The sequence below is a fragment of the Dermacentor albipictus genome, chromosome 5 (genome assembly GCF_038994185.2).
Source record: "Dermacentor albipictus isolate Rhodes 1998 colony chromosome 5, USDA_Dalb.pri_finalv2, whole genome shotgun sequence".
NCBI classification, from domain to species: domain Eukaryota; kingdom Metazoa; phylum Arthropoda; class Arachnida; order Ixodida; family Ixodidae; genus Dermacentor; species Dermacentor albipictus.
The window spans coordinates 20761412-20883307 of record NC_091825.1 but is presented as its reverse complement, the minus strand read 5'-3'; the positions used below and the strand labels follow the sequence as shown (position 1 = coordinate 20883307).

Below are 121896 nucleotides of genomic sequence, written 5' to 3'. Positions count from 1 at the left end.
CACATTCAACCTGAGTTAGAGAGATAGATGGTCGACTCCCGCACTCCTGTGCATGCATGTGGATATGTTAAGCCTCAGCTACTCTTTCTATATCATAACTGTCCCCATGTTTGTGAAATCTGGTGTACAACTGCAAGAACAATGATGGCTTGACAGGTGGTTAACCTTTCAGTGAGTTCTATAAGGAGGATGCATCAACTCTTCCAGCCAATGTACACATTACCACATGAAAGCAGCAGCTTATAAACAGCACAACACCATACAGCACAAATTATATATTCGCCACGTATTAAACTTACATCATTAAAGTACATTAGAATTGGTGCGCTAAGGCTGGTGCACAATATATGCATATACTTTAAACAATCATAAATAATGCAGGAGCTTGGAATATGATTGGCTATTCTCGGAACTGCTTTGATAATACAAAAGTCAAGGCTTTGTTTTTGGCATCACCCACTCCAATTCGTTTTCTTTCTTTTTCCAATTGAAGCATTGGCAAGGTTTGTGCCATGCGCTTCGACCGTGATTTTTTCTTGTTCGCGCACGGCCATGACCATAATACAAGAAAATCGGCCCAGTAACGCAGTGGTCCCTGCCTACTTTTTCATATACTTTACCGCAATACATTACGTATGCTTCACCGCATAACATGACTGTATTGCGGCAAAGCTGATTTTATGGAACTGACATTATGTAACGGACTTTTTGTTCTGCTGCTCGCATAAGCATAAGCTCGAAAAACCACAAAATAAAGACTTGGCTTGCTGCTGGTTGATTTCTAGCTAACATTTCGAGACGTCCACGTTGTTAACAAAAGCATCGGTGAAGTTTCTCGCGCTCGGACGCGCTTCAAAAGGCAGCGTGTGACCACCTATAATTAAGGCAGTCATAAGCGGCAACGAAATCCACACAAGGTACATCAACTTCCGCAAAGCTACTGGGCAACGCCATCAATAACTGGCACACGGGCCACCCAGGAGCTGGCAAACGCTGCGATGACATCCACACAAACCACGTCGGTTTTTCACAAAGCTATTGGGCAACACGATCAGTCACAGGCACAGGTGAAGTCCGCAAAACACTACATGAGCAGTACTACGGCCATACTCAATCACTTCGCCACAAGCTCTCACATATAACGACATCAAACAGCTACAATCACTTCTCCACAGCCACTGACCCAGGCGAAGACCGCACGGACAGAACGGAAGCACCGATTCTGGGCTCGATCGTCGCGTTCCACAAAGCTAGTAAAGCACACGAGCAGCCAGGAGCACGGCCGAAGTCCGCACGGGCAGAATGGAGCTCACGTCGCGTCCATCACTTTAGCGACACCCATTTAAAAATAATATACGGAGCCAAGCCAAATTATTATTTAGCGGCTATTTGGGTGAACCTAACGCTTTCGGGCCCCTAACCGTTCGTACGACCAGGGCACTATAACGGTTACCCCCCCTTTCCACTCCTACGACCGGGTCGCAGGAGTGGCGGCCGATATCGAAAGTGATGCTTTTGCGAGTGTGAGGTTCCGAAACCGAAAGTATTTTGTGCTTCTACTGTGTGACAGCCGCTGACCGTACGTAGTCGGAGAGAGCCAAAAGCAGAGCACCCACTGCTCACTAGCCGAAGCTGACTCGGGTGCGCGGCATTATTTGTTGCCGAGTTGCCCGGTATAATTTTTTAATTTGCGTGTTCCTCTGCATGTGCTGTCGTTAAACAGTATTCTCACGCACGGAGGTATAGGAACTTGAAAAACTGGTAAGTGTCAAACCTTTTGTGCTAAGCAGCGCTACATAGCCGCTTTTCTTACCATTTGTTTCATTCATGGGAAAATCGCCTGTTTCAGGAAGTCGTGTAGAAAACTGGCTCACTTAGAGGGGATTTTCCATTTCGCCACAGGGAGGGCGATCAACTAAATATTCTTGTGTGATAGCGGCTACGCAGTGCAACTACAAAACTTGCGACCCGTACAGAATCGGGGGCATAACTTGGAACTCGCACGTGATTACTGTGAATGCGTACACAAACGGTGCCCTCTTTATAGGTCAAGCGTGATTTTTGCTGGTCTGAATATATTCCGAAATCTGTTAACAAACGTAAACTTGCTTACATTACGCTACTCTAATCCGCCCGAAGCTCGAATACGCACCGGCTGGAATCCGGGTTGGCATACATCGTCAACTCTGTTGAAAGCTGTGTGGCCCTCTTCATCTTTTCCGACTATTCATCTCACACTAGCGTTTCGTCATTGAAAGCACATTCCGATTTACAAGTACTGTCGCTTCGCCCGCAAATCAACGTGTTTTTGACTGCTTCACAAACTTTATCATCAGATTTCTTCGTTGTTTCTTCACCGTCTGTTGTCTTTCCACGCTGGGATCACCATTTCAAAATCAAGAGCATACCATGCAACACATTACAATATGCACGCTCTTTTATACCTCGCACCCTCATTGAATGGAACAGCTTGCCTTCTGTTAAATCTGACTGCAAAATTTCACATGTTACACAAATCAGTTACCTTTTTACTAGTTCGTTTGTTTCATGTGAGTTGCTATTAAGTACTTGTATTAATACCGCAATATGTGAGCGCGCACGTTTTTTTTTTCTTACTCTTATTGTTAACTAGCTAATCTCTGTTACCAAATTGTTGTTCGGTGCTTTTTCGTATTTTTTCTTGCTACTAGGACCACTCTGTAATCACATTTCTGTTTGTACTGTCCCCACCCTTATGTAATTGCCTAAACTGAGAGCCTTTAAGGGTACTGTCAATAAATAAATATATGGAAAACCTAGTCCTGAGGTAGCAAGAGTAAAGGAGGCACATGGATCTTCATGTCACACTCTTGTTACAAATGTGCATCATTCGTTCTTAGACCTGTGAAAAATGCATCAGAAATGCTCCAGTGCAGCTGCATTGTAATTAGAATGATAAAAAATAAGATGTTGTATATCCATTCTGCTTGCTTTGCAACGTAGTTGGAGAGGTCCTGCACCTTATCATACAACTCACTAGTGCAGTATTCAGGTGTCTGCAGATGGCTATTCAATTCACATGGTGCATGGTTCAAGCAGAAGAATACTTCAGGAAATCATTGCAGATTGTGTTTATATTAAAATCACCGAAATTAGTTTATTTTCACAACAACGCTGCAGCTTTGCAGTGAACTGACTGCACTGTCAGCGGTGGCGGGCATGCAGAAAGCTCCCACACAAGGTCCGCAAGTGGCGGCTCAAGCTGTGAATGGTCTGCATTACGCTGACAAAGTGACGTTTTGCATGGGTTGCACACTGGCAGTTTTCCTTTTTCTGCATGGAAATATTGCACACTTTTTTTTTTCTCTCAGAAATGCCAGACTGGTGCTGAGCGGCCATGTTTTGTTTGCTTCAGTGAAGTCTACTACTTTTATCTTGAATGCTGCTTGAACTATCTGTGTGCTGCTTCTCATCGCTCACTAGACAAAAAAATAAAAGAAGTCGATTGTAAGAGTGTACACAAGAAGTCAGTCACAAGAAAAAAAAATTCACCGGAGATTGATACTCCCTAGTGCGAAATTTGAGTGTAGCTCTATACGTGTTTTCATTTCGCGATATATTAAGGCAAAGAATTTGAGAGAGACATCAAGCAGAGTCGACAATCATCGAAAATTTGATCTGCAGGTCAAGCGCCTCGACTTTTATACATGACTCGTCGAAAGTTCCAATGTAATCGCTGGTGCCGCATGGCTTCCAAAAATACTACACAACTCGCATCATTCATACAATCAGATTACAAAACAGTCGCAAACCATGACAATCGAAACAAGCGAGCAGACGATAGTACGAAACGAGCAGTCCGGCTGAGACCAGATACGAGCACGCATCGAGTGGTTGGGCGGGTCCTAATGACGCCAGTTTTTCGTGTTCGCACATCACTGAAGGGGCCACTCTCATTGGTCTTCGTCATTTGTGGCTCGCTCATCTCCCGCTCCGCGTTCGCTCTTTCATCTTTTGCTGTGCTCGTTCGCTCGGTTATGCTCCCGACGCTCACCACAGGAACGGGCACTTAAAGGGACACTAAAGGCAAATACTAACTCGATGTGGACTGTTTAAATACCATTCCAGAAACCTCGCAAAGCTTGTTTTATGCCAAGAAAAGACTTAGTTAAGGAAATTGCTTAACTAACTAAAATTGCTTAATTTCTCATAGTTTATTATTCCCTTAAGGGCCCCATGTGGGGTATTACATAAGGAGGAGGCAAAACAATAATACTGACACGTGTACTTATCTTCATCGGGCGACCACGTTTCGCCGCTTGACAACTGTAATCGCAGAGCGAGGGACGCGCCTGAATGTATCCGATGTTTCTGGAAAGTTATCGATGCTTCTACCCGGCTGTCTGTTGTCGCCGAACCTTGTGTTATCTGATTTCATCGCGTAACGCGAATGGTGTAGAACTTTGTGGAAGGCACACGGGTCCGAATGATTAATCTGGAACATTCGACGACTGCTCTATAAAAGCCGACGCGCTTGACCCGCTGATCAGATTTTCGACGATCGCCTACTGTGTTCGCCGCTATCGTTGTGCTTTAAGTGTAGCCTGTTTTGTGGGCACAGGTTCGCCCAATAAAAGCTAGTTTTGACTTTCACAGTACTGCTACTGTGTTCTCTCTTCACCGTCACTACCACGTGACATCTGGTGGAGGTGCGGGGTAGTGACGGTGAAGAGAGAACACAGTAGCAGTACAATACAAACATCGAAGGAATAGTCATGTACATAGCAAAAAAAAAAGGCAACAACTGAAAAGACACTAAAAAGAAGAGGTTTTTGCATTATTTGGTGCAAATACGGGTGGTTAGTAACTCTTGGAATTTCGAAGGGTTTCGCTCTACAACAATGGATTCCAGGAGCGAGTTTCATTGTTCTATTGCAAAGGGAAGGAAGGAGTTGTTGAAAGCGTTTGTAGAACCATGAGGGCAGGGCGTTGGATACATAAAGAATTGAATAGACGATGTGATCAGCGAATGGGTGGAAATAAAAGTGAGGAACGGAGGTCAGGAAAGTTATAGTACAATTTATGGAATAGGCAGAGTATAACTTCAATTTAGTAATGCTGATAGTGTTGTCATAATTCGATAAGATAAAGTGGGAGGCACGATTTTGAGTAGCTTCTAAAGTGTCAATCAAGTACTTTTGATGCGGATTCCAAATTGTAGACGCATATTGTAATTTGGTACGGATGAAAATTTCATATGCCAGTTTACGAATCGACGGAGGAGACAAGGATAGGGATCTTTTAATATAGTCAAGGGACCTTGAGGCATCGGCTGTTATTTGTTGAATGTGGTTCGACCAATTAAGTTTGTTAGTGATGATAACGCCGACGTAGCGGTAACTGTCGACCTCAGATAAATTCACAGAGCGCAAAGAGTATAGAAATTTGGATGTAGAGCGTTTACATGATACATGCATTAACTTGCATTTGGAGACATTTAGTTCCATCATCCAGCGTCGTAATTCGCAATTCTATCGCAATTCAAATCTCCCGCCACCCAATTGGGGAGTGGTGACGTTGAATATCTCATTACCGCCCTTTGTGGCCGTTGGTGAGTAAAACGGTGCTCTACAGATGGCGGTAAGGGGCTTTGCACAAAACACAAAGAGCCAGTCATGGAACAACTGAGCCAAGACAGAACGTTCGATTCACCACTGCAGCTGCTCTTGGTCAAGTGGTGTGGACCGTTTGGGCATCCCACGACATCACATGGAATTGGAATTCGCTGCTACTTGAAGTTAGTGAGAGTTTCACGAGGGAGCAAAACAAGTGCAGCGCTACACAGTAATGAAGTTTATGAAATGTGAAAGTGCGGGCGATGCAGACTCTAGCGAAAACGAAACCTTTCAGCCACCCGCATCATTGTCAAAGGTAATATCAAGTAGTTCTTTTTTTCTAAAAATGATAAAGAACTGGACAAGTAGCATTTTCTTTGATGCTGTAATTCAATACAGTTACGTTTTTATAGCGAGTAGTTGAGTACTAGCGACAGAATTTAAATGAAGACGGGCTTCTTCATTGGGCAAGTACTTGAATGTCCTGGGGGTGTCTCCACTTTTGTCCTGCATTTACCTCAATTTCTCGATTACTAAGACTGTTTGCAATAATATTGATGCCTTACGAGCTTCTCGAGAACAAATCTAGCTTAACTTAATATTTTCCTGTAGTGTCCCTTTTAGAGCTGCACTGTGGTGTACTGGAATAGAGAAGTGTGTCGTTCGTATAGCAAACAATGGGAGAACTGGGGATGCTTCGCCAATGATGCCTCCAGATGGGTGCTGCGGTTGACCTGCGTTTCTAGCATGCGAAATTTAAATATGTTCTGCAGAACTTTCCCCATTTATAAACTAAAATGCTCTGAAAACCCAATTGAAGTTAATATAATTTGCAAAATGTAATTCATACGAACTGTTAGGATACATCAATAACGCCGTCTAAGCTTGCAGGTTTCTAACCACCGATCATGCAGTGTTCCTGATTATCTGCTTGTTCCATTCGGTAAGCATGAATTTTTTTTCCAATCAAATTATTTTGAGACACACATGGATGAGAAGGGCCAGATCGAGCACCTGTACTGTGCCTTGTGGGTTGCACGGTATTCACTTCATGTTACATCAGCCCAAGAAGTGGCTGCCTGGTTTCACTGAAGAAAAAAATAATAATATTGCTCTGTGATGAATACAGCCACCATCTTTTGACCATTTTGCTCTGCCTAAGGGTGCCGTAGGGCAACAATGGAGCCAATGTTCTCAATGTGCCTGATCTGAAGCAGCCCAGAGTTTTAATCATTGTGCAAGAAATTTGATGCACAAAAAAAAAAGAAATAGGACTTTTATAAACCCAGTGCTTGCCGTGTGCCTAAACAGTGTGCGAAGAATGTGGATGGAAAAACCGCAGCAAGCAATCGGCGAGCTCCACACGGACATGCATGACCTCTGCGACAACCACAACTTCTGATCCCGGAGGCCTTGTGTTGCACCATTCTTTTTCTGCTTGCCAGTAATGACTTCAGGCTACAGCAACAGATGGCGCTGCAGTAGACAAGAGTGCTCTAGCACCCTAGGTAGTCATTGCAGGTAGTCAAGTTTTCGGCCCCGGATGACACAGTGCCCTATCCCAGTGTACCATAGCTGCGCTCTAAAAAAATGCCAGCTGTCACATTTGGATAGGGATATGGCTTTGACTATGCATTTGCCAACAGTGGTCAACATGCACATTGTGCTAAAAACCGCTACATACATAAGTTGTACTCGCATCGCACTGCTGACCTCTGGAATACGTAGAGGAAAGAAAGAAAATAGGAGAGGCCCTATCGTCACGTTTTTGAAGACGGAAAAGCAGCCATGTTGGTGTGTGCTCCAATCAGCTCACTGGAGCAGATAGGTGCGAGCATTGAAATTGCATTGCTACGAACTGCCGAAAGTGTGCTGCCAATGCATGTCAGGACAAAGCCTATGAAACTTCTGTACCAGTTTCAGTGGAGCAGACGCATTCCTGTGCTTTTCCGTGGCACGTTGAAGAAGACGACGAAGACCCATGCCATGACTAATTGAGTGTCTATGTTGCTGGCTGACACCCACACTCATAGACCCTAAACACAACTTTCAAGCTTATACACCACGCTTCAAAGTCAGCTTGCCTCGCAAACCGAATGTGCTGTGAGAAAAACACGGGCTGAAAAACGTTATCTTGTTTTTCAGAGGCTGAGAGCAGCAGTGAGAGTTTCAGGAGCATTGTTGCTATGGCAATGTTGATGTCTGGAGAAACCATTCCCGGTGCTCCTTTGGGAAAAACAAGACGGGACTTCCACCACACTTGCTCCAACACGTCCGTGCTGGCCAGAGCCTTTCCTACGCTTTCCTTCCTCCATGTCTGGGATACGACACCGCCATTACCGAGCACATTACAGTAGACAACACTGTTGGCGTTCTCATAAGATTGAAATCTGCTACTGTTGTATTCCCTGTCGATGTCATGACGGTGGAGATTTGTGCAATAATTGGCTGCCAAACAAAGTGTCAAAGGCATGTCAAATAAAAAGGGACCAAGTGCTGGAATGTATGGTTTGCTTAAGGTCATAACAAACCAGAGGACTGACCGACGGTGGTGTCCTAAAAGTGGAGAGGTTCACAGGGATCAACAGAAAGGACATGAAAACACTGAACAATGTTCATGCATGTAGCCATCATTTTATAACAGGCATGTTATGTTTGCAATGACCCATCTCTGCACTCACTGTGCCACTGCAGAGTTGATAAGCACACGCTATGTTGCTAGAGTATTTATGTGCAAAGCTGAAGTGCCAGTTTGATTGTAACAAAAGCACCCTTCCTTTTCAAGGAAACCCACCAAGCTCTTCGATGAAGCAAACCCCAGCTGGGCGCCAAACAAGTTCAGCCATGAGCACAGGGAACAATCTGTGGTGGCAGAATCTGTGTGCATGGTTTTGGTGCCGTAAATTGGGTGCAGGGAATGATATGATTGTTGGGTGCACCTGACTGATGCCAAAGGCATTCACCCCACCAGTGATAAGGTGTGGGCCATAACAGAGGCATGTGCTCCAACCAGCAAGCAGGAGCTGCAGTCCTTTCTTGGGCTCCTAATGGTCTATGACCGGTTCCTGGAACACCGAGCAATGGTGGCCAACGACCTTTACAACCTGCTGAAAAACATTCCCTGGAATTGGTTGCCACGCCATGAGAAAGCATTTAAAGCCTTGAAGGAGCTGCTCCATGACAGTGCAGTGCTCAGGCACAACTATGAGACATTGCCCTTACTCTTGGCATGTGATGCGTCGCCCTTCAGCGTGGGTGCAGTTCTCTCACAAAGAGACGACCAAGGCAGAGAAGCAGTGAACGCCTTCACTTCCCGCATGCCATCACCTTCGGAGTGCAATATTCTAAGCTCGATCGGGAAGTACTGGCCATCGTCTATGGTGCCACCCATTTTCATCAGTGTATCGCAGGCAGACACGTGACCATTCTAATTGATCACAGGCCGCTTTTGGGCATCCTGGGGGCCGCCGAAGCAGATTCTGCAGACGCTGTTGCCCCGTATGGCCCCATGGTACATTAACATGTCGGCCTGTGACTATGACATTGTGTACCGCCCCGAAAGCAAGCACCAAAATGCCAACACGCTGAGCCGCCTACCCCTCAGCGAAACCATTGAGGACCTGCCTCTGCTAACAGCCGGCGCAGTCGCAACAGCCGCACAAGATGACCCGACATTGTGCAGGCTGTACAAAGCTCTACAGGAAGTCAGCGTTCAAAAACTAAAAAAAGACAACTTCAGCACTTTTCGCCAAAAATCTACGAAGTTGAGCTGCCGTCGTGGCTGCATCACGCTAGGATCACGAGTTGTCATTCCAGGCCCACTTCGCCCACAAGCCACGGCTCTCATCCATGTTCGACACAGAGGTGTGGTCCAATGAAGTGCACCCGCAGCTGCATGTGGTAGCCAGGAATAGACGAGGATATTGAGAGACTTGTGGCAGAGTGCACAGCTTGCCAGACCAATCAACGTGCTCTGCCATGAGCTCCAGTTCCTGATTCGAACAGACCGAACACACCTTGGCACACCCTGCACCTCGTTTTCACAGGCCCAATTGACAGGTCCACATTTCTGGTGGTTGTGGACGCCTACAGTAAATGGGTTAAGTCCACCACATGAACAGTACGACAGCTGTCGTCGAAGCCCTGCGTTCATTGTATCAGACAACAGAACCACATTCGTGTCGGCAGAAATCGAGAAATTCTACCGTGACAACAGCATCACAATGGTAACATCTGCTCTGTACCACCCAGCCACAAATGGACAGGCTGAACGCTGCATTGGAGAGCTAAAACGCACTCTCGCAGGACACCCTACAGGGCCAGTACAGCGGCGCATTGCATGCTTTTTGTCCAAGCAGCATGCAACCGTGCAGAATACGAAAGGCCAGACCCCCGCACAGCTCATGTTCTCCCCCGAGCTTTGAACACACATCTCAACTGTTCTGCCGGAACCGCCTTCAAAAGCCGCACGAGGAATCCAAGATGCTCCGCGCTGCAGGAAACTCGAGAAAGGACAGCAAGTGCTTGCCCGCCAGTTTCAACGAAAGCCCGCGCGGGCCCCGCCATCGTGATGAAACACATGGGCCAGAGGTCATAGCTGGTCAACTTAAACGGCACGGTTAGCCGCCGACACCTCAATTAGCTACATCGCTTACTTATTTTATTTCAGAATACTGCAGGCCATTGTTTGGCCCAAGCAGGAAGAGCACATTCCCCGCCGTCTGACGCTGCCAAAGACAGCTGCCCTCAGGCTTCTTTCAACATGACGTGGCTATTATCGAAGGAACATGGAGCTTCTGAACCAACACTTCTGACATAGCCAGTGGGTCTGGCGGAGAAAAGCAGCCATAAATGCAAGCAGATAACACGGCGCCTGCCTCGCCAGAGTCGACACGACAACAACACCCTCCAGACCGCTACTCCCGGAGAGACACAAAAAGCAGAAGCAGACAGAGAGCAACCGGAGATTACTTCAGACCACGCTGCACTCAAGTCCCTCTGAAATAACTTCATTCCATGTTCTGAACGCCTTTTATTACGGCTACCACGGACATAACATTAAGTTAGGCTAAAGTGATAGATTAGCCTCTTAGAACACCTAAGGCGTCAATATTATCACAAACAGAGCTTTAGTAATTGAGAAATTGAGGTAAAGTCAGGGCATGATTAGAGACTCTCCCGAGACATTCAAGTACTAGCCCGGGGCCGTATTCTGTAGCGAATCGCTTTGGAACCGGTTCGGTCTGGCTGTTGCCATTGGTCAGCGCTTCATTGTCGTCATCCCTGGTGGGCGGGACGACAAATTTTGTTGACGTCACACAGGGTGTCAATCATCTGGAAAGGAACCGGTTCCCTGCTACGAGAGGAACCATGGAGAAGTGGTTCGCTCGAGGGTCGCGCGCGGTGGCGAGCATGATGTCGAGGGCTGCTAGGGCAACAGTGGCTGCCGGCTAGTCTCGCGCCAGCTGACAAGCTAGCACCTAGACGAGACAGAGACGGCAATGGCGGCTCCTTTGGTTGTGCTGCTGGCGAGCGCCGAAAGACAACGATGCGACGCGTTCGGCATGGCCGAGGAAGAGTTTCGAAGGCACTTTAGGCTCTCCAAAGACTTAGTGCGACGTCTTTGCGATGAGCTGGAAGAACATCTCAGACCTCAAAGATTTCGTGGTGTCCACACTACGATGAAAGTGCTGTGCGCGCTGCAGTTTTTTGCCACCGGGAGCTTTCAACAGTGCGTCGGGAATGAAGAAGCGATTGCACTGTCGCAGCCTTCGGTCAGCCGGATCATTACAGCCGTCGCCAAGGCCATTACAGTTGTGGGCAAAGAAAAAGAATGGGTTAGATTCCCATCCACGGCGCAACAGAAAGCTGCCGTCAGCTGCTGGCCCAACACACACGACGCCTTCGCTAGGTAGGGGTGCTCCTCGACAAATGAAACAAGTGTTTCGCGCTGCCTCGCTGAAACATGAGGACCCAGCCGCCTGTCCTTGTGCGATGACATCGTTTCGGTTTCAGCGCACGAACAAGTCCAAAACATAAAGAAAGTGAGGCAAGTTGTTTGCATAACGTATGGTACACCACCTAGCGACTAAATAAGAAAACAACACAAATAAAATTACAACTCCCAGTAGCCGTCTGCAGCGCAAGCTCACATTTATTACTGAAAATTATATTTGCAAGTGTTCTATACAAGCCAATGTTTTTTTATCAAACCAGCAACGTCCTTCAATTGCTATACCGTCCCCCAAGTACAAACAAAAATGATGATGTGATCTTCGGGCAGACCGCCGCTGGTTGATTGATTCCCCTCACGCCGCCCCGTTCCACTCTTTCTCCGAGTGACGTAATCCAGATGTAACAGCCAGACCGAACCGGTTCTAAAGCGAACCGCTACAGAATACGGCTCCCGATGACAAAGGCATTTCTCATTATAATTACCTCGCTATTACTCAGCCACTCGTAATAAAAAGATGATTGTATTGCATTATAAGGCAAAAGCAAATGCTCCTTGAGAAGTTCTATTTAATTCTTAGAAAAAAAGAAATTATTACCGTTACCCTTGACAATGACGCAGGCAGTCAAAAGGTATTGTTTTCTTTACCATGCGCCACCCGCGCTTTTGCATTTCAGTAGTTTTGTTATCACGTAGTGCTGCACTAGGTTTGCCGACTCCTGAAACTCAAACTGCAGGTAGCACAGAATGCCACATCCATGTGACGTCGCAGGATTGCCGAACGGCCCGCACCCCTTAACCAAGAGCAGGAATGGTGAATCCAACTCTCTGTATTAGCTTGGTTTTCTCGCGACTGTGCATTTGCGTTTTGTGCAGAAAACCGTAGTGCCGTCTGTGAAATGCAGTTTTACTCACTACTCACTGACGGCAGTAAAGGGCAGTGGCGGCGTTTGCAACGCCACTGGCCATTCCCTGGTTGGCTGCCGGGGGAGTTGAATTGTGGTAAAGATATGTGGACCCTTCAGATGCAATTTTCTCTTAAACTAAGTATTTTCTTGGCATGAAACCAGCTCTGCGAGGCTTCTGAAATGGTATTTTAATAGTCCACTCCCACTTAGTATCTGCCTTTAGTAGCCCTTTAAAGATGGATTGCATTTTCAGAAATGAGTTTCGTTCAAGTTGTGTTTCAAGCATTGCTATTTTATCACAGATACAAAATGCGTAAGTAGGCATTCAACTCGCATGGCCTAGCACGACATGCTTTGTGGCAACTTCACTGCAGTCGGGTTACTTGTGCGAGTCAAATTTCTATGCCTTCATAAGACAAAATAGTTTTTAAAGATCTTGGCATGCATGACAGCGGCCGTATGGTCACATTATTTGCAGCAACTGGAAATTGATATAAATTGATGCCAGCACACGGGACAATTTTCTTTTTGAATGCTGGTCCCCAAAGTAAATGAAATAAAGGAAAGCACAAACTTCACATGGGACAGGCGCCAACTCGCAAGTGAATTTTATTAAGAACAGCCTACCTACATAGTATGTAGAACCAAGGCAGGTGCACAGACCACACTGCACGTAAATGCCACAGTCTCACCATCTCAGCCAGCGTGCAGTGATTGTAACACTTTCTAAAAATATCTTTGCTGCGCAGCAAGACAGAAGTGTCACTTATACAGGTCTTTAATTCTTTATCTAGTACGCTTTCATTATCATTTTTGCTAGCACATTCCTGCTCTTGCTCAGAATTCAAATGCTTGATAGTAAAGCTCAGAGGCACAGGACTGACAATGCTCCAATAAACGCAATAAAGCATTATGGTTAACATATTGCTCATGTTCCTGTGATCCGATCGGTTATTGATACACTGACCTGTTTGTCCGGTGTGGAACATGTGCACGGAATTTCGCACACGACGCCAACAGCGCATGTGACATACGCCCTGGCATGTTTCTTTGCACAAGTGGGTTTCTTTGGTGGCCCAGGAATATGTAGGCATAGCCCAGCCAGTTTACGTGGCACAGAAAGAACAGCAGGTACCTTTATGCCAAATTTTTCAGATTGTTGTGCACCTAGAGCACCACTTCAGGCTTTTTTGTTTTGAGAGGAAGTTCAGGTTTCTTTCCCTTCAGGTTCCCCAAATGTGCTGTACAAATCCCTAAACCATGCTCCTTCACCACGACATTGATGCGGAACCACTAGGCAAAGTAAACAGAATGAGCAATCTGCCACGCTCTTGTGAACGAAGCCCCGAGACAGGGATCCCCCTCGCGGCTTAAGGGCTCTGTAGTGGCAGATGCATCACCAGAAGACAAGAATTGACATTATGCGCAGCCTATGTACAGACCTTTTTCATGGCGATCTTGTGGGCGGTGCCATGTTTGATCACGTGGTGATGTGTTAACTGCTTGCCTCAGCTGCCTCCATTGCCTCTGTGTTTATAATGGACGCATGTTATGCCGGTCCAGCCCAGCAAACCTTTGTTTCGGCAGATATCATAGAAGACACTTGCAGTTGTGCCTAGTTGCAATAGATTTGTTCTAGCTGCACACAGGGCTTGGAAGGTAAATGTTCTGAAGTTTGTAATAAGTTGCAGCACACGTATTATTGCTAGTCACTCGCTTACTCTGTTGACCGTCACGAAACATACAGCTTCAAACATTCGTGTGATGTTAATGTAGTCACCGTCGCCCATACATTGGCACATTGATTCAAGTCTGTGCCCATTCTCTTATTATTGATACGTTGGCAATAGCGTGGGCATAAGCTTGCACACGAGTTGAGGTGGATGTGTGTAGATAATGATGTGATAAACTTACTATGCCAGGAAGCGGCGTTACTCCCTTTGTCAATTTGTAACTTGCTCTTGCTGACCTGGGGTTGAAGTGCTTTCCTTGGAGCTTAGCGATACCAGAGTCCTTCCATGTTTTTCTGGTCACGAAACTCCGCCGTCACGCTATGGGAGAGGTTCATATGCTGCCCAAAGGTGCCGCGACGCGGCGCCACTGTGCCACAGAGGGCATCGTTCGCGTACCGAAACGCGTGCGCAGTGCGAGGCGAGCTGACTGATCGGGTGCGTTCTGTGCATGTGCTGTGCTATTTTTCGAGTGTTGGGCTGCATGGTTGAAGTGGTGGGGTGGGACAACGATGCCGAACACGTGTTGCGTGCCTGGGTGCCGTTCCGGCTACAAGGGCACGACCGAAAAGGTGTCGTTGTTCTGTTTACCTAATAACAAGGAGCAGCGCGAGAAATGGAAGCGGGCCATACCGCGGCAGGAAAGTGGCGGTTTTAATGTCGAATCGAAGTATACATGTGTGTGGCTATGTCGCAAAAAAAGTTTTCTTCATTGAGCTGCTCGAGGTGTGTAAGAACAATGAGAAGTTTTGAACGAGCGGCAACTGGCCTGATTCTTGCCAAATCCAAAGGTGGTCTACAAGTGCCTTCCAGCCAGCAAGTCGCTCTCCTCCAAATTGTGGAAGATCATCTGGAAGTGTGCACAGTTGACAAAATTGGCTGTTCTGATGTGTACGTTAATATTGTGGAGAATGTTTTGACGGACAGTCGTACTGCTACAGCCGCTGTCGGCTGCAAATCACACTTTGTAAGCACCCCTGCAGAAGTAGTTCAGTTTTTTCTTAAGACCCGCTTGAATTTTTTCACGAGAGAAAAAAACAAGCAAATGCAAGCAAAGGGGCGAGCTTCATGTCCAGCAGGGGGTGGTAGGAAACCAACCAGTTGAAGGGGTACCAGTTAAAGGGACGCAGTAGGTATCACGATTATCGTGTAAAGGTGACCACTTACAAAAAATTGCAATGCTGATGATGAAGGAGAATAAGGGTGTTGTGAGATCTGATCAGGGCATTGATGACAAAACACATTTGCTTTATGCTTTGTTGCAACCTCAATTTGTGTTATACCAGGATAGAGTAGTTCACAGCAATAGCGCCCTTACCCCGACCATCTATAAAGGTATAGCATTAGAATTCCTTTAAATGCAAGTGTTAAAACAGAATAATATGCATTGCTTTATTTTCCATTGTCCTTTAGTCTTGACTATTAATGGGCTACAATTCCTCAATTGCACGTACTTTTAAGTCTATAAGCTGCTATGAGTAAGAAGGTTATTAGCACACTGTTAGCTACATTTGTATTGTGATTTGCTGAGCAAGTTTTGTGTGCATGTTTAAGTAACAGCTGAAGAAGTAGAAAGGTGGTATCTCTAACAAGCCATTTAAAAAAAAATTGCTGTATTTGTGATGTGGCTACTTGTGTTCGTTTGTGAGTTATTTAGCCATGTGTTATGAAATGCTTATGCTTTACACTTTCTTGCTTATAGAAACAATCGACTATGCATTCTGTACTTATTGCCATTCGTTTGCTGGTGTTTGTTTCCTGCCTCCCAATGCATACCTCTCACGTTTGATCTTATTTCTTTATGCGTATTATATCAGTGTCGTGCTTTTAACAAACTTCTTGCATTGTGAATGGTGGACCATTTATGACCGGACGCCTCTGTGCTATCTGTATTTCGCTCCGCTTATTTTACATGATAAATAAATGATCGTGCTTGTATTTTGTTCTTGCACCAACACGTTTTATTTCTTTTCTTAATCGAATTATAAAGTCTTTTTTCTTCATTTTTCGACCATGATAAGAATATCAGGACCGGTGATTGCAACATTTTAACATATTGTAAATAGTTGCGAATTAAGAACCAAAATACCTAGCCTCGTCGTTTCTGCGTCGAAACCACGAGCAGCGTGAATAAGTGCTGGGCTTACTGACGCTTCTAAATGACTGCTTGCTAAGGCAATTGCCTAATTACAGCTAGTTTCAACTGTGCAGGTCCTAACACTTCAGGTTCGCCTTAATCCGTTGTTAAAAGCCGGACCGAAGACATTCAGTAGCGAAGTTCGTCTTGCATTAATTCTACCTAAATCTTATTCAGAAATGGCATCGCTTTGCAAGAAATCTTAAGCTCATATGGAGCAGCTCATTCTTTGTCATTAAGTATTCTACGGTAGCAGCCCTTTGCAAGAGCAATTTCATTCTTTTGATCTCGTTAAACTGAACAGCTGTGCTCGGCGAACAATCTGGCGCTATGCACAACGGAGAATTGACGCTTACTCATCTGGTGATAAGTGGGACCACTGGCGTTTTGTTGCGAATGCGCGGTGTTTAATTTAAGGCAAATATTGAAAAGCGGAGCCCACCGAAGCGTTGAGGCGAACGGCGATGACGAAGAAATCCGGACCGAGACCGCCCGGCCGTGTACAGCGGACGCACTTCGACGGGGGCGAAATGCAAAACACCCGTTTATTTAAATTTAGGTGCATTTTAAAGGATCCCAGGTGGTCAAAACTAATCCCGAGTCCCCCACTACGGCGTGCCTCATAATCGTATCGCGGTTCTGGCTCTTAAAATTCCAGATTTTTTTTTTTTGTTTCGGTCTGAGACCGCCGCAAGCTCCATGTTATGAGCGGCTTTTTTTTTTTCGTCCCGTGCGCTCATATCATCGCAGAAGACACGCTCAGGCAGTAATTTAATTATATTCAATGTTAAAAATAGTTACGTGAGAGTAAAGCGATCGTTGAGGAAGTTGAGAAAGCTAGAATACCGAGGCTGCCCCACACACAACCACAGCGGTAGCGGCGTTCGCATGCCCTCTCATGCACGGTTGCGCCTCTAGCGGCGGGCGCTGGCGCTATATGAAACTGAGGCGGCAGTTTCGTGACCAGAAAAAACATGGAAGGACTCTGGCGATACAATGCTGGCTGATGAGGGATTTTCTTTTGTGCTCGAGACTGAAGCCATGCATTGCGAAGAGCCAGCAACACTGGCGCCCTTATGTAGCAGTGGTTCATGAACTTGGACACACAGATTCCGTCTATTCCTTAATATGCCAGTCACGATCTTTTAAGCCGTCTGCAGCACACGTCTTCGCTCCACATTTTGCAGCATGAATAGAGCGCAGTGCGTTGGCGAAAGCCCAGTTGCATTTCCAACTGCTGATCAGGTTAGTGAGGGCTAGGATTCACCTCAATTTGAACAGAGAAAGAGTAAAATTGGTCAAGAAAAAAAACATGTCAACATAGAGGTAGTAAGGGTAAACGCAGACAAATTCAGGGTGGTACTTGCAAACAAATATGCAGCCTCAGAGCAGAGAGATGGGGCTGGCTGCAGAGGCAGCAATTGAAGTGGGAGGCAAGGCACCAAGCCAACTAGTACCTGCTATGGTTGCTTAGTGACTATGGTGTTGGGCTGCTAAGCACGAGGTTGCGGAATCAAATCCCGGCCACGGTGGCCGCATTTCGATGGGGGCGAAATGCGAAAACACTTGTGTACTTAGATTTAGGTGCACGTTAAAGAACCCCAGGTGGTCGAAATTTCCGGAGTCCCCCACTACGGCATGCCTCATAATCAGAAAGTGGTTTTGGCACGTAAAACCCCATAATTCAATTCATTCAAGCCAACCGCTAGGCAAGCTCTCCCAAGTAACAAAGGACCTAATAACGAAATGACAAAGAATTAAAGTGTGCAACTCAAGAGATAGGATAGAATTCGCGGAACTGTCGAAACTGATCAACAAGGCAAAGATAAGTGATATTTGAAATTATAATGTGAGAAAGACTGAAAAAGCTGTAAAAAATGGATGCAGCCTGAAATCAGTGAGAAGGAAACTTGGCATATGACAAACCAAGATGTATGCACTGAAATGTAAGCAGAGTAATATCAGCAATCTCGAAGGTGTAATAAAAGCAGCGGAAGAATTCTATACTGACCTGTACAGTACCCAGAGGACTCGGGAGTACCCTATTCCAAACAATAATGAACAGGATACAGAAACTCCTCCTATAACTAGAGATTAGGTTGGAAGCGCCTTGAAAGACATGAAACGGGGAAAAGCGGCCAGAGAAGATGGAATAACAGTCGATTTAATCAAAGATGGAGGAGACACAATGCTAGAAAAACTGGCGGCTCTCTATACGAAGTGTCTATCGACTGCAAGGGTCCCTGACAACTGGAAGAATGCAAACTTTATACGAATCCACAAAAAGGCAGACTTTAAAGAACTGAAAAATTATAGGCCCATTAGCTTACTCCCAGTATTATATAAAATACGTACCAAAATTATCTCCAAGAGAGTAAGGGCAACATTGGACTTTAGTCAACCAAGGGAGCAGGCTGGCATCAGGAAAGGTTACTCTACAATGGATCACATCCATGTCATTAACCAGGGTATCGAGAAATCCACAGAATACAATAAGCCTCTCTATGCGGCTTTTATAGATTACGAAAAAGCATTTGATGCAGTAGAGATACGAGCACTCGTAAAGGCATTGCGTAATCAAGGAGTGCAGACAGCTTACGTAAATGCCCTGGAAAATATTTACAGAGGTTCTACAGCCACCTTAATTCTACACAAAAAAATTAAGGCAATACCTATAAAGAAAGGGGTCAGAAAAAGAGACACAATCTCTCTAGTGCTATTCACTGCATGCTTAGAAGAAGTATTCAAGCTATTAACCTGGGAAGGTTTAGGAGTAAGGATCGATGGTGAATACCTCAGCAAGCTTTGGTTTGTCGATGACATTGTTTTATTCAGCAACACTGCAGACGAGTTACAACAAGTGATTGGGGAACTTAACAGAGAGAGTGTAAGAGTGGGGTTGAAGATTAATATGCAGAAGACAAAGATATGATAAATAACCGGGCAAGGAAACAAGAGTTCAGGATCGCAAGTCAGCCTCTAGAGTCTGTGAAGGAGTATGTTTACCTAGGTCAACTAATCACAGAGAACCCTGACCATGAGAAAGAAATTCACATAAGAATAAAAATGGGTTGGATCGCATACAGCAGACACCGTGAGCTCCTGAGTGGAAGCTTACCGTTATCATTGAAAAGGAAGTTATACAATCAGTGCATTTTACCGCTGCTGACATATGGGCAGAGACTTGGAGACTGACAAAGAAGCTTGAGAACAGGTTAAGGACCGCGCAAAGAGTGATGGAATGAAGAATGCTAGGCTTAACTTTAAGAGACAGGAAGAGAGTGGTTTGGATCGGAGAGCAAACGGGTATAGACAATATTCTAATATACATTAAGAGAAAAAAATGGTACTAGGCAGCTCATGTTGTGCGCAGATTAGATAACCGTTGGACCATTAGGGTGACAGAACAGGTACCCAAAGAAGGGAAGCACAGTAGGGAACGGCGGAAGACTAGGTGGTGCGACAAAATTAGGAAATTTGCGGGTGCTAGTTTGAATCTGTTGGCACAGGACAGGGGTAATTGCAGATCGCAGGAAGAGGCCTTCATCCTGCTGTGGACATAATAATAGGCTGATGATGATGATCATACAGAAGCAGGGCAGAAGCGGAAATAGTTTTGTATTTGTGCGCTTTCACTGAGGCAATATGCAGTGCCCCGCCAAAAGCGCCATCTTCTTTCTCTAGAACGAACTGCTCTGCAAAAAGGGTCTGTAAGATGAGGGGTGACTTAAGCTTGCTTTTTCTTTTTTTTTTCATGACAATATCTTGATTTGTATCCTGGTCTATACTAGCGCTCTGCCGTCCTTGACAGCGTTTCCCTTCCCTTGGCACCCTTTCTGTAACTCTGTCCCGCTCCTTGCAGAGCCACAAAGCAGCCTCTGAGGGCAACTGCAGCCGTGGCATTGCGTGTAAAAGTTGCGTCTCGGCCATCCTTGCGACACGCTTGTAAAATGTCGCAGCCAGCGCCAACGTTTGCTTCGTTCCTCTCGAGGGCTCCTCCTGTACTGAGCACGCAGGGGGCCACCACAGTCTTTCAGTTTGCACCCACAGGTAAGACCTCCAGATTCAAGCATAAATTTATTGCGTGCAGCATTTGTAGTGCTGCATCTTGTTGTCAGGTACCTTCAGAGTCACATGCTATTAACATCAATTTTGTCACTTAATATAGCTTGAGAACAACTCCAATGCTTCCTGTTCAAGTACATGTAAAGCACAGGAATGCTTTTTCTTTATCAATACTGCTATCCCCACTGGGGATTTTAGCAGGGTTTGATGAGATAAACAGCTAGACAGATTTGTATAAAATGTTTTGCATTTGAGAGAACGTTAAATTCTAATGACAATAGAAAGCAGAAATTTCATTTAGGGCCTAGAGGTAAAAAAATTGAGGCAGAAGGTTTACAAATCCGTACCTCTGCAAAAAAGAAGTAAGGAAAGAAATGGATATTGCAGTTCTCTCATCTGCATCTGTTTGAACATCTGAAGATACAAGTGTGGTAGATGTAATTGTTACATAAAATTCTTAACCCTTCCAAGGGTCCTGCAAAAGCCTCGCTCACTTGTGGTATATATTAGAGTAGTGTAGATGTCGGGCATCATTTCACCTGCTCTAAATTTCCTAATAGGTGCACATTACAAAATTGTGACATCCTTTTTTATTGTCAGCTTGCCGAGTGGTCACCTGAATAACTTTGTTTTACATTTTCTACAATTTCATAAAAGCCCAGCTAATAAGTCTGCTTCCTTCAGCCACTAGATTTTAACTTTTCATTTTAAATGAAACAAACCTCATCAAATTCAGTCCTGCGGTTGCCGAGAAAAATGATTTCTTAATTCTCACGTATCTAGATAAAATCCTCTGCACTAATGCTTCTGAACTCCATGAAGTTCAATATGCCATATTTGCTAGACTTAGTTGAATTCCTCAAAATGCTGATTGAAGTGTTAGATGCGAAGTCCATAGTACCATCCTTGATGCGCTGGAGTAACTGTCAACTGTGGATAGGTCAGTGAGAACATTACAAATGATTGCTACTCTAAATAATATTGTTACAGGAGGATAAAAGAAGAGGAAGGAAGAAGAAGATCGCGAGACGCTGGCTTCTGCGTGTTGTAACATGTTAGCCATTTTTAACTACACTGGCTCTGCTTGTGTATATATTGTAAATACACTCTTTCTATACTCCCAACATCCCCGTAACGTATATTACTCTAGTAAATTTTTCCTTAATGTAAGAACGTAAGAATCTACTATGGCCATAAATTATATGCGAGTAATTTTTTTTTATTTTTTATTGGTTGTGTTGGTGTTTGGGATTTTGTGGGAAGGGAGCCCAGTCTAATCGAACGGGTCTGGACTTCTGCTGCTATATTATTGCCCCGGATTTGGAGGTTTAACTTGCTTCCTTCTGAGTGCTTTGGTTGTAAATGGGGCACTAAGGAGAAAAGTTATTCGAGCTGTGTTAGCAAATTACCCTAGTGCGATAGCAAATAAGCTGCTCTCACCGTGATGAAGCCAAAAAAGACACAAAGCAGAAAGATGTGCAGTGACGAGGCCTTGGTGATCCCGCACCAGCTGGCCATGGCGCCAAGGATTTTTGACCCGAGTCTGCTGGAGTTAATTCTTCATCAGCAAAGGTGGTCACACAACGTAATCCGAAGAACAGTAGGCTGCACTTATTCGGTTTCGATAAACTTTCTGACCCACGACGGCCAAAATACGAAAAAAAAAAAACTTGGAAATCTATGGCATCACACTGACATACAGGCACTTGAGTTTCTGCGTGAAATTCAGAACGTAGATTTTTGCACCTTAATCGCCCTTTTCACTGCGACATCAACGAATATATAGTTTTGAAAGAAGGGTTTATTTGTATAAACTGGTTTAGTGTTTTTATTTAAAGTGCTCCCCCATAGGAGGGAACCTTGCAAATTCCAGCAGCGGCAATAAGCACAGAACAACCCGCAGACGTTCGGGAGGTAGGTAAAGTTGGCACTCTTGCTCTCACATTGTCACCAGTAGAATCACAGTAAGCAGCAGAAGACTGGTGTTTCATTACAGTATTGTTGCAGTGCAATGAAAACATGAGGCAAAGGCGTATCTTTCCCCAGACACGCAAAGGCGTGTCTGGGGAAAGGGGGATCCTGGGGGTTGAGCCGATGCTGGGTGTTTGGACCTTCAAGGCCCCTCGGCGGAGGCAACACACCTCTTCGGCCTCCGCTTCACATAGACGGCACCTTCAGACTGACCCACCTGGAGGAAATTGGCAGTCGCCTTTTCCTGTGCTCCTCTCCAATCTTCGTCTTTCTCTCCCACTTTTCCATCTTTCCTGTCTTCTCTTCACTTCTTATTACTTCCGTATTTCCTGGTGGCAAGGGTTAACCGTGTGTAATACATCCTGTCTTAGGTATATATATATTAGGTTATAGCGGCGATGCATGGCTGGCGTCTGCAGGTATTCTTACAACCTTGTGGCGTCCCCTTGTTGGGCTCGGTGGTGGGTGGCCACCATCGCCGCCGAATTTTCCTGCTCTATATGGCAAATAAGTTTCCTCCGCTACATGATCGCTCCCTGAAGAGGGGGCGCACCGATGAAACATTCACTTTCTTCATGCAGCCAAAACAGTCTTTTCCAATATACCACGTTGTACATAGTCAGAATGATAAGAAAACAACCAGAATGATCTCACCATTTGTTGTAGTGAAATCTCTCACTGAAGCGATTGGCCCAGGCTATAAAGTAATGAAGATGGGAAGTGGCGATCTTCTTCTCGAACTCCGCGACAAAGTGCAGTATGACAAACTGTCGAAAGTTGTAGCATTTGGGGAAACTCCCGTCTCAGTGGGCCCGCACAGATCAATGAACACAGTGCGCGGGGTCGTCTCAGAAGATGACCTCCTCGAACTGAGTGAAAGCGAACTGCTTCAAGGATGGCAAGACCAGAACGTAGTCAAAGTTCAAAGAATAACATTGAGGCGAGATGACAAGCAAATACCTACCAAACACATAATCATTACTTTTGGAACCTGCAACCTACATGAAACAATAGGAACCGGTTACTGTAAGCTTCACGTCAGACCGTATATCACCCGCCATGGTAGCTCAGTGACTATGGTGTTGGGCTGCTGAGCACGAGGTCGTGGGATCGAATCCCGGCCACGGCGGCTGCATTTCGATGGGCGTGAAATGCGAAAACACCCGTGTACTTAGATTTAGGTGCACGTTAAAGAACCCCAGGTGGTCGAAATTTCCGGAGTCCTCCACTACGGCGGGCCTCATAATCAGAAACTGGTTTTGGCACGTAAAACCCCATAATTTAATTTTTTTTTTTAGACCATATATCCCAAATCCGCATCGATGCTTCAAGTGTCAACGCTTTGGGCATGGGTCGCAGAACTGCAGAGGACGTGCTACTTGTGCCAAGTGTAGTTCTTCTGAACACGCTTCTGACATCTGTACATCAACAAACCACTGTGCCAACTGTGAAGGAGACCACCCCGCCTACTCGCGATCTTGCCCTACTTGGAAAAAAGAGAAACAAATCACAGAACTGAAAGTAAAACTCAACCTATCATTTCCAGAGGCACGTAAGCATTTCTCACTCCAAAATCAGTCCAGTCCTTCCTACACCGATGTGGCGCGCCGGGGGGCAGCGCTACATCTTCAGGCGGCCGCGCAAGTCACACGGAGTGTGACGGCGGTTACGCCATCAGCCCCCCTGGTGGGAGCAGCCACGGCTCTTCCGCCCCCTACCACGAAGGGCCAGCAGACCTCCGAGCCTGCCGGTCCCAAGGCCACTGCTCGTGCAGACAGGCCCGAAAAACCCCCGTGCGTGCCCGCTGAGCGGGCGTCATTCAGCGCCTCTGACGAGGTGATGGATGTAACAAAAATTTCTCCGGCGTCTCAGACGCTGAAAGAACAGCGTTGCTCCCTGGAGCGTGCCAACAAAAAAGAAATACCCCGCATCAAGGGGCCTGGAAAGGTCCCTTGAGCCAACCTAAGTGATATCTCTTGACACACACCATAAAACACTTCCAATATGGCCACACAGGTAATGCATTGGAATGTGCGAGGTCTAATACACAATCTTGATGACATTAAGGAACTCCTTCGCAAGTTTAATCCAAGGGTGCTGCGTGTTCAGGAGACACATCTTAAATCTACGCAAACAAACTTTCTTAGGCAATACGCTATTTTCCGGAAGGACAGAGATGATGCTGTTGCATCGTCTGGCCGGGTAGCAATAATAGTAGACAGAGGCGTTGCTTGTCGGCAACTGCAACTCCGAACTCCTCTTGAGGCGGTTGCTATCCAAGCAGTGCTATTCAATAAACTAGTTACTATCACGTTCGTATACATCCCCCCAAGTTATCAACTCTCTAGCACAACATTTCAAAGCTTTATTGATGAGCTGCATCACCCTTACACAGTCGTCGGTGATCTAAACACACATAGCCCACTGTGGGGCGACTCTCGCTGTGATGCGAGAGGACGGCTTGTAGAAAACATCCTATTCTCTTTAAGTTCCTGCTTGCTGAACAAGAAAAAGCCAACATTTTACAGCTCTACACACAAAACATTTTCTTCGATAGATCTAAGCATAGCGTCTAGTACAATTGTGCCATATCTGGAGTGGGATGTCATTAATAACTCTTATGGAGTTATTTGGAAGTTATTATGGAAGTTATTATTTGGAGTTATTATGGAATAATTCTAAACCTTAAAAAACAAAGTGAGTGTCATGCACATCTTCCTCGATGGAAAGTTGACTCAGCCGAATGGACAAAGTTTCGCGAACTAACACAGCTGCCCTGGAATGATATCTCTGAACTTAGCTTAGACGACGCAGTAGCATACATAACAGCGTTCATTATTGAGGCTGCATCAGCATGCTTCCCTCAAACAAATGGGTTGTCCTCGAAACGACGTATTCCATGGTGGAATGAGGGGTGTAGGGAAGCCAGGAGAAAGCAGAACAAGGCTTGGAACCTCCTCCGTAACTCCCCAACCACAGAGAATCTGATTAATTTCAAGACAATCAAGTTGCAAGGTAGAAGAACGCGCTGCTGTGCTAAACGTGAAAGTTGGAAAAACTACATAAGCAGCATCAATTCATATACAGATGAACGAAAAGCCTGGAAAAGGGTGAACAAAATAAAAGGATGCGAAACTCGTCCCTTACCTTTATTAAATACACAAGGAGACACTCTTGAGGATCAGGCAGATTGTGTAGGATCACATTTTGAGCACATTTCCAGTACATCTCATTACACAGAAACATTTCTAAAATACCAGCGACTTGCAGAACAGATGAATTTGGGTCGGAACAGCTCATCCAATGAAGTATACAATCGTCCATTTGGAATGGCTGAGTTCCAGGCCTCACTGAACTTTTGCAACAAGTCCGCCCGAGGAAGTGACAGAATAATGTATGAGGTGATCAGACACCTACACCCTGAAACCAAAGAAACACTACTACAGGCTATATTCCGTTCTGAAGATGCTGTAGGCTATAGCACTCTGAAAATGCTAGATCCTATTCACCACTTAGGTATCCGCCTTGCTACAGGCACCTTTAGGACTAGCCCTGTGCAAAGCCTCTACATCGAATCAAACGAATGGTCATTGCTCTACCAAAGGACATATTTAACTTTATCCTACGCCCTAAAAGTTAACTCAGATGTTAAACATCCTTGTCATTCTACTACAGTCGCCGACCGTTTATTCGGACCTCACAGGGATGCAAAAATGTCCGAATAAACAGGTGTCCAAAAAAGCAGATTAAGGGGAGAAAAAATGAAATCCTTTATTTTCACGCACTTATTCGGGCTCGGCAGTAGGCTTGAAGAAATCGTTAATGCGCCGTTGCACGCTGTTCCGTTTACGCGCAATCAGATAAGCCTGAATCTCGGAGAGGGTCGTACAGTCATTATAGGCGGCTGAAAGCACAGTCACTGCTTGCACACGCTCCACATGCGACGGCAGGGTAGCACATGGTGCGTCATCTTCCGACTCGGAGTCATCATCCGGCGGTGCAGCAGAAACCTGACGAATGATCTCGCCATCGTCGAGTTCTGCGCATGTCAGTACAGCAGTGTCAGCACCTGTGAAACCGTCAAATGAGACGGTGTCCGGAATCGCAATGCAACCACTGCGCAGGTCTCGGCAGAACATTTTCCACATCGATACGGAGCGCACCGGAAGGCAACAAATCTTAGGCCTCCCGGCACCCGCTTGCCGGCATTCCCCAGTGCAGTCTGCGCGGGCACTGTCAGCGCCATCAGACCCTTGACGCGATGTTTCCGTATGCCGCGTTGGATCACTGGAACCTCGACACAGCACACAAAGCAAACACCACCACGCCGACAGCAGTCGCACAAACGAAAAACGTGGCCTTCTCGCAGCGTAGTGCGCGAAGAAACAAATCAGCTGCTGGATTGTCTTGACATGGCTTACTAAGCTGAAACCGGAACTGCTGTAGAACCACTCTATCGAACCAGGCAGAAACGATGATGATGAGCGGGGATTTGCAGTAGCGCCACTTCGTGGGGCAGCAAGGAGGCTCCGTTCAAAACAAAAATGGCGTTCAGCAAGTCGACCCATGCACCGGTCAGAGTCAGTACATGGTGCTCTCGATGGAGTTGGCTCAAGGAGTGTCCGAAAAATCGGATGAGAGGTTGCAAGGTGTCCGAACTTTCGGCAGTTGTTATACATTATGGTCTATGGGGAGAATGGCGGTGCCACGAAGCAGACTGAATAATCGAGCATGTTCGAATTTTTGGAGTCCGGAAAGTCACTCGGCGACTGTATATGCGACTTGTCCACTGCTAGGCTGTTTCGTGACTGCCCAGCCACTAGGCCTCCTCTGTCCCTCCGGTTGGAAGCACTCTCAGAAAAAACAGGGGTCTCTCTTTTACACAATGTCCTAATGGCTCCTACACGGCTTCCACCGCCTTGGGAGTAGCAGACTATCCATTGTAACATCTCTTTCTTAGAAATATCGAAACGAGCCCCGGGGGCACACATATATTCGCATTTTCTGTAACTCAAGGAGAAGTACTCATGTGATGAATTTTACACATGCTTCGAAGTCTCCAGCTGGTGTTGCTTACGCGGCTCGGGGCCCTCACCTTCAACATCTGGACCACTAAACCCACACACCAGTATCTTTACAGTGGAAGCATACGCCATTCTTAAGGCCATTCAACACATACAGCTCACAGATATCGCTAAGGCTATTGTCTTCACAGACTCATTAAGTGTAGTGAGAGCCCTAGTTAGCTTACGAAAGCATAAGAATTCGGTTTTTAATGAGCTGTATAGCTTATGCTCTGCATATATGTGCAACCAAGCGATTATCCTATGCTGGGTACCTGGCCATAAAAGTATAAAAGGCAACGTAGCTGCTGACGAAAATGCTACGTCAGTGAGTTTTAGCGACACGTATGGAAATATCCCCATTCCTGCCACAGACCTAAAGCCCTTTCTGCGCCGTAAATTGAGGGATCATTGGCAAGCAGAGTGGGACACACAAACATTGAATAAGTTACATATTATAAAACCAAGGTTGTGGAATTAGATAAGTGACAAAACAGCATGGTACAAGGAAGTACTTCTTTGCCGATTAAGAATAGGACACACAGTACTCACTCCTACCTCTTGACTGGCGGGGATCCTCCTACTTGTAGTAGGTAGGTGCAGCGATAGCCTGACAGTCCCCCATGTTCTTATCCAGTGCCCTGCAATAGAAACAGAGAGGAAAAATTATTTCCCTTCTGCATATTGGGAAAATATACCTCTCCATGCTGCATTTTTTCTTAGTGACGAACCATTTTTTAAACTGCAAATAGTCTTAGGTTTTTTAGCCGAAACCGACACCCTGAAAATCATTTAGCCAGGCAATTTTTAGCACATGACTAACAGCCCTGCATTCAAGGGCTCTCTTGAAACTCTGGTGTCAGTGTTGTTTTATTGCATAATGTTTTAACGAAAGCCCATTGCCATAGCCCACATCACTGCCTAGTCACCGTCATTATTTTAGCAACTATATATTCTACGCCACTTACAGCTGCAGGTTTTAGGCCCTTTTACAGCCATGTGACATCTACCATGAGGAATTCATTGTGCTCGCCATCCATAATACATAGTCAACATTACCACTTGTCATGGCGCTCTTTAGCCAAACCTGGCCCTTGCGCCATAAAACACCACACATCATCATCATCATCATTTTCTGAAATCCAAAAGTTTTTATATGCCTTGTACAGAAGACTCACTTCTATTTCCCTGTGGTGAGTCTGCTGAAATTAAAAGCTTAAGTTAATGATTTTCTGTTAATTAACAACTAATTACTACATATCACCCATCGCACCACAGCCGGCATGTATCCGAAGCATCTGTCCTTTTATTTCGAAATGGCTTTTCGTTTTTTTTATAGGACTTACCCCCATATTCAGAAATGCATCTTAATTTGAAGCCCATGCTTGACTTGATTTAAATTACGCCTGTCGTCAACGCACCAAAAGAAATGCAATGAGCGTCTTCGGTGCGTTCGCACCAGGCGTCATTTATATCAAGTAAAGCATGAGCTTCATGTTAAGTTGCATTTCTGAATAAGGAGCTTAGTCTTCATAGAGACACCTAGTATGTTGTTTACTGTTCAAGCTGCAATTGAAGAGCAAAGGCACAGGAAGGCAGAACTATCCACATAGCAAAAGCATGGCTGAATAATAGGCATTAACGCACAGGTGTGCCTTATACAGTCTCACGATAGTTAACTTATAAGGCTAGATAATAGGCAGTGAAAGCTCGTCAATTCGAATTCCGCGGGGATACTACAAAAGTTAGAATTATACAATATTCAAACTAATGAAAGTCGGAGAACAAAATCACTTAGTTAAGGCGCGTATATAGTCAAACGTAGCGTTAGAGAGTGCACACACGTGCTATGTAACATTGCCAAGAACGTTTATTCAGTCGAAACCCACGGTAATGAAATCCCGAGGCAACGAAATTCTCGCCACAACAAAATATTTTCAGATCCCCGGCGAACACCCATAAGAGTCAATGCATTTCCTATCTCTCAACAACGAAACTTTTTTCTACAGCACTCCCTCATTATCGAAATTTTCTGAAACGACAGTCCGCAAATAATCTACTCACATAACACGAATTGTGTCCGGAAACTGCTCAAATGCATTCGTTCTGTGCTTAAATTGCACGAACTACTGCCACAGCACACTTCTGTTGCCGCCGTCATTATTGTTTACAATATAAAAAGAGCCTCGCGACACCGCGTGACAGGTGACAGCGATGATGAAGATGGTGGTCGTTCGCCCATCCCCATCGCAACGGGCGACTGCGCAGTGTGCGGGCCAAAAATGCAATTATTAGTATTTAAATTATACAAATAAAAAAAAAGACAAGAACCGTAGGCGACCTCGCAGTGAGCACATTTTATTTAATCCTGTGTGCCATCGCAGCGTGTGCTAAATGCGGAGCGCAACTTCTGGGTGCGTGGCAGCCAAATCGACATCTACTACAGTAGAACCCCGCTGTTACGTTCCTCACTGCTGTGTTTTCCCGGCTGCTACGTCGTTTTCATCCGGTCCCGGCATAGCTTCCATAGGATCCAATGTATAAGGAACCTCGCTGTTACGTAGTAGCTGTGAAAACGTTCCCGCATGATACGTCGCATCTTAGCACCCTGAACCCGCCTGGGCTTAAGGGCCGTTTATAGTCCGACGTAACGCCCGCGCGCACGCACGCTACGTCACGTTGGCGAAAACGACCCCTCTATAGTCGGGCGCACCAGCGCACCGGCGGCTTCCGACGCGCCCAGACGGGCCCGGCGCCGATGTGGCTCCTGAGCCATTCGCACGTCGGAGTCGGCGGAACTCTCGTACCACAATGCATTGCGCGGGATGAAAAAGGCGCCAACGCAACTCCGCAGACGTGGACGGCGCGCAACTTGGCGAACGTTCTGCGCATGCTCCAAAGATAGCAGCCGAAGGCGCGCGCGTTGATCTATAGAGGGGATGGCATCTCGGCTGGCGCAGCGCAACCAACGTAGCGTGACTGACTGCGAATGACGCTCGCCCGCGCGCCGATAACGTCGGACTATAAACGTGCCTTAAAGTAGGCAACGCGCTCCAACCGCCATTTTGGCTTTTGACGTGTTTTGGCTGGGCTTGGCTGTAGAACTGGCTGCAAGAAGCCGCATGCCAGTTCGAGAGGCCGCCACTAAGTGGCCATTCGTAAAAAATGCTCTCACTATCATCACTGGGATAACGGTCACCGCATGGTATTTGAACGGGCCAACTCAAGGAGGAAGGAAACTCGGGAGAGGCCCTGATGTCACTCTGTGTGAAGCTAAAGTGAAGCCGGAAGTTGGCATTGCTCATGGCGTTGCTCCGCCTATCGGGCCAGCTCTCCTCTCTTGTTTACATTTCTCGCGAAACCACGCCGCGCCGCGCGCAACCGGGCTGCTCGGACACGCGTGCTCCGCATCAATACTAAACAATCGTTAGCACGTTAGCATGATCACGCCAAAGAGGGCAAAATTTCCCGCGGATATTCCTTCGTCCGTTGCCATTGCCGTGGCACGGTGACGACGAGAAGCACGAGCCACATGACGCCGGGGAGTTGCCGAATCCTAGCTTTGGAGAAGCTGTCGCGGCTCTGGACCTCCTCCGCAGGTACATCGCACCTCACAGCGACGCTGACAGCAATGCGGCCTTCCAGGCTATTGAGAAACGTGTCGCGATTTCTAGCGAGCGAAAGAAATGGCAAGCCACCATTCTAGACTTTTTTAAGTCCTAAGCGCGCTCTGTGGAAATAAATTGTCTATCGTTGAAGCTGCACTTTTTTCATTCTTTTGGAGCTTTCCTCACTGTTGCGTTTTCCCGGCTGTTATGTTTTTTTCCCCGGTCCGGTGAAAAACGTATGAACGGGGTTGCACTGTACACGTGAAGGCTCGGATAACCCGGATGACGCTTCATCAGTGGGCTTTGTGTACCGTCGCACATGGTCGTGTGCTCATTGTCGTCGGTGCTAGAGTGCGTCAACTGTGTGTCTGTGTGCCAATCGGACCATTTGCTTTGCCAGCCTGCTAAGATGCCGCCTCCAGCCAAAAAGAGGAAATTTATGACCCTGCAGGATAAGGCTGCAATTATTGCCCAAGCTGAAAAGGGCAGGAAGAAAATGGATATCACCGAAGAATTTGGAATTGCATGCAGTTCGATATCTACAATTCCAAAAAACAAGGCCTTCATTCTCGGCACGCTCGAAAATGGTGTGAGTGCGAAAAACAAAACGGTGAGCGCTGGCGGCATTTCCAGACGTAGACAAGGTGATGTTCGCATGGTTTTGTGAACAGCGTGCCAACAAAGTGCTGTTGTTTGGCAGAGTGCTTCAGCGGAAAGCGCTGGACTTCGTGTGCATGCTCAGGCACGTAAGGCTAGCCCTGGCTGGTTCAGCTGTTTCAAAGCCTGCCGCGACATAGTGGCCAAGGTCATTTCCGGGGAGGCAGCAGCCACCGACCCTGTGACAATGTCGCCGTGGCTGCTGACGAACAAAAAAAAAGTATTGGACCAGTACAGGCCCTCGGACATTTATAACGTAGATGAAACGGCCTTATTCTACGAGATGCTGCCATCGAAAACCCTGGACTTAAAAGGCCAGAAATGACGCGGGGGAAAACACAGCAAGCGGCGTGTAACAATTTTGTGCACTAGCATAGATGGCACAGATAAACGGCCACTGCTTGTAATCGGTAGAAGCAAGAAGCCCCGCTGCTTCATGGGAAATCGTCAGCTGCCTGTACAATACACCGCGAACCTGGAGGCATGGATGAGCCGGGCCATATTTGGCAGCTGGCTCGAGGCCTTCGATACAGACATGTGGAAGGCAGGCAGGTCGGTCTGTCTTTTTTTGGACAATTGCAGTTCCCATCATGTTGATGACGTGGAGCTTGGAAACGTGCGATTGTTTTTTTTCCCCACCAAACTGCACTTCCATGCTGCAGCCGCTCGATAAAGGCGTCATTCATAGCATCAAGTGCGCCTACAGGGAGAGGCTGATTCAGTGTCTGCTGCTGAACCTCCAGTTGAAGCGTCCTGTCATAGTGGACATGTTCGTGGCGCTTGAGATGGTGGCCACCGCATGGGTTGCGACATCGCCAGCCGTGATAGATAATTGTTTTAAACACGCCAGCTTCATTGCCACTCGGCAAGCATCATGCGCCGATCCAGTGGCATCGCAAGGAGATTCGCCTGAAGGCGCACTCGATGACAGTGCTGACGGCGCAGTGCCATCATGGCTGGCCCTGGCATGGGTGAACTTTCTGCCATGACAAATGGTGTTCCGGTTGGACTCAGCATCAATGAGTTCATTCGTGTGGATGAAGGTGTTGTCTTGCATGAAGAGATGACCTATGAGGTCATCATAAGTAGCATTTGCCAAGGTGCCGACGCCAACGCCGACGACTGGGTACCTAATCATGAGAAGACGGTGAACCCGCGGGATGTGTTGAATGCCTCCGACGTAATTTGTTCATTTTTTGGTGAGCACAATGGTGATGTGGCAATGGACCACTTTTTTCAGTGCGAATCGAGAGCAGTAAAATTGCTGCAAGGCAAGGCTCGGCAAAGTAAGCTGACTGATTTTTGGCAGTAAATTTATATTTTTCTTCTTTTCCTAAATTTTTATGTTGCCAGCCAATTCCTGTCCCTGTCTTTTCTGCCTCATTCTCGCGCTAACAGAATTCCCGCAAAAGCGAAATTTTTTGCTTTCCCGGGTGATTTCGTTATTGCGGGTTTGAACTGTAGTTCTGAGCACTGGCGCAACCAACGTAACCGGACGCAGCCAACAAGGTCTGATCTTCCCAACCTTGCGATGGCTCTTGCTAAATCCTCGCTTTCGTCACGCCGATTGTGCCAACGCACAATGCATTGCACGGAGAACAAAGGTGTGCACACCCATTCGTCTCCAGTCGCAGACAGCTGTTCAAATCGGCGCGCGGGTTAGGGATCGTTCTGCGCATGCTCCAAAGAGAGCAGCCGACGGCACGCATGTTGAAAGCCTAGAGGAAATGGTATTTCGTCTTGCACAGAGCAAGCGGCGTAGCGTGACTGGCCACAAGCAACGCGAGCCGAAAGCATCGGAACTATAAATGCACCTTTACGCTACCGATGCTCACCGCAGGAACAAAAGCTGCACTGGCTGCACGCTGTCGAGTTCCACTATACATATAGGCGGCGTCCAAACACGTATCCTAGCAATGCTTTCCTTTGAGTAATAGCCATGAATCTCAAAGGCTATGCTTTTTGGTACTGCGAGTGCTGACAAGGGTCACAGCCACCATGTTTGAAACATTACCTGGTGCCGCTTGTCGGCAGAACAGTTTGTAGATAAAGAGCATAGCTTCCAAATGGTGGCATGAAAAAAGAAAGAAAAAGAAACTCTTAGCTCCGCATCTATGTTGTTATCTTGAAGGTCTTGAGAGAGCCAGAGAAACAACCTGCAACAGAGGCATTAGCTATACGTGGCCAGGCACAACTGGGTCTCTCTCACCAGTCAGGCCTAAACAAAGGGCCGCCGATTGAAAGAGCAAAGCTGCGTGGTTTGCGCGACACCAGCGTCGCCAACGTGCTCCCGCGTACTAGCACTCTCCCCATCCATGATGGCGTGGAGATTTAATTATGGGTGTCGGTGCAGATATCAGTGTCAATTAGCGGGATGCATTACATATTGCTTTCAATACATTTATGTTGGACAGACTGCATTGGCTACTTCGAATTAACGAGTTGTGAATTAAAATGAGCTTTTACTGCAATATGGCACACAGCTCATAAACGGGTAAACAAATTAAGGAAACAGTGCACATAGGTGCTGGATTGCCACAGAAGTTTATTGCACAGGGTGGAATATATAGGGAGAGGAAAACAAGATAAATGCAAAAATCTACATCTTTCAGTCTCTAAATAGTAACAAGCATGCTTCTTTGGGAGCAGAAGTGCTGCCATTTTGGTAATTTTGTCGCTAGATTTAGCAACATTTAGGTCTGTTTAGCGAGAAATATTTCTTTTAGCAACCGCTGGATTTTCTAGCAATGTGAAAAAACTATTTGTGACAATTTGGCAACTTCAAAGTTAAGAAAGTTGCTTCAGAAATGAGTTTCTGCAACACACTTTATTGTTCAAAAGCTAGGAAATGGCAGCCAAAATTGGCTGTTCGGCATGCGACTCTTTGACCATAACGAGGCAACAGTGGTCCCCACTAACGGAAGCAATACGCTGTGGTTAATTGCAGCGAGGCAAACAAGCTTCAAATCGTGCTCACAAAACTTCAGAATTTGTGCCCACATTCTTTAGGAATTCAATTAGTCTTAACACTGTGGGTACTGCAGTTTCAATAAGTAAGTTTTATTAGAAGTCACTTGCATGCATAGCGGTAAATTAAGATATCAATGCTTAAAGGGACACTAAAGCGAAACAATAAATCAGTTTAGACTAACGAAGCATTGTTTGAGAACCCTGCACGCAGTCATTTAAAAAAAAATAGTCTGATTATTAGATGAAAAAATGAAGGTACAAGTATCAGTATTTGAATTTCGCGCCGAAACCCCAGCGCCGGTACGTTAGTGTGACGCCAGGGATTCCAAAGTATGTTTCCGCATTTGGGCCGCGTTGGCTGAATAAAGGTTCCCAAAACTTGCCATGTTCAATATTTGGTTCCTTTAGAACACAGTCTAGTCAATCTGTACTGCTATATATAATTAGTAGGCCCTAGAAGATGTCATCAAAATCCAAGACGTCACTGCCCCCAGGTGCGGGAACTTAAGTAGGCGTCGCCACCCATATTTCGTTCTTGCACTTTTTCTGGCTTGCCAAACATCTTATCGTTGTAAGAATGGTGTTTTTGGAGCTGTGGAATCGTAATTTAGTGATGCAGAAGAAGTCATTTTTCACTTTAGTGTCCCTTTAGATTATTTTGTGATTTAGAAAGCAGCAATAGGGCATATGATATGTAGAAAGGCATACATTTAATTTATTTTTACCCTCATGGCTTTATAGCATTAAGCCTGTTTCAGGTGCAAGCGATTTTGCCTAGAAACAGTGCGGCTCCCGTCGCGAGAGCAAGCCACCTTTCCTAATACCAGTTTTCAGAGTGGCGCGCACTCCTGCAATCATGATCGCAACATTTGGGAAAGTTCACGAGTGGCGAGAGCGGCAACGAATGGCGGAGCGGCTTGAGCAGTGACATTAAGATCACGTGGCAGGAACGTGGCTAAAGCACAGGCGGTGCAGGGAACCAGGGAACTTGCCCGCTCAAGCAGACAGTTCTAGCAGACGACATCTGCTGCCAGTTTGCAATATCTTGTGTGGTTTTCAACAAGCTTTTTCATCACTCAAGTTGTCCAGTGTCTGCTTGTTTGTGGATGCTAAAATGAAATATTTTCGCTACAAAGAGGAGGGTTCTTTGGGAAGAAGTTATGTACTCAAGCCGAAGATACTCGTCGTTGCAAGTGACGCTTACTTCCATAACGTCAATGTCGGCGTCGCTTGAGTCGGCCATGTCCGTCGGTGCCTCAGAATTGCCGCTTGTTTCCATCTGTCCTTCTCAAGTTCCATTTTTGAACCAAATTGTCCCCACATGCTGTTTTCTTCTTGCCTCTTTTTTCCCCCTAGGGTGACCACATATGAGCCCGCACTGACACAATGAAATGGCAGACCATGCATTCCGTTCGCAGTGCATGCATGTAGGTGCTTTTTCCCCTCCCCCCCCCTTCTTCACAACTACAAACTAGCGTGTTCGTAGTTTTGTTTGTCATGTTTCTTCAGTCAAAAGGTGAAGTACCCCGAGCTCTACAAGGGCGGTCTTTCTCCTCGAATGCTTGGATGTGAAAAGGGATGCGAGCATCTTTGAAAGCCATCCATAGGCCTCTTGCATCAGGGTGGCCAAGATGGCACCCGAACGCCTTGCGGCATCCGAAAACAAGAGCCATTGGCAGACATGCACGTGCTTCAAACTCGGATCACGGATATACGAACCAACCCATTCATTTGCTTCCATGTGGCTAATCTGTGCGCATGTACTAAACAAAACTTTTAAGGTCTCATCTATAAAGAGCTAAAAGAGACATAAATATGAATAAAACAAGTTTTATTCACCGTTCCATACACGAGTTTTTATTTTTTGCAATGTTTACAAGCACGAAAGTGGAGCACCAACTTAATACATCGATCAAATTCGCTGCTCAAGCGTGCCAGGACATGGAAATGTGGAGTAAGGCGCAGCTCTTGAAGACCGCTGAACCCTGCGGCTCACGGGCGCTTCCCACAAGCAACACTGTGCACCACAGCGGCATGTGTCGCACCAAAACGAAGCACGGGAACCGAAGCTGCGTCTGCGCGCTGCACTGCCGCTTGGCCGCCGCGACCACTGCCGTCGCTTGCATGTGAAATGGCCTTTACAAAGGGGAGCATGCATGAGCCAAAAAGAAAGAACAATACAAAAGAAAAGTTGCACATAAACAGACAGACATACAAAGCAGTAAAAATATAATTAAGCAGAGGAACACAAGCAGTGCAATATGAAACAAGAACGAAAGTCACTCGCAATTAAAGAGATCAGTTAGTAGTACAATGTTCTGAGGGAGGCAGTTCCAATCTACACAAATTTTCGGCAAGAAAGATCCAGAATATGTTACAGTTTTCCATCTTGGCACATTTACCTTCAGTACTGGTTCAACACATCGGGAGGTGTATGGTGATGATTTTATCAAAAGTGTTTGAAGGTAGTAATTGTGATAAAATGCTTTGTGGAACAAGCAGAGGCGGGACAACTGCCGGCGTGTTGCAAGCATGGAAAGGTTAAGCTCTGACTTGTGTAGGATATATGCACTGAATGCATGGTGGCAGTCTGATGTGAAATGTGTGCAGCGATTTTGTATTGCTTCTAGTTGGTTAATTTTTTTTAACCGAAGTGATGCTAAGGAGAAGTTAAGTTTAATATATCACAACCTGTAGTTAGCATTTGCAGTGATTGAATCTATGTGATCCTTCCACATTAGGTTACTGGTAATGATAGCACCCAGGCATTTGGTTAAGGAGACATAGGAAATGACAGTATTATTGAGAGTGTGCTTTGGGCACACTGATGAAGTGCGAGATACATGGATGCATTTACATTTAGATACATTTAAATCCATTTCCTATTTGTTGCAACTGTTGAGAATGGCATGCAAATCTTTTTCATATCATTTGTTATTAAGTGATGAATTACACAATTGTTTGTGCATAAGCATACTTTTGAAAAAATTTATTAGGTACCGCATTTACACGATTGTTAGTCGACCCCCCATATTGCGTGACAGGCAAAAAAAATGAGAGAGCGTACCCGAGGGTGCATTCGATAACGCAAATTTATTAGTAGCTGACATGGTAACTGAACTACTCGTCTTCACTAGTGCTGCCATCGTCATTGTTACTGCGGTCCCACAGCGCATCGTGGTCCAGCGAAATCTCGCATTTGGCAAACGATCGCACCAGGACATCTTGTGGAACAGCAGCCCACGCTGAATGCACCTAACCACATGCCGCCGTCAGGGAGACTCTTTTGACAGGTCCGGTTGGCGTAATTTCGTGGTCTTTTGCCGCTAGCCACTCGTTGTACTCTCGGCGGGGCAGGGCCTTAAAATTAAGGTGAACGTCCGGGCTTGTCTTATGACCATGTTGCACTTCACTGGCAGGGGCCGATCACGTATTTCAGTGACGTACGCCGCAAGCTTAGCCTACAGCTCCGGAAAGCGTCCAGACTTCGGCACGTGGGAAATTTCTCACTTGCCGTCACAGGTGAAAATTTCGCTTCGCTGCAGTTGCCACTCTTGCACCACCCGTTCAGAAACATCGAAATTGCGGCCCGCTTCGCAGTGATTTGTTTCTTCGGCGTAAAGGGTGGCAGCCCTCTTGAACGCTGCTGTGAACGAGTGCCGAACGATTAGTGGGCCTGGAGCACTCATGACGACTAGGGAAGCATAGAAGTAGCACGTAGCCAGCGGTCAAGTGGAACGCGTCAAACCAATGCCAATGCCTTTCAACAGAGAAAGAGATACCTGCTAGTGGTGTCTGCTCTTCCATGAACTACTGATACTCCCCGCAAGCGCCGCCATTCTGAGGGTGCCACCGCAAATGGGAACAGCGGCGCTTCCACCAACTATCGCCCCCCCCCCCCTCCCCCCATGAGCGTTGCATGCACTGTAAAACTCTCAAAAATGTTGAAAAACCCTTCCAAAAGCGAACAAACACACGGGATAGCGAAAAGATACGGGTAGGGCCATAGAGCAAACGTAAAATTGTAACTACATTGTAGCTCCCGTTGGTCTCGCTTTTTTGGCGGGGCCGTGTTTTGGTTTCGATTGTAAGTCGACCCCCCAACTTCAGACTTTCAATTTTAAAGAAAGTGGTTGACTTACAATCGTGTAAATACGGTAGGTCATTAAAGGGACCCTGAAACGATTTTGTACAAACATACTGAGTCGTTAGAGTAGGTCCTTCTGATAATTAATTGACGCATCTAAGTGCTCTGCATAAAGCGTGTAATTTATTATAAGGTTTAAAAAATGTACATCGCTGCCGATCGCAGGAGATTGCTCGGTGGAATTTTCACCCGCCCCTATCCACATGACGTAAATCACCCAATCGATGTCAGTAGGGCGAGCTATCCAATTGGCTCCCCAGGGTGCATCATCAATCATTTTTCCACCTTTATGGTGAACAAATTATGTTTGTAATAGTTAGAATGTTAGTTAATTTGTTTCTATAAAGAGAAAGTAACAGAAAGAGAATGCACGAGAACAATTTTTCACTACACTTAAGCACTTCCGGCACACATCAAGCGTCATCTGCTTGTGTTACAGTGTGCTCCATTTTGACGAGAGCTCCGCAGTCAGAGTGGGCCTCAGTCTTTTCGCGAGCACTATGATTCGACTTTGTTGTGTTGTGGACTGCAAACGTAGCAACTCGCAATATGTCAAGCTGCGACATTGTGTCCCTCTGCAAGCAGTAGACGATCGGACTGGCTGCAGCGCATCGGACTGCTGCTATCCGATTGGTGCCAGGATTTGCGCATTTTCGGCTGTCACTTTACATGGGAGAATTACTACCGCAATAACGTTTCGCAAGCCCGGTATTCGGGTAAAGGCAAGCGCAAATGAACAGGGCCTGGCCGCTTGACCATCTAGTTTCACGGGGCGAGCAGAAGCGCAAATGTGAATGGTTTACACCATGCAGCCACCTGGTGGCACAAAGCTCAACCACACACTGTAGCAGTAATGAAATGTATTCTTCTTTGCTTCTGGTGTAAATTTTTTGCAGGATTGTATTCATTAACACGTTTTTGTAAATGTTTAAAATGTTTTACACTTGATTAGAGCAATATTAGCTCTTTGTTTGGCTTTGTAAGCTCTGTGCCAACGGGTGGCTGGACCGTGGAGACCGATCAGGCAGCTCACGTACGTCTACACTAAAGTTCCTTCATCAGCTTGAGTTTATGCCTCCACTGTTCGGTCACAACGCCCAGCTGGCCTGTGGTTACCGGAATACCAGACACATTTGGCACTGCAACAGAATGCTTGCAACGCACGCTGCTTATAGCTCTCACTTGGGGTCGACTGCCAAGCAGCTGGCGAAGAGTTTGGAGAGGCTTCTTGTGCACGCTCCTAGAGAACCAGAAGTCGACGACACGACATGCCATCATGACGCAGAGCCAGTGAAAGCGGAGCTTAGCCCCGATCACTCGGCGAATGAGTTGAGGAGAAAATGCATGGCTATAGAGGAGGGTAACTTGTAACTCTCTTAATATGAGACGTTTCACACAATTTGTGGCGCAGATTATTAACTCTAGCTGTACTCTATGCATCTACAAAATTTGTCGGAACCATTTCAGGGGCCCTTAAATATAAATTGGAAAGAGTAAGGACCCAAATATAGATCCCTGTAGAACACCTGATTGTACTGTAGTTGGTGTTACGACCATTACTAGAGACAAACTGCGTGCAGTTGGTAAGGAAAGCACAAATCCAAACAAGCACAAGTGGATTTGTAAAATAGCAGTGAGTGATTAACTTTGTCAAAAGCTTTAGCAAAATTAAGAAAGATGCAGTCAGTGGTAGATCCAGAGTCAAGGGATAAGACGTAATGCTTAAAGAAAAGAGCGGCCCTTTATACGAACTATCAACTGCAACGGTCCCAGAGAACTGGAAAAACGCCAACATTACACTAATCCACAAAAAGGGAGACATTATGGAATAGAAAAATGATTGACCCATTAGCTTACTTCCGGTATTATATAAAATATTCGCCATGATAATCTCCAATAGAATGAGGGTAGCACTGCACTTCAGTTAACCAAAGGAACAGGCTGGTTTCAGGAGGGGATACTCTACAATGGATCACATCCATGTCATCAACCAGGTAATCGATAAATCCACAGAGTACAATAAGCCTCTCTATATGGCTTTCATAGATTACCAAAAGGCATTTGATTCAGTTGAGATACGAGCAATCATAGAGGCATTACAAAAGCAAGGAGTACAGGACACTTACATAAATATCTTGCAAAGTATCTCCAGAGATTCCGCAGCTACTTTAATTCTACACAATAAAAGTAGGAACATACCTATAAAGAAAGGGGTAAGACAAAGAGACACAATGTCTCCAATGCTATTCACCGCATGCTTGGAAGAAGTATTCAAGCTATTAAAGTGGGAAGGCTTAGGAGTAAGGATAAATGGCGAATATCTCGGCAACCTTAGATTTGCAGATGACATTCTCCTGTTCAGCAACACTGGGGACGAGTTATAACAAATGATTGAAGGCCTTAACAGAGAGAGTGTAAAAATGGGGTTGAAGACAAATATGCAGAAGACAAAGATAAGGATGAATAGCTGGGCAAGAAATAAAAAAATTCAGGATCACCAGTCAGCTTTTAGAGTCGGTGAAGGAGTATATTTACCTAGGTCAATTACTCACAGGAGACCCTGATCGTGAGAAGAAAATTTACAGAATAAAAACGGGTTAAAGCACATACGGCAGACATTGTCAGATTCTGACTGAAAGCTTACCATTATCATTAAAAAAGAAGGTGTACAATCAGTGCATGCTACCGGTGCTAACATATGGGGCAGACACTTGGAGACTGACAAAGAAGCTTGAGAACAAGTTTAGGATCGCGCAAAGAGTGATGCAACGAAGATTGCTAGGTGTAACATTAAGAGACAAGAAGAAAGCGGTGCGAATCGGAGAGCAAACGGGGATAGCCAATATTCTAGTTGACATTAAGAGAAAGAAATTGCGCTGGGCAGGTCAATTAATGCGTAGGTTAGATAATCGATGGACCGTTAGGGTTACACAATGGGTGCCAAGAGAAGGGTGGCGCAGTCGAGGACGGCAGAAGACTAGATGGGGTGATCACATTAAGAAATCTGCAGATGCTAGTTGGAGTCAGTTGGCACAGGACTGGGGTAACTGGAGATTGCAGGGAAAGGCCTTTGTCCAGCACTGGACATAAGATAGGCTGATTATGACGATGTTGAAAACAAGTAGTTGCTTCCCACAGAAATAAGATATTCAAAAGTCATGTTATGCTGTAGTAAAAAAACTGTTGTCATCAAGAAGCATAACGAGGTGGTAAATGTCATGTGTTCTAATATCCTGTGCGCGATAAACATAAGTGAAATTCAGCAGAAATTACATTTTCCATGTGATGCTCCAGATTTATGGACGGGGATAATTCTGCCTGTGAGCCAGCCTTGGGGGAGAGAGTAATGTTAGAGTGACTGCATAATTATAAGCTCTAAGATAGTAGAAGAATATTCAGTAGTGTTTTTTAGGAACTAAGTAGTTATGCTCTCACAGCCACACAAAGAAGAAATGTTCAGTTTCTTGATTGAGGAGCAAATTCCTTCAGAACTGGTGATAACCAGATCCATTGGCAAGTAGTTGGGAACTGGCAAGGTTTGTTGTTCTGCAGTAGACAGGTGGGAAAAGACTGTCATAAAGACTTCATTTAGTACAGATGTGTATAGATGTTCAGGATCTCAACCCACTGTTGTGTTATTAGGCTCACTTTACCTAATTTGTTATCTCGGACCGTTTTCCAGATCTGTTTGGGATTAGATTTAAGCATGGCAGCAAGAACTGAGTTAAAGAAAAATGTTTCATTGATCCTTGTTCCCTTATGTAAGCAGCTGTTCAGCTTTTGTAACTTTACCAGCTACAGTTGAGCAGCACGAAAAAACCGTCCCCTTTTGCGCTTAGATAAATTATGTCGGAGCTACTGGAATTGTTAACGCAAATCAGTGCATTGCCTATGTTTCTCACAGCTCTGGGACAAATCAGTACTGCAGACAATGTTCAGGTAGATCAAGAGGTGCCAACATAGTACTCTTGAGCCTAGCTATCACAGCGTATCTGACACAAAAATACATCAGCACACATTTGCTACACACTGATATTGGTGATAGTTCTTATATTCACTTCATTATATCCGATAATTTGTTATATACATGTTCGTTATACCAAGGTTCAACTGTATTTGACCTTTAGATAGGTCACGTAATTTGCATCACTGTGTTACCATGAGCAAGATCATGTTGCACAGTTTATTTCTCCTTTCATGAGCTCCTAAATCCAGAAAATTTGAAGGCATAATGCGTACCAAGTGCGTCTTTCTCATGGGATAATCAGTTGAATCGTTATCTTTTGAAGCATGCCAAGCTTGTCATCTTAAAATCTGAATGTAAGTGCAAGATTTCAGCTCTCGTTGTGCATAGTTTTCTAAATGCATTATTAACTAAATGTAGTGTTCTGCACTATGCTAATAAATTCACTGCTTATTCAACACTTGAACGGACACTAGGTCAATGTGAAATATTTTGGCAGGTGCATTAAATGTTAGCTTATATTGTGTTCCAAAAACGCCTACATTATCAAACTCACTTGACAGCTTTAGCTATTTTTTGCATCTGCTTCACGACACTCTTCTGACACACTGGTGAGCAGTGATTTCTCTCTTTTTTTGCAGAGAATCAGATATGAGTTTAGAAAAACAAAAAACAAAGCTGCATTTTTGAAACTGTGCCGCAGGGCCTGATAGCTTTTCCTGATGTGGCAATCACTGGGCAGTTGCAACCAGCAGATGCAGGATAGCTTTTAAAAGCAGAGAAAATGACCAAGATTTGTCTGAGATGCTATTTAGGTTCTGTGAGGCAACTGAGAAGCTGCACTGGACAGTTCTAACAAGACACAAAGGAACATGTTAGTACACATAACACAATGATGCACAGTCTGTTTTGGCTTGTCACAAGCAGTTTGTTGTCAGATCTCTTGTGATGTGGGCTACATGCATCCGCTCAAAGGACGACAAAATGTAGAATAAGCGAAGACAACTCTTCGACGTACCGCCCTGATTTCATGACGAAAAGTGGAAGCATTACGTGTTAACCAATACGTACGTAATAAGCTGGTACGGCTTATGTGGATACAAAATGCATTATGTTAAATAGCCACTGAGTCGTGGATTTGACTTTACTACTTTTAAAACGGAACTACTGTTCAAGTGGGTGCGGTTTAACAAGATTTTACTGTAAGTTAAAACCCTGGAAGATTGTTAAACTTTTTGATGATCAACCCGAAGCGGAAGAACTGGTCTTACTGATTGTAAGGAAAGTTAGTGAAGAAAAGGGTGTTCTTCTCCTTGAAATCTTGTAATTGCTACAGCGAAGGTGTTATCGCCGTGGCGGTGGCAGGTCATTGAATGTGACGCACAATTTAGAGATATAACGAAGCACTATGCAGAGTTACATATCTGAATGCACTTTCTTGAACTTTAGTCGAAGTACTCTTGCCCTTAATTTTACACTAATGCATCAAAGCCACGTGGCGCTGTCTCTCTAGCACCAGTCAGTTCTCAGAATTGGATGTATTGCACTCGTAAACAAATGTGCTCACAGCAGAGCCTACACACTATTCTCAGCTGTTAAACACATCAACAAATTGCAACTGCAAAGGGTGGTTGTACATACAGACCCGTTAACCCTTAAGTATAGTGAATCCTCTATTGCTACAGAAACAAGAAAACATTGTAAGTAATGATATCTTCTTGTTTCTGTGTGCTCGTACTTATGAACGTAACCAACATGTCATAATAGTGCGGGTGCTTGGGCATAAAGGCATCGAAGGCAACATGCCTGTAACTCTTGTATAGCCATTCCTACCGTAGGCTTGAAGCAATTCTAGCAAAAGAAAGCTCAGGAACTATTGGCAATGCATGTGGGACACTGAAGCCTCGATTAAGTTTCATTTTATTAAGTCACATTTAGGAAATTAGCCATTAATAATGAAAATATGGCAAACAGAGGTCATTTTCTTTCATGTTAGGATAGACTATACATACAGCACACACTCACTTGTTGACTGGTGGTGAAAGCCCATTGTTACGATTGGGTAGCAGAGTCAGAGAACTTCAAGCCACTCACACGTTCCTGTAACAATCTGCTTCAGCTTGGTGAAGCTGTCAGTATGTCCCACTGGACAGATCAGCTGCGTCACCATTGTGGGGCATATTTGACGAAGAATATGTGGTTGTCAAGCAGCGGTTGCTGGATGCTGCTTGACTGCAGATCACGACGATGGAACCAAGAAACTATTGGAAAAGTGCATGTTATGCGGCTGCCTCACGGCCACTGCTAGCCATGAATCCAACCGTCTAACGAACCAGCTATTTGCTGGTCCATTCATTGAGCCAAGATGCATCAACTGCAACAAGTTTGAACACTCCTATCCATGACCTCTTCCTTAATGTCTCTGGGGCAATAAACTGTGTGTGCCTGTGAGTACTTCCCACATAGTATTCAGGAGACAAAGGCACCTGCATGATTGTGCATCCCTGAAGGTGGACGTCTTTAGGTTTCCATGGCCTAGATGTCTGTGGAGGACAGCAGGGATTCAAGGAGCCATGTTGCACTCATGCAAGCGTGCTCTGGCATCATGTAGCTTATTTTCTGAGAATAAAGCCCTGCACTCTGTATGTGAATGAACCCCCTGTTGCATTCCTTCTACCTATCGTGCTTGCAACACATCACCAAAGAAGCAACTCTTGTCAAGGAGGTGCAGACGACAGCATGGGCCCGCTTAGCTTCCATGTGATGCACCGGTAGTATAGCCCAGCTACCTCTTTCACGACACACCGGCAGCATAGGCTAGAGAGCAACCCACAGTATGATGCCAAACTCTGAGACCACAGTAGCCACTATCTGCAATAGTTGTTGCGAAGAGGCACTAACTGTCTGCTGCATCTTCCTTAAGCATTAAGGGGTGGACACTGGAAAAAAAAATTGCTTACCTCTGGCTTATCAACAGCATGTTCATCTCCATATGGCAATGTTCCTTAGCACAGACTCATTTTTTATAGAAAATAATTGTTACACTTTTTGCAGGATGTTAACTGGCGGCGAGTTATCAGCCCAAGAGTGCCCTGGTGGGCACTCTTGGGCCACTATCTGGCCACTATCCACTATCTGGCCACCTGGCCACTATCTGCAATAGTTGTTGCGAAGAGGCGCTGTCTGCTGCATCTTCCTTAAGCATTAAGGGGTGGACACTGGAAAAAAAAAATTGCTTACCTCTGGCTTATCAACAGCATGTTCATCTCCATATGGCAATGTTCCTTAGCACAGACTCATTTTTTATAGAAAATAATTGTTACACTTTTTGCAGGATGTTAACTGGCGGCGAGTTATCAGCCCAAGAGTGCCCTGGTGACGTAGTAGTGCTGCTGCCACTGAAATGTTTTAATTTACCAACTCTTTCGTAGCATATATTTTATGTTCATAGAACACCTCCTGAGGCAGTGTCATAATTTTAATACATATTTTTATTAGGGGTGTGCAAAATCAAATTTTTGTAATGCGAATCAAACACGAATATCTAGCTTCAAATATCAAATAATTAAAGACAGAAGCTTTTTTTCACAAATAAACTTTTATTTCACCATATATTTAAGTTGAAAACAATGTATTATTAGAACAAAATGTGTGATTACACAAAAATGTCAATATCTGCAATACAGTTCCTGTTATGACAGACTGCTGAGTAGCTTTTCAAATAAAAAATGTATTGCGCACAAAATTTGCAGTTTAAAACAAGTGGCAACAAACATTAAAAATTGTCTTACAGAAAGATGAGTTGTTCCGCTTGGTCAGGAAACAAATGCTCCCTTTTAGCTGATACAACTTCCCCTGCCATAGAAAATGCTCTTGGGACCGAAGTGGCTGGTATTGCCAGGTATTTAACCCTTTGAGGGTCAATGGCGTAAATATACGGCGCCGCGAACAAAGCCCAAAATGGTTGATGCGGTATATTTACAGTACAGTCTGTACGTTTAAAAAGCGCGCCAATTTCCTAACTGCTTCTTTTCTGTCATGTGCTGCCACTATGTGGGAATACAGGGTATTTTTTTCACACACCTCCCTCTCTCGGTTTTCGTTGCATGGTTTGTTTTAACGCTAGTTCGCTCCCACGTGTCTATATAGTAGCGCACGTGTGCGGGTGTTGGTTTGGGTTTTGTTCCGTGGGAGGTTTTGGCTTTTTGCGCTTGCAAAACATGGCTGTCTCCTTCCTAATCGTTCAAAGGGCGACCGCTTGTTTCTCGCTCATTTGGTGCTCACAGGGGTGCGCATAGGAAGGATGCTGCCATGCATGCGTTTCCGTTGCTTTTCGTTTTTTTCTTCCTTTTTTTTGAGATTTGCGAAAACCAGTTGCCTCTGGTTGGTGATGAGATGAAGTCTAGTGAAAGTTTGTCACATGTTTTGCCTTTTTGATGGGCACACAACCACAGTTTTCTTGAGTGCACGCACCTAGCAGTTCGATTACGCTATGGATGTACATATTAGCGTAAGAGCAGGAACATTTGAATCTTGCGAAATATTCTCGTGTGTGCATTTTCAAAGCCTTGAACTATACCAATGCATCAAATTTTCAATTATAAGTTTATTTCCTTTTTTATTGTTGTTATTCATGAATGAAGAGTACATATTATTACGATATGATCAAGTGATGCTCAAGAAACGAGCCGCCGCGATAACGACGAAGTTGGTCGGTGCGCTTGGCATGAGCGAGTGTCGGCCTGGCTGCCTGGCTCCAGTGTAAATAGCCTGTAAATAGCGTCTCCTGTCTGTGTCTTTCCACACGCAACATTCTGGTGGAGGTCAGTGATCCCCGTCCTCACCACGGAACTCAGAAGTGGTCGGCACACCGAGCTTGTCACCATGCCTCCCGGTGACATGCTCACCTCTGCAACGGCTTCGGCTTGTCCCACTGCTCCAATCGTCACGGTTGCCCCACATCGCGACCCAGGTGTGTTCTCTGGCCTGGAAGGACATGATTTTGACGACTGGATCAAACTCTATGAACACACCAGTGCTAATAACAGGTGGGACCCAACGATTATGCTCGCCAATGTCATCTTTTATCTGAGCGGCACCCCACGCGTGTGGCACCAAACACATGACAACGAGATAACCAGTTCGGACAATTTCAAAGACAAGCTACGGGAACTGTTCGGCGACCCCATTGGGCGCAAGGCTGCCGCGAGAAAGGCTCTTGCGTCTCGTGTTCAGTCATCTACGAAGCCGTACGTTTCCTACATCCTCGACGTCTTGGCTCTTGCCGCAAAGCTGACGATGCTATGTCCGAGGCCGATAAAGTGTCACATGTTCTAAAAGGCATCGCCGACGACGCATTCAATTTGCTTGTTTTCGGCAACGTCTCGACTATAGACGCCATCATCAAAGAATGCCGTCGCCTTGAACAAGCTAAGAGCCGCCGAATCACACACCACATCACGCGGCTACTCAACACCGCTGCTACGTCGACATGTGAGTGTCGACGACGTCAGACCACCACCTGTGACGACGTTACCCTTCTTGTTCGCCGCGAACTCGAGGCCACCTGTTCACCAGCTTTCTCCACGATGCCTCCTGATGCGCCAGCAACCACTATTGCGATGATCCAGGCCATCGTCCGACAGGAATTTGAAAACATGGGTCTGAACTCCGTCTGTTCTACGTCTCAACCCAGCGTTCCCCAGTTCTCTAGCGGCCCTCCTCGTCCTCGGCAGTCCTTTTCCGCCACATCTCGCCGCAACCTGTCCGATTGGTGCACCCCTGATGACCGGCCGATCTGCTTCCACTGCTGTCGCATCGGCCACGTCGCTCGTCACTGCCGCAACCGATGGCCACCACCTCCTTGAACATACACCGCCGCTCATTCCCACACCTTTGCACCTTCCGTTCCCTATACCATTCGCCATGAATCCACTGCCGCTGATGCTCCTGCTCCGAACCTTCGGTACAGCCGCTCGCCCTCACCTCGACGCCATCAGTGTTGTTCACCCCAACCCCGTCGCTTCTCTTCGCCGCCTATCGCCTCCCGAATCCAGCCGGAAAACTAGGCACTGCAGCTTCTGGAGGTGAAGCTGCGTTGTCCACCCTGCCCTCAAATCCTCTGCTCATGTTACCCACGAACCGAAACCTCCTTGACGTTGACGGCTATCCTGTCACGGCACTCATCGATACAGGAGCACATCTTTCAATTATGAGTGCTGCCTTCCGACAAAGACTGAACAAGCTCCTCACCCCAGCGTCGGCACGTGTCGTCCGCGTTGCGGATGGCGGTACTGTACCTATCATCGGCATGTGTACGGCACGCGTCAGCATCGCCGGCCGCCACACTCCTGTCCTCTTCACCATAATTGCTCATTGCCCCCACGACCTCATTCTCGGCCTCGATTTTCTCTCCGCACATTCTGCTCTTATTGACTGCTCTTCCAGTACCCTTCGCCTTGAATTGCCGATGCTCGCAGAACCTTCTAACGCACCCCATTCCCACTTACATCCCAGCGGCTTTCTTCACCTGCAGCCAAAGTCAATAGCCTACATTGAACTGTTGTCTTTCCCACGAGTTCCTGATGGCGAGTACCTCGTCACTCCTCTGCCTGACATTCCAATAAGGTATGATGTTACAGTGCCTCACAGTATACTTCATATTACTGGGAACCGCAGTCACATGCCTGTCTGTAACTTTGGATTGGCAAAGCAAATTCTACCGCAAGGTATTTGCCTTGCCACCGTTGATTGTCTCGGCGACCAATACGTGGCAGCGTTATCCACCGATGGTTCTCGCAAGCTTAGCAGGCGCCTCGCGCCAGCATCAGGTGCCGATCCAAATATAAAGAAAATGGTTGCGACGGACCTGTCCTCAGCGCAGGCTGAAGAGCTTTGCCAAGTATTATCGTCCTACCAAGATATTTTCAACATCGATGATCGCCCTTTAGGCCAGACGCTCGCGATCAAGCATCGGATTCTTACTGGCGATGCTACGCCTATTCACCGACGACCGTATCGAGTTTCTGCGTGAGAACGCTGAGTAATTCAAAATGAAGTCAACAAAATGCTTGATAAAAACATCATTGAGCCTTCTTCGAGTCCCTGGGCGTCACCTGTGGTGTTGGTTAAGAAGAAGGACGGCACGTGGCGCCTCTGTGTAGACTACCGTCATCTGAACAACATTACTAAGAAGGACGTCTACCTGCTCCAACGTATAGACAACGCCCTTGACTGCCTGCACGGTTCCAGCTATTTCTCATCTATTGATCTTTGTTCGGGATACTGGCAGATTGCTGTTGACGATATGGACAGAGAAAAAACCACGTTCATCACACCTGATGGCCTGTACCAATTTAAGGTAATGCCATTTGGATTATGCAACGCCCCTGCCACTTTCGAGCGTATGATGGACTCCTTGCTCCGAGGTTTCAAATGGTCCACATGCCTCTGCTACCTCGACTACGTCATCATCTTCTCGCCAACGTTCGACACTCACCTTGAATGTCTCACAACTATACTTGATGTATTTCGAAAGGCGAAGCTGCAACTTAACTCGTCCAAATGTCCTTTTGGCCACCGGCAAATTACTCTTCTGGGCCATCTCGTTGACACTTCCGGAGTACAGCCTGATCCCGACAAAACTCGCGCTGTCAGAGAGTTTCTGGTTCCGAAGACAGCCGCACCCTGAAGATAATCAGCCGCACCCCAAAGATGCACCCTAATCAGCCGCACCCTGAATATGCACCCTGAAGATAATCACTAGAGCTCTCGGGTCGTGAAAGAAGATCGGCACATAAGCATGCACAAGGAAGGAGGCCAATCAAGGCCATAGACTTGCTAGTGAACAGCTGTGGATGTCCCATGCTGACTCAAAACATCGTTGCCGTCAGAGCTTGAATCTGCTTTACTGTCACCTTCAGAATCATAACTCGAGTCCTCATCACTAAAATCAAGTGCGGGTGCAGCATAGTTTTGAGCAGGATGCTCTTCTCACGACGCAGCCACGCAGGAGGCCGCCATGGGAGCAACTTTCAGTAACTGAGCAGTGACACCAGCAGCGGCCCTTGCCGGGATTTTATGAGAGAAGCATTACCAAAGCTCTTGCAAACTGGCTGCTAAAGCCGGCTCCACATGTCTAACATGTGATGGACATTCAGAAATACACTTGGGCGGAATAAAATGACTCGGAACTCCAAACCATAGCTTACTAGTGAACAGGTGGCGTCGTTTTCGATTAATTATCACCGCTCAGCACTGTTGGATGGCAAAACCGGAGGTATAATTTAATTCGTGACGTGCTGGGAGTCATTTGATTACAAAATTGTCATGCTAGTGCGGCGCAATCGTGAGTGGCATGCTTTTTTCCCTAGCGCAGCAGAAGGTGACAGCCACGCCTCTTTTCGCTACAACATACGCACATTAGTTTGCAAGAAGGTCCGTCAAAAATCATAACATTGCCAGAGTGCAAAAATTTTAACTGATTCTGAGAGTGCAGTGCCTGTACTAATTACTGAATTGCCTTATATGGATATGAGAAACAGCTCCAATAAGCCGAAATTTGCCTTTTAAAGCATCATTCATTGGTGACCGATTCAAACAGGCGAGGTAACAAAAGAGTTAAACCCGTGGTCTTCAACAACCTTGCAAGGCTGTAAATCAAGTGCTTCGCCATCCGATTTTCCGGACTTTTTGCCATGACCGAACGTTTGAAACAGCATTAATGAAAGCCACCACCGCTGCCGTTTTGATTGCCTCGCCGCCTCGAACCGGCGCTTTCGCATGCAGATCCGATGGCAGCCATAGCCACCACCGCCGCAACGCTAGGCTTAGCTGCTTCGACGTTTGCTATTAAGCTTCTTGCCATTCGGTGTCATGTTTTTCCTTGAAAGAATTGCCGCTGTGAGCAATAGCACCGACTCCACCTTTGTGGTCATCGCAGTTCCATGGCTTCGACGTTCGGAAAGGACAATGTGTTGCATAAAGCGGGTTTCAGACTGTTAGTTTTGCCTTAGTACAATTGTTCCATAAGTTGAAGCATACGCAAATGTGTCGCGGTAAAGTATAGCAAGCGTGGCAAGGGGAGGAAAGAGAACAAGAGAAGGAAACGAAGACGCAGCACTAGTTATATAGTACCAACTAGCCCACCAGTCTGTTCTCTTGAACACATTCATCATCGTCATCAGCCTGGTTACGCCCACTGCAGGGCAAAGGCCTCTCCCATACTTCTCCAACTACCCCGGTCATGCACTAATTGTCGCCATGTTGTCCCTGCAAACTTTTTAATCTCATCCACTCACCTAACTTTCTGCCGTCCCCTGCTACGCTACCCTTCCCCTGGAATCCAGTCCATAACCCGTAATGACCATCGGTTATATTCCCTCTTCATTACATGTCCTGCCCATGCCCATTTCATTTTCTTGATTTCAACTAAGATGTCATTAACTCACGTTTGTTCACTCACCCAATCTGCTCTTTTCTTATCACTTAACGTTACACCTATCATTCTTCTTTCCATAGCTCGTTGCGTCGTCCTCAATTTAAGTAGAACCCTTTTCATAAGCCTCTGCCCCGTATGTGAGTACTGGTAAGACACAGCTGTTATACACTTTTCACTTGAGGGATAATGCTAACCTGCTGTTCATGATCGGAGAATGCCTGCCAAACACACCCTAACCCATTCTTATTCTTCTGATTATTTCAGTCTTATGATCCGCGGTCACTAGCTGCCCTAAGTAGATGTATTCCCTTACGACTTCCAGTGCATCGCTGCCTATCGTAAACTGCTGTTCTCTTCCGAGACTGTTAAACATTACTTTAGTTTCCTGCAGATTAATTTTTATACCCACTCTTCTGTTTTGCCTCTCCAGGTCAGTGAGCATGCATTGCAATTGGTCCCCTGAGTTACTAAGCAAGGCAATATCATCAGCGAATCGCAAGTTATTAAGGTATTCTCCATTAACTCTTATCCCCAGTTCTTCCCAATCCAGTTCTCTGAATACCTCCTGTAAACGCGCTGTGAATAACATTGGAGAGATCATATCTCCCTGCCTGATGTCATTCTTATTGGGATTTTGTTGCTTTCTTTATGGAGGACTACGGTGGCTGTGGAGCTGCTATAGATATCTTTCCGTATTTTTTACGTACGGCTTGTCTACAACTTGATTCCGTAATGCCTCCACCCGCCGTGGTTGCTCAGTGGCTATGGTGTTGGGCTGCTGAGCATGAGGTCGCGGGATAGAATCCCGGCCACGGCAGCCACAATTCGATGGGGGTGAAATGTGAAAACACCATGTGCCTAGATTTAGGCGCACATTAAAGAACCCCAAATGGTCAAAATTTCCGGAGTCCTCCACTATGGTGTGCCTCATAATCAGAAAGTGGTTTTGGCACGGAAAACCCCATAATTTTTTTTTTTTTTTTCGTAATGCCTCCATGTCTGCTGAGGCTTTGACTAAATCAAACGCTTTCTCGTAATCAATGAAAACTATATATAAGGGTTGGTTATATTCCGCACATTTCTCTATCACCTGATTGATAGCGTGGATATGGTCTATTGTTGAGCAGCCTTTACGGAATCCTGCCTGATCCTTTGGTTGACAGAAGTCTAAGGTGTTCCTGATTCTATCTGTGATTACCTTAGTAAATACTTTATAGGCAATGGACAGTAAGCTGATCGGTTTATAATATTGCAAGTCATTGGCGTCCCATTTCTTATGGATTGAGATTATGTTGGTGTTCTTCCAAGATTCCGGTACGCTCGAAGTCATGAGGCGTTGCGTATTCAGGGTGATTAGTTTTTGCTAGAACAATCTGCCCACGTTCCTTCAACAAATCTGCTGTTACCTGATCCTCCCCAGCTGCCTTCCCCCTTTTCATAGTTCCCAAGGCTTTCTTTACTTCTTCCGGCATTACCTGTGGGATTTCAAATTCCTCTAGACTATTCTCTTTTCCATTATCATTGTGGGTGCCACTGGTACTGTACAAATCTCTGTAGAACTCCTTGGCCACTTGAACTATCTCATCCATATTAGTAATGATATTGCCGGCTTTGTCTCTTAATGCATACATTTGATTCTTGCCTATTCCTAGTTTCTTCTTCACTGCTTTTAGGCTTCTTCCAATCCTGAGAGCATGTTTTTATTCTAACGATGTTATACTTCCTTACGTCAGCTGTCTTACGCTTGTTGATTAACTTGGAAAGTTGTGCCAGTTCTATTCTAGCTGTAGGGTTAGAGGCTTTCATACATTGGCGTTTCTTGATCAGATCTTTCGTCTCCTGCGATAGCTTACTGGGATCCTGTCTGACAGAGTTACCACTGACTTCTCTTGCGCACTGCTTAATGATGCCCATAAGATTGTCATTCGTATCTTCAACACTAAGGTCCCCTTCCCGAGTCAAAGCCGAATACCTGTTCTGTTGCTTTATCCGGAATTCCTCTATTTTCCTACCTCTAACTCACTGATCGGCTTCTCACGTACCAGTTTCTTCCGTTCTCTCCTCAAGTTTAGGCTAATTCGAATTCTTACCATCCTATGGTCACTGCAGCGCACTTTGCCGAGCACGTCCACATCTTGTATGATGCCAGGTTACCACAGAGTATGAGATCTATTTCATTTCTCGTCTCGCCATTCGGGCTCCTCCACGTCCACTTTCAGCTATCCCGCTTGCAGAAGGTATTCATTATCCGCAAATTATTCCGTTCTGCAAACTCTACTAATAACTCTCCTCTGCTATTCCTATAACCTATGCCATACTCCCCCTCTGACTTGTCTCCAGCCTGCTTCTTGCCTACCCTGGCATTGAAGTCTCCCATCAATATAGTGTAATTTGCTTTGACTTTACTCATCGCCGATTCCACTTCTTCACAGAAGCTTTCGACTTCCTGGTCATCATGACTGGATGTAGGGGCATAGACCTGTACGACCTTCAATTAGTACTTCTTATTAAGTATCACAACAAGACCTGCCACCCTCTCATTAATGCTATAGGATTCCTGTATGTTACCAGCTATATCCTTAGTAATCAGGAATCTGATTCCTAGTTCTCGTTTCTCTGATAAGTCCCGATAGTACAGGACGTGCCCACTTTTTAGCACTGTATATGCTTCTTTTGACCTCCTAACCTCCTGAGCCCTATTATATCCCCTTTACTGCCCGCTAATTCCTCCTATAGCACTGCTAGACTTGCCTCACTAAAAAACGTTCCAGCGTTAAACATTGCTTGGTTCAGATTCCAATGGCGGCCTGTCTGGACCCAGAGATGCTTAGCACCCTCTGCTGCGTCACAGGTCTGACCACCGCCGTGGTCAGTTGCTTCGCTGCTGCTGGGGACTGCAGGCCGGGGTTTGATTCCTGTATTCATATAGGAGGTTGGGGCCAATTACTGCACCAGGGTGGCCAATCCTGCTCTGGTGAGGGAGTGCGTTACCGGTTCTGGTCACCGGGATCAGGCCACACTCCAGGCCTGTTTATGCAATTTTATCAACACGCGGATTTTTTTTCTTTTCTTTTTTTTTTTAGTTTGGGGGAAAATTGCACGGCATCGGGAATCAAACCACGGTCCTCTTGCACGCGAGGCGGATGCTCTACCTTTACGCCACTACTGCACACTTGAACACATTAACACTTGAACACATTATGTATTCCTTAATTATACACGCTTGCACCCGTCATCTCTTGTCACAGTAGGAGCACTGATATGCCTAATAAATGTACTGGCAGGCATTCAGAGCTTTTTCGGATGTGCTTGTGGCACTTTTAACCCATAAGGGCAATAAAAGACATGCATTTTTTTTTAGAACTACCCCACCTTTCGGACGTTTTCGCAAGCCCCTAGGGAGTTGAAAAAATCAGACGCTGACTGTACAACTGACCAAGATGATGCTTCAAATGGTCCGTGGGGCGAACACGCTGTGGAAGGAGGATGGGAACACAAAGGACCTACGCATTTAGGAATGAACGGGAAAGGAAGTGTGCTGTCGCTTCTTTCAAGGAGCTTGAGCTCAACAAATTGGTGGCTGACGCCGAGATGCAGGTGACCATCATCCAAACCAAATAAACACTTAAATGCAGTGAAACGCAACACTGAGGCATTGTGCGCGGGCTGGGAGTATGTCAGGACAGTTGAGGTTGACTTTCCCGCTGCTGAGAGAGAATCTCGCTTGTTACAAAGTTCAGGCCTCATACCAATGAGCTTCCTATAAGTTGATAGAAATAACTCATATTTGAAAATATTTGCTTTTGTATGCATCTCCTTTTTATTCGTATTTGAGAATGCTTGACTCAATTTGCAATGGGCTTTACCATTTTTTTCGAAGATATTTTATTCGCTGCGCATTGTACTAACACCTGCTTTCTGCTTTCTTTTGGAGCAAAATAAACACTGCTCCTTACCATGCAAACTGGATTAAGTTTCTTTTTTTTTAACATGCTTGCTAAAGAGTGACAGCATTGGGCGACATGGTGTCAGCCTATCTTTACATAAAAGAAATTTCTGAGTCACCCAGGGAATTTAGCAGAGGCACTCAGGGAAAACCTAGAAAACTCAGGGAATTTGGAAACGTCAATTTGGTAGACACGCTGTAGCTGGCATTCAGGAAAACGGCAGACTAGCATTCTGACTTGCTTGGTTCTGCAGGCAGTAGGCTTTTTCACGTGCACTGTTCGACGATGACATGTCTCTTCACTAGGGAAAGAAGCAGTTCTGGCATCTTGCCATAAACTTCACGTTGGGAACTCTATGTTCTGTGACAGTGGCCCCCTTGCTACACTTAATATTCGCCACTGCAATGCATGGTTTTGTTGCATTGAAGCTGACTTCTGAGAACAGGCCATTATGCACATCCTTGCCAGGCCGAAAGTAAATGTAGCCCTGAGCTGAGTGTATTTGGTCCAGTGTGCACGTTTCCCAGTAGGTTTTAACTGATGCATACTTTGGGTGCTTCACCAACCATTCCATAAGCCGCTCAGTGCTCGTTTGCTGCCAGTATGCTTGTACGACTTTGGTTGCTAGTTGAAACGAATGTATTTATCGTATTTCGTAGCAATGTGTGAGAGGTAATTTGTGTCTGCACTGCTAAGATGTGGGAACATTACAGAGTGACAACGTATCAAATAAGAACATAATACATGAGAGTCAAGGGAAGGGACTTAGGTGGACATTGCAATAATGCGACATTGCAGCTGGGAAAACACAACACCAAGGAACCTATCAGTGCAATTTCACTGCACATTGAAAACCCATGGTCAACTACTTGATGCTCTTTGGCAAGAACTGATCCTTGCACCATTAAACCCCATACATCATGACGATCGGTAGTAGGCGGGTGCCCTCCGCACTTGACCCTCTCTCCAATCTTCTGGGCTGCTATTCAGAAACATCTGCTGAGTATGCAATATTTTGCAAATTTTATTTGTCTTTTTCTTTTTTTCTGAGCCTGCTTTTTTCTCATCTAGTGCAGGTAGACCCAAAAGCACCTTTCAAGTTCAATGCACCACCTACAGAAGCCACACCAAAGCCGAAGCCACCCGCGCCGCAACTGGTAAAACGCATACGAGATAAATTTCTTGCCTTGCTAGGATGCCAATGGTGACACGAATAATATAAAGCAATGATACAAAGCTTGCTATCAGGGCATTTGTTTCGTGGCTGAAAACTTTTGCTGCAGTGATACACACAAAAAACTAAGGAAAAATGCAAAACGAAAAGGCAATGTGGCCGTGCTGTGTGTGTACGTCGTCTAGTAAAAGCTTGTTAACCCTTTGAGGGTCGATTTTTTTTCACCATATGCGACCGCCCAGGGTCGATATTTTTTATTGCAGATTCCAATTCTTCTTAGGGACTTATTTCGAAAGAAATTTACCGTAATTTTTCTCGGGCGACTGTAAAGTGAGAAAAACATCTTTTGTGTTGATATATATGCACTCTTCATTCATGAATAACAACAATAAAAAAGCAAATAAACTTATCAGAATAAAATATTTGATGCATTGGTATGCACATAGTTCAAGGCTTTGAAAATCCTGACACGAGAATATTTCGCAAGTGCCAAATGTTCCTGCTCTTACACTAGTGCATATGTCCATAGCGTAATCAAACTGCGTAGGTGCGCGCACTCAAGAAAACTGTTTGGTTGTGTGCCCCTCAAAAAAAGCAACACGTGTGACAAACTTCCGCTAATCTTCATCTTATCGCCAACCAGCTAGGGCAATTAGTTTTCGCGAGTCTTAAAAAAAAATGAATAAATAAACGGAAACGCATGCACGGCGGCATCCTTCCTATGCGCACCCCTGTGAGCACCAAACAAGCGAGAAACAAACGGTCGCCCCTTGAGCGATTAGGAAGGAGACAGCCATGTTTTGCAAGCGAAAAAAGCCAAAACCGCCTGGGAAAAAAAATCCAAACGGCCGCCCGCCCGTGTGCCAATGCATGAGCAGTAGTATATAGATACGTCGGAGCAAACTAGTGCTAAAACAAAACATGCAGCGAAAATCGAGAGAGGGAGGCACGCGAAAAAAATTCACTGTATCCCCACATAGTGGCAGCACATGACAGAAAAGAAAAAGTTAGGAAATCTGTGCGCTTTTTAAACGTACAGGTGGCGCCGTAAATATACGGCACGACCATTTTCTGACTTGTTCGCGACGCTGTATATTTACGTCATTGACCGTCAAAGGGTTAATATGTACCTGCTTAGAGCTTACCAGCAGCTAATACAGAGTTACGCGAAATTCTTAACCCATTGTCCACAGAGCCTAATATATAACGACCTCCTGTAGTTTGTGATGTTAGTGTGTGGTTGTGCTGTTTATAGCGGTGATGTGCAATTGGTTTTACCAGCCACACAAATAAGTGGAACTGCAATGTTTCTCATTTAATTTTAACTTGCATAACCCAGTTCTAGCCAGAACTGAACCCGAACCAATATTCTTAGAACGTGCCTGAACCCGAATCAAGTCAAAACCGGAAAATAATAATGGTTACTGTTTTGGCACGAACTGGTTCATATATAGGGTGCAAACGGTGCTAAACATAATTAAGTCTTCAAAATACAGTTAAACCTTGATATAACGAAGTATTTAACCTTTTATGACTTCTTGTCCATAGAACACCATGTATTTAGAATCTAAATATAACATAAAGTGTCGGTACACACAATTTCAATAGAACAAAATTTCGGTACTGCCACGAAGGAATACCGAAGCAATAAAAATAAACTTCCACGGGCGCAAATAGCTAAATGGTTGAATTACAAGCGGCTGCTTGCAAGTGTGCCTCTTGGCGCCAAGACTTGGACCAAGAGCGGAGCAGCATTGTGTTTCGTATAAAGTCGAAGTGCAATAACATTTTATTGTGCTTCATGCTCTGCAGTTTTTGCGTGTATGTGAAAACGGGTGAGGGTGAGCTGAGAAGGATGGTGGCTTGACGAGTGCCATCTTCCTGTGCTAGCAAGGGAAAAGGTGGAGGGGGGGGGCAGTTTTGCATGCGTTTACTTTTTTCTAGCACAGCTGTGGCTGCGCACCCCATTTTAGAGCTCATCTGCCGTATGGCAGATGAGCTCTAAAAGATAATGGCCTGGCCAATGTTCTAGACATACAGTTAATTCGGATTTCACGGGACTGACAAAAATGTCCGAATTAATTGACTCCAATTATCGAGGGTATCAAGAAAACAATAAACGAATGCGTACTACGTCAACATGCCTTTATTTACTGAATGAACGAGCAAATCCTGTTTCCATTTTGGGCAAAATGAGTGTGAAAGCAGCTATTCTCGTCATCATCTTGTAACTGATTAGCACTCGCTGGGGCCCAAGCCTCGCGACTTCCTTCCCAGCATGGCCACAGCGTGTAGGACTTTCAAGCACCGTTTTTCACAGCTGCGCGCCCATCAAGATTATTTTTTCACCAGTGAGCTGGTCGCCAACCGATTGTCCATCCATCACAACGTAGCCGGTGCTCTTCATGGACTTCATGGACGTCCAATGGACTGCCACCTCTCACAAGGATTCTTGCCCCTTTCCCAAAGAGGCTTCTCCGCATAGTTTGTAACTTCCCTCTCAGGGGCAGATGCCAAATGTGTCTTCTCTTTGTTCACCACTAGATCGTCAAAAGCATTCCGTACACTTGATGCCACCAGTGGCTACCTGGAGTTCCCTTGTCACAAGGTCTTTCAGCCAGATCATCTGACCAGATGAACTATGGCCTTAAAGCGCTGATCAAGAAACATGGCCAGGCTGGCCACTTCATCAAATTCGCACTCCGCAAAACAGGTCTCGATACATTTTGCAAGATTGTTAGCAAACCCTGAGCTGCCTTTACAACCTTCGAGGCAATGCAGCATTCCAAAAATAATTGTAATTTGACATGACAAGGAAGGGTACTTTTCAGCACGTAAGATCACAGTTGCATCAAATTAAGTTATCTGTGCTCGTGTCCAAAGTGGTGGCTCAAGTGTCATGGACTCTGAGTTCAAGGAGCCTCGAGAGCATGAGGTAATGACCGTTCCACCTTGTGTCAGCATCCTACATAACATAAAGTACGTCTTTGTTCAACTGCCTCTTCAGATTGTTCAGCCTTTTCTGCACACTAGGGCTACATTTGTAGTGTCCTGCAATCACTTTCGCCTTCTTGCAGAGTCTGTTGATTGTCGGAGTGCACTACATCGCATCGCTGTTTGCCATCTGCAGAGTGTGCACAAATCAGGCTTGCTGGAGCCATGGCAGTCTCCTGGCAGCCACTCGGATATTGCGGCCGTTGTCCGTCATGATGTAATTCATGCAGTCGATTGTTATCTCCCAGTCGGTGCATAGCTGCTCCAATGATGCAGCTATGTTCACAGCCATGTGACTCTCCGACATGTGTCACGTGTTCAAAGTGAACTTTTTCATCTCGAACTTCACCGTAAGAAAATGGCATGTGAGGCTTACAAAACCCTCGTTGGCACGCGAAGTTCAGATATCGCTCGTAAAAGCGAGAGTGCTTGTTCCATGTTCAAGTGCTTTTCGCAGATCGTGTCGTACCTTCGCTCTTGTGTCGTCGTGCAGGCGAGGGACGAGCACACGCGACAATTTTGTTCGAGATGGGAGACTGTAGAACGACTGTACAGCTGCTTTGACCAGTGCTTTGAACTGATGTGGCAGAAATCGTGAAGATATAAATGGCTGCCACATTCTTGTGAAGTGTGTTTTCTTTCTTCTGAGACAATGGCTGCTGTCTTTGCTCAAGTATATCATCCAGTGTCGGTTGGTTCTTCAACGGAGCGTTTGCGGCGGCCTCTTTTTTGTACTCTTCCATCAACAAAGTGTGCTATTTCTTGTGATTTTGAGGAGTGGTGGTTGTTCCCGTTGGCATTTTAAGAACATGTTTGCATGATTTGCACCGAGCTGTCGACAGCGAGAGTCTTGTGTAGTACCGCCAAAGAAGAGTTCTTCCGGCTTTCTTTTCTTGCTTGCTCCGTGGCTCGTCTTCCGCAGTTGATGCCATTCTTGGAGAACACGCTTGAGCGAGGGCTCTATCAGCATGGATATAGTTACAAATAGTGCAGCGGCGAATTCAGCGTGGTTTGCGTTTGCCTCACAGAGCAGCAGCGCAGCACGTAGTGAAGAGCCAGCAACCCCCTTAGAAAAGCGGCAACACAAGGCAGGAGTTGTCGGTGGCGATGAAATGTTCTGCTCAGACATATATTTTTTTCTTTTTAATTTTCAAACATAAAAAGAATGTTGTCAACAAAGCTTCAAAGCCAGTTGTAATTCCATATGTTCACAGAACAGCACATAATTTGAAGAAGATAGCAACCAAGCATGGTGTCCCACTCGTTTTCTCGGCTCCCTGCAAGCTGAGTCACCTTTGCGCCCGCATTGGGAGACATCACGCCAGAAAGAAGCAAGGTGGCTGCGGCATGAAACACAAGAACACCTATTTAGATTGCCAAGTTGGCGTTGTTTATCAGATTCCCCTGACATGCGGCAAAACCTACATAGGCCAGACAGGCCGTTGTTTGAACGTGCGAATCCGAGAACACGAAAGATCAATTATAAACCGGGAGCAACGTCATTTGCCTATGCATTGCTTAGACCACAAATGCAGGCCTCTGCTCAACCAAGTTAAGATCCTGCGCAAGTGCCATAATGAAAAAGCACGAGAACTTCTTGAATCATATTATATAAAAAAGAAGGGACAAGCATGCATCAGTGACACATCGGTCGTGCTGTACAATAGGGAGGCACGTTTCTTAGATAGTATGTTTTAGTAAGCCACGCCAATGGTTTTTTTCTGATTTTGGGTTTTTCTTCTGTTATGCTGATGATACCCTGAAGCGCCTGCACTGGCATGGTGTGATATATAAGTGTTTTTTCTCGAATAAACCTCAGTTGTTAGTTTGCGCCTGTCCCGTCTTCTTACATGTGGTTGTCTAGTAAGCGCAACCAATGTTTCCAATTATAAAAAAAAATTGTCCATGGTAGCATTTTCTAGATGCATATTTTATTGCGTATACTTACAGAGCCTGAAAGTACATCATATATCGTTATGAAAGAGCCCTGGAATAAAGCTTGCTAAAAAAGAAACCGAAACTGATCATGTCTCACGGACCTGAAGCAGATAGGCTGAAACAGAGCATACAGATATGAGCGGATCATGCGAAGTTCTCAGTGAATTAACATGTTCTTAGGAGAATGCAGAGCAAGGATATAATTCGTTAATATCGATATACGAAAATATTTGATTCGTATTCGAAATTTCGAATATTTGCACACCCCTAATTGTTAACAAAAAAGTATTAATTCCTTGCAGCAAATGAACTATGATTTTGGGCACAATTTCGCGCCTTTTCTTTTTTTCTGCCTTCATGAGCACATCTAGAAGGCAGAAAATGTAATGCAGAGGTGACATTCACTAAAAGAACAGACTTGAGTGTCAGCAAGCACTCGGGAAGAAGCTTAATTGTAATGGACATGCTCGATTGGATTCAGACCATGCCGTTGTACTTGGAAGAATCAAGGTAAAAAATATGTGCTGCTAACTTTGTGTTCAGCAAGCTTAGCACTGTGGCTTTACCTGCTGTATTCTGAAATTTTCAATTTATTTATGATGCAACGCCACACACAAGTGACACGTGGAGCATTTTAGATGAAACAACTAGCGTACAAGCATCTTTGAGTCATGAAAATTGTTGTTCCTGAAGAGCATATCACACAACAGGCTATTTCAAGCGGCTATCCTGCTGTCACACGTGCTGAGATCAACTTTGGCGAAGCAGACAGCCTGAAAATAAGCCTGGGGGAGAAAAGAAGACCAAAGTAAAATGGTGGCATATATATTATGAGATCACGTCCACCAAAGCAGTACAGTGCTCTTGCATTTACAGACGGTGGAGGCAACTTGTGTCACGCAAGCCTCCAAACACAACCATCAAGTGATAACAGCAACCGCATGCGCAAAGTGAAGAAAAATGCCTATGACATTGAATACATGTGCACGTGAGTCTCGGGCCCCCCAAAACCCCTTCTCTGAGATGAAGCCATCCAAAACTATTCCTCAAGAGATTTACCCCAATTTGAACACACAACAATTTGTTCGTCAAAGACTTAAAACGGAATGTTGTTTGTGGCAATTTATTCTGGAACGTCCCGGTCAGGATAGACAAACCACCTGTGCGTGATGGCAGCTACCCGCCATGGTTGCTCAGTGGCTATAGTGTTGGGCTGCCGAGCATGAGGTCACGGGATCGAATCCCGGCCACAGCGGCCGCATTTCAATGGGGGCGAAATGCGAAAACACCCGTGTACTTTGATTTAGGTGCACGTTAAAGAACCCCAGGTGGTCGAAATTTCCGGAGTCCTCCACTACGGCATGCCTGATAATCAGAAAGTGGTTTTGGCACGTAAAACCCCATAATAAAAAAAAAGTGATGGCAGTTGGTTGTCACGATCTTTAACGTGACAAGCAAAGTCAAGATTTATGTAGCCGTGCGTACATACTCAATAAAAAAAATAGAGCAGTGGTCACCACTTAGTTCACAAGGTAGGTGCACGCAACCGGCCAGAAAGAAGGCAAAATTACTTTGAGCAAAAGGTTATTCAAATCAATATGTTGCCTGTTTTGTTTATCGAAAAGAAAATTAAGTTTTGGCATGCATATGTACGGTGGTTTCTTAATTTTTTTCTTGCCACGGTGATCAGATTACATATCTCACTTACATCTTTTATTATCCCTGGGTGACAGTAAAAAGTTAGCGTAATACCGTATTTACTTGCATAATGATCGCACTTTTATGTAAAAAAAAATTATGCAAATTCAGGGGTGCATTCATTGCACGGGTTTAATTTTCCACGGAAAGAAAAAAAAATTTTTGTTATCCCACGTTAGCTGCGGGATGACAACAGGTCAACAAACAGGTGGCTGCCGCCGTAACAGTGCGGGACACCAAAACGAAAATGATGGTCGGCAGAGCAAACCGAACACTCCGAACAATACTTTCTTTTTTTTTTTTGTTGGGAGTAGATTACAGGCATTGAAATAGTTTCTTCCATATCAGTAATGAATACTATCGCTAATATCGGCAAGTTTGCGGCAATAATGTAGCCATGTCAACTTTGAGAAGATAGAAACAGAGATGGGCATGCTTAGCTGCCAGTGGCATATAAACACATGGCGGCAAGCTGCGAAAACTGCGGCATTTGTCTTCACTACTGTCCTAATATGGCACGTTTCCACTAAGGGTGGGCGAACATTTTAGCTGTGTTATAAGCGTCGTGTATGAATAGGGTACACTCCTAACGTATCAGTGTAAGCGTGGCCACTATCGTTGCCGCTCGCGATTTGTTGCGTGCCCACGAGTTCAAACGAGAGGAATCGAAAGGCACCTTTTTTGTTGTTAACCACAACCATTATAAAGCCTACAAATAATAAAGCCTCCCTAATGGTGTTTTCAATTAGCCAATGGCCCTCAGGCCCCAGCGGCTGCGGAGCATCTGACCAAGGTGGCAGTCAGACTTGCAACGTAGCAGAGGGTGCTAAGAATATCTGGGTCCGGACAGGCCGCCAATGGAAATTTACCTTTGCAACGTTTAACACCCGAACCCTCTCGAGTGAGGCTAGCTTGGCAGGGCTCTTCGAAGAACTATCAGACATTGTTTGGGATATTATCGGCTTTAGTGAGATTGGAAGAACTGGTGAGGCTTACACATTGCTGAAAAATGGCCATGTCCTCTGCCATAGAGGTCTCCCGGATAAGAAGCAATACGAGATAGGATTCCTCATCCATAAGGACATAGTGGGCAACATTGACAATTCTGCAGCATCAACGAGAGGGTAGGAGTGGTCGTAATCAAACTCAGTAAGAGCTATAGATTAAAGGTAATACAAACCTACGCTCTAACGTCCAGTCACGAAGATGAGGAAGTAGATCAGTTTTATGAGGATGTTGAATAAGCAATGAGAAAAGTGCAAATGCGGTATAGAGTAGTAATGGGTGACTTCAATGCAAAAGTGGAGAAAAAGCGGGCAGGTGAACAGGCAGTTGGCAACTACGATGTCGATTCTAGAAACGCTAGAGGAAAGATGCTGGTAGAATTTGCACAAAGGAATAAGCTGAGAATAATGAACACTTTTTTTAGGAAACGTAGCAGCAGAAAATGGACCTGGAAAAGCCCTAAGGGTGAAACAAGAAATGAAATTGATTCCATACTTTCTGCTGATCCCAGCTTGGGGCAGGATGTAGAAGTGATGTAGGTAGGGTAAAGTGCAGCGATCATGGGTTAGTGACGGCTAGGATTCACCTCAATTTGAAGAGAGAAAGAGAAAAAGTGGTCAAGAAGAAACAGGTCAACTTAGAGGCAGTAAGGGTAAAAGCAGACAAATTTAGGCTGGTACTTGCAAACAAATATGCAGCCTTAGAACAGAGCGATGAAGATGACATAGAGCTAATGAATGAAATCGGTTACAGTCTGTTACTGTCTGATGCACCTGCTGCCTTGACTGAGCGTCACTGGTGTTGCTCTCACCTCGACGTCACGTCTTTGCACTAGCCCTGCTGCATATCTGTATTTTTTGAAATTTGTATCACATTTAATACTCTTTTGCATCTGTGAAGCATCCTGTCCTTCGAAGGGGTCAGTGCCAGCGACACCCTTAAGAATGGTGAGGTGAGCCAGGCGTTCATTGGTGTTTTCTTGTGTCGTAGTTAAGTTCGGCATCATGTTACTATAGGTGCTTTTACGCATAATTCAAGCCAGAGCCTCTTCACTTAACGAGGCAAGTTTTGCGGGTACCCCACACAGTATCGGCAAGATATATTTGTAAAATCGAATGAAATATATCTATGGTGCTTCATACTCTCCTTATATTCTTTCAGACAAGCTTTATTCTTCTGCAAGATACTTTGAGCTGGGCACTTGATTGCACTGCGTGCTGAATATATGTATATTCTTATTTTTGCATTTCATTTGTCGACTGTGATGCATAGAAAAAATAGTTGTTTTGTTTGTGTTTGAGACTAGTTTGTCATCTTACATGGTTGTTTGTAATCTCTGTATATTATGCGTAATAGTGTCTTTTATTTTTCAATATCCTCACATTTGTTTTCTTCTTGTTTAAGCTTACAATGTTAAGCTCCTAAATTGCAATGCGAGATATACGAAAAAAGAAATCATCTCACTATGATAATTGGGCTATCACTGTGAGAATATGGACTTACAAATTTGCACCCCCCACTTATAGGTCTCGGAAGATTAATATGTTTTACCAGGTGTTTATATAGGCATGCTGTGTGGGGTGCGCAACACAAAGGCGAGTGTAGTGAAGGGGCTCACATTTTTTTTTTTCTAGGGGTTTTGTGTTCTCCATTCTTTCAGTGCACACTTCTGATAGTTGCATGTAATCGTTATAACCGATAGCTTGCCATGGGAGCACTGTATTAAACAGTTTATTTTACCATAGAACACATACAAAAGTTGACTCTGCATAGGTGCTCATTGTTATGTCCAATATATTGTTAAAACCACTATTTTCCTGAGTTAGGCTGCACAGTATTCTTTTACTAGTCCATTAGCAACTCTTAAATTGGTAATTTTTAAAGTACTTTCTGTAGTTTTCTCTTGAATCTCTACTGAGCTTTGTGGAACCTTCTGTGTATGAGTGTTGCTTCCCTTAGTGGCTTATTCTAGAATGACCCACGTCAGAGCATGCCTTTACAATAACCATTCTTTTTCAGACAGTGCTGGTATCAAAGCAATGAAGAATCCATGCTCAGTTTTAGATGACTGTGCATTGGGGGAAATCATGCAGTCCAATGTTTTGTTGTGATCAAAGCCTTATGAGGCGTCTCAGGATTTGTTGTTTCCAGACCCCAATGGCCATATTTCAATATTACAAGAATGTTACAAGTCAGTGATACAAGCGCTGCGCCATGAAGGAAATCCTACTGCAGTCGAACCCGGCTATATCGAACTTGCAAGAAAATGCCTATCAGTTCGATATGGAGCATAATTCGATATAAGCCTGCTAAATAATTGGATGTCATAAAAGCACATACCATTTACAAAATCACTTTATTGATGAAACCAACTTAGTTTCGCATGAAATAGTTCTGCATTTTCTTCTGCTTGGGCAATTTCACTGCCTGCGACGCACGCACTTCTCTACATTGTGTAAGGAGTCCGAGCAGCTGAGGCCGCAACCTTCCGCATTCACACAGAAGCACTGGACTAGTGGGGGCGCACTAATCACTCCGGAGGATATGGGCAAAGGACTTTGGTTGCTTTCCTCATTGCCCCCACTTTCACTTCTGCTCGGTACGATGTGTAGTCTTCGTTTTCAGGCTCTCCCGTGGTCGCGACACCATCATCTGCACTCACAAACTTGTTGACCGTTGATTCGTCAACAGCTTCCGGAAATTGTGACAGCTCGCTCCAAACTTCGGTAACACCGGCAACGGCTTCGTCGCATTCATTAGAATTTACAGTCATCACCGAGCACACGGTAGCCGGATCATCTGAAGCAATTTCGCATGAACCACTTGTACACGGCCGTGCGGATGCGTCGGGCGCCACAGGCACCGGCTTGCGAGTTTGTCTGCTTTAGCCCTAATCTCCCCCTTATTCAAGATCGTGTTGAAAGTGCTCCTCGGAATCTTGCATGCTGCGGGGACATCCGACTTCTCACCGTGTTCGACCCGACTTATGATTTCGAGCTTCATGACGAAAGGCGTATTCTGCCACTTCATCACGGCAACACTGAGGGAGAAGGCCCTAAAGGCACAAACACAATGAACCAGAAAAGCAGCAAGACAACTCGCACCTTTGCCATCTTGCACGACGAGGCCACAAGAGCCTCTGATTGGCTATCTGAGCAAGCGCTGAGGGCAGGCCAGGATAACTTTTTTGCAGGGGGGTGTCGACGACTTGCCCAAGGAAGTGTGGTCACGGTAGGGAGAGCGATTGGATGGACCTGCGCCGCCGGGTTTCCCCACCACCGCGAGGGAAAGCCAAATTCTGGGGGCACATTTCCGCAGCTTGACATTTGATATATCGGGAGTCGCTACTATTTTTGTTTGATGTAAGCATAGTTTTTGCTATATATACTCATTATAACTATACCATGCCTATAAATTGTTCGATGCATAAAATAATTCAATGTAATAATGATATTTGGGGTTTTACGTGCCAAAACCACTCTGATTATGAGGCACGCGATAATTCAATGTAAACAGGTTCGATATAGTCGAGTTCAACTGTATATGGCACCTGTGGCAGAACCGTGAATAAGCCCGAATAATTGGGCTTATTCAATATATTGGTCGACGACGCAGAGCGGAAAGCCAGTAAACATTTTTATCGCTTTGCTGTTTTTAAAGATATCTTCGAGCTTTCTCTCGGCAAGCCAGGTGAAATACTGGCAAACATGCATGTAAGATGTAAGCACAATTTTTGCTATGTATACTCATTGTAACTATACCGTGCCCATAAATTGTTCAATGTATAAAATAAGTGTAAACGGGTTCGATATAGTCGGGTTCAACTGTGTATAGCGCCTGTGGCAGAACCGTGAATAAGCCCGAATAATTGGGCTTATTCCATATATTGGTCAAAGACGCAGAGTGGGAAGCCAGTAAACATTTTTATCCCGTTGCTGTTTTTAAAGATGTCTTAGAGCTTTCTCTCAGCAAGCCAGGTGAAATACTGGCAAACATGCATGTAAGCATGTAAGTACAATTTTTGCTATGTATACTCATTGTAACTGATGCCATGCCCATAAATTGTTCCATGTATAAAATTATTCGATGTAAACGGGTTCGATATAGTCGGGTTCAACTGTGTATAGCGCCTGTGGCAGAACCGTGAATAAGCCCGAATAATTGGGCTTATTCAATATATTGGCCGACAACGCAGAGCGAAAAGCCAGTAAACATTTTTATCCCCTTGCTGTTTTAAGAGATATCTTAGAGCTTTCTCTCAGCAAGCCAGGTGAAATACTGGCAAACATGCATGTAAGCATAATTTCTGCTATGTATACTCATTGTAACTATACCTTGTTAATTGGATTAATGCTTATTTAAAACACAGGACACAGTACGTAGAGGTTAATGGTTGTAAATCTGAAGTGCTTCCAGTTACGTCAGGTGTACCCCAAGGAAGCGTTTTAGGCCCGCTGCTCTTCTTCATTTATATTAATGATTTGCCGGCTGCTATTTCCGAAAATGTTTCTGTCAAGCTTTTTGCAGATGACTGCATTCTCTTCAAGAGCATAAACGAGCGTAATGATCATTACCTCTTACAAAACTCACTATTAGCTGTTCATCAATGGTGCCTTAAATGGAATATGCAACTTAACCTAGATAAAACTGTCCTCTTGCGAATTTCACACAGAAAACAGGTTTCTCCTTTCTCTTACAGCCTTCTAAATCATTCTATTATGGAGGTCACACATCATAACTACTTGGGGGTTACAATAACAAATGATTTAACCTGGTCTGCGCATATTGCAGACATTTGTTCCTCATCATTTTCCAAGCTGTGCTTTCTGAGGCGGAAGCTTAGAGGCGCTCCAAGTAAGCTTAAACGTCTTGCATACATAACATTCATCAGATCAAAATTAGAGTATGCGTCGGTCTTATGGGACCCGTTCATAAAGAAGGACATTTACCAGCTTGAGATGGTGCAAAGGAAAGCGATTAGGTTTATTTATAACAAATACAGAAGGCTTGCTTCACCTACGACACTAATGAAAACAAATAACATCCAACTACTTCAAGTATGTAGGAAAATGTCCCGTTTGTTGTTCCTGCATAACATTTTAGCACATAAACTAAACATTTCGCATCCCACAGAACTTAAACAGTTATCGTCTAGACGAACACACCACACAGGAAGTCATTTACTGGAACCAATTTTTGCAAGAACTGAAACATTCAAACACAGTTTTTTCCCGAGGACCGTTTCCGACTGGAACTGTCTTCCAGGGGCCATCTTCCAGTCCCCTAATTTTGTTAAAGCTCTAGAAGAGCATTTGTTTGAGTGAATGAGTGCTGTATATGTGCGTATGCGTATATATATGTATGAATATGTACGTGTGTATATATATTTTTCTGCTTGTCTATCTCTGTGCCAACTGTACAATTTGTTTTGCGCATGAAAATTCAATAACACGTGTAGACATGTAACACGTGTACACACTGCAATTTACATAGCTTATGTAATACCCCCAGTGAGGGGTCTTTAAGGAAATAAAAAAGTGGAAAAGTGAAAGTCAAGCTGTGACTGTGCTGTCCGCATATATGGATGTGTGATAGGCTTTCTACAGTGTGCAGGTGGCTCAATTCCTTGAGATTAAAACTGATTATTTATAAAATTCTTTACTGAAGTGCACAATTAACGATTAATTAGGAATAAGTTTGCACTTAGTTTCTTTTGTTATGTAACAATAATGAAATGGAACAGCAAGTTGAAGGAAAAATGCTTGCATCTAAGTATAATACATATTAAATGCAATGGTTCAGGAAGTATTAGACAGTTTTAGTATAGCGTACGCTGTTCCATTGCGTACGCTAAAAAATAGCGGATCGTCACTGCGCATGCGCTGAACGCTAAACGAAATAGCAGGTATAGCGGGCGTACGCAACGCAAACGAGTTAGCGTTATCATTTTTGCGTGGTTTGCAGAGTTTGCGGGAAACATGGCGGCGGTCCCAGCTGCCCGCTTCGAACTGAATTTGGCATTGCTTTTGTAAAATGCACTTCGTTCGTAGCAAATGACTGTGCAAACGGCTTTCGCTGAGTCTCGGGTCGCTTCGACGACAGAGTATTATGGATAACTTCGTAGTGTTTTCGAGATCGCTTCTCGTTTCGAGCGAGTCGAAGCCTAACGAAAGAAACGTTCGAGATGTCAGTGCCACCTATCGCTACAGGCGCGAAATAGCCGCAACGACAACATATGGCCTCAGAGATCCGAAGATATCGTCGGCCAACTAAAATTGTAGAAAACGTGCGCTGCTTAGCGTACGCTATATTATAGCGTATGGCATAATTGCATAGTTGCGTACGCTAAACTAAAGCTGTCTATTAACTTATACAGAGCTTCCTCTTTGCACCAGAGCAGTAAGTTTGTGTTCGAAAGTATAATTTCCTTGCTCGAAACTGTGATTTTTTCCTGCTCCGAAAGTTGCTCCAAAAGACCGAGTGCCACTTCTATCATTGACAGGTTGTATAGCTTGCTCTAGGCACAAATTAGGGAAACCAGAAGAGTCAAAATTTACCGCATGTAAAGCCCTTGCCCATGGTGCCTCTCGTGACAACTCTGTTGCATTGGGATGTTGAACCCAAACACTCTATCGACCAGTCACTGAGTGTGCTCATTCAAGCACGCTTTGAGGGGTAATGTGCAGTTGCCTTCAGGTGCTCTTTTGAAGCCCCTCACTTGGGTTGGCGATTTTGAGCTGACAAGCGCAGTGTATACAATGCATGCTAACGATCATGTCTGCCAAGTATTACATTACTGTGCACTGCAGAAAGAGCTGAAATGTAAAAACAAACACAATTTGTCCTTCTCCTTGCGGGCACCATACTCCCAACCGGAGAGGTGATGTGTATGCATGAGTGTGCCTAGGCGCATGTACATGCTGTGACGTCGCTCATAGTGACATTATTTGAGGCAACATCTGTTATTTCTGTAATCTCTTGCTTCAAAAGATGAACTGAAGTTTAGAGAAATAATAAAACACACAAACCTAATGCCTGCGTGTTTTTGTTTTACTTTGTACTGTAGCAAGAGAGATGTACTTTAGTCTGCCCGTTTCCACATCATGCAGTCATGCTCTGTGATCCGCTTATGTCTGCCTCAGTGTTCATGTAGCACTGTCTTATGCCGCTAGTCAGGTATTCTCATGCACAGTGCACAAAATCATGTGCTGCGCGAAACTAGACAAACGCAGCAACTCACACAGACGCGACACCGTCGGTGGAAGTGCGCTGCGCAGCAAAAAAAGGAAGCAGGGAAAAAAAGAAGGCAGGGCCCGTGACGTATGCATCGCGCAATCTTCGAGCTCCGTTGTGGGAGAACACGGTAGGAATTTCACTTGCGAAGGCTAGAAGGGTCAAGTGGAGAGAGTGTCTGTGTTGGTGGGGGGGATGTTCACCTCCTGAAGTCATGGGTTTGCGGCACTTCAAATATTTCTATATCGGCTATTAATGAACTAATGGGAAAGAATCTTGTAGTAGAACACTCCTTAGAGGGAACTTAACAACTTCCAGCGTGTAACCGAAATTTGCTATGTGGCCCTTTAAGGGGAGAGTTGCATCTTACACCAAATATTTAAAAAAATATATCTTTCTTTTATTGAAATTAAAACTCAAAAGAGTGTTCTTCTGGAGTTCTAGTTCAAATTCTAGCAACTCTCGTTTTACGGTAAGCAGAGCAATAACGTTGATCTTATTGCATTCCTTAAATCATAGTGAAGCAAGTTTGGTCCAGCACCGAACTGTCCCCTTAACAAAGCTTTTGGGAGAAGTTGAGTGCTTGTAACACTGTTTGACATTCAACAACTGTATGTGCAGATCAACTTGGAGAAGTACCTGGACAGCACGGTATTCTCAGACGTGGAGTTCGTGGTACAGTCAGAGCGGTACTTGCTTACGAGGACCATCCGAGCGCACAAGCAGTTCCTGGCCATGAGAAATGACGTCTTTGGCACCATGTTCTTTGGCAGTCTGCCCGAAAAGGACAAGGTCTGCATCACTGACCTGCACCCAAGTGGATTCTACGGGCTGCTCAAGTCAGTGTGTTCTCATGTGTGTGTTGTGAAGTCAGTCACAAGTGGAAATGCCACACAAGGCGATACACACAGACGCCACCATCTTACCTACTTTCCCTCCCTTTATTGCACCATCTGTGGTACACTAGGGTTCAGGTACTGAAGCAGCAAATAATGAAATGACTGTTTCGTTCAAGAAAAGCGTGACTGTTAAGAAATGAGACTGTGCTATCTGGTGTTCCATCTTGTTATGTTGGGTCGTCTCATGCTGTTTAACAAGACGGATAATAAGGGAACTGTTATAAACCATGGGTGGTGCAATAAGGGGAGGGACAGTAGGCAAGATGGTGTGGTCTGTGCGTATTGCCTTGTTCATTTCTCATTTTCCCATGACGTCAGTTCATAATTCAATGTAGTCTCGGCTATACGGAGGCTATGACAAAAATTGCCAATTTTACATAAGACATGCAGTTAGACTTTGTGGGGTCTCAAACCTGCTTTTGGGACAAAGGAGCGACAGCACAGTAGTGCAAGCAATCAAAAGGACATTTATTGCGTCTGTCTTACACCAATACGCCAGCCGAATCACTACCCATAGAACATGTTAATGGGCACGGATGAATCGAGGAAGTGCGACTCGCCACGGCAGGATATTGAGCGAATGGGTTTACCCCTTAGTTGGAAACCAAGCCTAATCATTTGCATGTATGGTCGTGAATGGTGGCACATTTGAACATGGAGTTCTTCCATCCAAGTGCCCCGCTCGGAAGCCTCACGAGACGGTCCAGCAGAGCGTATGGATAGGCGACAAGCCAAAGAGGCGGCGGCCATTCCCGCTTGTGCCCGAGTAACCCTGCTGTTAGATGGCATTGTCTCCACGACGCTCGCACTATTCTGTGACTACACCGATCACAGGCAGCGCTTTGCTATGCAGAGGAGCCAGAATTCAGGAGATGTGAGAGCCATGCAAGGAAAATGTTGAGGGACGAGTGAGAGTTGGGCGTCCCCACAACTTTGCTATAATGAACCCGGGCAGAACGACTTGTCATATATTACAAAGTAAATCTAATATGTTTTGGGCAATTCAGTAGAATCTTGTTCATACATTCTGTAAGCCCTGCAGGGGCGTCTGCGTCAGCAGGCGTTTGGTGTGTTGCGACACCACGTACCCAAGCACACGAAGGTTGGACCCTCCCGCGTGTAGCCGTGCGCGGCTTAGCCGTGTCTGGGGAAAGGGGGATCCTGGAGGTTGAGCCGATGCTAGGTGTCTGGACCTTTAAGGCCCCCCGGCGTAGGCAACACACCTCTTTGGCCTCTGCTTCACATAGACGGCACCCCCGGACTGACCCACCCGGGGGAAATCAACAGTTGCCTCTTCCTGTCCTCCTCTCCACTCTTCGTCTTTCTCTCTCACTTTGAATCTTTCCTGTCTTCAACTCACTTCAGTTTACTTCTCATTTTCCAGGCAGCAAGGGTTAACCGTGTGTATCTACCCAACCTTGGGTACATATATTAGGTTATAGCGGCGTTGTATAGCTGACGTATACAGGTATGTTCCTGACCTCGTAGTGTCTCCTTGTTGGGCTCGGTGGTGGTTGGCTACCATCGCCGCTGAATATTCTAAGAATACATGGCAAATGCATTCTCCCCCCCCCCCCCCCACCTGCAGATCGTCCTATCAAAAGAGGGCGCACCGAAGCAATTTTCTATTTCACTTTGAAAACCAACGCAGAAACGTTCCCACGCTATCATGTGATCCACAGTGAAGGATCTTTGCCAATGAGAAAACTATCGCCATTCCTAATAGCAAAATGCCTAGTGGAAAAAATCGAAAAGCAATACAAAGCTTCAAAGATGTCAATGTGGGGACCTCCTCGTTGAACTCAAAACCAAAGACCAAGTCGCAAAGCTCGCTGATCTCACCAGTGTCGGTAACATCAAAGTCACAATCTCAGCACACCGTTCTCTCAACACAAGTAGGGGTGTAATATCAGAAGAAGATTTCTTCAACCTAAGCGATGAAGAACTCCTGGAAGGTTTCCAAGAACAAAATGTAATTAAAGTTCAAAGAATAACTCTCAGACGAAATGACAAACAAATCCCGACCAAACACGTTATACTTATCTTTGGTACCAGTATTGTACCTACTACACTTGATGCAGGCTATCTTAAGATCAACGTAAGACTGTATATCCCAAACCTGAGGCGGTGTTTCAAGTGCCAGAGATTCGGACATGCATCGAAATCATGCAGAGGTAAATTGACTTGTGCAAAGTATAGTGCCAATGACCATCAGTCTGAAAACTGTAATGCTGCTCCACACTGTACAAACTGCAAAGGAGATCATCCAGCATATTCATGATCTTGCCCCTGCTGGAAGAAAGAGAAAGAGGTAATTGCACTTACAGTGAAAGAGATTTCCTTTTATGAAGCAAGAAAGAAACTAGCACACTTACCTCAAACAACCTACGCCAGTGCGGTGCGGCAGGGGACAGCACCGCAGTGGTCTGAGGAGTCTACAGGGACTGCAGTCAGTGGCCCAGTAGTAACTCCATCCGTCCCCTTGGTGGCAGCAGCCAGTGCTGCTCCATCATCATCATCACAGATGGGCCTGCAGACCCCGGTTCCATAGGGCCCCAGGCTAAATTGAACTCCCAGGCCTGAGGCGCGCATCTCAGCGCCTGGTTCTCGATCATCCAGCGCCTCGGAGAAGGTTATGGATGTCGACACCAAAACTCCGGCGTCATCGACGCCAAAACATCAGCGCTTTCTGGAGCGCACTAAGAAAGACAAGCTCACAATAACTACGTGAACAAAGGGACTGGTAACCTGAACGGTTACCGTTCTTCCAATAGTACATTCCCACTAACAAATGTCACCTACAGTTACTTAGTACATATATGTAAATTACCATTCTAAATTCTGCCACTGTGGCTTTTATCGTGCATTGGAATTGTAGAGGCTATACTGATTCGCAATTTAGGTGACATTAAAGACATAACAAATAACATTTTGCCAATCGCATTTTGCCTACAGGAAACAAACTTAGGCCCTAAACACAGTCAATTCCTTAGAGGTTTCACCGTTGTCCGAAAGGACCGCGAATGTTCCAGCCGTTTGTCAGGTGGAGTGGCTATAGTCGTGTAGGGCGACACTCCTACATGAAATGCCCAATTAAATACATCTTTAGAGGCCATAGCTGTCACCATTCTATCTTACAAAACCATCACCATTTGCTCACTGTATATTCCACCCCACACACATTTTACTACTAAACACTTAGAAAATCTAACAGATCAGTTACCAGAACCATTTGTTTTAGTAGGGGATTTTAATGCTCATTGTACTCTTTTGGGGAGTGTCAAAACTGACCAAAGAGAACAGTTGGTTGAAGATTTTATTTTATCCAATGACATCTGCCTCTTAAATTCAGGCGCCCTGACCTACTTTTCACCAACTTCCCGCACTTTTAGTTGTTCAGACTTAGCTTTTTGCTCGCCTTCACTTTTTACTGATCTTAAATGGGAAGCTCTCGACACATCATATGGTAGCGACCACTTACCCGCACTCATCAAACTCCTATCATCACCAAAAACCCTAGTAACTAGACCACGTCGATGGAAATTACAGCTCGCGGACTGGCCGGTCTTTATGGAGAACGTGATACTAGAAGATGTCTTTTCGCCAGAGCTAAGTATTGACAAACTTAATGAAAAAATCACTGAGGTTATAATCTGTGCGGCAGAAAAAGGCCATACCCCAGTCATCGGGTATTGTGCACAAAAAGCTAAACCCCTGGTGGACGAAGGAGTGCGCCGACGCTAAAAAAGCACAAAATAAGGCCTGGGGAATCCTACGAAGGTACCCCACCTATAGCAACCTGTTAACCTTCAAACAAGCGAAAGCCAAAGCACGGTTCATTCGTAGACATGCTGAAAAATCATCATGGCAAAAATACATCTCTTCAATTAATAGTATGGTAACATCAAAACGAAGGTGGGACCAGGTGATGAAATTTAGAGGAGAGTACTCATCTTACACAATACCAGTACTTACATGCCCAGGCACACATACAACACTACAGGACCAGGCCAACTCATTAGGTGAACACTTTTACAACATCTCCAGCTCGGCAAACTATTCAAATTCATTCTTAAAATATAAAGAGTCGGCGGAGAAACAGAGACTGCCCACCTCTGGGGCTTCAGCTGAAATGTATAATAACCCCCTCACAATACATGAATTGAACAGAGTTCTCTCTGCCGGTAAAAAAACGGCAACAGATCTTGACCATGTCCACTACACTATGCTGGCACACTTACCTCAAGCATCGGTAGGGACACTTCTTAAATTTTTCAATATGATATAGGAGTCTGGGGTAATGTCCACAGATTGGAAAAATGCGATAGTAGTGCCCTTTCTAAAATCTGGTAAACCCGCAACATCCCCTGGTAGCTATAGACCCATTGCATTAAAAGCTGTCTAGCTAAATCCTATGAGAGCATCATAAACACAAGACTCACATTTATCCTTGAAACAAGACACCTAATAGATATGCACCAGTGCGAATACAAAAAGGGTTGCTCCACCATTGACCATCTCGTACGACTAGAACAGGAAATACGTGACACCTTCCTACACAAGCAATATTGTCTGACGGTTTTCTTCGATTTATAAAAGGCCTATGATACGACGTGGCGATATGGAATCCTAAGAGACCTGGCTGACCTGGGAATTCGCGGCAGAATGCTAAATTGTCTATGTCATTTCATGTCAAATAGAACATTTCAAGTACGTCTTGGCACAACACTTTCACGCACATTTACACAAGAAAATGGCTTTCCACAAGGTTGCATTCTGAGCATGACACTTTTCATAGTCAAAATGAACTCTGTTAATAAAATTATCCCATCATCTGTTATGCACTCATTATATGTCGGCAATTTGCAAGTGGCTTGCCGTGCTTCAAATCTACCCGCCTGCAAAAGACAACTACAAATAACAATAAATAATCTGACACAATGGGCCGAGAAAAATGGTTTCCGTTTTTCAACACACAAAACTGTTACAGTTCTCTTTTCCCAGAAGCAAGGTTTACACTGCACTCCAGTTCTTACATTGTATGGTACAACGCTGCTGGTCAAAGCAGACTACAAATTTTTAGGTGTAACTTTTGACACAAAACTGAATTTCCTTGCCCACATTAACTCAACTAAGATGAAAGCAAATAAAGCACTAAATATCATTAAGGTTTTATCGCACAAGCGCTGGGGATCTGACCGAACATGTCTATTACATATATACCGGTCTTTTGTACGTAGCATTCTCGACTACGGTAGTGTACACAGTTTATGGTGCAGCTAGGCAGTCCTACATTAAGCAACTTGATCCAGTTCACAATCTTGGCCTATGACTGGCGAGCGGTGCCTACAGAACATCGCCTGTCCAAAGTTTATATGTTGACTGCAATGAGCCGTCCTTACAGCAACGCAGAGCACTACTTACACTTTCCTATGTACTACGAATTCGATCATCACCACAACATATATGCTACAGCATCGTAACACAGTGCAAATCACGGATACACTACACAAACAAACCAAACACGATTTGGCCACTAATCTTACGGCACGAAGAATACTGTCAGAATTACGATGTTGCTCATGAGGCCCTGCAGGTTGCTGAAAGGCCACCAAGGTTGCCACCATGGTACAACTTTTCACAGCTATGTGACTGGACGCTAACACATCTAAAGAAAAAAGACATTCCACAAGAACACATAATACAAGAGTTCCCAGCCATTCAAGAAAAATATAAAGATTACACGGAGTTTTACACTGACGGCTCCAAAACACAAGAATACGTAGGTGTCGGGATTGTAACAAAAAATTGGCAAAATAGCATTCAGATAAGTAATTTTTCTTCAGTGTTTACCGCCGAAGTTTTTGCAATATGGACGGCAGTAAAAAAAATTACCAGCGACAAGCAGATGAATGCTATCATATATACCGATTCGTTAAGCGCACTCAGATCTCTAAACCTTAACTCCGCGTCTGAACCCCTAATTGGTGATATCCTAAACATGTTGGCCTATAATGAATACGGAAGAACCTTACGATTCTGCTGAGTCCCAAGCCATGTCGGGATACCAGGAAATGAAGCAGCAGATAGATGCCCGTTCATGGCAGCGCACAAAGGTATAACACAAACAACACTTCCATACAAAGACAGTATCCGAGCAACTCATAAGGCCCTGACATCAAAGTGGCAACTAGAATGGGACTCATGCACAAATAACAAGTTACACACAATAAAACCCCTGCTAAGAGAATGGAAGTCGTGCAGTCACCAGCAACGCTTCTATGAGGTGATCCATGTAGACTTCGAATCGGGCATACACACCTGACACACAATTTTCTACTTCAAAACGAAAACCCGCCAACTTGCGAGAAGTGCCATGAACCACTCACCATAATGCACATTATTACGACATGTCGAAACATTGAAACACAGAGACAAAGGCTTTTACAGAATCTCTACAACTTACACATACCTTTACACCCCGCATCAATACTCGGAAATGAACCACTAGTGCCCTTCACTGACTTGTTCAGCTTTTTAGAAGAAACTGGTTTTTTACACAAACTCTAAAGTATCGCAGCTTGCGCTGCTTTAAGATTTGGATTCTTAATATCTTGTGGCTGGCGCAGCATGGCCTTAGTCGCTTTTGCGCCATTAAACCCAAATTAACTAACATACATTCTGTAAAAAAGCACTAAAAAAACATGTTGACTGGGAAAACGTACGATCTGGAGTCTGAAAATCGACAGACTGCGAAGCGTTGCAGCACAAGATGCTGACGTGCGTTGTAATTTTTCTAGCTTCAGCAAGCGAATAGGACATAGGACAACCTGTGAGATTTGCTAGTATCGGAAGTACTGCACGCTCCTAATGGAACCATGCCACATGCACTGTGAAGCAGGTGAAGGTGGTTATCGGAATAAGGTTACCTCTGAATGCAGTTAGAGTGTCACGTTGTCACAAAAAGTTACACCTCGCTCGCTGATCCGGCTGCCAGGCGCAATCCGACGGAGCACAGGGGTCCGCTTTACGCTTTGCCCCGGCCTACAAGCGAGATGCTTTTTTGTACAACATTTATTTATTCAGGGTTGGTCAGCCCGAGCAAGACGCCCGTGTATCGGTGCGTCGGCAATCATGAAGCAACTCGTTGAAGGGGGATAACAAGCATTTAATCATACACAAAACTGATCATGGATAATAAGGGAACAAAGAATTCAAAGTAGGAACGAACAAAATTGGCGAGAAGCACACACAATTTGAAACACGACCAGAACACACAATAACCAGGCAGGGTTACAATAAAAGTAAACAAAGGAGTTCAGAGGCACAGGAAGGAGTCCTTGAGAGTTAACAGAAGAAAGAAGAAGAGGACAAGCCGGCGGACAGACCGTATCGGAGTGCGGCGAAGAACGGGGACGGCTCGTGTTGCAGTCGTTGCGGCGATGGCTCGAAGGCGGCGGGCCCAGTGCGATGAAGCGCGCGCCTCGCCATCAGGAATTCGGCCCCGCACGCCGCAGACTCACACAACCTTCTTCGTTGCCTGTTTCCAACCGACTGTGTCCCTTCCCACCGAACTGCTAACGAGCTGGCGGAGGGAAGACGCTGGTGAAAGGCAGTGCTGTGCCTAGCGGTTATTTACAAGCGTTTTTTCTCTCGGCGCCACCGAAGACAGCATGCGCACTGTCGATTTATGGCCCAGCCGTCTCCGCGATCCCGACCAGCGGAAGCGACCAAACAGTGGACACAGGGCGCACAACTCTCTTCACCGTGCGCTCTGCCTGCTCCACTCTGGTAATCTTACACCGCGGCCAAGCCCCGACTCCGTCGAAGGGGACAGCAAAGCCGCCTCCGAAGAACAGCCGCTTGCGCGGCTCACAAAGCCGACCGTCTCCAGATGCCCCTCGACCACGGGCAGTCCCCTCCGCCCTCTCTCGCGGCCTCCTCCCGTAGCCTCTGAACGGGATGCCCGAAAGACGCACTCTAAAGAAATATATATATATAGCATGGTTGGCACCGGTCTGTGACACACGTGTGATTGCTATGGAAACTCCTAGGAATGTTTGGACTGCAAGTCCTAGTTCTTCCTTGCAAAAAAACAGCATGTGACTCCTGCCACACTCTTTCCAACACAGCTGGGCTGCCAGTGCTTTTCCTAAGCTTTCTTTTATCCATGATTTACTCTAACTTCATCTTCAACCGGCAGTTCAAAATGAAATTGATTGGTTGTACAACATCCGGGCTGCGCTGAGATTTCAGATTCAAATTTATTGGTTCAAAAGAAAAGCGTTTACAACATCACAATTATACAGACAAGGGTCCCAAAGTGAAAGAACTGTAGTGGGACCCTCGGTTAATAATAACATTGATGGGGATATCTATAGACAGGAAATGAGCATTATTATCAAATAACGTCAACAGATCAAATACATTATTATACACTTCATTTAAAATGAAACAAAAAGCATGTTATAGAAGAAAGTCAGGAAAAAGGATGGATGAAACACAAGAAATGACATGTGAGACAGAAGTCAATGATACACCGCGAGATCTTAGCACAGTTATCGCAGGAAATGAGGCTTAAGGTAATTTTTAAAGATTTCAAGGGAAGTACAGGGTTTTATAGTCGATGGTAATTCATTCCAAAGAGAAACTGCAGTGAACACAGGTGTTCTTTTGCCATAATTGTTATGAACCACAAGTAACAGAAAATTGTTTGTCACAAATCTGGTTATATTTTTATTCTGCAAAAGGTCAACTGCAATGAACGGAAGCGTAGCATTATTGTGAAGCAACTTGTGGAACAAGACGAGTATGTTTAACTGGAGCAAAATTATTAACAGGCTAGATATTGTATGCGCGAAGTAACACAGAGGCATTGGATTGCATCGAGCTATAAGTGATAATGTGTATTGACTGATTTTCGATCTATTGAATTGATAAGTGACAAGCATACACGTTGCTGCATGAAACAATGCCGTAATTAATGTGACTGAATGAAAGCATAGTACAACGCTAGCAGAGCCTCGTGAGAAAAAAAGGAGGGCAAGCTTTGATTAATGCACAGATACCGAATGCAGTCTTCTGCTTGAGATGGTGGAAGTGACAGCGAAAAGTAAGGTTAGGGTCAAGATGTATGCCGAGAAAAGTAACATTGTTGCAAATTCGAATTGAATGGATTCCAAGCTTTAGTTCAGGAATAAACGTTAAGGGCCTTTCAACACTTTTAAACAACATAAATTCAGTTTTTAGAGAACTAAGAACTAAGTAATTGTTGCTGCACCATTTCATAATGTTACTCAATGCAATATTTAACTTTTAAGTAAGAGCAGCAATAGATTTATCAGATGAAGTTATGGTTGTGTCATCTGCGTATAAAACACGAGGAACGTAGTTGGAGGAATTAAGAGAATCTAGAAGGTCAGTAATATAGAGAAGCAAAAGCAAAGGACCTAGAACTGATTCTTTCGTTACACCCTGGTTAACACATTTTGTTGCAGAGAAAGTACTTGCTACATGTACTGTGTATGGCTGGTCAAGCAAGTAATGTTTCAATAATGTTAGTGCAGCACTGCTTATACCATAAGATTCGAGTTTATTAAACAGGACTTGATGGTTAACTGTGTCATAGGCTTTACAGAATTCCCAAAAAACATATCCGACTAAGTTTCCCAAATCTATACATTTTTTTATGCAGTCAGTTAGAGACAGCACAGCTAGATTAGTGGAACTTCCTGGCTGGTAACCAAATTGTTTTTTTTTTTTTGCTAGCAACCTAAATCTTGTTAAGTAGTCATTAAGATGTTTAAGAAATAATTTCTCAATGAGTTTACCGAGGCAGGTAAAAAAAGAATTGCAATTGGTCGGTACTGTATTTACACAATTGTAAGTTGACCCCCTTATATCGCGTGTGACAGGGGAAAAAGAAGAGCATACCCAAGTGTGCATTCCAAAACGAAAATTTATTAGTAGCCGACATGGTCACTGGACTACTCGTCCTCACTAGTGCTGCCATCGTCATCGCTGCTACAGTCCTACAGCGCATCGTCGTTCAGCGAAATTCTACATTTGGCAAACGACCGCACCACGACACCTTGTGGAACAGCAGCCCACGCCGAATGCTCCCAACCACACGCAGCCGTTAGGGAGGCTTTTTTGGCAGGTTCAATTGGCGTAAGTTTGCAGTGTTCTGCCGCCAGCTACTCGTTGTACTCACGGCGGAGCAGGTCCTTAAAAGGCGAAGATCCAGGCTTGTTTCCTGACCATGTCGCACTTCACTGGCAGGGACCGATCACGCACTTCAGCGACATATGCCGTGAGCTTGGCCTACAGCTCCGGAAAGCGCCCAGACTTCGGCACGTGGGAAATTCCTCACTTGCTGTCACAGGTGAAAATTTTGCTTCGCTGCAGTGGCCACTCTCGCACCACCTGTTCAGAAACATTGACCTTGCGGCCTGCGGCGCAGTGATTTGTTTCTTTAGTGTGAAGGATGGCCGCCTTCTTAAACGCTGCTGTGAACGAGCGCCGAATGTTTAGTGGGCCTGGAGCACTCATGACAACTGAGGAAGCATGGAAGTAACACGTAGCCGGCAGTCGAACCGAACACTTCAACCTAAGAGCTACAGGGAAATAGAAACACGTGAGCAGTGTCTGCTCATCCACGAACTATCGATACTCCCTATGTACTCCCTGCAAGCGCTGCCATTCTGGGGTTGCCACCGCAAATAGATCAGCAGCTCTTCCATCAGCTATCGACACCTCCCGTGAGTGTTGTGTGCACTGTAAAACTAAAAAAAATTTGAGAAACCCTTCCAAAAATCGAACAAATGCGCGGGATAGCGAAAACTATGGCTGGGGCCATAGAGTAAACATAAAATTGTAACTACGTTGTAGCTCCCCTGATATCACGTTGGTTTCACTTTTTTTGTCTGTGCCATGTTTTGGTTTTGATTGTAAGTTGACCTCCCCACTTCACATATTCAGATTTAAAAAATATAGGTCGGCTTACAATCGTGTAAATACCGTAATTATTAACTGTTTGTTTGTCGCCTTTAATAAAAACGGGAATATTCTTCGCATTTTTTTTTAGATGAAGGGAACACACCTTGTTTAAACATAAAGTTGACAATATTACAGAGCAGGCCGGAAATTAAATGCACAACCAGTTTTCAATGCCTGCCACAAACTTTATCTAAGCCATGCCCTGTATTGTTAAGATTAGCAATCATGTAACACACTTCATTTGGCGTAGCTCGTAAGAAGAAGAATGATTGTGTCGTACGGCTCGAAGTATTATACAACTGCACATGTAGGTCGTTATTAGTGTAAACGGAATAAAAGTAGTCTGACAAAGCATTAGCCATTTCCTTGGGCTCGCCAAGAGCGAGGCAATTTATTTTGGTTATAGAGGCGTCAACAGGTGACTTCTTAAGAAAAGATTTCTGTAACTGCCACTTCTTTTTGGGGTTATTCTGCTCAAATTTGTTTTCGTAATACCTTTTTTTCGCTTGTTTAAGTAAAATGTTCAGTAATTTACAGTACTTGCTTATTGTCTAGCCAGTCCAGCATTAACACTTTGAGGGTCGATTTTTTTTGCCATATGCGACCGCCCAGGGTCAATTTTTTTATTGCAGATTCCGATTCTTCGTGGGGATTTATTTCGGAAAAAAATTACCGTAATTTTTCTAGGGTGACCATAAAGTGAAAAAAAAAAATCTTGCATTGCTATATATGCACTCTTCATTCATGAATAACAACAATAAAAAGGGAAATAAACTTCATTCATGAATAAAAACAATAAAAAAGGAAATAAACTTATCAGAACTAAAAATGTGATGGATTTTTATGCACATAGTTGAAGGCTTTGAAAATCCGCACACTAGAATATTTCGCAAGCCTCAAATGTTCCTGCTCTTGCACTAATATGTACGTCCATAGCGTAATCGTACTGCGTAGGTGCACGCACTCAAGAAAACTGTTTGGTTGTGTGCGCCTCAAAAAAAGCAACACGTGTGACAAACTTCCGCTAATCTTCATCTTATCACCAACCAGCTAGGGCAATTAGTTTTCGCGAGTCCTAAAAAAAAAGAAAAGAAACGGAAACGCATGCACGGCGGCATCCTTCCTATGCGCACCCCTGTGAGCACCAAACGAGCGAGAAACAAGCGGTCGCCCTTTGAGCGATTTGAAACAAGATAGCCATCAGTTTCGCAAGCGCAAAAAGCCGAAACCGCCCGCGAAACAAAATCCAAATGGCCGCCCGCCCGCACGGATACCAATGCGCGAGCGGTAGTATATAGACGCGCAGGAGCAAACTAGCGCTAAAAGAAACCATGCAACGAAAACCGAGAGAGGGAGGCGTGCGAAAGAAATTCCCTGTATCCCCACATAGTGGCAGCACATGACAGAAAAGAAGGAGTTAGGAAATTGGCGTGCTTTTTAAACGTACATTTGGTGCCGTAAATATATGGCATCGACCATTTTTGGACTTGTTTGCGGCGCCGTATATTTACGTCATTGATCGTCAAAAGGTTAAGAGGAAAAAACAATATCAGGAAAGAAACAATTCATGATAACTAAGCGAGAAGCTCATTACTTTTCGAAGCGAGATTGGGATGCCTTATTAGAACACGCACTTGTAAAGCGAGATATAAGGAGGAAGAAGCATGTGCGTGGCTGTGGTAAAGCTAGGGATAGAGTATGTTTTATTAGAATGGGAAGACGTCGTCCGCAATAGAGATTAGTAAGAGGCAATTGAAAGTTTGGTGGAAGAAAAGTAGCGAAATGACAAAAAACGGAGACGTACAAAAGCAAAGTTCACAATAGGGGAGTAGAAAATTTGGTTGTGGGAGTTCATAGTGTTGTTTCTTTTTCTTTTTTTTTTTCCTTCTTTAACCTAGGCAGGACATTAGGCAATATAATAGCAAGAGCTTGGTGGCGCAACCCACCATCCCGTTCCAAAGGGGATGCTCGTAACATCCATCCATCCATCATCGCGGCCCATGCAAGAGGCCACAGTCCCACCACAAAGCTCTCCTTTGTGCATAGCATTCGCAGCGAGCGTTTTCCAGTAAACATTACGGTTACATACGCTCCAATTGCCGGGAAGCGTCAGAAACCGTCAGCCGAGTTCACCCACGGTTGCAAAGCCACCATGTGTTTATTTCACTCAAAGAGGACCACTCAAAAATGGACAGCACATACAAAAAGCCTGCCAAGAGCGAAGATACTGAACAGGGAGAGCAGGCCAGGCCTCTGCTACGGCACCTACTGCTCCCCTTGAAAAATCAGTGATGTTTTTTTGAAGGTAGAGCACCATAAGGGGCAGGCAAGGTTTAATCCGGCCTGACTGACTCAGCACCGCAGGCACGAGGAAGTCTGTCCGGTGTACCTTCAGAAACAATAGATCACCGAATGGCACGTCCGTGCTCACTGCCTCACTGTGTGGCCAGCCAGCGTCGGAGCGTAAACAAATTCGACCCCACTCCGCAATGCTGGCATACCTAGGGGATAAACGCACACAACATGCATTAAGAAACTTCCTCCGAAATGCCTAGGCAGAGTTACATATTCAAGGAGCGAAATCCCCGAGATTTTCTCTCTTGCACCCGCTCATACTCAAGCCTGTGCACAAATGGCTGGTCGTAACTTGAGATTCGAACGTTTGCACTGATGAGATTTTGCCGGTTTTGTGCCTGTGCATGTAGAACAAGAAAGTAGTACGCACTAACCATTTGGTGGGCACTGAGCGACTAGTCACGGCTTAAGCGGTCAGCCAATACATGAGCTTCAATGGGGGCTGGGTGGGGGAATCTTTGCGGCTGCATTTAAAATGCAATTACGCATTAACAGTTTCCTGTCCGCGGGAAAATAAGCTGTTTTCGGGTGGTCTAGTAAAAGATGTTTTTGCTGCTACACCAAATGCTTGATATTAAAATGTATAGTGTCAATTTGTAGAAGGAATGTGCTTTCTAATGGTATTATTTGCAAGCAAACATTTATTAACAGTTCTTTGTAAAAATTACTTAATAAAAATATTTGTTACAAAAATGACAAAACTCCGTAAGAACATTGATACTGCTTTGCACTAAGACAACATAAAAAAATTCAAAATATGCATTTTGAAGAAAAAGGCCGTATTCAATATTCCTGAGAATATTTACTTTCTATCTGTACAAGTTATTTTTTTACAAAGGAAAATGTTAGCCCTAGTGGCTATCGTGCCACCGCACAAAGCACTTGCGTGATGTGGTGAAGCACAAATTTGCAGAGCATGTCTCGCAGAAAACGTTTGTTTTTTCGTTAAACTTTCCGTTCTCGATAGCACAATTTGCAGTTCCTATATCTTTGTAGCTTCTGGGGCTTGTGCTGTTGATCCTTAGGAGCACTTGTATCGGGAACAGCAGGAGGAGCCTTGGGTGTCTGGGTGTTGCTTATCAAGTCCTAGGAGCTGCTCCACCAGTTCTGAAGCGCGAACCTCTTTACAATTCAGGCACTTCGGGATGCTGCCGGCGGTGCTCATCAAATAGGATAAAGCTGTTTACAACAGCAATATCTTTACAGTGGAAAAACAGTGTTTTCCACCAGCGCATGCAATTCATCAGAACATTGTATGTCCCAATTAGCTGGTCTGATTTATCGATGCCAAGCATGCCCACGTTGTACTTGTCAATCAGTATCGGCTTTTTCACAGATACTTCCCACTTATTGTTTACTTTCCTTCTTCGCTTCGCAAGTACGAATTTGTTGACTGTGTGGGCTGTCGACATCATGTGAACAACACGCTTGTCCTTCCATTGTAAGTATAGAACGTCCTGATCCCGTAGCCACCGACCATCTCCTCTCCTTGCTTTTTTTTTCCCATTGAGTGTCCTTCAGCTCGGTTGGAAAGCCCCGACGACCCTTGCGCATTGTGCCAGTCAAGTGTGTTGCGCTCCAACAAGTGTACAAACAAGGATGTCGACATGTAAAAGTTGTCCAAATAAATTATGTAGCCTCGATCCAGGTAGTCCTCTGCCAGCAACATCACAGCATCGAATGCCAGCCCACGTACGTTTGGTGCTTCGTGCTTTCCCGTGCATACACTGAACAGTGTAACCAGGTTTGGAGTCCGCCAAAACCCACAATTTATATCCCCACTTGATAACTTTGTCCCGCATGTACTGTAATATTCCAGATCTGCCTTTGGACTTTACCATCCTCTCGTCAATGGAGAGGCTCCGATCAGGTTGAAAAAATTGAGCGGATGAGGCGTTGATGTGCTTCAGCAGCGGAGCTACGCGATGCAGCTTGCCATGGGATGCGGCAGTTGTCTTCTCAGGGTTGAACACACTGAGGAATGCAACTAACGCTTTGAATCAATTCGTTGGCATTACCGAAGGCGGAAGAAGGCCAGAAAATAATTTCCGCATGTTCCAGTAGCAGTGCAAGCGTGGCACTTGTACGATACCTATATAAATGAGAAGCCCGATAAACTTCATCATCTCATCGGAAGCCACTTCTTTCCATGATCTGTCTCTCTCACTGTGTGACTGCTTCTCCAACCTATGCATCCACGCATATTTATTAGTCATGTTGCATATCTCTGCGATTATTTCTCCCGTGAAGAACAGCGCGAAGAAGTCAATGGCTCTTACGAAGCGCCGCGCAGCACTGCGAAGCGCAATGCCGAAGTCAACTCCCGGCCGTCCTCTCGTGCGAAACTCCCCTCTTTGTGCCACTGCCAACAAGTGGTCCTGCCAAATGATGCTGACACCCTGCAGATAAGAACTGCGACCTTTAGAACACACTGGATGTCTTTAGATCTGATTGCAACCACGATGAAATGGTTCGGAGTAGAAAACAGAACTTACCGGTGGATATCTGTCGATATTCTAAGGCTACTTGACGCACTTTCACCGTCCTTGCTGAAGTCGGATGAGTCAAAATCATCTCCCGAGTCACTGCTGCTACCACCATCTCAAAATTCAGATGCAGACTCATCAGAATCCATTTAAACTCACCGTTTCCGAGGAGCAGCTGAGCGCAACGTCGACGCCATGTCGGAATCTACGAGCGCTCGTCAAGCGCGATTAAAAGGTGCTTTAAATATCCCTCCCGCAGTGAAAAAAGGAAACACAAAAGCGAAACTTGAAAAAAGGTTGTTCTTTTATGCACTGGATGGCGCTAGCTGTCCATAAGCGCTCTGAACGGGATTAAATTTACGTTGAAGCCATCGACAGCATATTGTCGATCTGTTTAGATGCGGACAGGAAAGTGTTAAGCGGGTACATATTAACGAGGTTTGGCTGTAGTTTCAGTGCAAAAATATTTCAGTACTAAGAACTTTAGAATACCGATCAATATTCAGTTTCCCTGTGATGTTAGCAACGCCTCAGTACTACGAACTAATATTCCGCAATCTCGGGATTCTTAGATTTCCGCATATCCTTCACTGCAGCCCAAACAGTAGGCTAGCAAACGACAAGGCACAGAGAGCATACATTGCGACGCTTGGGTTTGGAAAACCTGAGACGACGCCCACGAAAAAAGGAATGCGGGTGAGCGGAGCCGACTACGCATCAGGTTTTGTGAGGGCATACTCCTCCCAGAAAAGTGACGCCTAGCAACGGAGGCACGTCCCGTCCTTCTTTCTGCACATGTCTCTTTCTTTCACATTCATTTCTGCAGCCGTACTAGCTACGCGCCCGGTGAACTGTAACATTCATACACACTGGGATGCCATGCAGTCACACTGTGCACTTTCCAGGCGGTGTTGTTTATGCACGCTTGCCCTTTGACATAGTTCAGGTGTCTGTCTGAGCGAGACAGTTGTGGTGTCCACGGCAAGAAATGTGAACAACCAATAAAAAGCAAGAGGCATTGCGCTTTGGAGGCGATGCGGAGCTACCGTTTTGTCGATGGTGTTCTCAGTGTCAGCGTCCGTTTTGCACACGTCACTTTTATTATTACGGTGCTTCGGTGATGCATGGTGGCAGAATCTATGGAAAATAGCAACAGTGTATGCAGAGAGCCAACAGGGATGTTTTCGTAGATAGCTCATATGGTGACACCTTATGAACTTATGGGTTGACAGGCGGAATGGTTAATTTTGGGGCTTTCACTATAACAATCTTTCAGAATAATGAACAATTCACCCCGGTCCCCTGAAGTTTGTTGTATCCTGATTTCACTGTAATGTATGTAAGCACTGTACTGTGTGCTTTACGTGAGAGCATATGAGCATTTGGCTAGACATAAGCAACTATCATTGCGAAAATGCTTCCAGGTTATGTTAAATAAACTTCCCTTGTGCAGCCATTGAACTCGTTGAGCACGGGAATGTACAATACAGTCAGTGATCGATTATTTGGGCACCGATTATTCTGACATGCTTAATTATGTAGACAGTCCTGTGGCACCGCCACTAGCCCTGTAGACTTGATGCATAAAGATGACGGAAATTTTAGACACTGTGTAGCGCATTGTGCGATAATTTGGACTCCGACTCTACATGACCATATGCTGATACAGTGAGCTGTCGTTAAATGAACTTGGTTAAGTCGAATTCTCGAATGTAATGAACAGCATGAGAACGTTTGTTTAGTTTTCCATAAACGCTATGCAAAAAAAAAAAACATGCTTAAGACGAACTGCCTCAGACGTACTCTTCGGGTAAGACGAATGTTCGGAGTGATTGCCACCACTACCGATCCTGGAGGCTAGGGTGCATTGATGTGCCGGACCCAGAGACTTGCGCATCAAGGCACCCTACTGGTCACCTGCCACGCACATCGCCCGTGAACAGCAGCAAAAAGAGGAGGAAGTAAAAAGAGACAGTGACGTTTCACTTTGTGAACACAAGGGATGCGCAAGCACATGGGTGCTATAGTGCACACAAAGCTATCGGCCCTCTGTGTGCCTAGACGCCTACACTGTCCACATCGCAGATTGTATTCAAGACAAGGCTCGCGCAGCAGCTGCCGGAGTAAAACGCCCCCTTGTAAACATTCGTTTACTAACTACTTCACTAGCGTGGTATCAGTGTGCACAGGCTAGCATAAACACATCACACTCGATGATTGCCGACACTCGCTGTAAAAACATTGTCGTGAGGAATCGTGGCAGCAACAGCGAGAACACAGTGCATGCAAAGCTACGAACCATCGGCCCACATAGACTGTGGCCCCAAAGCAGATCGCCTTCAAGATAAAGCCCGCGTGATCGCACGCAGCCGAAGTACAACGCTCCACTTCCCCGGTGCCATGCGGTGACGGAAGAGGGCACGCTTCCTTGTGCACGTGAGATTGAACTGCCATCGTCGGTTCCCATCACACGCTTTCACTAACATACACAGTGTACAGTGCACAAGGACGATGTTATCACGAGACGAAGCCAGTATGTCCGTATTGTAAACAAAACCCGTAGAAGCTGCTAGAGGAGGTGAACCCAGCACGTCTCTGCCCACTTTCCTCCTCCGCAACGCTTAGCCTCATCTCTCCTTTTCTATTAAGGTTTCTATTAAGTTCAGCTAAATAAATGCTTTTTATGTCATTTTTCCCCTTTGTAATTCTGCTTCATTTACTATTTTGAAGTAAGATTGTCGCCGGCACTCCATGAAACCTAAACTAGTGAAGCCTAGTCGGTCTAGTAGTCGTCAATGAGAATTCAGTGCATGCATTGATTGTACTTTCGTCTATCTATAGTGACAGCGTGACTATACAAGATATGGGCCGTGATTTTGTAATGATGCTTTCTACGCAATTCTATGCCTTGTTTATCATCCACTGTTCATGGCCAGCTACTACTGCTAACACTTGTGCAGCATTGCTCTGACCACTGACGATGCATGAAAGGCATTGCTAGAAAATCCCAGCCCAGTGGCGTAGCAACAGGGGGGGCCGGGGGGCCGTGGGCCCCGGTGCACGGGGCCAGTAGGGGGGGGGGGGGGGTGTCATATACGTCTGAAGACACCCGAAAATTGTCGACATCCCCGCCTTCCTCGACTACACCCAAAGGGAGGGGGGGGTGGGGGGTGACAGGAGAGCTAAGGGCCCCGGGTGCCAGACGACCTAGCTACCCCACTGTCCCAGCCATGGAATGTCTAAGCCAAGGACAAGTGTGTGCTCGCTGCAATACACGTTGACAAACTTGGGCTGTATTTTTGGACAGTCACTTTTGAATGATGCTTTCGTTTCCGCGATAAGGTATTTCGCATGACTAGCACCGGACACATCCACCAGTGGCAGTGTTTCCACACTGTGATAAAATAGCCTGCTTGACACTCACAAGAGTGGCGTCTCTCGTGGATGCCAGCATGTCTTGCTCTAGTCACATGAAAAATAGCATGCTTGGCACTTTGCCAAGAATGCTGCCACTCCTAAACGTCGATGCATCTTGCACTACTTTAACGCAATTTAAAGTATCTTTGAAAATGACTATCCGAGAATGTAGCACACCCCTTTTGGCTATTTGTGAAATAAGTCTATTTTTGGGCAAATCCCGTATTTTGGACTCTCGATAGTTTGAATGTTTTGGCAATCCTCATTGAGACCTAATTATCGGTTGGCAACTGTAGCCCTTCGCAGTAATTCAACATTTCTTTGAGTCTCTGAAATGTCTCATCGTTTTTTACTGTGCTGCGAGCCTTAGTGTAGGTAAAGCACACATGGCAGCATGGCAGGGATAGGAGAATGCAGAAACTCGGGTGGAGTTGTCTAAGGATGCGTTAGCATACCTCTAAATTTCAAGTTGGCCCATCCACAAATTTCAAGTTGGCCCACCCCTGCTATAAGCTTCTCCATGCATCTTCTATGGAGCCCATTGTATCCCTATAGGTAATCTCTCTTTCCCGGAAGGGGGGGGGGGGGGTTAAATTGTTCCTTATTGCTAATAAAGCTACCAGTCATGTATATTTGCACTATTATAATGATAAAATGTCTTTGCCAATTACCCAGTTTTGTGCAGATACAAGGCGTTAAACTTTTCGCGTGATGGGGCTGAGGTACTTGCCAAAGAATGCTTACATGTAAAAAAACATTGTCATTTTTTTTATTTCCACTCCTATACTTCTGATGCAGTCAACGTGACCCCTCATCGCACATCACATCACTGGTAGTGCCACTCTTTCCAGTGGTGGTGCTTGTCTCCAGCAGCCGTCGAGTGGTGGTTTCCAGCAGATGTAGTAGCATATCTCCCAACTTTTACAATTTTTCACATAATATTCTCTGATTTTAGAGCTTTTTACAATATTTGTAATGACGCTAATGGTTTTGCAATTTTTTATTTGCTTCTAGCTTAAGACAGAATCTATTTTTGAAAATTCAAATACAGTTCCTGAGCCCATTTATAACTGCAATCATAGTTTTGGCCGCTGTGACTGCAGGTTTCTGCAGAACAAATGCTGTGAATTAGTTTAATAAACGGTCTGCAACTGAGTAGTACTAAAGTAATTTCTGGTATCCTTAAAGGGCCCCTCTGCAGGCCGTGTTGTAAATTTTGGTTGTACACTGGACGTTGTAAAGCACTGTCTTAGGAGCGTTTTACCGCAAGAATTTTTCAAATGGCTTCATTATTGGAGAAGACATAAATGCCATGTCGCAATGCTCCCAGGAGGCGAGCACAACTGCCAACAGAGACACTCTTCTCCATTACCTTGACTAGCATCCACAAGTGGCATCCTTCCCTGCCCTATTCGAACTAGAGCTGAGCAATCATGTCATGTTCTTGTGGCGAGCTCTGCCTCCTTTCTTTCTTCCTTTTCTGTTGTGCGGCACACTTCCAGTGGCAGCATTGCATGTTACATGATTAACAGAAGTCACGTGCCATGGTCAGTGACATAGCAGGCAGTTCCGTCTCATCCAAGGGCATTTGTGCGTGTGACTGACTGTCTCACAAGAAGCGGGGCTTCCTCGAGAGGAATGGCACACAGGCTTGCGTTAGAAATCTGAACTGTTCTCGCACCGTGCAGCTGTGTCATACTTAACAGATGCAATTGCCACTGTGTGATTTATATGCCACACTTGTTCGTTTGCAGTGCGCATATTTGGTGGAGGGCTCCTTAACAAAATTTAGTAATTTTAGGCTTGGGCTATAGAGGTACTTTTCAAACCTTGAAGTTGGCAGGTCGGTAGTAGTGTAGAAGATGCTCTCAGATCTGCATTCACATGTTGCTAGTAGGTCTGGGCTAGCTCTGTACCAAGGATTTTCTTAGTGCTTTTTCCTAAGCCAGTGGCTCGCCCTTTCCCGAGATGTTGGTACTACAGCAGTTGTTATTGGTGAACTCCTCTGCAGGCAGCTCTGGTAATGCATTTCATTATGAAAAGATGTAGGCTATGCTAAAGCTAGGGAGAATGCTGGTTTTAGCTTAGAACTTGTAGCTGGGCTATTCGGTAAACCGTCTTGGTAAATTGCTTCAGAGCGCAAGAAAACACAAACGTGAAAAGGGGGAGGGAAGAGGACATTCTTTTTTCTGTGTGTGTTCACTTGCGCCCAGAAGCAGTTTATCAAGATTGTTTCAGCTTCACCTACACCAGCTAGCCATACCATCAGACTCCTTACTTAAAAAGTGTAATGACAAGAATGTTGGAATTACCTGATGTGGTCTTTCTTTTAATCGAGTGGCCATGCCAGAGGTATGACAGAAAGCAATGCAGAATTGTACAGCCAGACATCTGACAGTCTTCGACAATGTCGTAGATTACAGCACCATCTAATTTAAGCCGAGACTAATGAAGGGGCAACTTCGAGAATGAATGTGGCTACTTTTGCAGATTTTTCACACAGAGAGAACCAAAATTGTCGAAAAGAATGAAATCTAAAAGTTCACATATTGTCCCTCATTTTATAAGCAATAAGTTGCTAGGCCTGTGGTTTTAAAATTTTTTTAATGTTCACCCAATAAAGAGTTAGATTCATGACCCACAGTTTTGAACGTCTGGTACTTCACCGCGACAAGAATGTGACAATAGCATTTGCATGGATTCTCAGCACAAAGTTAAGATTTGTTAGCTAGTTTTACGTAATTGTGTAAACATTGGAACAGGCTTACAAGGGCAATGTGCCATGATCGTGTGATGTACCTGACGTTTGTAGAATGAACTTGCTATACAAACGTTACCTTCATGCAACAAAGTCCATGCCGAGTGAGGGAATCTGCTGTGTTGCTTACTTTTATTCTCCTATCAACTTGTATTTGTAACGCCCATAGATCCAGCTCATGTAAGCCTTTTGTGTTTGAGTTTCAACGTATTGCCTTTTATTCCTGTAATAATACTTTCGCAACTGGCCAAACGGGCTGCTTATTGAACTTTTCTGTGCCACACATTCCTCCCGCCTTCACGCACCATACTGCACTGAGAAGACTCACTGTATGCATGTTTTCAGGGTGTCTACCAACCGGGAGAACTGGAAATTCTCAGGGAACTTGAATTGTCTGGAAATACTCGGGCAAAACTGAGAAAATTTGTGCTTCTATCAGAGAAAATTAGCTGCAATTTTATTGAAAGGGAACAAAAGTCGTGTTAATCCTTGCCCCAGTAACATAGAAATCACAATGAATCGTCACTGACGCCGTGCCATCAGCACGAGGCATTGCCAGAGCAGTTGACGACCGATTTTCCAGACGCCCGATTTTTCGGACATGCTCGATAATTTGCACGGCTTTGCGGCACCACCATGTACACCATATAGTCAATGTATATTGCCCTAACTGCAAGTCTGAAGTGGTATTAATCAAGGCCATCACCGCTGCCAGTTTGATTATCTCGTCGCCTCGAACCTGCACTCGTACGCACGTCCGCTGGCAGCTGTAGCCACCACTGCGGCAATGTTAGGCCTAGCTGCTTCTATGTTCGCTATTAAACTTCTTGCCATGCAGTGCCGTGTTTTTCATTGAAAGAATTCGCCGCTGTCAGCAATGGCACCGACTCCGCCTTTGTAATCCTCGCGATTGGCTTCCAAGCTCACAGTGCACAACGCGTTGTGGAATGCCAGTCTTCGAAAGTTAGCTTCGCCTCAGTGCAGTAGTGTTCCGTGGTGAAGCATAACAAGCATGGGAAGAAGCAATCGTCACGGGACACGGTATGTATTCCTAATTATACACGCGTGCACCCCCATCTCCTGTCACAGTACGAGCACTGATATGCCTAATAAGTGTACTGGCAGGCCTTAAGAGCTTTTTTGGACGTGCCTGTGGCAATCTTAGCTGGGCAGTTAAAGACATGCATTCATTTTTTTCAGACTGCCCGATTTTCCAGATGTTTTTGCAGCTCCTAGGGAGTCCAAAAAATCAGACGTTGACTGTACAACTAACCAAAAGGATGCTTCATATGATCCATGGGGTGAACGCGTGGCAGAAGGAGAATGAGAACAGAAAGGACCGACATATGAGGAATTAACGGGAAAGGAAGCATGCTGCCACCTCTTTGATGGAGCTTGAGCTCAAAAAACAGTGTTGGCTGATGCCGAGATGCAGGTCTCCCTCATCAAAACCAAAATAAACTGTTTAAAGCAGTGAAACCCAACACTGAGATATTGTGTACGGGCTGAGAGTATGTCAGGACAGTTGAGGTTGACTTCCCAGCTGCTGAGAGAGAATCTTAGTTGTGACAAAGTACAGGCCTCATACCGATGAGCTTGCTATCAGTTGATAGAAATAGCTCATATTCAAAAATATTTACTTGGGTATGAATCTCCTTTTCATTTATTTACTTTATTTACTTACATACCTACAGCGCCCAATGTTAGGCAGTAGGAAGAAGGAATATACAAATGATGGAAATACAGATGATTGATGTTACAAAAGGATACATCTAATACACAATACAAAAACATATTGATATTGAAAACACAGTACTTAACACAACATTACACCTAAGGTTATTGTGAAATAATAATATAATATAATTGTAATAAAGTAATGAAAAAAAACAGCGAGTAAGGCAAAAAGCCGCAGACAGGAAAGGTTAATCTCCTATTCTGTCTGAAGCAAAACACTTTAGAACTAGATATAAATGTTTCGACAACAAAGTTTCGAACACAGATTGCTGTGAGAATTTCGAGCGGCAGTTTATTCCCAATCATGTACAGTTTTTGGAAAAAAGGAATGCTTATATAGATTGATACAGCATTTGTACTCTTGTACCTTTAGCGGATGATCTGTTCTAGGTGATATGTAGCTTGGGTTCTTCATGTATGTGTCTCTGCACAAACCAGTCTTGCCTGTGTAATTCGTATTTAAAAATGTTCAACTCAATTTGGAATGGGTTTTACCATTTTTTCGCGGTGCATTTTACTAACACCTTCCTTCTGTTTTCTTTTTAAAGGAGTACTGACACAAAAAAAACTCCATGTGGTTTTTTCTGCTTTAATAAGTAGTTAATGACCCAGTAATCACGGCACGAGACCTCATTTACTTCAGAGAGCGACAGGTAATTATCTGCAGTCTTTTTTGTAGTGACCAGTCCAAGTTTCGGTTTCAGAGAGCAACGAAACGGTCCACCGGGAGTGTAAACAAAGTGGTCACGTGTCCGCAAAAAGCCATGACGTATGCTCTGCCGTGCAGCCAGCGTGCGGCGCGCCGGCACGCGAGCTTCGTGTTGCTAGTCGTCTGCTACGCCTGCACGTGGTTTGCCATGTCCTCGCCATCATCGTCGTCGTCGTCCTCGTTTTCGTCGTCCAGCGGCGACGATTTCCTGCATGTGGGAGTCGCCGCCGTATTAGGCGTGGCCAATCACTTTCAATTTGACCCACTGGAGAGCAGCGACTCGGATATTGCGGCCGGCGACGGTGAGCACGTGTAGGAGAAGAGCACGTGTAAAGCCGCATGGCAGCCAACGAAAATTCGTGACGTAGCCACATGACGTAGCGTTTTCTTGGCTATTTACAGACCCGGGTGACGTCAATGTCGCGAGGTGCTCTGTTTTACGGTTGGCTGCGCGCACGTACTTTAAAATTGATTTTAAATATGTTCTAAGCGATATTCGCCGCTGATATTTTACACACAATGTGTGTGTGACCCACTAAATCGATCTCACAAGTTATCTCGACTTCAAATTTTTGTGTCAGTACTCCTTTAAATAAAATAGATATTACTCCTTACAATTCAAACTGGATTAAATCATTCTTTTTTTTCAACATGCTTACTAGAGAGTGACAGCATCGGGCAACATGGTGTCAGCCTGTCTTGACATAAAACAAAGTTCTGGCTCATTCAGGGAATTTTGCAAAGGTGCTCAGGGAAAACCTGGAAAACTCAGGGAATTTGGAAATGTCAACTTGGTAGGCACCCTGGTCTTGGTCGTTTTGTGTGCTCTTATCACATATTGCTGGACCTTGAATTGATCTATCTCGATCTGTCTACATAGCTATCGTAAGGAAAATGTTTTGAATATATGGTTTTTATGTACAGGGCTAGTTAGCCAAATTCATTAGAGCTAGCTCATTTCTTAACTAGCTTGTGATATCACATGATTGCCTCCTATAATTGCTGTGGCGTCACTCTGATTGCCATGTCAGCTCAGTTGCGCTGCATTTATCCTTTGCTAAAAACTGGTCACGTTAAAAGACAACCATCGCATGCTTCTGCAACCAAGGCTTTGAACCATGACTATTGCATTGACCTAGCTGTCAAAGAAAAAAATGCAACATGAAAATTTTATGTGTGTATTGCATTAACCTCTCGGGTGCCGTTTTGTCCTGTTGATTGAAAACTTACTTTCATCACATTTCTTGCATCTTCAGGATCGTAGAAAGTGTACTGCTGCAGCAAAGATTAAAAATTGTCAATATTTAAGTGAGCTTTGTCAAGTTTAGACTGTGGACTCCGCGCGAAAACTCGCGACAGGAACATCAAATATGAGCACGTCAACTATTTCATGTTTTGAAAAGCTTGAGAAGCACTTATTCAGCCACTTGAAAAATTATGCCTTGCTAGCATGACATTGTGAAAAACATTGAAAGTGGACCCACTGCATACAAGATACGAACACCGATTAAAGACACCCAATTGTCTACCTTCCCACTCATTTTGCTAAAACATTTTGCACATGTTATTCAAAATTGCAGCACATTTGCAATCGTAAGCATTTCAAGATGTATGCAACACATTTTAAATATTGTAAATTTCATCAGTGCTTTTGCTGTTGATGCACTATCTTGGTGTACACAGTGCCCGAAAAGGTTGATAAGGGCCAAACAGATGCCAGCAGCATAAAGTGCAGCCCAAAATAAGTTAAGTGACTAAATGCAAGCATTGACATTTCCTCTGCCTCTGCAAGTCTGCCCCCTGCATTGTAGTAGCTGTTTCTCGTGTTTTACCCATCTGCTTTCTCCTCAGATTCATATCCTCAAGGATGGAAGTGCTGCGCCATCTTGCGCCAAAGCACTAATTCGAATGAAGTTCCCTTATTTTGCAGGATGTGCGTGTTCAGTGGCAGCCACACAGCCACAGGCATGCGTTGGCTAAGGCTTAGCCGTGCGATCCAACCTTAAAGCAATTCGTTTCAGCGTCGGCATCTTTGGAGGGTAGTGTGTTCGGGGGCATATAGTAGCTGAAGAAAAAGAAAACTGTTTTGTGCTATACAATGCATTACAAACTTTTCATAAAAATTTTACACGTTTTCATATATGTGGACCAGCTAAAGATGATTTGAACTGGCGCTCATTTCATGGGGCAGTCAGGAAGGAAACCCATGCTGAATGAATAAGGTTGCATAGTTGCCCAGCGTGTAGCTCGTGAGCTTCATTATATATTTTAACACTCGGTTTTGCACCCTTTTGGTACATATATGCGCCGATTAATGGGCGAAAGCCATGCGTGTGATTTTCTTAATCCATTTCGCACGTGCACCACGTCCGGCTACCGGGATGATAGCTTGGCACACCGACAAACGGCCTGCTTGCATTCGTGAAACTTCCTGGTGGCACACTTCTACTGTCAATCGCAATCATCATTCAAACGTGCACTCCAGCTATGCAACTTCCTGCCTGGCTACACCGCACAAAATCGGGCTCTTGCCATCGTAGAGCGCAAGCCAAGGATGTAAAGTTTCATATTTAGTCAACCTTAGCGGCCAAATTGTGATCGTAATTATACGTTTGGCGAGACTGCAAACCTCCGAAACTGCGTTCGAGGCAGTGATGTTCTTGAGGTGACTTGCACAAATCAAGTCTAAAATTTTAATAAAGCATCGTTCAGTGCACGAAATATTGGTTGCCATCTTACATTGGCTTTACAGTTGAACCTGGCTATATTGAACTCGCAAGAAAATGCTTATCAGTTTGATATGGAGCTTAATTCAATATAAGCCTGCTAAATAATTAGATGTCATAAATTTACATACCATTTACAAAATCACTTTATTGATGAAACCAACTTAGTTTCGCATGAAATAGTTCTGCATTTTCTTCTGCTTGGGCAATTTCACTGCCTGCGACGCACGCACTTCTCTACATTGTGTAAGGAGTCCAAGCAGCTGAGGCCGCAACCTTCCGCATTCGCACAGAAGCACCGGACTAGTGCGAGTGCACCAATCACTACGGAGGATGTGGGCAAAGGACCGTCGTTGCTTTCCTCATTGCGCCCCCTTTCACTTGTGCTCGGTACAATGTCGGCAATGTAGTCTTCGTTTTCGGGCTCTCCCATGGCCACGACACCATCATCTGCACTCACAAACTCGTCCACTGTTGATTCGTCGACAGCTTCCGGAAATTTTGACAGCTCGCTCCAAAATTCGACAACACCTGCAACGGCTTCGTCGCATTCATCAGAATTTAGTCATCACCGAGCACGTAGAAGCTGGCACGTCAGAAGCAATTTCGAATGAACCACTTCTACACGACCGTGCATACACGTCGAGCGCCACGGGCACCGGCTCACGAGTTTGTCTGCTTTAGCCCTAATCTCCCCCTTATTCAAGAACGTGCTGAGAGTGCTCCTCAGAATCTTGCACGCTGCAGGGACATCCGACTTCTCACTGCATTTGACCCGATTTATGATTTCGAGCTTCATGATGAAAGGTGAATTCTGTCGCTTCTTCACGGCAACACTGAGGGAGAAGGCCCTAAAGGCACAAACACAATGGACCAGAAAAGCACCGAGACAACTCGCACTTTTGCCATCTTGCACGACGAGGTCACAAGAGCCTCTGATTAGCTATCTCAGCAAGCGCTGCGGGCAGGCCAGGATCATTTATTGCAAGGGGGTGTCGTCGGCTTGCCCAAGGCAGCGCGGTCACGGTAGGGAAAGCGATTGGATGGACCGGCGCCGCCGGGTTTCCCCACCACCGTGAGGGAAAGCCAACGTCTGGGGGCACATTTCCACAGCTTGACATTTGATATTGTCACGGGGTAGTGACGGTGAAGAAAGGAAGAATACGGCGGAATACAAAACTAGCTTTTATTGGGCGAACCTGTGCCCACAAAAACAGGCTACACTTATAGCACAACGATAGCGGCGAACACGGTCGGCGATCGTCGGAAATCTGATCAGCGGGTCAAGCGCGTCGGCTTTTATAGAGCAGTCGTCGAATGTTCCAGACTAATCGTTCGGACGCGCATGCCTTCCACAAAGTTCTATACCATTCGCGTTACGCGATGAAATCAGATAACGCAAGGTTCGGCGACAACAGACAGCCGGGTAGAAGCATCGATAACTTTCCAGAAACGTCGGATACATACAGGCGCGTCCCTCGCTGTGCGATTACAGTTGTTTAAGCGGCGAAACGTGGTCGCCCGATAAAGATAAGTACACGTGTCATTGCCCCCCTCTTAAAAAGCATCGACCCGATGCTGCAAACAAACGAAAGTAACAAATAAGAACTCGTAGCAATGAAAAGAACAAAATAAGGGAAGTTCGTTAGCGTCCGTAAAACGGTTTAAGACGCACCACGTGGACCACTTCAGGTCGTGCGCGGCGCCGCTGTGAATGCGAGATGCCGTCTGGCACGACCTCATAGTCCAGTGCGCCGACACGTCGAATGACCTTGTAAGGTCCGAAATAGCGGCGCAATAGTTTCTCACTCAGTCCTCGTCGGCGTATCGGGGTCCATACCCAAACACGGTCGCCGGGCTGGTACTCGACGAAGCGTCGTCGGAGGTTGTAGCGTCGCCTGTCGGTCCTCTGTTGGTTCTTGATCCGTAGGCGGGCGAGCTGTCGGGCTTCTTCGGCGCGCTGGAGGTAGCTAGCGACGTCAACATTCTCTTCGTCAGTTACGTGCGGCAGCATGGCGTCAAGCGTCGTCGTCGGGTTCCTGCCGTAAACCAACTTGAACGGCGTGATCTGCGTTGTTTCTTGCACCGCCGTGTTATAAGCGAATGTTACGTACGGCAGGACGGCATCCCAGGTCTTGTGTTCGACGTCGACGTACATCGCTAGCATGTCGGCGAGGGTCTTATTCAGCCGCTCCGTAAGACCATTCATCTGCGGGTGGTAAGCCGTTGTCCTCCTGTGCCTTGTCTGACTGTATTTCAGAATGGCTTGGGTGAGCTCCGCTGTAAAGGCCGTTCCTCGGTCGGTGATGAGGACTACTGGGGCGCCATGTCGCAGCAGGATGTTTTCGACAAAGAATTTGGCCACTTCGGCTGCGCTACCTTTCGGCAGTGCTTTTGTTTCAGCGAAGCGGGTGAGGTTGTCCGTCGCCACGACGATCCACTTATTTCTGGTTATTGACGTCGGAAAGGGTCCCAGCAAGTCCATCCCGATCTGCTGGAATGGTCGGCAAGGAGGCTCGATTGGCTGTAGTAATCCGGCTGGCCTTGTCGGCGGTGTCTTGCGTCGCTGACAGTCTCGGCATGTTCTGACATAACGGGCGACGTCGGCGGTCAGGCGCGGCCAATAATACTTTTCTTGTATCCTCGATAGTGTCCGGGAAAATCCGAGGTGTCCAGTGGTCGGATCGTCATGTAGGGCGTGCAGTATTTCTGGACGCAGCGCTGACGGTACAACAAGAAGGTAGCTGGCGCGGACTGGCGAGAAGTTCTTCTTCACGAGCAGGTTGTTTTGCAGCGTGAACGGAGACAACGCGCGCTTAAATGCCCTAGGGACAACGTCGGTGTTCCCTTCCAAATACTCGACGAGACCTTTTAGCTCCGGGTCGGCTCGTTGCTGTTTAATGAAGTCTTCCGCGCTTATTATCCCAAGGAAGGCGTCGTCGTCCTCGTCGTCTTGCGGCGGGGGATCGATGGGGGCGCGCGATAAGAAGTGGGCGTCGGAGTGTTTTCTTCCGGATTTGTATATTACCGTGACGTCGTATTCTTGTAGTCTGAGGCTCCACCGCGCCAGCCGTCCTGAAGGGTCCTTTAAGTTAGCTAGCCAACACAATGCGTGATGGTCACTGACGACTTTGAATGGCCTGCCATAGAGGTAAGGGCGGAATTTAGCTGTAGCCCAAATGATGGCGAGGCATTCCTTTTCAGTCGTAGAGTAGTTGCTTTCCGCTTTTGACAGCGACCGGCTTGCATACGATATCACCCTCTCAAGTCCTTCTTTCCTCTGGACTAGGACGGCACCGAGGCCTAGGCTACTGGCGTCAGTGTGGATTTCGGTATCGGCGTCCTCGTCGAAGTGTGCAAGTACCGGCGGTGACTGCATGCGTCGTTTTAGTTCTTGAAATGCATCGGCCTGCGGCGTTTTCCACATGAACTCGACATCAGATTTGGTTAGATGCGTTAGCGGCTCAGCGATGCGTGAAAAGTCCTTGACAAAGCGCCTGTAGTAGGCACACATGCCAAGGAATCTGCGCACTGCCTTCTTGTCGGTGGGCTGCGGGAACTTTGCGATGGCAGCTGTCTTCTGTGGGTCGGGGCGTACTCCTGATTTGCTGATCACGTGGCCTAGGAACAAAAGCTCATCGTAATCGAAACGGCACTTTTCCGGCTTCAGAGTGAGCCCTGATGACTTGATGGCTTCTAACACTGTTGCAAGCCGCCTAAGGTGATCGTCGAAATTTCCGGTGAAGACAACGACGTCATCCAGGTAAACAAGGCACGTCTGCCACTTCAGTCCGGCTAACACCGTGTCCATGACGCGCTGAAACGTTGCAGGCGCCGAGCACAGTCCGAATGGCATGACCTTGAACTCGTACAGGCCGTCTGGCGTGATGAAGGCAGTCTTTTCGCGATCTCTCTCGTCGACTTCTATTTGCCAGTAGCCAGACTTGAGGTCCATCGACGAGAAGTATTTAGCGTTGCAGAGCCGATCCAATGCGTCGTCTATCCGTGGAAGGGGGTACACATCCTTCTTCGTGATCTTGTTCAGTCGACGATAATCGACGCAGAAGCGTAGGGTTCCGTCCTTTTTCTTTACCAGGACTACAGGAGAGGCCCACGGGCTTTTTGACGGCTGGATGATGTCGTAGCGCAGCATTTCGTCGACTTGTTGTCTAATAGCTTCACGTTCTCGCGTCGAAACTCGGTAAGGGCTCTGGCGGAGTGGTCGAGCGCTCTCTTCGGTTATTATACGATGCTTTGCAACTGGTGTTTGTCGAATCCTCGATGACGTCGAAAAGCAGTCTTTGTATCGTCGGAGAAGACTTCTGATCTGTTGCTGCTTACACATAGGAAGACTTGGATTCACGTTGAAGTCTGGTTCGGGGATAATGCTCGTCGGGGTAGATACGGCTGAATCCGAGAGGACAAAGGCATTGCTTGTTTCCACAATTTCCTCGATGTATGCGAATGTCGTGCCCTTGTTGATGTGCTTGAACTCTTGGCTGAAGTTGGTTAGCATAACTTCCACTTGCCCTGCATGGAGTCGAGCGATCCCTCTTGCGACGCAACTTTCATGGTCGAGCAGTAGATGTTGGTCGCCCTCGATGACGCCTTCTACGTCAGCGGGTGTTTCAGTGCCGACGGAAATAATAATGCTGGAACGCGGCGGGATGCTCACTTGATCTTCGAGCACACTCAAGGCGTGGTGACTACGACAGGTCTCCGGCGGTATCGCTTGAGTTTGTGACAGCGTTATCGATTTCGACTTCAGGTCGATGACTGCGCCATGCTGATTCAAGAAGTCCATGCCGAGAATGACGTCTCGTGAACACTGTTGGAGGACAACGAAGGTGGCAGGGTAAGTCCGGTCATGAACGGTAATTCTTGCCGTGCAGATCCCTGTCGGCGTAATCAGGTGTCCTCCAGCGGTCCGAATGTGAGGGCCTTCCCATGCAGTTTTAACTTTCCTCAACTGGGTGGCGATGGGTCCACTCATGACGGAGTAATCGGCTCCTGTGTCTACTAAGACGGTGACTGCGTGGCCGTCGAGAAGCACGTCGAGGTCGGTGGTTCTTTGTCTTGTGTTGCAATTAGGTCGTGGCGTCGGGTCACGGCTGCGTCGTGTTGAACTGAAGTTGAAACGTCGCGTCGTCAAGTCGTCGTTCGTTGGTTTAGTCTTGCCTTCCTGACTTCGTCGGGACGGCGGCGTGTCGTTGTTATGTCGTCGAGATCGTTTCTTCGTCGTCTTCGTCGGCGGCGGAGGATCTTCGTCAGTTCGACGAACAGCAACCGCACCTCCATCGGTTGCTGCCTTTAGTTTTTCGGATATGGGCTCGCTGACCGGCCCCGGGCTGGGCCAGTGTATGGTCGGCGCTGCGGCGACAGGTAGCGGCCTGGTGACGGCGAACTGGACGGTCGTCGAGGGCTCCATTGAGTAGCGGCGAGGTAGTCGGCGATATCACGTGGGCGCTCTCCAAGCTTTGGACGCGGCGCGTTGACGGCGAACCCTTTCAGTCCCATGTCGCGGTATGGGCATCGGCGATACACATGGCCGGCTTCTCCGCAGTGATAGCAGAGCGGACGATGGTCGGGGGCTCGCCAAATGTCCGTCTTCCTCGCGTAGGTGCGCTCGGCGACGGGTGGGCGTGCTGGCGGCGGCGGCGGCGGACGACGGAATTGCGTCGTTGCAGGGCCCTGGCGTGGTCGCGGAGGGGGACCTTGACGGCGGGCGACGGCGGCGTAGGTCATCTCTTCTGGCTGGGGCTGCAGTAATTGAGGTTGCACCTCAGGAACCCCAAGCGATCGCTGAACCTCATCTTTCACGATGTCAGCGATCGAAGCTACTTGAGGCTGCGAAGAAGGCAGGACCTTGCGCAGTTCTTCGCGCACAATGGCCCTGATGGTCTCTTGAAGGTCGTCCGAACCTAGTCCTTGGATGGCATACTGCGGCGTGTGCCCCTGGCGGTTATATTGCCGAGTGCGCATCTCCAGAGTTTTCTCGATCGTCGATGCCTCTGCAGAAAACTCAGCCACAGTCTTCGGTGGGTTGCGAAAAGGTCTTGCTTGACGCCGCGCATCAGGAAGCGAACTTTTTTCTCCTCCGACATTTCCGGGTCGGCGTGCCGGAAAAGACGGGCCATCTTCTCCGTGAAGATTGCGATCGTCTCGTTTGGCAGCTGCACTCTGGTTTCTAGTAGAGCTTGGGCTCGCTCTTTTCGCACGACGCTTCTAAACGTGTGCAAGAAGCCGCTTCGGAAAAGGTCCCACGTCGTTAAGGTGGCTTCCCGATTCTCGAACCACGTCCTGGCGGCGTCTTCCAATGCGAAATAGACATGCCGCAGCTTGTCCTCGCTGTCCCAACTGTTAAACTTAGCGACCCTCTCATACGTTTCGAGCCAGGTTTCCGGGTCCTCGAATGTTGATCCGCGGAACGTCGGAGGTTCCCTGGGCTGCTGCAGCACGATGGGGGACGCTGGGGCTGCCATTGGGGTTGCCTTGTCCACAATCTGCTTGGTCTTCTCAAGTAGAAGTCCGTGCTCCGGGGGCAGCTGTTGAAGACGGCGGCTTGCTCGATGCTCCGGGACTACGTTGGTGTTCTCTTTGTGCTCCGGGCTTGGATCACGGCTTGTCGGGGGCGTCCGGTACATGAACGAAAAGCACCTCCACCAGATGTCACGGGGTAGTGACGGTGAAGAAAGGAAGAATACGGCGGAATACAAAACTAGCTTTTATTGGGCGAACCTGTGCCCACAAAAACAGGCTACACTTATAGCACAACGATAGCGGCGAACACGGTCGGCGATCGTCGGAAATCTGATCAGCGGGTCAAGCGCGTCGGCTTTTATAGAGCAGTCGTCGAATGTTCCAGACTAATCGTTCGGACGCGCATGCCTTCCACAAAGTTCTATACCATTCGCGTTACGCGATGAAATCAGATAACGCAAGGTTCGGCGACAACAGACAGCCGGGTAGAAGCATCGATAACTTTCCAGGAACGTCGGATACATACAGGCGCGTCCCTCGCTGTGCGATTACAGTTGTTTAAGCGGCGAAACGTGGTCGCCCGATAAAGATAAGTACACGTGTCAATATATTGGGAGTCGCTAGTATTTTTGTTCGATGTAAGCGTAATTTTTGCTATATATACTCATTGTAACTATACCGTGCCCATAAATTGTTCGATGTTTAAAATAATTCAATGTAAACGGGTTCAATATAGTCGGGTTCAACTGTATATAATGCCTGTGGCAGAACCGTGGATAAGCCCGAATAATTGGGCTTATCAATATATTGGTCGACGACGCAGAGCGGAGAGCCAGTAAGCATTTTTATCCCTTTGCTGTTTTAAGAGATATCTTAGAGCTTTCTCTCGGCAAGCCAGGTGAAATACTGGCAAACATGCAATGACCAGTACGTCAAATTCACATTTATTCTGTGGTATTTACTGTCTTAACCGACGTTGCCAAGAATTAAAAATTACCTGATAGCACTACATAAACACGTTCATTGTACGTTGATGGGTGTTGTTCATGGTGGCCACTGTGAATACTTCTCGTTTATTCTGTAATAAGCGCATTAAACCAATATGTTCAATTAGCTAAATTTGTTAATTTATGTAATCTATGAAATGTCAATGAAAAAGTTATGGAAGACGTTGAGAAATGGACCAACAGCATTTAAAACAACCTAAGATTCGTTAAGACTTTTCCTAATGAGAAAAAAAAACGTAAAGTAAATCAAAAATAAAAATAAGAAACCTGCTGTGGCCGTGATAATGTTTCTGCGCACCAAAGATTGCATCAATCTTTACACAAACCTCGTCAAGTAGGGGCACAGCGAACGAGCCGCCATGCTTCTTTCTCACCATGTCGGCAGTTTTTGGCGTGCATCTTCAGTCCTTATCTAACGCGAAGTAGCACGATCTTGTGGCGGTTTGCTTTCCTAACCGTTACAAAACTGTGACCCAAGTTTACATGTTCGTAATGTAGACAGTGCACTGATGACAACGTTTACATCTGAAACCACTTATATTGCTGATTTGGGGACTCGTCACATGGATTTCTTTTGTCTGTCAGTGAAAAAAGTGTACACAAGACCTAGGTCGCTATATAGGCTGTTTTCGGTCATTTCTCAACATATTCCACAACTTTTGCATTGACACCATATAATAAATAAGCAAGTAATGTCAGTTCATTAAAGTGAAATATTACTTGCTTGTTCACAATGAAAAAAAGAAAGCTCGACTAGCATTAACACAAGCTTACCAAGATAGAGAGTTCACAGAAAGCCTTCGGTTAATTTTTTCTTGGCCACATTTAGTTGGCACATCCGGTATGTAAATTAATGGTGGTTTCTGAGAAACCTGTATGAGATTCCTTTGTAGCTTCATACTACAGTCAGGTGGATGACATGTTTTTGCCTGTCATGAATTTTTCTTGCTTTGCGGGCTTTTGCAGAACTGATCTGCCTTAACACAATACTGTTCTGTAAAGTCAAATAGGGAACACCTTTTCTTCATATGCCTGTATTTCACCGATATTTGCTTTTACCAAGCTGCTCCAAAACGGACAGTTCATGCTCCAAACCTGCGCTAAAGTGTCAAATTTGCTGCTTCCAGAGCTGCTGCAAAACTTCCTTGGCCACTTGCATCCCTGTATCATGCAGAGCATGCACAAATCTGGGTGTTGTCTTTGTGTACAGCATGCTGCTGACTTTTATATGCTAACATGGTAGCTTTCACTGTTATTGCGCAGGTACCTCTACTCAGGCACTTGCGAACCTGACTCCTTCGAAGAGGCAATCCACATTCGAGAAGCTGCAGACAAGTACCTCGTGCCTGAACTTGTGACAGTGTGCTCCAAATACATTGAAGCAAACATGTCCGCTGACAAGGTCTGTCCCCTTTTGGACTGTCTGGCAACAACTGACACTGACAGGATCGACAAGGCAGCTCTTCAGGTGCTCAAGAATGATGCCCTTTCAGTGATCAATTCCGAATCGTTCATCGAATCGCTCGACAGCACGGTGGAGTCCATTCTGAAAGTCATAAGTGGTGTGCCCGAGAGTTGCATCTTCCTGGCCATCCGGAAGTGGGCAGAAGAGAAGTGCCGAAAGTCTCTGTCATTGGGTGAGACCCCACTGGAGCTGCAAGCGGTCATTCGGCCCTTTCTTCCCAAGCTGCGCTTCCTGGCCCTGACTCCACAGGAGTATGTCAAGGGTCCCGGTTCGTGGAATGTGCTCGAGGACCAAGAAGATTTCGCCATCCTCAGGAACATCATCGTTCACGATTCTGTGCCACTGCCTTCTTGGGTCTGCACTGATGACACAGCTCGTGGACAGCTGCTTTTTAAAGCTAATCCATTCGAAACAAGTGATGCGTCAGTGACTGTAGTGAGGAAAAAAAGCCCAGCTGCTGAAGGCAATGAAAAACCTAAATGACATCTGCTTGAACCACACAGTGAAGCAATTTTTTTAGAAAGGACAGTTCCAGTGGGATACGAGACATACAATAAATAATTGTTTTGATGAAATGCTGGTAAGCTATTGGTTAAGTTCTTTCCTAACGTGTGCCAAAAGGCCTGGCTGGCCCCTTGTGCTCAGCGTTGTAACTAGCTGATGTGCAGGTAATTTAATTGTGCCATGAACTGTGAGCTTGTATGTGTGCGTGATGCCCAATTGGGGACAAAGCTGTTGGTTTCGAAGACGCACAAACGTTTAATGAAACTAGAAAGAGGCTTAAAATAAATAGAAGGAAGTAGAAAGCATAAAATAAACACTCAAATAGACATTGTCGCGTGGTTGGTGCCGCGCGGGGCACGAGCACGCAGGGACGGACCGAAACGTGCGGCCGCTTGGTTGGACGAAAAGGGGAATGCCCCTTCTTTATTCGGCCCGAACATATATACACACACACAGATCACAGGGGGCGCCACACCCTGGTGGCAGCCTAACAAATGGGGCTGAACTGTGGCGACCTCTACATCTCCCCCCTTGAAGCATTGGAGGTTAGACGGGAGAGATTCAGGCAGCCCAAACGTGTCAAAAGTTTCATAAGTTCAAACGGCGTGGCGGAACGATAGGCCGGCCGTAACGTGTTCGAGTCACACCGTCACTGCGGTCCCTGGCTGCAGGGGACTGTTGCACCGACTTTCCGAGGGGGACCGTTGATTCCACGATGTTGGCAGGCCGAGGCTCCTGACAGCGAACTTGCTGCAGTGGTGGTGGTTCCTCTGCGGAGGCAGTAGTCCCAAAAGGCACTAGGTGACGCCGGTTGCGCTGTAGGGTGCCACCTCGCTCCGTTTCGACCACGTAGCTTCTTGGTCTTTGCCCCGGGCTGAGGACCGTAGCCTGCGCTTGATCAAGTCGCACCCAGACACGCTGACCTGTTTGGAGTGGTGGCAAGTCTCGAGCTCCATGATGCCTGTTGTAATTGTCGGCCTGCTTCTGCTTGTAAGTCGCATCCTTGGCGACGACTTCTTTCATTGGGGGCCAGTTGGGACATAGCTGGGAGCCTTGCTTTGGGACTCTGGTTCTGAGTTGACGTCCCATCAACAGCTGTGCTGGACTAAAGCCGTTGACTCCTGGAGTGTCCCTATAGCTGAGCAGAGCCAGATAAGGATCCTTTGACTTGCGAAACAGGTCCTTGATAGTACGCACCATCCTCTCCGCCTCTCCGTTCGACTGAGCGTAGTGTGGACTGCTGGTCCTGTGGTTAAAGCCGTATGACGCTGCAAACGCCGCGAACTCTTGCGACGAGAACGGTGGGCCGTTGTCTGACCTGACTTCTTGCGGGATTCCATGGCGGGCAAAGATGGATTTGAGAGCATCGATGACTGCCTGAGCTGTCGTGCTCCTCAGGGTCACGACCTCGGGGAACCTTGAGTAATAGTCCACCACCAGGATGAACGTCTGGCCATTGAGGTGAAACAAGTCCATACCAAGGAATTCCCAGGGATGTCCAGGTAGGGCTGTGGAGAGCAGGGGCCCGGCTAAGTTCACGCGGGTGGAAGCGCACTGTTCACAGTTGGCAACGAGAGAGGCAATGTCTGTCGAGATACCGGGCCACCAAACTGACTCCCGAGCTAGGGCTTTGGTCCTGTTGATGCCCTGATGACCTTCATGCAACAGCGTCAAGACCGCTGGCCGAAGGGACGATGGGATGACTAACCGGGCGCCCTTCAACAGAACACCGTCGCAGACAGAGAGCTCGTCTGCCACCGAGGCGTACTTTGTAAGGTGCAGTGGTATCGTGGTCCTTTTAGGCCAACCATTCTGGCAGTAGGAAGCGAGGGCTTTGCACTCGCCATCAGACTCTTATGCCTGTCGCACGTCTTTAGGGCTGAGTGGCAAGACTTCCGACATGCAGCCGACTACCTGTGCTGCGAAAAGTTCGATAGTGTCTAGAGGAGTGGGTGGCTTGTAGGTGATGCGCGACAACGTATCAGCTGTGGCTAGCAGCTTTCCTGGCACGTGCAGCATACGGAACTGGTATCGCATGGTCTTCAGCCGTAGTCTCTGAATACGAGGAGGCAACACGTCCAGTTCCATCTTGCCCAGAAGCGAAACGAGTGGCAGGTGGTCAGTCTCGACGTCGAAGGGGATGCCACGGACGAACTCGTCGAACCTTTGGATAGCCCACGTCGTTGCCAAAGCTTCTTTTTCAGTCTGGCTGTAACGCTGCTCGGTATCGGTCATTGACCTCGAAGCGAATGCGACTGGGCGGCGCTCTCCTGAGGGTTGCGTCTGTAGCAAAACTGCGCCGAGTCCGAATGAGCTTGCGTCTGCAGACACCGTAGTGGCGTACGACGGGTGGTACTTGGCCATGCACCTGTCTGACGTCAAGAGTTCCTTGATTTTCTCGAACGCTGCCTTTTGCTCATGCTGCCACACCCAACTCGCAGTCTTGTTCAGTAAGGCTCTGATGGGAGCTGTGACGTCCGAGATGTGTGGCAAGAACCTGGCAAGATGGTTCACCATTCCGAGCAGCCTTCTAACGCCAGCGACGTCCGTTGGGGCTTCCATGGCTTTGACTGCTTCGACCTTGCCCAGATCTGGCCTGATGCCCTGTGCTGAGACGACAACTCCGAGGAAGGAGACCTCAGGTACCCCAAAACGACACTTGTCCTGGTTCAATGTGATACCTGCTTTTGCAAGGCGAGATAGCACCTGGCTCAGTCTGGCGTCATGTTCCTGGCGGGTGCGTCCAAAAACCAAAATATCGTCTATCATATTGGCGACTCCTTCTTGGCCCTCCAGGATGCTTGCCATCTGCTTTTGGAAGTACTCTGGTGCGGAGGTGATGCCAAAGGGGAGTCTGCAGAAGCAGTATCGGCCATATGGGGTGATGAATGTCGTAAGCTCTTGGGAGTCTTCAGACAGCTTCACCTGGTGGAAGCTTGCGGTTGCGTCCAACTTCGAAAAAGCTGTTGCGTCGCCGGGGAGGCCAAGGACTTGCTCGACAGTTGGCAGAATATGTCTTTCACGAAGGACGACCTTGTTGAGTTGTGTTAAGTCGACGCAGAGGCGGTAGGAACCATCGCCTTTCCGGACGACGACGAGACCCGAGCACCATGGTGTTGGCTTGTCGACCCTACGGATCACGCCTGCGCTTTCCAATTTGTTCAGTTCGCGGCGGACAATCTCGAGCAGCGGAATGGGGATCCTGCGAGGTACGCTTAGCGAGAAAGGTACGGCATCGGGTTTCAACCGGATGGTGTACTCGTCCTTGAGAGTGCCCAATCCATTGAAGAGCTCGGCGTGCAGCGTCGCTTTTGAAGTCTTGAGTTGATCAAGAAACCGAACTACTTGGAGAGCTTGGTGCGCTGGCAGTCCCAGAAGAGGCACAGTGAGAGACTGGATCACGTAGAGGCGCTGACGACTTGTTTTCCCTTGCCACTGAAGTCGTGCCATATACGAGCCCAGCACGCGCAGCGGCTGCCCTCCCGGGCCAGTGAGCAGAGTGTCGACTTGGTCGAGTGTGGCAGGCAAGGTAGGAAAGTCGCTGGGAACAGCAGATACTTCGGCTCCGGAGTCGACCTTGAACTGCGCTGTGTAGTCGTCAACGGTGACGTCGACGAACTTTGCCGAGGCGGGTGTCGCGACGGCGTGCAGGTGAACGGAGCTGAGCTTGTACTGCTTGAGCTTCCGCGAGCGGCATACTTCGGCAAAGTGGCCTTTCTTTTTGCAGAAGTTGCAGGTGGAGCGACGGGCCGGGCAGTCTGAACGTCGATGAGGCGCGCAGCCGCAGAATTCACATGTGGACGGCTCGCGTGAGCGCTCTGCTAGCGACTGCGGCGAACGAGGCTTAGCGGCGGAGCGGCGGCGAGAGGGGAACTTGCTAGCTTTTGCGGCGTCGAGGTTGAGCTCGCGGGAGTGCTCGGTGCGGTCCTGGGGCAACGCCTTTTCCCTGTCGGCGTCTTCGGATTGACGGGCTTGTGTCCAGGCGTCCTGTAGTGTCAACTTCGCGTTCCGGCACAGCTGGTCCGAGAGACGGGAGTCGCGGAGGCCGACGACGAACCGGTCGCGTACGAGCCTTTCCTCGACAGCAGCAGACGGATAGTTACAGCGCTTGGCCATCCTGCGCAGTTCTGCGTAGTACGTGTCGACGCTTTCGTCGGGCAGCTGAACGCGTCTGTGGAACCGTGATGATTCGTAAAGCTCGTTTGCCGGGTGCACGAAGTGCTCAGTGAAGCGGGTGGCAACGGCTTGGTATGAAGCGAGCGACTGGGCGTCGAGCGAGAAAGTCTCGAGAAGCGGGCGGGCCTCCGGGCCCATGCAGTACAGTAGCGAGCGTACCTGCATGTCTTCCGACGCTTTCAACAGTCCTGAAACCACTGCGTAGTCTTCGTAGCGGCTGAGCCATGTCGCCCACGTTGGCGGGTTCGCGAAGTCGAACGGTGCCGGCGGCTGGAAGTTGACGCTGTACAGTTTCGGCGGCTCGCCGGTCTCGAGGGACATCTTGGTGCCTTCCTATGAGGTGAGGGCTAAGGCAGGGGGGCGTTATCCGGCCGCTTCTGACACCATGTCGCGTGGTTGGTGCCGCGCGGGGCACGAGCACGCAGGGACGGACCGAAACGTGCGGCCGCTTGGTTGGACGAAAAGGGGAATGCCCCTTCTTTATTCGTCCCGAACATATATACACACACACAGATCACAGGGGGCGCCACACCCTGGTGGCAGCCTAACAAATGGGGCTGAACTGTGGCGACCTCTACAGACATCACGGCAGTAAGAAACACACTTGGAGTTAGTATGATGTTAACTAATGCGCGTGTTCGGGCTTGCCACCATGGCAGGGATGCATAACAGTCTCGACGCGGCGACAAGTTGATGGAAGGAGTTGCGCCGGTCTCACCAAACGTTGGGGTGTTGGATGGTTGACCGGGCGACCGGAGCACGCTTGCTCTGGCTTGCAGATATAAGGTAGGCTGCTAGGCGGCACGAGTAGATGGCGGGGCATTCTGGCCGGGCAGCTGGACGTAGAACTCGGGCCCGTAGCCCGACTGCTCTCGTCCTACCCAAGGGCACAGAAGCTCGAACGCCGGCCTCTGGCAGCAGGTGGCACGACAGACGGGGGCGGCATTCTGGCCGGGCAGCTGGGCATATAACTCGAGCCCGTAGCCCGACTACTCTCGTCCTGCCCACGGGCGCAGAAGCACCATGTCGCGCACCACACACATCACATAAGCCCCTTTTTTATCAAGTTTTTCTGACGAAAAACTGCCGCTCAGTGCGCGACATAGTTCACGCATGCTCGGAACACTACAGTCATGGTCCGTTCACGAGACCGCACTGTATGGTTCCATGGCACAGTTCACTGAGCACACAGAAACATTAACGGAAGACACTAATTTAACGAAAGCACAAGTGGAAAAAAAGGAAAAGAAACTAGCATCAAATACTAATAGCATGGTATTGCGATGACATAACCTTGCTACTGTAAAGGTAACATCAAGAAGCGTAGGGCTGTAGTCCCCCCTGTGTTCTACTCCTGTAGTCTGCCCTGCGAAGTTCCGCATGTTACTTTCTTGAAGGTCGTCGCAAAGTTTAATTGCTTCTACACCCGAGCCCTCATTTGTTTTGAAGGAAGGTATAGGGGTGTCCATCTCCTCATCCTCCACCAGGATGAAGGATGCAGACTGTGGAGAGAGAACTTTCCGGTTCACGCTCTTCATAGCGCTTCAGTATGTTGATATGGAACAGTTTTGTATGTCCCAAGTCCAACCAGTTATCAAAGTAGCTTTTTTTTTCTGTGACCAAGAAAGGCCTCTTCCAGTGCATGAACAGTTTGTTTGCTGTCATTGGAAGCAGAATGAGGGCACGGTCACCAACTTTCAGCTGGCGTATCTTGCTTCCCCGGTCGTAATTTTTCTGGGGTTGCTTTAGATTGCGACAAGTTCTCTTGTGCCAACCATAGTGTCTTTTCCAGACGATCTCGGAGATCGAAGACATATCCGTATGTGGTCTTGATTTCTTCGCATAGGGGGTCTCCTGTCCATAGTTCCTTAAGTAGACTAAGTGGGCCTCGGACGTGTCGACCGTAGATCAACTTGAAAGGAGAAAACCCCATGCTGGTTTGAGGCACTTCACGATACGCAAACTAAAGCGGTGCTAGTAATCGGTCCCATGACTTTGGTTCTTCTTGGCACATCTTGCGTAGCATTTGTTTCAACGTGCCATTAAATCGCTCCACCAGACCATTACACATGGGATGGTACGGCGTCGAGCTTAGATGTTTGATAGCCAGCAAGTCATTTATTTCTCTCATTAGGTCCGATGTGAAACAGGAGGCCTGATCGCACAGTATCTCATGTGGAAATCCAATGCGAGAAAACATTTCTATCAGTCCTTCGGCCACCGTAGCCGAATCGATCAACGGCAAAGCTATCGCATCTGGATATCGTGTAGCGAAGTCCACCAGGGTCAGTATGTATCGGTTACCCTTATTTGACGTAGGCTTTAAGGGTCCAATTATGTCCACTGCCACTCTTTCAAAAGGGGTGTCTATTAAAGACACGCGACCAAGAGGTGCCTTGCCCACCTTGCTCTTAGGATACGTTCACTGGCAAGTGTCGCAAGAGCGTACGTATCTTCTCACGGCTTCTTGGACTCCTGGCCAGTAGAAGGATTCTAGAACACGATCAATTGTTCTCTTAATTCCTTGTCGCCCTGACATAAGACTTTCGTGTGCCAAAGTGAGCACTCGGCAGCGTAATCTTTGAGGTACTACCACTTCGGTCATTTTGCCCGAGGGCAGCCGGCAACGACGATACAGCACTCCCCTTACTACTTCGAATGAGTAGGATGCTAATCCTTTGCCTTGGAACACTTGACCAAATTTGTTCCTGCAAGACTCTAAGGTCTTATCTTCGTTCTGGGCCGTGGTAAGATCCTTCTTGGTTATTTTCAAGGCGCTGAAATTGATTGTGGATGTTTTCGGCTCTTGATGCCGACCAGCAAAGCATCCGAGGAATGGTCTTCTCCCTTGGTTCTTTTCCCACATACTATACCATCTTCAGCCTTCTGTCCAGGTTTTATCTGGATCATGAGCTTCTCGTGATCCTGGTACATTTCCGATAATAACATCATATAAAGGAGCTGTCATACATTTGACAGTCGACGTACCAGAAAAATAAGGTGAATGAATTTCAACCTTAGCCTCGGGAACTTCAATGCTGCTGCCATCCGCCAGGACAAGCTTAGCGGTGGGACCTGTCAGAGCCTTGTCTGGTACGAGAGAACGACACACGACCAGCATATTGCTTCTCGTATCTCGCAAGACTGACGCGGTCTGTCCGAAGATGACGCCCTTTAGCATTGGCATCTTGCGTGCTACAGTCCTTGTGTGGGTCTCCACCGTGCTAGCTATGTCTTCTTGTTCAACGACTACTACGTTGGAATCTTCCGGGCACTCTTCTGGCGACCATAGGCATGACGTCTTCTTTGGTGGACCGGTTTTCTTGGCGCAGGCTTTGACATTATGCCCGGGCTTACGGCAATATCCGCAGTATGGTTGCCTCAGCTTAGATCGGCAGTCCGATGCCCCGTGACCCAGTTTTCCACATATGAAGCATCGCATTGGAACTCTCTCGTATGAGCTTCCGTTTTTCTCCGTAGGGTTAATGCCTTCCGATTTCTGCCGGGACACTAACAAATTGGGCTGTCTCTGAGCCTCTTAAGAAATTATCGGCAGCTTCGGCCATGTCATTTAGCTGGCGGTAGCGCTTCTCGCGCAGGATGAGTCCTAACCGATGATGACACTTGTTCAGAAACAGCTCCGCCACCACTATGTTGCCAAGAGCCAAATACTCCTTTTCGGTTTTGGACATTTCCACCCACCGATCAAAGAAACTCAGTAGCCTAGAACGACAGAAAGCTGAGCTAGTTGGTAAGGATTCATAATGCAAAATAGAAGTGAGGCGTGCAGACAGGACACAAGAGTAGAGAAGTGGACAACACGAACGCCGACTATCAACTGAAGGGAGCACTGAGCTCAGCTTTCTGTCGTTCTAAGCTTCATTCCTAGTACTCTGAGCCCTTTTCCTTGTTCCCCTACTTATCTGCACAATCCTTCTTCGTTAGCTTCCTTAATTGCGATATGTATGTTCCGCGCTAGAAGCATGTCGTGGTTTAGTCGTAATCGTGTCGTCCCATTGGAAGTTCAAATGATGTGCGGCTTTCTTCAACCATCAACTGGGCATGCCAGGAGGATTGGAGCTATTCTTACCGCTGAATCATGGCGCCAAGTTAGGTTCTACCAGGAGTGTCTAAGGGTCCGTTGCGCGGCCCTGGGAGACGGTCACCTTTGGAACCGCCCTTACAACGATTGGAATAAGTTAGCCATGCAACATGCGGACTTCCTATGGAGGATGAAACTTCCGGAGCTTCAACAATGTAAGAGGAAACATCTTTCTAATAATTCACCGTCAAATAATGTACTGGTTCTTGGAGACGCCATAGTAAGTGATAACCATAGAAGAACCCTTGCTTTAGGCCCTAAGCACTGTTTTAAGCCTAACATAAAACCCGTTGAAGTTTTAAGCTTACCGCGCTGCATAACCAGGTTCGTTCCGGAAGAAGAACGCTCACGCTGTATTTCGGATTGCATTGCTAGCCTTAAACAATCTAATTCCCATTTTAAGACGCCTGACCCTGTCCGACCGTTAGTTGATTACCTTGTAGAGCATAAACTTAGACCTGTATTATCTGACAAGGAAGGTTATTTCGTAATTATGCCAGATGACGTGTTTTCAGAAAAAGCGATTTCAGCCATAGAAAAGAATTTGCAACCAGTCAAACTCAAGCCTTCGGTAGTTAAGCAACGTGCGGTAGACCTCTTGTCAAGACATAATCTTGATAGGCTTGTTTGTAATGTCAAGAAAGCTAAATCCCTCACCTTAGAACTGTTTTTCTCGGCCAAAACCCATAAACAAGAAATTCCTTTTCGTGCTATAGTGTCAGAGAAAAGGACGTGGCAGGTCTGTGTCGCTAGTTACCTACAGAACTGCCTAGCTTCACTAATTTTTTCAGATCCCTTTTGCCTACGTAATTCTCCGGCGCTAGTTCACTATTTAATAGAGGAGAATCCGGGTGATTGTACAGCTTTTAGTATGGATATCGAAGACCTGTATTATACCTTGCCGCATGACGGGTTGCTAAATTCCGTAAATGAGTGCATTAAAGAACAAGTGCAAGAGTCGGCTTTTATTGACAGATGCGGTGTTTCCACGGGAGCTTTTCTAGAAATTCTTTCAATGTACTTGAAGTCAACGCTGATTGGGTGGAGAGATTGCGTTTTTCTGCACAAATCAGGCATTTGCATTGGCTGAAAGGTTGCCCCTATTCTTAGCAACATTTACCTGAGTAAGGTTGACAACTGCTTAGAGAAAGCCTTAGGTGATAGCGTTATCAAGATATTTCGTTACGTTGATGCTTACCTGATTTTCTGCAATAGGGAAGAATTAGACTCTGCTACTACCTCGGTAAGTGAGCAATTTAAACTTTATGGGGGAGGATTAAAGTTTACCAAGGAATTACCTCAGCGACGTGTAATTCAGTTTCTTGACATTTCCTTGATCTTCGAACAAAATCATGTTTGTTGGCAGTACTCCCCAAGATCTTCGAAGCCGTTGCTAAACTTTCAATCCAAGCATTCTAAATTAGTAAAAAACGGAATCGCCATGTCGTGCCTTAAGTCTTCCCTCACAAGATCTTGCTTGCACAAAATGAGCGCCAGTTTTAATGCGCAGGTCCGGCGCCTATTAGAAGCAGGTTATCCTAGTGTAGCGGTGGCCACTGTAGCTGAGCGCCTAAAGAAATCGGTTTTGAGAGGGACGGACGTAATTACAGAGAGCAGTAATCACAAAAAAATTATCCGACGATTACGATACTCCCTAATGCGAAATTTGAGCGCAGCTCTATACGTGTTTCCATTTCGCGATATTTTGAAGCAAAGAATTTGAGAGAGACATGTAGCAGAGTCGGTAATGGTCGAAAATCTGATCTGCGGATCAAGCGAGCCGGCGTTTATACATGACTCGTCAAAGGTTCCAGTGTGATCGCTGGTGCCGCATGGCTTCCAGAAAGTACTATACAATTCGCATAGCGCATACAATCAGATTAAGAAACAATCTCACACATTAACAACCAAAACAAGCGCGAACGAGACCGACCCAACAGAACCAAACAGGCGCGGGCGAGAGCTTTGGCGCGAGCAGACGATAGTACGAAACGAGCGGATCGGCTGAGACCAGACACGAGTGCGCATCGAGCCGTAAGGAGGGTCCGCATGACACCAGCATCGCGCGCGCACGTCACTGAAGGGGCCGCTCTCATTGGTCTCCGCCATTCGCGGCTCGCGTCCTTCGTCTCCCACTCCAGCGAAGGGGGGCGGAGCTGGTTACGAGGCCGACAACGCCGACGACGACGCGAAACCCAGGAACGGACGCCAAAGAGCTGCGCTCTAAAAAGAGTAGTGGCTATTCCGTATATTCATTCAGTGTCGCACAGGCTTAAAAAAGTTGCTAGTAGATATGATGTTAATGTTGCTTTCACTGCTCCCAATAAGCTAGGTAAGATATGCGCTGCCGTACAGAATAAAAAGGAGCGGGTTAAAGGCAAAAAACGAACAGATATTTGTCCAGTGAAGCACAATAAGAACAACAGTTTTACTGAACGTCGTATAGGTGTGGTTTATCAAATTCCCCTTAGCTGTGGCCAGTTCTACGTAGGGCAAACGGGACGGTGTCTCAATCAGAGGCTAATGGAGCATAAAAGGTCGTTAACCGGTGGATCGCCTTCTAATCTTTCGCTACATTGCCGAGATTGTAACTGCAAGCCAGAGTTAGATGAATGCGCGATACTGTACAGGCATAAGAATGAAGATACGCGTCTTACGGTAGAGGCATGGCATATCTATAATGGTGGAAGTGCGTGCGTGAGTCAGCCTTCGATTACTTTACATAAGGAAGAGATTAAGTGCCTTAACAGTTATCTCTCACGTAGACCAGCATGTGTACCCGATTGACACGTGGTGTTACCATTCCTGAGCATGCGCAGATGAGTTTTGTGTCTCATTTTTCGCCTCAGTGCTCCCTTAAGTTGATAGTCGGCGTTCGTGTTGTCCACTTCTCTACTCTTGTGTCCTGTCTGCACGCCTCACTTCAGTAGCCTAGTTGCGTACTGTTTTCCAGTTTCGCCATCTTGGCGTTTGCTCTGTCGGAACTTCACCCGGTAGCCTTCCGCCGTAAAATGAAAACGCTGGAGCAACGCCAACTTGGCTTTATCGTAGTGGAGGGAGTCTTCCGGAGACAGACGTCCAAAAACTTTCAGAGCTTCTCCGCTCAAGCATAAACTTAGAGCCGTGGCCCATTTGCCTTAAGGCCTTGTCCGGGGGCGACGCTTTCGAACCTTTTTAAGTAGGCATCCAAGTCGTCCCGACTTTAATTGAATCCCGCTATCAAACTCTGAGGATTCACGCTGAATGGTGCACTCCATCCAGGCCCTCGGTCAGCTGTTCTTGCAGCATCCGCTGCCGCCATTTGAAGGCGCAACTGAAGCGTTCGCTCCTCCAATTCTAGCTGTCGTTGGCTCGTCTCGCCACGATTGCCCTCAGCTTCCGCGACTCTAAGCCGTAACTGTAAATTCTCCTCTAATACAAGCTCCTCCTTCCTAGCCTCGCGCTCCGCTGCCCGCTCTTCTCGCGCACGCGCTTCCTGCTCGTTTAACCATGCCCTCAACTCCGCACCTCTAGCCCCATGCGCTCGGCTAAGGCTAAGAGGTCTCGTGTGCTAGCAGCCATAGTTCCTAGCCGCTAGAAAAAAAATCCAAACGAACGGCTTTGTCCTGTTGCGGAAGCCAATTTGTGATGCCCAATTGGGGACAAAGCCGTTGGTTTCGAAGACGCACAAACGTTTAATGAAACTAGAAAGAGGCTTAAAATAAATAGAAGGAAATAGAAAGCATAAAATAAACACTCAAATAGACATCACGGCAGTAAGAAACACACTTGGGGCTAGTATGACGTTAACTAGTGAGCGTGTCCAGGCTTGCCACAACGGCAGGAACGCATAACAGTCTCGACGCGGAGACGCGGCGACAAGTTGATGGAAGGAGTTGCGCC

General features: G+C 46.1%; 1 protein-coding gene across 5 annotated transcripts; it reads left to right on the top strand.

The window, feature by feature from the left end:
- The first annotated feature begins 1443 nt into the window (after nt 1-1443).
- Nucleotides 1444-109807, top strand: LOC135914784 (BTB/POZ domain-containing protein 6-like). Of its 5 annotated transcripts, XM_070538313.1 has the most exons (7): nt 1444-1761; nt 6479-6537; nt 12285-12361; nt 20185-20372; nt 57225-57310; nt 72817-73034; nt 109031-109807. In XM_070538313.1, the coding sequence occupies exons 4-7, from the start codon at nt 20273-20275 to the stop codon at nt 109713-109715; spliced, it is 1089 nt and encodes a 362-aa protein (XP_070394414.1). In that variant the 5' UTR covers nt 1444-1761; nt 6479-6537; nt 12285-12361; nt 20185-20272; the 3' UTR covers nt 109716-109807. The 5 variants fall into 5 exon arrangements, with proteins under 5 accessions (XP_070394414.1, XP_070394416.1, XP_070394415.1 ...); XM_070538315.1 differs by lacking the exon at nt 6479-6537; XM_070538314.1 differs by lacking the exon at nt 12285-12361 and having other exon boundaries at nt 6486-6537.
- The last annotated feature ends 12089 nt before the right edge of the window (nt 109808-121896 follow it).

Bases quoted from the DNA above. Each gene is read 5' to 3' on its own strand.
- LOC135914784 (XM_070538315.1), top strand. From the start codon at position 20,273: ATGTCGCAGCCAGCGCCAACGTTTGCTTCGTTCCTCTCGAGGGCTCCT. The intron at 20,373-57,224 runs GTAAGACCTCCA...TTTCTCATCTAG, and splicing joins CTTTCAGTTTGCACCCACAG to TGCAGGTAGACCCAAAAGCA. The intron at 57,311-72,816 runs GTAAAACGCATA...CTGTATGTGCAG, and splicing joins AGCCACCCGCGCCGCAACTG to ATCAACTTGGAGAAGTACCT.